Source organism: Oncorhynchus mykiss, chromosome 17 (assembly GCF_057628025.1).
Source record: "Oncorhynchus mykiss isolate SJ-2025 chromosome 17, ASM5762802v1, whole genome shotgun sequence".
Taxonomy (NCBI): Eukaryota; Metazoa; Chordata; class Actinopteri; order Salmoniformes; family Salmonidae; genus Oncorhynchus; species Oncorhynchus mykiss.
In genome coordinates this window covers 3,949,283-4,091,744 of record NC_143038.1, presented here as the reverse complement: position 1 = coordinate 4,091,744, position 142,462 = coordinate 3,949,283, and the positions used below count along the sequence as shown (strand labels likewise).

Sequence of the window (142,462 nt, the reverse complement as noted above, 5' to 3'; positions counted from 1 at the left end):
CTTGTTGTTTGTGTACATGGATTTTATAATGTCGTATGTTTTACCCCCAACACCACTTTCCATCAGTTTGTATAGCAGACCCTCATGCCAGATTGAGTCGAAGGCTTTTTTGAAATCAACAAAGCATGAGAAGACTTTGCCTTTGTTTTGGTTTGTTTGGTTGTCAATTAGGGTGTGCAGGGTGAATACATGGTCTGTTGTACGGTAATTTGGTAAAAAGCCAATTTGACATTTGCTCAGTACATTGTTTTCATTGAGGAAATGTACGAGTCTGCTGTTAATAATAATGCAGAGGATTTTCCCAAGGTTACTGTTGACACATATTCCACGGTAGTTATTGGGGTCAAATTTGTCTCCACTTTTGTGGATTGGGGTGATCAGTCCTTGGTTCCAAATATTGGGGAAGATGCCAGAGCTAAGTATGATGTTAAAGAGTTTTAGTATAGCCAATTGGAATTTGTTGTCTGTATATTTGATCATTTCATTGAGGATACCATCAACACCACAGGCCTTTTTGGGTTGGAGGGTTTTTATTTTGTCCTGTAACTCATTCAATGTAATTGGATAATCCAGTGGGTTCTGGTAGTCTTTAATAGATGATTCTAAGATCTGTATTTGATCATGTATATGTTTTTGCTCTTTATTCTTTGTTATAGAGCCAAAGAGATTGGAGAAGTGGTTTACCCATACATCTCCATTTTGGATAGATAATTCTTCTTGTTGTTGTTTGTTTAGTGTTTTCCAATTTTCCCAGAAGTGGTTAGAGTCTATGGATTCTTCAATTGCATTGAGCTGATTTCTGACATGCTGTTCCTTCTTTTTCCGTAGTGTATTTCTGTATTGTTTTAGTGATTCACCATAGTGAAGGCGTAGACTCAGGTTTTCCGGGTCTCTATGTTTTTGGTTGGACAGGTTTCTCAATTTCTTTCTTAGATTTTTGCATTCTTCATCAAACCATTTGTCATTATTGTTAATTTTCTTCGGTTTTCTATTTGAGATTTTTAGATTTGATAGGGAAGCTGAGAGGTCAAATATACTGTTAAGATTTTCTACTGCCAAGTTTACACCTTCACTATTACAGCGGAACGTTTTACCCAGGAAATTGTCTAAAAGGGATTGAATTTGTTGTTGCCTAATTGTTTTTTGGTAGGTTTCCAAACTGCATTCCTTCCATCTATAGCATTTCTTAATGTTACTCAGTTCCTTTGGCTTTGATGCCTCATGATTGATTATTGCTCTGTTTAAGTAGACTGTGATTTTGCTGTGGTCTGATAGGGGTGTCAGTGGGCTGACTGTGAACGCTCTGAGAGACTCTGGGTTGAGGTCGGTGATAAAGTAGTCTACAGTACTACTGCCAAGAGATGAGCTATAGGTGTACCTACCATAGGAGTCCCCTCGAAGCCTACCGTTGACTATGTACATACCCAGCGTGCGACAGAGCTGCAGGAGTTGTGACCCGTTTTTGTTGGTTATGTTGTCATAGTTGTGCCTAGGGGGGCATATGTGGGAGGGAATGCTGTCACCTCCAGGCAGGTGTTTGTCCCCCTGTGTGCTTAGGGTGTCAGGTTCTTGTCCGGTTCTGGCATTTAGGTCGCCACAGACTAGTACATGTCCCTGGGCCTGGAAATGATTGATTTCCCCCTCCAGGATGGAGAAGCTGTCTTCATTAAAATATGGGGATTCTAGTGGGGGGATATAGGTAGCACACAGGAGGACATTTTTCTCTGTTAGGATAATTTCCTTTTGAATTTCTAGCCAAATGTAAAATGTTCCTGTTTTGATTAATTTAATGGAGTGAGTTAGGTCTGCTCTATACCAAATTAGCATACCCCCTGAGTCCCTTCCCTGTTTCACACCTGGTAGTTTGGTGGATGGGACTACCAGCTCTCTGTAACCTAGAGGGCAACCAGTGGGTCCGTCTCCTCTATACCAGGTTTCTTGCAGGATGACAATGTCTGTATTACCGATTTCTTTGGTGAAGTCCGGGTTTCTGCTCTTTAGGCCAAAGGCAGATGACCTCAGGCCTTGGATATTCCATGATAATATAGTGAAGGCTTTTTGTTCCATAGAGTGTCCAATGTTGTTGGTCGTGGTTTGGCCTCAGGCCAGTAAGTGTGAGCAGAGCCTGCTGAGCATCTGGTACATGCCATTGGCTTCGGCGAGTGTGAGAGTGGGGGTTGGGACTGTTTGCCCGCTCACTACCTGGGCGTATGTGTGGCTTCCATGTTGAGGCCCTCTTTGCGGGGGTGGGGTGCATGGGGTGGGCAGGAGTGGCATAGGTCTGACCTGGGTGGGCCTAAATGGGGTGTGGGCATGGTTGACGTGGGGGGGTGTTGATTGGTTGGGGTGGGGGTGTGGATGTGTCTGGGTGTACTGTGGTCTGGATGTAATTCCTCTTGGCGTGGGTCCTCTATGTGTAGGTCCAGGGGGGGGTCCTGCAGATCTGGGAGGGTGTCTCGCTGGTCTGGATGGGGTGTCTATTGATCTGTTGCTCCTGTGTGAAGTGTTGGGGATACGTTTGAGAGCGATGTCCTTTAGAGTTCGGGCAAAGGTGGGCACTGCTGCCTTGTAGAGGTGGACCTGGTCATAGAGGCTGTTCAAGTCCAGGGTGGAGTGGTGGGCCAGGAAAACGTTTGGTTTTGAGGCACAGTCACGGGAAATACTTGCATTTACCCGCTGTATTGTGGCAGGGTGGAAGTCTTTTCGTGGTAGCAGGGTGGAGATAACCACTTGTGCGTTGGGGAAAGTAGAAGAAGCCTTTTCAATCACTCTCTTCAGTGCTGTGGCCACTCTTTCCTGCAGTGCTCTCAGGTCGTTTGTGCCTGTGTGTATTATTATGTGGCTGGGTGAGCCTAGTTTGGCCTCAGACAGAAGGTCGAGGGCACGCTGGGTGTTTGGACACCAGAGTTTAGACACACTGTGTTTGGGAAAAAGTTTTTTTTCTTCTATATATTTCCCATTTGAGTCCATAAGTAGTACAATCTGTGTCTTGTGTTTGTCCTCAGTGGGTGTGGGGGGGTTGTCAAAAGGGCTATCAGGGTGGCTGACAGGGGGGGTGCTCAGAGGGGGTGAGAGCCTCTGGGCTTGGGGTTCTTCATTTGTCTGTTCTGCTGTGATTTCGACTCTATGGTCAGGGTCTGGTGTGGACTGTTCTGCTGTGGTGTCGACTCTATGTTCAGGGTCTGGTGTGGACTGTTCTGCTGTGGTGTCGAGACTTTTGTTGGGTGCTGAAGTGGGCTGTTCTGCTGGCTTCTCTGTGGGGGTGGCCACCTCTCTAGTGGGTTGTTCTCTGTCACACGCCGTCCCCATCAACTTCTCCTCCATCCCCCTCAACCTCTCCTCCACCAGCAGTCTGATACTCTCCTCTAGTGCTCTGTTCTGCTCCTCTTTCTCCTGTTGTATTTGTCTCACCACTGTCCAAAGTGCAGATATGTCTCTGTCCACCTCCAGCTCTCCGGGTCTGGTTAAGGGGCTGTTGTTGTGCTGGACTGTTGTCTGGGTCTGCGCTGACTGAAGTGTAATCACCTGCTGTTCCAGCTCCACCTGTCTTACCTCCAGCTGGGTGAATTTGTCCTTCATTTCAATGAGGGAGTGGTAATCTGTGCTGGGAGGTTGACTCTCCACTGGGGGTTGCTCATCTGTGGGGTTACATAATGAAGAGGTCTGGTCTGACCCGCTCTGTGTGGGGGTATCATTATCAAGGCAGAGCTTCTCCTGCTGGGCTAATTCTTTGATTAGGTGAAAGTCCAGCTGAAACTGTTTGTGGTTATTCTGTACCATTACTGATCCGGATTTATAGATATTTATATTACTTAACTCAGAGTCCTCGTTATCAAGTATTCTGAGTTTCCACCCCTCGTTAATCCCCCCTCTCGTAACAAAGGGGTAGTGTGCTAATATAGCACTGTGCCATGCCAGGGGATGGTTTGTGTGGAAGATGAGGTTGCTGATGTTCCCATTTTTGTAATAGTCAGCAAAAAGTGTCTCTTGATTTTCCATAAGGAGCTTCTTCTTGTGGTCTTTTCTTGCCTTATCATTCTTTACATGCAAAGGGTACTGTATTTTAATTACCTCTGAACAGCGGGAGGGAGCTTCTAAGGCCTCTCCATTTGGTTGGGGTAGACTGTGTGACTCTCCTGCCATTGTTGGGCTAATGGGCTTTGACACCTCTCACTTGACACGTCAGTGCTAGTTGAAGCTGTATCAAGCTTGGCAGAATTATGTTAGAATTCAGTCCTTATAAAGTAATGTTGTGTATTTTTCTTCTTGGCTTTTGGAAATAAAATATTGTTTCAGACTAAACATTACTCACTCAGTTACAGGTTGGATGGTGTTTTCAGGTTTCTGTTGTTTTCCAGAGAATTTGCTGTATAGGGTAAAAAATCCTTGGTTGTTGTGAACTTTCCAGGTGATTCCGTAATTCCGTCCAAAATGAGGTTGTAGGTTTTAAGTTTTGATTTGAAGTAGGGGTTATGTTGAAGAGGGTAGAATCCAGTATGTGTTCCTGACAAAAAATCCAAGTTTATCTAACTCCTAACCTATCTTTTTTAAAGAAAATGCTGAAAAATGCAGGAGCTCTGATCCTGACCTCTGCTCTGCCTCTCTCTCTCTCTCTCTCTCTCTCTCCATCCAAGTGTCTCCATCAAATGATGCGAGGGTGATGGGTATGCTTTGGTACCCAGCGCCATCTACAGATCAAAAGCCACGGGCAACAGCATTTCGTCATCTTTTTTTATGGGCCTATCATAAATTCAGGACATCATTTCCCATGATCCTCGTGTGCGTGCTTGTATCCCACGTCATGGACACGAGGGCCAGAATATATAGTAACACGTCATTCTACTGAAGTAGAGGACCACCGGCCGGGAGTTGCCCCCTCAGGTTCTTCGCTCTCTCATTCTGTTTGCGCATCGGTATTTATCACCTAAATGCTGATCCGATTTATTACAGTATAATATTTATTTACCTTCGTCTGGATTTCCAACCGGATCTGTATAAAAGGTATGGTTCTCCGTCTGATCTGCCTGCATCAATTTGATGAAAAGTGTCTAGCTAGGCCATTCTGTTTGCGTTCGTCCAGAAAAAAAAGCCGACTAAAACCTGGGTTAGTCCGTTAGCAAGGCTAGCCTAGTTAACATGTATCGTTAATATAACTTGCATGATCGTGTTTTATATCAAGTTTACATTAGAAACACTCCCGGAATTTGATAAAATGCTAACTAACGTTACCTAAGATTTCGATTTTTCTAGCTAACGTCAACTAGAACCTGTCGCTAACTAGCTTGTTGTTGCTACTAGCATCCGCCTCCTTTCAGGAAGGCATCTCTACCAGGGACGAGATCCTAAAATGTGATTTGTGATACCTGTCTAACCATTTAACTACTACAACATGCTTGTAGTTAAATGTTGCCAAGATGATCATCATTTGGTTCCTAGTAATGGCCAGTAATAGCTAAGATGGGCCAGTATATTGCATAGCTAGAAGACACAGCTAGTCTGTCCATGTAAGCACTCCGTTCTGTAATCAATGGATCGATGCTACTTCGAGTGAAGGGTCCTGTAGGCCAGCTGTCAATCACCTGGTAGAGCTGTTTGACGCAGAGGGTTCCCCTGAATGAGAGAGTGGAGAGGTGCGCGTTCATTTTGGTTCATATCTGAATTTGATAGCTGAAGTGAACTATGGTTTGGAACAGACAGTTCTGTCTTGATAAGTGTGTCAGAAGACCTTCAAGTGGTGGTGGTCTGTTCCATAACATTACATGGAATTGCATTACAAGGAAACGTTCCATAACATTCCATAACCCTGTGTTTTGTGCAATCATGTGACATGCCTGTATTTTTACCAAATTGCAGCTTTAATGCTTTTCCATTGAACTCAAAATGTCCCCTTTTCTTTTCATGTCAGACGTTCCAATGCCATCATCAGACAATTTATTAAATGTTTTGTGTATTTCTCATTTCTAGATAAGATCAGATTTTTAAAAATGTACAGGACTTCCAAAGCTATAGACATCTGGTTACTGCCGTTCATACCTACCGAGGCATATAAGCCCAAGTCTCACTCGTCACTGAAATGTTACGTAGTTGAAATAGGTGTGACCAACATTTATGTAGGATTCAAAATTAGCCCAGGTATTCTTAAGTATCAAAACGTGCCAAGCAGGTTTTGATGACGAACATCATCGTCATCCATATTCCACATAGGCCTCCACCTATGAACTTGGAACAAAGCCATGGAAAGATTGAAAAGTGAGCGTAGTTCACACCGAACTCCAGACTCAAACAGCTCTCGGAGAAGCTAAGACAGACTACCTGCCCTTTGCTAGAGCTAGTTTAGCTATCGGACTAACTTCTCTCCATATTTATTTAACCTTTTATTTAACCAGACAAGTTTATTAAGAATCTCTTCACTTTCTTTCCCATTGAAGTTGCCATGGCGACATACCAGGAGTTTATCCAACAGAATGAGGATCGGGACGGCGTGCGTTTTAGCTGGAACCTGTGGCCCTCGAGCAGGCTGGAAGCTACCCGGCTGGTAGTGCCTGTCTCCTGCCTCTTCACCCCACTCAAGGAGAGGCCAGACCTGCCACCGGTGCAGTACGAACCGGTCCTCTGTAGCAGGGCCAACTGCAAGGCCGTACTAAACCCGCTATGGTGAGTATTTGAGGAGTTGAGGTGAATGTTGCTGTTTTAGGCTGAGCGAGTGTTTTTTAATTGTTGCTTGTTGATGTTTTTACAAGCACTTAGCTAAAAGCTAAGCTATGTCCAACGACTTACATGGCATCTCTTTGTTTTCAACTTCAGCATTTTATTCTTCTGAGAACTTACGTCTCGGGTGAAGGGAAGAGTAGGAGAAGAAAGGGATCATCAACTAAGTTTTTAATATCTTTAGGAATGCTTAGGTGTAGCTACAATCACTCAGGGAACGCCTCAGGCTAGGTGACAGGTTTGTTTGACTGCTGCTGTACACTGTATCCAAGTAGCTCTGTCTTTCCCCCCCCTTTGTAGCCAAGTTGACTACAGAGCCAAAATATGGGCGTGCAACTTCTGCTTCCAAAGAAACCCAGTGAGTACACCACAATGGACTAAACTGAGCTGTCGGACCAAACACTATTCCACCATAGAATATTCGAGGCGCATAATGTACCATTTAGACCTATAATAATAGTCATATCTGTAGGCAGACTACATACATTCCTGTGTTTATGCTAGTCATATTCCACAAAGGAACACAGCTGGTGGTAATTGGAATATTTTTAAAGTGGCCTGTCTACATTTCTTTAGCAGGTGAAGCTAACCACTTTTGTCTTCTCGTTCTCTCCTTCACAGTTCCCCCCGTCATACGCCGGCATATCGGACGTAAACCAGCCGGCTGAGCTCATGCCACAGTTCTCAACCATTGAGTACATAGTGCAGGTAAACGCGTACAGTTCTACATGGAGATCACTGAACTCTGAACTTTGCACATAGACACTATGTTCTGTACACGTGCCTGGCTTTGTAGTTGCACATCTCAACCCACAGAATTGCTTCATCAAATATGGATGTTTCTTTAATCCTCAAGTTGAGTTACCAGCCACAAAGAATGTACTGGAAAATGTGCACACCACATGACATTATCACTTTTAAGTTGATAATTTCTTTAGACATTCTTTGTCTTTGCTGTTAATTGTAATGGACGTTGTCAATTTACAAAGTGACATCGGGTTACAAAAGTCACCTGACCTCAAAGTGTATCACATGTCATGTGACACCATCCCAAGAACTCAAAACACTGCAACATAGAAAAACCATGTCAACTCAAAACTAAAGACCTCAGCACTTTGTTTCTGTGAAATAACATCTCCAATCCCGTCTCTGCCACCAATGTAGCGCGGCCCCCCGAACCCCCTCATCTTCCTGTACGTGGTGGACACGTGTCTGGAGGAGGAGGACCTGCAGGCCCTGAAGGAGTCCCTGCAGATGTCCCTGTCTCTGCTGCCCCCCAACGCCCTGGTAGGCCTCATCACCTTCGGACGTATGGTGCAGGTCCACGAGCTGAGCTGCGAGGGCATTGCAAAGAGCTACGTGTTCAGAGGAACCAAGGAGCTTTCCTCCAAACAGATCCAGGTCAGTCAGTAACTGTTACATACGGGAAGGCAAGTAGTCTTGAAAATGTTTTCATTAGTTTTGGGAAAAGATCTGGATTTAGTTGTACTAAGATGACTGTAATATGACGACAACCGCGGGCCGCATTAAATCTTTCACGGACCGCATTTGGCCCGAGGGCCGTATGTTTGAGACCTCTGATCTAGGTCAAAGTCTGCTTTGTCCATAGAAATAGAATAGGATCTTTGTGGTCGTTTGTCATATGATCATGTCTAGGTGTCCTTGTATCAATTGGAAATTAAATGACAATAAAACAGTCAAATGGGGACAGGATACAGGTCAAAGACAGCCATTTGTCACAAGATAGGATAAGAAGATATGATTGGCTCTTTGGGATGGTTCTGAATGACAAATAATGGGTCTATGCCACTGCAGGGGTAGTGTTTCATACAGATTAAAAGCCCTAGGGTCCTACCACCCAGAAACAGAGCGTTAGTCCTATACAGCCGACAGGGAACATTCCCTTAGTCTGTCATGTGATATTCAAAAACATTGTCAGAGGTACTTTGAAATACAGTATTGTATATGATATTGTGTACAGTCAGAGCGTTAGGCCTATATAGAATATAGTCAAGAGACTTGTCAGGCCAAGATAAACTCTTAGGCTGCCATGCAATATTCCACAATACCATTGTTGAAAGTCCATGAGAACTCATAGCTCTCTTTCTCTCTTTCAGGAGATGCTAGGCCTGACGAACCCATCGGCATCTGGGCCTCAGGGTCGTCCCGCGGCCCCTCAGGATCCAGCCGTCACCTGTCGGTTCCTGCAGCCGGTCCATAAGGTAGACATGAACCTGACAGACCTGTTGGGAGAGCTGCAGAGAGATCCCTGGCCTGTACCACAGGGGAAGAGACCACTGCGGTCTACTGGAATAGCACTGTCCATCGCCGTGGGCCTGCTGGAGGTAATAACAGTTACATAAGCGTGCATACACACACACATACACAAACACACTATGTACACATTTTGTGCGGTGTACCAATAACCTGATTCTATGTCGTCAACATAGACAACTGCCCTTCAAAACTAAATTGAACCTTACCCTCTCTGACATGTCACAGGTTTCCACTAACATTTGACAAACTTTCTCTCTCACACACACACACACACACACACAGACATTATCTCTTCAGTTAGGTCTGCCAATAGTACCACTCGTACTTTCTGAGGTCAAAGGTCAGCTTCTTTCTTTTTGCTTTATTGCTCCCTCTCTCTCTCCACTATCCTCTCTTCCTCTTTCTGGTAACACAACTAACATGCTGTAGGTACATGTTAGAACAGCTGTGTTCCCTGCTGTCCGGTCCTCTGGTGCTGATGTCTACTGATAATGTCATGATTAGAGAAAAACATCTGAAGTCTGACTTCACCCATTCTGATGGTTCTAACGGTGAACTTCCCCTTAAGGTGCTTTTGGGAAACCGGCCTCTGGTCTGTATGGTAACTTAATAGGAATGAGTTTCTTTAAGGAATATCGGTAGTTTGGTGAATCCTTACGGTGCCTGAGGGTGCATTTGCATACAATGTCACAGTCAAGTCACTTGGGATGTCACTGTAATGGGGAAATGATTCAGTTTAGAGTAATTAACATGAGGCTTAGCGTATGTTTTCCCTTCATGTAATACACAGTATATCCCGTGTTCTGTTTGGGACGGTCATTTGTGTACGGGTTGGCGGTCACTAGACTTGATAGTGAATGTTCTGGATCGTTGTCATATCTGATGGTGATGCCAGACTGGAGGTAGAAGGACACAGGACACTGATTGTTAATGTGTTCTGTGACACTGTGATTCCGTAGCGGCTGAGGTTGTGACTTCCTACAAGGGGGTGGGTTTTTCCAGAGCATTGGTGCTGTGAGATTAGAATGTAGGGGTTACAGAAAGACATTTTCTCTGCTTCTGTTCTGGAGGTGTCTCCCTGTTCCAACTTCTTAAAACCGACGGGATTTAGATTGCTGTTTTCAACGATTGCTGTCATTATTGTTCACCTGGAGATTCCCAATACATTCAGTTATATCATACTACAGTTAAATCAGACTACAGTTATATCATACTACAGGTAAATCATACTACAGTTAAATCAGACTAGTTATATCAGACTACAGTTATATCAGACTACAGTTATATCAGACTGCAGTTATATCAGACTGCAGTTATATCAGACTACAGTTATATCATACTACAGTTATATCAGACTAGTTATATCAGACTACAGTTATATCAGACTACAGTTATATCAGACTACAGTTATATCAGACTGCAGTTATATCAGACTGCAGTTATATCAGACTGCAGTTATATCAGACTGCAGTTATATCAGACTACAGTTATATCAGACTACAATTATATCAGACTACAATTATATCAGACTACAGTTATATCAGACTACAGTTACAGTGCCTTGCGAAAGTATTCGGCCCCCTTGAACTTTGCGACCTTTTGCCACATTTCAGGCTTCAAACATAAAGATATAAAACTGTATTTTTTTGTGAAGAATCAACAACAAGTGGGACACAATCATGAAGTGGAAAGACATTTATTGGATATTTCAAACTTTTTTAATAAATCAACTGAAAAATTGGGCGTGCAAAATTATTCAGCCCCCTTAAGTTAATACTTTGTAGCGCCACCTTTTGCTGCGATTACAGCTGTAAGTCGCTTGGGGTATGTCTCTATCAGTTTTGCACATCGAGAGACTGAAATGTTTTCCCATTCCTCCTTGCAAAACAGCTCGAGCTCAGTGAGGTTGGATGGAGATCATTTGTGAACAGCAGTTTTCAGTTCTTTCCACAGATTCTCGATTGGATTCAGGTCTGGACTTTGACTTGGCCATTCTAACACCTGGATATGTTAATTTTTGAACCATTCCATTGTAGATTTTGCTTTATGTTTTGGATCATTGTCTTGTTGGAAGACAAATCTCCGTCCCAGTCTCAGGTCTTTTGCAGACTCCATCAGGTTTTCTTCCAGAATGGTCCTGTATTTGGCTCCATCCAACTTCCCATCAATTTTAACCATCTTCCCTGTCCCTGCTGAAGAAAAGCAGGCCCAAACCATGATGCTGCCACCACCATGTTTGACAGTGGGGATGGTGTGTTCAGCTGTGTTGCTTTTACGCCAAACATAACGTTTTGCATTGTTGCCAAAAAGTTCAATTTTGGTTTCATCTGACCAGAGCACCTTCTTCCACATGTTTGGTGTGTCTCCCAGGTGGCTTGTGGCAAACTTTAAACGACACTTTTTATGGATATCTTTAAGAAATGGCTTTCTTCTTGCCACTCTTCCATAAAGGCCAGATTTGTGCAATATACGACTGATTGTTGTCCTATGGACAGAGTCTCCCACCTCAGCTGTAGATCTCTGCAGTTCATCCAGAGTGATCATGGGCCTCTTGGCTGAATCTCTGATCAGTCTTCTCCTTGTATGAGCTGAAAGTTTAGAGGGACGGCCAGGTCTTGGTAGATTTGCAGTGGTCTGATACTCCTTCCATTTCAATATTATCGCTTGCACAGTGCTCCTTGGGATGTTTAAAGCTTGGGAAATCTTGTTGTATCCAAATCCGGCTTTAAACTTCTTCACAACAGTATCTCGGACCTGCCTGGTGTGTTCCTTGTTCTTCATGATGCTCTCTGCGCTTTTAACGGACCTATGAGACTATCACAGTGCAGGTGCATTTATACGGAGACTTGATTACACACAGGTGGATTGTATTTATCATCATTAGTCATTTAGGTCAACATTGGATCATTCAGAGATCCTCACTGAACTTCTGGAGAGAGTTTGCTGCACTGAAAGTAAAGGGGCTGAATAATTTTGCACGCCCAATTTTTCAGTTTTTGATATGTTAAAAAAGTTTGAAATATCCAATAAATGTCGTTCCACTTCATGATTGTGTCCCACTTGTTGTTGATTCTTCACAAAAAAATACAGTTTTATATCTTTATGTTTGAAGCCTGAAATGTGGCAAAAGGTCGCAAAGTTCAAGGGGGCCGAATACTTTCGCAAGGCACTGTATATCAGACTACAGTTATATCAGACTACAGTTATATCAGACTACAGTTATATCAGACTACAGTTATATCAGACTACAGTTAAATCATACTACAGTTAAATCATACTACAGTTAAATCATACTACAGTTATATCATACTACAGTTATATCATACTACAGTTATATCATACTACAGTTATATCAGACTACAGTTATATCAGACTACAGTTATATCAGACTACAGTTATATCAGACTACAGTTATATCAGACTACAGTTATATCAGACTACAGTTAAATCATACTACAGTTATATCATACTACAGTTATATCATACTACAGTTATATCATACTACAGTTATATCAGACTACAGTTATATCAGACTACAGTTATATCAGACTACAGTTATATCATACTACAGTTATATCATACTACAGTTAAATCAGACTACAGTTATATCATACTACAGTTATATCATACTACAGTTATATCATACTACAGTTATATCAGACTACAGTTATATCAGACTACAGTTATATCAGACTACAGTTATATCAGACTGCAGTTATATCATACTACAGTTATCATACTACAGTTATATCATACTACAGTTATATCATACTACAGTTATATCAGACTACAGTTATATCATACTACAGTTATATCATACTACAGTTATAATATACTACAGTTATATCAGACTACAGTTAAATCATACTACAGTTATATCAGACTACAATTATATCATACTACAGTTAAATCATACTACAGTTAAATCATACTACAGTTAAATCATACTACAGTTAAATCATACTACAGTTAAATCATACTACAGTTAAATCATACTACAGTTATATCATACTACAGTTATATCAGACTACAGTTAAATCATACTACAGTTAAATCATACTACAGTTATATCAGACTACAATTATATCATACTACAGTTAAATCATACTACAGTTATATCAGACTACAGTTAAATCAGACTACAGTTAAATCAGACTACAGTTAAATCATACTACAGTTAAATCATACTACAGTTATATCATACTACAGTTAAATCAGACTACAGTTAAATCAGACTACAGTTAAATCAGACTACAGTTAAATCAGACTACAGTTAAATCAGACTACAGTTAAATCAGACTACAGTTAAATCAGACTACAGTTCAATCAGACTACAGTTCAATCAGACTACAGTTATATCAGACTACAGTTATATCAGACTACAGTTAAATCAGACTACAGTTAAATCAGACTACAGTTAAATCAGACTACAGTTAAATCAGACTACAGTTAAATCAGACTACAGTTAAATCATACTACAGTTATATCATACTACAGTTATATCATACTACAGTTATATCATACTACAGTTATATCAGACTGCAGTTATATCAGACTGCAGTTATATCATACTACAGTTATCATACTACAGTTATATCATACTACAGTTATATCATACTACAGTTATATCAGACTACAGTTATATCAGACTACAGTTATATCAGACTACAGTTATATCATACTACAGTTATATCATACTACAGTTATATCAGACTACAGTTAAATCATACTACAGTTAAATCATACTACAGTTAAATCATACTACAGTTAAATCATACTACAGTTAAATCATACTACAGTTATATCAGACTACAGTTATATCAGACTACAGTTATATCAGACTACAGTTCAATCAGACTACAGTTCAATCAGACTAGTTATATCAGACTACAGTTATATCAGACTACAGTTAGATCAGACTACAGTTAAATCAGACTACAGTTATATCAGACTACAGTTAAATCAGACTACAGTTATATCATACTACAGTTATATCATACTACAGTTATATCAGACTACAGTTATATCAGACTACAGTTAAATCAGACTACAGTTATATCAGACTACAGTTAAATCAGACTACAGTTATATCAGACTACAGTTAAATCATACTACAGTTATATCATACTACAGTTATATCATACTACAGTTATATCATACTACAGTTATATCAGACTACAGTTATATCAGACTACAGTTATATCAGACTACAGTTATATCAGACTGCAGTTATATCATACTACAGTTATCATACTACAGTTATATCATACTACAGTTATATCATACTACAGTTATATCAGACTACAGTTATATCATACTACAGTTATATCATACTACAGTTATATCAGACTACAGTTAAATCATACTACAGTTAAATCATACTACAGTTAAATCATACTACAGTTAAATCATACTACAGTTAAATCATACTACAGTTATATCAGACTACAGTTATATCAGACTACAGTTATATCAGACTACAGTTATATCAGACTACAGTTATATCAGACTACAGTTATATCAGACTACAGTTATATCAGAATACAGTTAAATCAGACTACAGTTAAATCAGACTACAGTTATATCAGACTACAGTTATATCATACTACAGTTATATCAGACTACAGTTATATCAGACTACAGTTATATCAGACAACAATAACCTAATGGCAGCTTCTGTGTTGGCAGTCACATCTCAGTCAGAAATGCCATATTTATGGTTGAATTAATCAAATAAATAAATCACATCTTGACCATACTGACCATAGCCACCGACTTTCCACCCCCAGGGTACGTTTCCCAACACAGGGGCCCGTGTGATGATGTTCATGGGCGGACCCCCCACCCAGGGCCCCGGGATGGTGGTGGGAGACGAACTCAAGACCCCCATCCGCTCCTGGCATGACATCACCAAGGACAACGCACGGCATCTGAAGAAAGCCACCAAGGTAAGTCCAAGACTAACAGTATGGATAGCGTAGAATGGATAGCGTAGAATTCACAGGAGGTTGGTGGCACCTTAATTGGGGAGGACGGGCTCGTGGTAATGGCTGGAACTTTATAGGTAGAATGGTATCAAATACATCAACAAATGGTTTCCATGTGTTTGATGCCATTCCCTTCTCTCTATTCCAGACATTATTATGAGCCGTCCTCCCCTTTGCAGCCTCCACTGTTGCAATTTTGTTTTACCATGCTGCGCGACACTCCTTAACACGGCAACAAAAACTAATAACAATGGTGTTGGGGTGGCTAGTGGCACTGTTTCCCTCTACTCCGGATTCCATCTTTAAGACTACGCTAGTTTTTAGAGCTAAGATGGATGAAACAACTTAAGCGATTTTTGTCTTAATGTAGTTTAGCTTAATTATTTTTCTTTCACTCACGTCAAGCTCTCGCGATGTCAAATATTTTGCTCAAGTTTGCGCTCTCTTCTCTCTCCATACTTCTTCTGTTGAGGTATGTTCATGGAAACCGATGCTCCAAAGAGTTCTCAAGGTGCTACCCAGCACTGTTTGTATATGTTGCAAACGCTTCCCTTGTTTTGTTTTATTCAGTACTACGACGCCTTGGCGAACCGTGCGGCAGTGAACGGCCACAGTATTGACATCTACGCCTGTGCCTTGGATCAGACCGGACTTCTAGAGATGAAATGTTTATCCAACCTCACTGGGTTAGTACCAGTCTCAGACGACCTACGACTGACCTGTATCCTGTCTTCACCTGATTTCCCCTAGTTGTGCTGAATCCCTCATGTCCCTGGTGATTTGAGAACTGTCTACTGAAGCTTTTTATTTGATCTGAATAAGAAATACCTTTTGTACAATTCCTCTACATTCGATAGAATGACTTTTCCAGAGACTTCATCCTCACTAGCTCATTGACTTTTCGTTTTGTATTTATATTCGAATTATGCTGCTGAATATTCATGTTTTTTTCCCTCCCGGTTTCCGTCCTCTCAGAGGTCACATAGCGATGGGCGACTCCTTCAACACCTCTCTGTTCAAGCAGACCTTCCAGAGGGTGTTCAGTAAGGACCACAACGGAGAGTTCCGCATGGCCTTCGGAGGCACTCTGGAAGTCAGTACGTCCAGGGAGCTGAAGGTATCGGGGGCCATCGGGCCCTGTGTCTCCCTCAAAGCTAAGGGACCGTGTATATCAGAGAACGTGAGTCTTTCAGGCCCACACAGAATCCAAATAGGGTTTTAAAAATATTTTAAAAATCCAGAAACGGTCCCAAAATTCCCAGCTTTTCCAGAATTTCAGGAATGTTTTGCGGGAATTGGTCAACCTTATATTCTAATGGCATTTTCCCCACTGGAAGTGAATTGGGAAGCTGTTTTTCATTGACTTCAATGGCCCTTTGTCTCTGTTACAGGAGGTCGGTGTTGGAGGAACAACGCAGTGGAAAATCTGCAGTCTCAGTCCCTCCACGACGTTGGCCTTGTACTTCGAGGTCGTCAATCAGGTGAACACACTTCCCTTTGATCAAACACCTCAGTGATTCCTTAGGACGTGGTTTTTAGTATTCAAACAACAGGATGTTTAGCGATATTAAATGTACTCCTATCCTAACTTTTGTAGTTATATTTTCTCTGTGCAGCACAATGCCCCAATCCCTCAGGGTGGTAGAGGAGCGGTCCAGTTTGTCACCCAGTACCAACACTCCAACACCCAGAGGAGGATCAGGGTTACCACCGTCGCCAGGAAGTAAGTCTTCTCTCTCGCTTTGGAACAGTAAACAGGAAGTGGATTTGCAGAACTGCTACATCGTTCTTGACTGAAGTGTGACTGAACTGACAGCCCGTACAATATATATATGCAAGACTCTGCATTTTGTACACGTTGCATTTCTCACATTGTCTTTAAGCAGTGAGTTACCACAAAGTCAATATTGGCTGTACAAATGAGGATGTTGACATTCGCCCTATCCTGTTAAATGACTGGAAGTGGACGTGCAGCCTAGACACGTGCGTCAGTCTCGCCCTGCCCCTAACCTGTCCACTCCCTCTTTCTCCCTCCATCCAGTTGGGCCGACGCCCAGTCCCAGATCCAGCACATCGAGTCGTCCTTCGACCAGGAGGCGTCGGCGGTCATCATGGCCAGGCTGGGCGTGTTCAGGGCCGAGTCGGAAGAGGGGCCGGACGTCCTGCGCTGGCTGGACAGACAGCTCATTCGCCTGGTGAGTGACAACTAGGCTGACCAATGTGTGACAGGCTTTGTAATCTCATTGGGCATTGGTCCCACCTTGGCTATTCCAAGAGACTCGCCTGTTGTTCTTCACATAGCTGAATGTATGCAGGACTTGTGGGTGATTGTGGATAGAAGAATCCTTTGTATTCTTGTGTCTCCTTGTTCTTATTCATTGTAGAATAATGTAGAAAGGAGTTGTCTGGAATGTGAAGCAGTATGACGCGAATACGAATTCGTTGACAGTTTAAATCCCTCTATGATGTTTCGGAAGTTGTGTTGTATACCTAAACTAAAGTAACAGCACTTGAATGAAGTCCTAAGGTATGTGTTGATGCCTTAGTTCAAGACGCTGACGTTTGTCTTGTCTCCTTGGTTACAGTGTCAGAAATTCGGTCAGTTCAACAAAGATGACCCCACCTCCTTCAAGCTCTCGGAGTCCCTCTCACTCTACCCACAGGTAAGACTGACACCTAGTGGTACACTCTGGAACTACATGAGCTATTTAATGAGAGCCCTTCAATTACAAGTCCTTCTAATAGAGTAGATCTGGAATAGATTTGATTAGCTTGTCGAGATCTGAATTATTACTTGAGTAATAATGCTTACCTCTAACATTAGCAAAAAATAATATTTATGTCAAATGGGATGTATGTACATGAAAAAGTGGTCAATGGCTGTGTCCTAACACCACCCAGCGCAGAAGCAGAGAACTGTGTAATTGGCCTTCTCTGACAACTTAACCCCAGCCAGAGGCTTGTATGACATTGAAACAAAAGGCAGTGACTTTGTCAGTTGCTACAGAATCACAAAATAGTGTGTCCTTGTACCTCCAGTCTAGAGTCAATCACTGGTAACAGACAGGAGTTTAATCCACAACACACAGCACTGTGTCTAGTGGCCATCAACCTGAGTGTCACAAACAGAACACTGAAAAATCATGGTGGAAAAGTGGAAAATATATCAATCTAAACATTGTGTTAATCACTCTAAACTAAACGTTAACTTTATTCATCTGAAATATTCCCATTGCACAGATAATCACAACTCATAACTTCCACTTAGTTTAGTTGACCTCGGTGGGATATGTACAGGAACATTTGATGATGCAAGAAGCAATATCCCAAATATAAAAAATATATATATATAATTCGATAATATTTTTAATAATATATATATATATATATATTTTTTTAAGCATATTTGATTATAATCGTTAGAATAATGTCTCTGTCCTCCCTCTAGTTTATGTTCCACCTGCGGAGGTCGCCGTTCCTGCAGGTGTTCAACAACAGTCCAGATGAGTGTTCCTACTACAGACACCACTTTGTCTGCCAGAACCTGACCCAGTCTCTCATCATGATCCAGCCCATCCTGTACTCTTACTCGTTCCACGGACCACCAGAGGTCAGACTCCTACCAAATACTATGGACACGCACTCTATCTATATAGTGTACTAGATGGCGCCGAAAGACATGGTCGACCAGTTTCTAGCTCCTAGGAAACTTTGCGGTATTTAAAAAATATATATTTAAAAAAAAAGTTATTTCTTAATTTTAATTTTCAGCATTTGTATGTATTGTTAGATATTACTGCACTGTTGGAGCTAGAAACATAAGCATTTCGCTACACCTGCAGTAACATCTGCAAAATGTGTATGCGGCCAATCAAATATTGAATTTAATTATAATCAACTTTCTTAGTTATTTGTTTTCCAATCTACTCTGATGTTATGAAACCAGTCTATATATTAGATAATTAGGTCACATTTCCCTAAGGGCAAATTAGTTTAGTCAAATATTCACATGCTCAATGAGTTCCACACTACATTTCTCTGTAAAATAAAAAAAAAAATGGATGTGAGACTTATCTTGTTGTGTCTGTCTGTTCTACAGCCTGTTCTCCTGGACAGTGGCAGTATTCTCCCAGACAGGATCCTCCTCATGGACACCTTCTTCCAGCTGGTCATCTACCATGGAGAGGTGAGAGGTCACGCTGTAAAACAACGGCGCTGGTGATCTAATGCTAGTTATTAGTAGCTGGAACACCAATACTGTGCTATAATAATAATAATAATAATAATAATAATTTATTATTATTTCCTAGCATCTCAAACTGAACATCATCATGTAGAGCATAAACAACAATGTAAATCACTATCAATTTTACAACAAGAAACAAGACGTGTGTGTGTGTACCTGCCTGATGTGATGGGTTTGAGGAAATGGGATACATATTTGTAGATTCACTGTCCTATCATTTTCTATTCTCAACATGTTAGAAATTTCTCACAAACGACAAAAAAGAGATTAGCTGGTACAACTAACACCAACACACAACATCCTACCATGGCAATAACCCTGGCCTATACAACTAACACCAACACACAACATCCTACCATGACAATAACCCTGTTGTATCTCTCTCTCCACCAGACCATCGCCCAGTGGCGTAAGGCGGGTTACCAGGAGCAGCCGGAGTACGAGAACTTCAAGCATCTACTGGTAGCACCTGTGGATGACGCCCAGGAGATCCTGCAGACCCGGTTCCCCATGCCCCGGTACATCGACACAGAGCACGGAGGCTCCCAGGCTCGCTTCCTCCTGTCCAAGGTCAACCCCTCCCAGACACACAACAACCTATACTCCTGGGGACAGGTAATACAATGTTCATTCATTCTTCAAAACGGAAACTGAGAACCAGTTTTTATGTACAATAACAGCTGTGGACCTGATTTGGAAATAGGTTTCATCATGGGGAGTCAATTGTATTTTTCTTAAAATAATTCTAGTCTTACAAGTGGTAGAGCTTCATGTACCACTGTCTCTCTCTATTCTGCTGGCCATTTTGAATCTGATCCAACTGACGGCAGCTTTACTCTAGTGTTTTCACCATACTCATCACATTTGTGTCTCTTTTCATTCTCTAGGAGACCGGAGCCCCCATCCTCACAGACGACGTCAGTCTACAGGTCTTCATGGACCACTTGAAGAAGCTGGCCGTGTCGAGCGCCGCTTAATGTCCCAGTCCTGGGACCAAAGTGATCGCCTCGTAACCAGACCGATATGCCCACCGTTCTATTTCCCTTCACGATACGTCTGGTTTACGAGGCGACCAAAGTGAAGGACGTGAAAGGAGAGCGGGATGAGAAGGAAAGAGAGAGACATTCCTGTATTAATACAGGGACCTAGTAACCTTTCCTTTCCTCACGTATGACCTATGACGGTTTCAAATCCTCTAAGTTATTATCATTCCTGCTTTAAGTTTCCGGAATTTTGCTTCCCTAAAATTGTGATTGACATGAACTTCTCCCCCACACTGGAAAAGCCTTACTGCACCTCAGTTGTAGCCTGGTCCCAGATCAGTTTTTCATGCCTTGACAATGACCGTAGGAGTTGGCTTATACAGCACAAACAGATCTGGGACCAGGCATCCTCAGATATTTATCACAGTTCTTACATTCCATCTCACCTTTTATAATAATAATTTGGCTAATGATTAGAATTGGTTTCCTTGTTTGTCTGTCTGTGGTAAGGCATGTAGCTACTGTAGTAGTTTGGTCAATGATTACTGCTCGAGACACTTTAAATATTTTTATGTGCTTGATAACGTCCTATAGTTTATTTTTTTTCCATTAAATTTCCCCTAAATAATGATTAATTTAAATAATGTTCTGATTAAACTGTCAATCTATCCTCGTAGTGCTACTGTTTTCCTTTTGAATACAGAAAGACTGGAAGTTCAATGAAAAATTTTGTTATTGTATTAAACAAAACCTCTTTCTTTTCTAACACATCTTTTACGTAGTCTAGTCAACTGACTATATTTTCCATATATCTGTTTTCGCACCATCTGGCATTTTGTACTACTTACCCCGAAACCCCTCATCACTGTTCTTTCACTCGCCTACTCTAGTCTTCCTGATGTCAACACTTGTACTTACTGTAAAAAAAGGGAACGTAATTGATTGATTTAGTCTGACTGATTTGTTTCTTAATGCTATGCATATAAAGTGTCAAGACAACCTTATTCACCAGCTATGTATTTTATGTTTCCCTCATTATTGTTTTTGTATGGGTTTCTATGTCATATAAATGTGTCAAATAGATCAGCAATACCAGAGATTCATTCATCCTTCCATTTCAAAAAAATGTATGACTTTAGTGGAAGTGTGAACCGTATAATTAGAATAGTAGCATTCTGGAACTCCGAGGGTTTATGACATGGCCCCTCTATGGTGAGAACATCCTCATTCACACAGATAAGCTAGGGGTCAAAGGGCAGCTGTCTGGTTCATGGTGTAGCTGACCCCTGATTCCTGTATCGACTGTGTTTCCTGGTATCTGGTCTTAATGGTCTGGCTAGTTTGTCTCATCCTCATTTTGTATTTATTTATTTTATATTTTTTTATTTAACCAGGCAAGTTAAGAACAAATTCTTATTTACAATGACGGCCTACCCCTGCCACCCAATGGGAATCCCAATCGCAGCCAGATGTGATATAGCCTGGATTCAAACCAGGGACTGTAGTGACGCCTCTTGCACTAAGATGCAGTGCTTTAGATCACTGCGCCACTCGGGAGCCTGGTAATTTACTTCAAAGGGACTTGATCAAATCAGTCGCTTCACTGGGCAGTGAGCAATATGGATCTGCATTCAATATTGGAAAAATAACTAGCACAAAAACATCCCAAAAAAACACAGCAATTTCCACTCTCACACCCAATGTCCCACAGCACATTAAAACCCCATACACAATCCCATCAAAACACAACTGATCAGCGACAACGATGAGAGTCTATAGGGAGGAGGTCAGAAACCTGGCCGTGTGGTGCCAGGACAACAACCTCTCCCTCAACGTGATCAAAGGAGATGATTGTGGACTACAGAAAAAGGAGGACTGAGTACGCCCCCATTCTCATTGACGGGGCTGTAGTGGAACAGTTTGAGAGCTTCAAGTTCCTTGTTGTCCCCAACAAACTAGCATGGTCCAAACACACTAAGACAGTTGTGAAGAGGGCACGACAAAGCCTATCCCCCCTCAGGAAACTAAAAAGATTTGGCATGGGTCCTCAGATCCTCCAGAAGGTTCTACAGCTGCACCATCGAGAGAATCCTGACTGGTTGCATCACTGCCGAGTATGGCAACTGCTCGGCCTCCGACCGCAAGGCACTACAGAGGGTAGTGCGTACGGCCCAGTACAACACTGGAGCCAAGCTTCCTGCCATCCAGGACCTCTGTATCAGGCGGTGTCAGAGGAAGGCCCTAAAAATTGTCAAAGACTCCAGCCACCCTAGTCATAGACTGTTCTCTCTGCTACCACACAGCAAGCGGTACCGGAGCGCCAAGTAGAGGTCCAAGAGGCTTCTTAAACAGCTTCTACCCCCAAGCCATAAGACTCCTGAAGGGATACACAGACCCCTCTTTTACACTGCTGCTACTCTCTGTTTAAAATCAATCCATAGTTAACTCTATCTACATGTACATATTACCTCAACTAACCGGTGCCTCCGCACATTGACTCTGTACTGGTACCCTCTGTACCAGTACAGCAGCATACCACCCTGCATACCACTGCTGGCTTGCTTCTGAAGCTAAGCAGGGTTGGTCCTGGTCAGTTCCTGGGTGGGAGACCAGATGCTGCTGGAAGTGGTGTTGTAGGGACAGTAGGAGGCACTCTTTCCTCTGGTCTAAAAATGAATAAATCCCAATGCCCCAGGGCACACTGCCCTGTGTAGGGTGCTGTCTTTCGGATGGGACGTTAAGTGGGTGTCCTGACTCTCTGAGGTCATTAAAGATCCCATGGCACGTATTGTAAGAGTAGGGGTGTTAACCCTGGTGTCCTGGCCCTCAAACCATCATGGTCACCTAATAATCCCCAGTTTACAATTGGCTCATTCATCCCCCTCCTCTCCCCTGTAACTATTCCCCAGGTCGTTGCTGCAAATGAGAATGTGTTCTCAGTCAATTTACCTGGTAAAATAACGGATAAATAAAAAATAGCATTGCTTGTTATTTTACTGCTACTGTTGAATTATTTGTTACTTTTATTTTCAATTTTTTTCTTAACATCTTAAAGCATTGTTGGTTTGGGGCTTGTAACTAAGCATTTCACTGTAAGTTCTACACCTGTTGTATTTGGCGCATGTGACAAATACAATTTGATTTGAACTCAACAATCAGCCTGTGACAAACAAACACTGTTCTAGAAGCTGATTCTAAAGCGCCCTGCACACCCAGTCAGACAGTTTGATTTCGAGGGTCTGTAAAGTGCAGATTATACTAATCCTTAGTCTCTATCTGTTGAGAGACTAATTCCCCTCCATCTATCAGCTTCAAACGGAAGTCACCAGCATCCAAACACAAGTGAAGCCCCATGTTTATGGCTGTGAACCAAAGGGCAATCTATTCCCTATGTCGCGCACTGCTTTTGACCAGGGCCCATAGGGCTATGTAGGGAATAGGGTGCCATTTGGGATACATATCATATCCGTGCTTACGATGTTGCTCCTCTTAACTCTTTGGAAACACATGTGCTTTAAAAATAAAGGCAGGGCTGGTGGATCCAAAAGATGTCATGCAATGTCATGATCTCTATGCAGTAATCCACTTGTCATAGACACTCCTGCACAACATAACGGTGACCGTTTAAGCTCTTTTGTATGTGTGTGTGTGTGTGTGTGTGTCCATTTGTTGGGCTATAAATTGCATGGGTATTTAACGTGAAGTCTCAGGGTTGACAGCTGTTGACATGGATTGAGCATTATTCAACCGAATCCTCATATTTCACTGCCTGATCTCCCCTGCGTCAGTGTATCCATGTTGCAGTGTATTTAAGCTTTGCATGTGTTGATGATTGATATTTGCGTGTCTAGGACATTTTGACCCTTTCTGTCTTTCTTGAAAATATGTATCAAAGCTTAGAGCCAAACCTGTAAGAAAGCATTTTTGTCTTGTTTCATGTGCAGTATATGTGAGCGCAATGGAAATATGAATCCGTCCTGACACATACAATTGGCCAATACATGTTCCATTTCAACGTATGTCCTAGACATGTTATGTAAGCAGAATGTATGGAATATGGGTTATACAAAAATGGCCTAGTTGCCTCCTATACAAGGGGAGTAGGGTGACTGACGGGATGGAATACTAACCAAATCAGTTCTGAATGGAAAGAATGACGAGTGCTTTGAACCAGTGGGCGTGGCTAGGACCTACAGTACCTACTAAATATAGGCTATGTACAAACCTGTCACTGACTGTCTAAACATTTCCTCCACCACAGGAGGTTGGTGGCACCTTAATTGGGGAGGACGGGCTCATGGTAATAGCTGGAGTGGAATAGGTGGAATAGTATCAGATATATTAAACACGTGGTTTCCAGGTGTTTTATGCCATTCCATTTGCCATTATGAGCTGTCCTCCCCTCAGCAGCCTCCTGTGTACTCCACCCTAACCCCAATCCACGTTTCCTTCTATTTGTCTGTCTGTTACAACTACTGTAAAGAGTCTATAATACCAAGCTAAGCCTTTTGAAATGTTGAAATAATGCCCCATGAGTACTGCAATCTAGATATCTCCCTCTGCCGTCAGTGGGGATGCTTCATGATCACACATGTATCAGAAGAACTGTTGTGTCCCACCAACGTCATACACACACACACACACACACACACACATTTTGGGTGAAGTATCCTGGCTTTCTGTTGTAGCTTATCCAATCGGAGTCTCATGTGAGCGTGCTGTCTCTCAAGCGTAGTAATGAGAAGAGCCGCTGTGCCACCGCCTCTACCAAACCCAGTATCCCAGATTATTGGGAAAACAAATAGCTTATTGGACATTTGTGACAGGCACACGAAAAAAAGGAAGGAGGATGCATTATGACGAAAGAAAATCATGTAATACACACAGTGGACTTTTTCGTGTCCAATAAGTAATTTGTGTCTATATCAGAATATGCTGTGATGGTGTGTTGGCTTTTACACTGTCAGAGGGGAGAGGGAGATCGAGTGAGACGTTTGAGTGATTACCCAGTTGCTGTCGACGTGGCCCTTCAATTAGAACAGAGCCCTCCTTGCAGAACATTATAGATGGACTTTATGGCAACACTTAACTAGTTGACGTCTTAATGGTAACACTGAACAATGGCCACCTATAGATAGTCTTTATGGTAGGCTTGTCTTGTATGTTGTTTAGACTTGATCATTTTGTCATTGCCAATGGAATAGTCCCAAAAGTGCTAATCCTACCCATCTGGCACTCCACCCCAGACAGGCTCATATGAAATATGCTATCAATGAACTGTAATCTCATCATCTCTGAGAGAGGGAAAAAATAGAGAGAGGGAGACTAGAGAGGGAGAGAGAGAGCGGCTCATCACAGATTGAAGGCGAGCATCACCGATACAAATCCCACAGATTTTGTGCGAACAAGCTCTTCAAATCTTTTGACAACGTGACAATCCTTCACCGAATGGATGGGGGTCATTTCAGGGCACTTCGTGTGAAAATTATCTAATGGCTAACGACTCGAACAGATGATAATGGTGGATTGAAGCTAAATTCAAACTCAGATTTTGCCGTCCCTCAAATCGGATAGGGAGAGTAATTTCAATTCAACGGGTTGGAGTGCCAAATTATGTATTTTATTGCCGACATGTTGCACATCAGTTGAAACTTAATTTCGGTGGAGTTTGACCAGTTTTTCATTACCTGTTTTGATTCATATTGGATGGATGGCGAGTGAGTGAGTTATCTAATAAGTGCAGATATCTATGGACAATGAAGACCACTCGCAAGTGCAGGGCACTGCTGTCCGTTAGTATGAATCTTTTAGCACTATTTTTCTCAATAACTGCTTTCATCACAACATACTGGTGCGTCGGCACGCAGCGCGTCCCCAAGCCGAAGTGCACTAAACTTCGCACGCACAACTGCATCGATTATGGAGTGAACGAGACGGACCCCAAAGTAGTGGTGTACAGTTGGGAAACGGGGGACGACCGGTTCCTATTCAGACAGTTCCACACCGGGATCTGGTTCTCCTGTGCGGAGAATATCCATGATGAAGGTGAGGTGATGATTTGTTGTTAAATGACGTTGTCTCGTCTAGTTGTCAATTAATTATAGTGAGGTCTCTGGAGTGTAAAATCTAAAATTATATGGATATTTACAGGAAGGAGGTTTGCAGGTGTGTGTGTGTGTGTGTGTGTGTGTGTGTGTGTGTGTTCAAACTATGCAATCAATACCGGTTTCAAAGCAGGCATTCTTGCCATTCAAAAAGAACACCCTATACATTCAGAAATAGACAAGGGTCTATAAAGGCTTGATTAGATTGTTACACACACACACACACACACACACAGTTATGTATAATTGCAGCTATTAAACTCTGCAGTCCTTGCTATAATTCCTTGGTTGTGTCATTATGAGAGCCATTCTCATGTGTCATCATCTTGTGTCACCATAGTAACTAAGCGTCAGTCTCCAGATGGGACACATACATACATATTATCTATAACTGCAAGCTAAGGATATTTACAAAGTTATGAGTTTTTTTAGGGTAATCACCCCCAGTTTATGTAGGCAGACGCCACTAGTCAAAAATGGCATCTTGAATAACGAGTTGTCCTCTCTGGCATGAAGTATTGGATAGCCTAAAGAGCAGTTTATCCCGGCATAAGAATCATTGGAACATGGGAAGGGAGTTTCGAGTTACGGTACAGTGAACCCTTGGTAAGAAGTTTTGGGGACATGAGCTTAGTGCTTTTAGAAAGGGTAGTACTTCACCCTAGCATTCTCTCTTCTTACAGGTCTATAGGGTACTAATAATCTACCCTAGCAGTCTCTCTTCTTACAGGTCTATAGGGTACTAATAATCTACCCTAGCAGTCTCTCTTCTTACAGGTCTATAGGGTACTAGTAATCTACCCTAGCAGTCTCTCTTCTTACAGGTCTATAGGGTACTAATAATCTACCCTAGCAGTCTCTCTTCTTACAGGTCTATAGGGTACTAGTAATCTACCCTAGCAGTCTCTCTTCTTACAGGTCTATAGGGTACTAATAATCTACCCTAGCAGTCTCTCTTCTTACAGGTCTATAGGGTACTAATAATCTACCCTAGCAGTCTCTCTTCTTACAGGTCTATAGGGTACTAATAATCTACCCTAGCAGTCTCTCTTCTTACAGGTCTATAGGGTACTAGTAATCTACCCTAGCAGTCTCTCTTCTTACAGGTCTATAGGGTACTAGTAATCTACCCTAGCAGTCTCTCTTCTTACAGGTCTATAGGGTACTAGTAATCTACCCTAGCAGTCTCTCTTCTTACAGGTCTATAGGGTACTAGTAATCTACCCTAGCATTCTCTCTTCTTACAGGTCTATAGGGTACTAGTAATCTACCCTAGCAGTCTCTCTTCTTACAGGTCTATAGGGTACTAGTAATCTACCCTAGCATTCTCTCTTCTTACAGGTCTATAGGGTACTAGTAATCTACCCTAGCATTCTCTCTTCTTACAGGTCTATAGGGTACTAGTAATCTACCCTAGCAGTCTCTCTTCTTACAGGTCTATAGGGTACTAATAATCTACCCTAGCAGTCTCTCTTCTTACAGGTCTATAGGGTACTAGTAATCTACCCTAGCATTATCTCTTCTTACAGGTCTATAGGGTACTAGTAATCTACCCTAGCATTCTCTCTTCTTACAGGTCTATAGGGTACTAGTAATCTACCCTAGCAGTCTCTCTTCTTACAGGTCTATAGGGTACTAATAATCTACCCTAGCAGTCTCTCTTCTTACAGGTCTATAGGGTACTAGTAATCTACCCTAGCAATCTCTCTTCTTACAGGTCTATAGGGTACTAGTAATCTACCCTAGCAGTCTCTCTTCTTACAGGTCTATAGGGTACTAGTAATCTACCCTAGCAGTCTCTCTTCTTACAGGTCTATAGGGTACTGATAATCTACCCTAGCAGTCTCTCTTCTTACAGGTCTATAGGGTACTAGTAATCTACCCTAGCAGTCTCTCTTCTTACAGGTCTATAGGGTACTAGTAATCTACCCTAGCATTCTCTCTTCTTACAGGTCTATAGGGTACTAGTAATCTACCCTAGCAGTCTCTCTTCTTACAGGTCTATAGGGTACTAATAATCTACCCTAGCAGTCTCTCTTCTTACAGGTCTATAGGGTACTAGTAATCTACCCTAGCATTCTCTCTTCTTACAGGTCTATAGGGTACTAGTAATCTACCCTAGCATTCTCTCTTCTTACAGGTCTATAGGATACTAGTAATCTACCCTAGCAGTCTCTCTTCTTACAGGTCTATAGGGTACTAATAATCTACCCTAGCAGTCTCTCTTCTTACAGGTCTATAGGGTACTAGTAATCTACCCTAGCAGTCTCTCTTCTTACAGGTCTATAGGGTACTAGTAATCTACCCTAGCAGTCTCTCTTCTTACAGGTCTATAGGGTACTAATAATCTACCCTAGCAGTCTCTCTTCTTACAGGTCTATAGGGTACTAGTAATCTACCCTAGCAGTCTCTCTTCTTACAGGTCTATAGGGTACTAGTAATCTACCCTAGCAGTCTCTCTCCCTATAGGTCTATAGGATACTAATAGTCTACCCTAGCAGTCTCTCTCCCTACAGGTCTATAGGGTACTAATAGTCTACCCTAGCAGTCTCTCTCCCTACAGGTCTATAGGGTACTAATAGCCTACCCTAGCTGTCTCTCTCCCTACAGGTCTATACGGTACTAGTAATCTACCCTAGCAGTCACTCTTCTTATAGTTCTATAGGGTACTAGTAATCTACCCTAACAGTCTCTCTCCCTACAGGTCTATAGGGTACTCATAGTCTACAGTAGCAGTCTCTCTCCCTACAGGTCTATAGGGTACTAATAGTCTACAGTAGCAGTCTCTCTCCCTACAGGTCTATAGGGTACTAATAATCTACAGTAGCAGTCTCTCTCCCTACAGGTCTATAGGGTACTGTGAATGTCTGTAACAAGATGTAAAATCGTCACACAGCTTTACTCCTGAGTCTAAACAAATGCACAAGGTGGAAGTGCAACAGCTGGATCCGATGACGTGCCCGCGTAAGCGTGGTTACCATGTTAATGACAACACCATTAAGTCAAAGGTGTCTCTGGAGATTATATACGTAGCTAGATTAGTTACACTGAGTCTGACTCAATCAAGAGCATTTTGCAACATTCCCACCTTTAAAATAGGGGAAATGGCAGCTTTCCCATCTCCAAACATTGGTCTTGACTTCCAGGTTCTCCAACAGTGGTGACATCAGGATCAGAGCCTCTGGTTGGAGACAGTAGACCTGGTCTGGTGATGGCATATTAAAGAGACATTAAGAACAGAAATAAAGCGTCAGAGTTTATGTGAGAATAAATACTGGGAGCGTGTTGTCTCATCAGGCCTGGATCTGGGACTGTGTACACACACACACACACACACACACACACACACACACACACACACACACACACACACACACAAACACACACACACAGTTGAGTTGACTAATGAGGATTACATAACGGCCTTGATGAGTTTTTCCTCTAAACAGCTGTCACCATCTTCCTGATACCTGATTAAGCTTTAGATTTACGACAAATCCAGCAGGCGCAGCGGGCAGCTACAAGCGACAGAGGACGGAAGAATAAATCACGCCTGGAAGAGGGGAGGAAAGGAGGGAGGAAAAAGTGCATCATGTTATCACGTCTTGATCAAGGGACATAAGGTCTTAGGGGGTCCCTGAAGGTCCCAGTAATGTCCAGGAAGAAGAAGTGCTAGAAGGATGTCATTTGGGAAGGATTGAACTGGAATCTCTGTGGGGATGGTCAAGTCATTGACCTCCAGCTGCTTGTACTTGACCACTTTTTATTTATTACCTTTATTTAACCAGGCAAGTCAGTTAAGAACAAATTCTTATTTTCAATGACGGCCTAGGAACAGTGAGTTAACTGCCTGTTCAGGGGCAGAACAACAGATTTGTACCTTGTAAGCTCGGGGGTTTGAACTTGCAACATTCCGGTTACTAGTCCAACGCTCTAACCACTAGGCTATGCCTTTTCTCATGCAAAGGATGCAATGGTTGAACTTTTAACCAAAATAGCTTCTACCGATGCATTAGACTAGGTAGGCAATCAATCAAATGTATTTATAAAGCCCTTTTTACATCAGCCGATGTCACAAAGTGCTGTACAGAAACCCAGCCTAAAACCCCAAACAGCAAGCAATGCAGGTGTAGACGCACGGTGGCTAGGAAAAACTCCCTAGAAAGGCAGGAACCTACGAAGAAATCTAGAGAGGAACCAGGCTCTGAGGGGTGGACAGTCCTCTTCTGGCTGTGCCGGGTGGAGATTATAACAGTACATGGCCAAGATGTTCAAACGTTCATAGATGACCAGCAGGGTCAAATAATAATAATCACAGTGGTTGTGGAGGGGGCAACAGGTCAGCACCTCAGGAGTAAATTTCATTGTGACTCTTGTTTGTTTCTGACCTCTTGATTTGCAGTTTTGCCTCTTGGCTTTGCTCATGCTAAGCACACAATGGCATTTCTTCTTTTAAACCGCCCACAGGGCACTGATGTCATTTCAAAGTCTAGTTTTGATTGACATTTGGTTGAGTTGTCAGCTATTGTGAATTCCCCGTGAGATTAACAAAACATGACATTGGATTTAGGGTCAAAGTTGAAATTCCCTTACATTGATGACTTTCTGCAAATCCAATCAGTTTTCCACACAGATGTTTTGTTGCTGAAATGACCTCGTCGCATTTATTTTTTGTTGTTGAACTTACGTGGGAACAATGTTGATTCAGCCAGTTTTTGTCCAGTGGGTACAATCAAGTAGACCAAATCATCTGAATGACTTGAAGCTTCTATTTAATCTCTATTGTATGCCAAGCTCGCAGTGTGTCTCTTCTTGAACTGTTGAACCTCACCTAAAATAGATTATACGTTACTATCAAGTAGGCTAATAGATACTCTGAATGAGTTGTGGCTAGAAATCAGTGAACTTTACTTCTATTTCACTTATGGGCTTTTCCCTTTTTCTATGCCAAGCACGCAATGTTTCTCTTCTTGAACTTTTGAACTTCCCCAAATTAGGAAAATCAAGTTGTCTAGACACGATACTCTGAGTGAATTGTGGCCCTGAAGAACCCATGCAAGGTATTACAGCTTGATGTGAAACTCAATTTTCTCCATTCGTTCCAGGTGAGAAATGCAGGAGCTTTATCGATCTGGCTCCGGCTTCAGAGAGAGGTGAGTGATCACTGCATATGTCAGGAGGTAAACACATCTACTATAGAGCTGTACATCACCCGTACCAGGGAGATTACTTGTAGAGGGAGAGCAGGGGCAGACTGGGACCAGAAATGGGCCCTGGCATTTCTAACACACCGGCCCATTTTCAGGCCCCCATTATTAGCCAGATAATAATAATTTGTGAAAAGAAAAAAAAAAGTTTGACAGACCCACTTGACCCACTAGGCAAAAAATGCAAAAATGCCAGACGGCCAATCCACCCCTGGGGACGAGGATATTTTTATGACTACAGCTAGCAAACATTTTCAATTACATGTCTACAGTAGAAAAGAAGCGAATATCGACTTTATTTGTCAACTCCTAATATTGAGCAAATTACACTCCTTGGAGCTAATTACAGTCACTGGAGTATCTACATAGGCTTCTGAAAAGGATACCAGTGCAGCAAGTGCTGATGGTAAGCTTTCTTGACTTGGACATTCACCTTTGCCAACACATGGCTAACCTTTGTTTAACCAGCTAAACAGCTCTTAGTCAAAATAATGAAAAACTATCTACAAAATCTATTCATATTTTTTTGTTGTTGTAATTCTCCTTGCCATTATCATTCCCCTAATGATAAGACAAGACAGCACACGTTTTGCTAACGTATGATGGGGGTCCCTGGGTCGCCGGCTTGCCTGGGAGGGGGTCCCTGGACAAAAAAAGATTGAAGACCCCTGGTCTACAGGGTTGCATAAAGTATAAAAGGATGTTGAGCTATACTCTTGCAGTATGAAGGGGTCTGCATCCTGTCTCAACTGCCATCTTGCACTCAAATGTCATCTTGAGCTGTTCAAATGTTATAACTGTCATGACACCACCAAACAGGAGATGTTTGCAGGGTGCAGTGGCTGTCATGACACCACCATAGAGGAGATGTTTGCAGGGTACAGTGGCTGTCATGACACCACCATAGAGGAGATGTTTGCAGGGTACAGTGGCTGTCATGACACCACCATAGAGGAGATGTTTGCAGGGTACAGTGGCTGTCATGACACCACCATACAGGAGATGTTTGCAGGATGCAATGGCTGTCATGACACCACCATACAGGAGATGTTTGCAGGGTGCAGTGGCTGTCATGGCACCACCATAGAGGAGATGTTTGCAGGGTGCAGTGGCTGTCATGACACCACCATACAGGGGATGTTTGCAGGGTGCAGTGGCTGTCATGACACCACCATACAGGGGATGTTTGCAGGGTGCAGTGGCTGTCATGACACCACCATAGAGGAGATGTTTGCAGGGTACAGTGGCTGAGATCCACCCCCTAGTCGATATGACAAACCACAGATCTTAGGAACCGTTCACTAAGAAATACTTTTACTTGAGAGAGGAGTATACCATAGCCAGATAGCATTAGCTATAAATTATCGTTCAGTTTGCTCTCTAAGACGAGGTTCTACTTCTCGTTCTTGGGTTACCAAAACATTACCTCATCCAATGGCATATATCAATTGTCAATTCGAGATACTCCCATCTCAAATACAACCCACCCCTGGACAAGCTCCCTGAGAAGAGTGAGCCTCTAGGTCATATACTATGAAAGATAAGTTTCAACATCAGAGGGGACATACAATGGTTCCAGACACTGCCTTACTCCTCCCCCCAATGGGAAAAGGAGGGAGTGACTGGAGTACAGACCTTGTGGAGCCCTTAACATGGTTTAACAGATACCCTCACATATGAAGACAAGCCTGACCTCTCCCCTCTCTGGGCCCCAAGTGACTTTTCCCACATAAGCATATTTATGAATGTTGATAAAACATCTTATTTATCAATGTTACCTAACTAATTCTGATTCTGCTACGACACATGACACCACCATAGAGGAGATGTTTGCAGGGTGTAGAGGCTGTCATGACACCACCATAGAGGAGATGTTTGCAGGGTGTAGAGGCTGTCATGACACCACCATAGAGGAGATGTTTGCAGGGTGTAGAGGCTGTCATGACACCACCATACAGGAGATGTTTGCAGGGTGCAGTGGCTGTCATGACACCACCATACAGGAGATGTTTGCAGGGTGCAGTGGCTGTCATGACACCACCATACAGGAGATGTTTGCAGGATGTAGAGGCTGTCATGACACCACCATAGAGATGTTTGCAGGATGCAATGGCTGTCATGACACCACCATACAGGAGATGTTTGCAGGGTGCAGTGGCTGTCATGGCACCACCATAGAGGAGATGTTTGCAGGGTGCAGTGGCTGTCATGACACCACCATACAGGGGATGTTTGCAGGGTGCAGTGGCTGTCATGACACCACCATACAGGGGATGTTTGCAGGGTGCAGTGGCTGTCATGACACCACCATAGAGGAGATGTTTGCAGGGTGCAGTGGCTGTCATGACACCACCATACAGGGGATGTTTGCAGGGTGCAGTGGCTGTCATGACACCACCATACAGGAGATGTTTGCAGGGTGCAGTGGCTGTCATGACACCACCATAGAGGAGATGTTTGCAGGGTGCAGTGGCTGTCATGACACCACCATACAGGAGATGTTTGCAGGGTGCAGTGGCTGTCATGACACCACCATACAGGAGATGTTTGCAGGGTGCAGTGGCTGTCATGACACCACCATAGAGGAGATGTTTGCAGGGTGCAGTGGCTGTCATGACACCACCATAGAGGAGATGTTTGCAGGGTGCAGTGGCTGTCATGACACCACCATAGAGGAGATGTTTGCAGGGTGCAGTGGCTGTCATGACACCACCATAGAGGAGATGTTTGCAGGGTGCAGTGGCTGTTATGTGTCGTGGTAATTTCCTGTATTACTAAGTGAAAGGAGAGTTTACAAACCACACACAAGTCAGAGTTATACTTCAAACTTCATATTTTAATAATATGAGCTTCACCATAGCCCTGTGACTCTCAGATCAATTCAGTGTCTATAAATGAATTCTGAGAGTGTCAACATAATGGCAACTGAGATCTTTTATAGCAAAGATCCACCCCCTAGTCGATATGACAAACCACAGATCTTAGGAACCGTTCACTAAGAAATACTTTTACTTGAGAGAGGAGTATACCATAGCCAGATAGCATTAGCTATAAATTATCGTTCAGTTTGCTCTCTAAGACGAGGTTCTACTTCTCGTTCTTGGGTTACCAAAACATTACCTCATCCAATGGCATATATCAATTGTCAATTCGAGATACTCCCATCTCAAATACAACCCACCCCTGGACAAGCTCCCTGAGAAGAGTGAGCCTCTAGGTCATATACTATGAAAGATAAGTTTCAACATCAGAGGGGACATACAATGGTTCCAGACACTGCCTTACTCCTCCCCCCAATGGGAAAAGGAGGGAGTGACTGGAGTACAGACCTTGTGGAGCCCTTAACATGGTTTAACAGATACCCTCACATATGAAGACAAGCCTGACCTCTCCCCTCTCTGGGCCCCAAGTGACTTTTCCCACATAAGCATATTTATGAATGTTGATAAAACATCTTATTTATCAATGTTACCTAACTAATTCTGATTCTGCTACGACACATGACACCACCATAGAGGAGATGTTTGCAGGGTGTAGAGGCTGTCATGACACCACCATAGAGGAGATGTTTGCAGGGTGTAGAGGCTGTCATGACACCACCATAGAGGAGATGTTTGCAGGGTGTAGAGGCTGTCATGACACCACCATACAGGAGATGTTTGCAGGGTGCAGTGGCTGTCATGACACCACCATACAGGAGATGTTTGCAGGGTGCAGTGGCTGTCATGACACTACCATACAGGATATGTTTGCAGGGTGTAGAGGCTGTCATGACACCACCATAGAGGAGATGTTTGCAGGGTGTAGAGGCTGTCACATGACACCACCATACAGGAGATGTTTGCAGGGTGTAGAGGCTGACATGACACCACCATAGAAGAGATGTTTGCAGGGTGTAGAGGCTGTCATGACACCACCATAGAGGAGATGTTTGCAGGGTGCAGTGGCTGTCATGGCACCACCATACAGGAGATGTTTGCAGGGTACAATGGCTGTCATGACACCACCATAGAGGAGATATTTGCAGGGTACAGTTGCTGTCATGACACCACCATAGAGGAGATGTTTGCAGGGTGCAGTGGCTGTCATGACACCACCATAGAGGAGATGTTTGCAGGGTGTAGTGGCTGTCATGACACCACCATAGAGGGGATGTTTGCAGGGTGCAGTGGCTGTCATGACATCACCATAGAGGAGATGTTCGCAGGATATTGGATATTGGATATTATACAGTGCAGATAAAAAAAACAATATGAAGTATTTAGCTGCTACCAATGTTGCATATTGATGTAATGCATGGAGCAATAGGATTGGTGTAACTTTCTTTGTTAATATATTATAAAGTAAGGAAGGCAGAATAGGTTTAATTGAGCTTCGAAATGAAAAATCCACCAACGTGCTTCTACTGATTGTTGTTAATGAAAATTCTGGAGAAAGTTCTCCTGTGAGACTTATAACTACAGTAAATGCTTTTATGTCAGATCGTATACAGTGCCTTGCGAAAGTATTCGGCCCCCTTGAACTTTGCGACCTTTTGCCACATTTCAGGCTTCAAACATAAAGATATAAAACTGTATTTTTTTGTGAAGAATCAACAACAAGTGGGACACAATCATGAAGTGGAACGACATTTATTGGATATTTCAAACTTTTTTAACAAATCAAAAACTGAAAAATTGGGCGTGCAAAATTATTCAGCCCCCTTAAGTTAATACTTTGTAGCGCCACCTTTTGCTGCGATTACGGCTGTAAGTCGCTTGGGGTATGTCTCTATCAGTTTTGCACATCGAGAGACTGACATTTTTTCCCCATTCCTCCTTGCAAAACAGCTCGAGCTCAGTGAGGTTGGATGGAGAGCATTTGTGAACAGCAGTTTTCAGTTCTTTCCACAGATTCTCGATTGGATTCAGGTCTGGACTTTGACTTGGCCATTCTAACACCTGGATATGTTTATTTTTTAACCATTCCATTGTAGATTTTGCTTTATGTTTTGGATCATTGTCGTGTTGGAAGACAAATCTCCGTCCCAGTCTCAGGTGTTTTGCAGACTCCATCAGGTTTTCTTCCAGAATGGTCCTGTATTTGGCTCCATCCATCTTCCCATCAATTTTAACCATCTTCCCTGTCCCTGCTGAAGAAAAGCAGGCCCAAACCATGATGCTGCCACCACCATGTTTGACAGTGGGGATGGTGTGTTCAGCTGTGTTGCTTTTACGCCAAACATAACGTTTTGCATTGTTGCCAAAAAGTTCAATTTTGGTTTCATCTGACCAGAGCACCTTCTTCCACATGTTTGGTGTGTCTCCCAGGTGGCTTGTGGCAAACTTTAAACGACACTTTTTATGGATATCTTTAAGAAATGGCTTTCTTCTTGCCACTCTTCCATAAAGGCCAGATTTGTGCAATATACAACTGATCGTTGTCCTATGGACAGAGTCTCCCACCTCAGCTGTAGATCTCTGCAGTTCATCCAGAGTGATCATGGGCCTCTTGGCTGCATCTCTGATCAGTCTTCTCCTTGTATGAGCTGAAAGTTTAGAGGGACGGCCAGGTCTTGGTAGATTTGCAGTGGTCTGATACTCCTTCCATTTCAATATTATCGCTTGCACAGTGCTCCTTGGGATGTTTAAAGCTTTTTGTATCCAAATCCGGCTTTAAACTTCTTCACAACAGTATCTCGGACCTGCCTGGTGTGTTCCTTGTTCTTCATGATGCTCTCTGCGCTTTTAACGGACCTCTGAGACTATCACAGTGCAGGTGCATTTATACAGAGACTTGATTACACACAGGTGGATTGTATTTATCATCATTAGTCATTTAGGTCAACATTGGATCATTCAGAGATCCTCACTGAACTTCTGGAGAGAGTTTGCTGCACTGAAAGTAAAGGGGCTGAATAATTTTGCACGCCCAATTTTTCAGTTTTTGATTTGTTAAAAAAGTTTGAAATATCCAATAAATGTCGTTCCACTTCATGATTGTGTCCCACTTGTTGTTGATTTTTCACAAAAAAATACAGTTTTATATATTTATGTTTGAAGCCTGAAATGTGGCAAAAGGTCGCAAAGTTCAAGGGGGCCGAAGACTTTCGCAATGCACTGTATCTATAGGCTTTGGTCTAGTTCTTACAACTCGTTCTGTATCTCTGGTATACCTTTTCCATATTCATTAAACCTGAACTTTGAGATCACAATAGTTGATTGATTTGTTGACTATATCAGCCTTGATGTACTGGAGGTAAAATAAACTCCCTATTCCAGACGTACGGTGGCTTGTGTTCTCAAACAACCTTGGCATCATCCCCTGTGTTGTCAGGGACACAGGATGTGGGGTTGCTATGGTCACACCCCACTCTGTCAAAGGAGAAGGTTATGATAACAGCTGTGAAATGATCCATGCGCAAATAATGCAGAATGACAACCAATCAAAACAAGATAGAAGCTCTCATACTTCCGCGAGTCATAATGTGTCTCCCCTAGAAAGTGTCTGCGAAACAACTCAATTGAAACAAAACAGAAAAACTACATGGATTGTACTGTAGTTCATATAGCCTACTTTATTTACTACCGTAGCAATAAGTACAACACTTACTACACTCTACTCACAAGAATAGTTAGACAGAAGGCTGTACAGGGTTAATACTGTCTCCAAAGTTAAGTACCACCAAACCGTGTTCCAAAATTCCATTACGATACAAGACACTGTCTCAGTCTTGGGACATTCCTCCCCCAACCCCATCCCCGCCACCGCCACTGACCATCCGTCCTATCCCGTTGAGAGCGTCTCAGGGGAAATACTGGCACCAGCCAATGTTCACTTCCTGCAATGAAGTGTCAAGAAGGATTAATAGCAGACTGGCGAGGTAGGAAGAGATGTCTGACTCCAACCTCCCGTAACGAGACAGTGTGAGGGTTTGACGCTCTGGAAGGTCCGAGAAGATTCCTGATACTTTTTGCGTCAGAGACAAATGACATGAATTGGTTTTGAGTGGCCTGTCGGTCCTGAGATATGTTATCAACAGGTCTGTCGTCAGTATGGATGTCAGATAGGCAGAGACCAAAAACACACAAAAATACAAATGTGTACCTGAGTTTAGGTTAAGTTAGGACACAATCATCAAACATCAGGAATGACTTTTTAGGGAATAAAACGTTTAGTGTCCATGACAGGACTTCAAATAGGCACCTGCCAAATGCAGTCCTATGATTTATGAACGAACAGATGGGTGAAGCATACACGATCAAAGAAATCAACCCTTTTCTCCACAACCATCACACGTCCTTATGAAAATATGATCAGTGATTCAAATTCGACATCATAGCACGGTTGTAGAAAAAATCTCTCACTGATTTCCAATACCCTAACAACTGTTAATGCTCTTGCTTTGTCTGTTGCAGGTGTCCTATGGCTGTCGGTGGTCTCTGAGATGCTGTACATAGTCCTGTTGATAGTGGGTTTCAGCCTGATGTGTCTAGAACTGGTTCACTCCAGCACCAGCAACATGATAGATGGACTGAAACTGAACGCCTTCGCTGCAATCTTCACCGTCCTCTCAGGTACAGAGGGACTGTTGAAAACCACCTCTGCAAGACGGCAAAAACAGATCTGGGACCCAGGCTATTGTTTCGTGTGTAAGGGTCAGGAGTTCTCCCAGGCCTCATGACCTGACCAGGAAAAACTCCATGGCGACCATAGAGCCCAGATGCGTTTTTTCCCTGGCCATATGACGTAATCTATGCAATTCAACAAAAATCTAAGTGTGTCATAAACAGAAAGAACTGTTCATGACACACTTAGATTTTTGTTGAATTGCATAGATTACGTCATATGGCCAGGGAAAAAACGCAGTTGAGTCTGGTCTGGGGAAAACTCCCGGCCCTTTTTATGCCTAATTGGTGGAGCAAAGTAAAGAAATACTTGTATACAGTACTATGCAACTGTTGCCACTAGTAGACATTGAACAAGTCTAACACGGTGGTGAACATGATGAAAAGTGAAGCTAGCAAGGAGAGAAGCTGGTTTTGTAGGTCTTGACTAGGAGATAACCTGCAGCCTCTCCCAATGTAGAAGCATCAGCTATCAGAGAGGGATTTTGAAAAGTCATCCTAGCGGTCACAAGGTCCTAGTGTGTGTGTGTGTGTGTGTGTGTGTGTGTGTGTGTGTGTGTGTGTGTGTGTGTGTGTGTGTGTGTGTGTGCCTACATGTACACTAAACATCTAACTGTATACCGGTATCTGTGTATTTGCAGGGCTCCTGGGTATGGTGGCCCACATGATGTACACACAGGTGTTCCAGGTGACAGTCACCCTGGGCCCTGCAGACTGGAGGCCCTATAACTGGGACTACGGATGGTCCTTCTGGTAGGGAACACACACACACAGACACACACAATCCCACGTCTCCCTTTGTAGCGTCACACTTCTCTAATGAAAACCCCAAAGCTCTCATGTTACCGGGCGGATTAGGCTTTGGTGTCCCAAAGCCCCAATATATATATATGGTCGATGCGATTGGAAAATTGCATAAGGGGATCAAGGGTGAAGTGTAGCCCACAAAGACATATGTACACTGTATGTTCAGACTTTTAATCTTCCAGGCTGAACATCTTAACACTTGTGACATAGCTCTGGATTATAACATGTGCAGTGAGTGAAGATGGGAGCTACAGTGTATAGACTAATGTACAGTAGTGGCCTATTACATTGGGATCTACCCAGATTGACATTCCTACCCTGTTGGGATTGACGGATTGACAATAATCCTGCAAAGCCACGACCCTTCCATTTTTACACGGGAATAATAATATTTACAAAAAGTATGCCAGAAATCCCCAAACTCAAAGTGATTATATGTTTTTCGCAGTGTTTCATAAAAACATCATATTTCCTAGTGTAGTATTTGTCTGAATTACTTGAGCTGTTGTCAAGTGATTGATAACTTCGGTATTTAACGTTTCTTAGCTTTTAAAGCCACTTGTTTCAAGCCATTTGTTTGTTTTAAACCATTTGTTTGTTTTAAAGCCACTTGTCAGTTGTTTTTCATTCAAAGAGCAGCCCTGTGAACTGACCATGAACTGCGAAAGGCCTAAATATGCAGATTGCACCTTCAATTGACTCCTCCTTGCCTTTTCCTCTCTCTGTCCCCATCATTTTCCTCTCCTCTATCTGTTGTCCCTATTTCCTCACTTCTCTCTCTTCCTTCTTTTCCATTTCCTGTTTTCCAGCATGGCCTGGGCATCCTTCACCTGCTGCATGGGTGCATCAGTCACCACCCTCAACTCCTACACCAAGACTGTCATCGAGTTCCGACACAAACGCAAGACCTTCGTGCAGAGCATCCGAAAGGAGCAGGCGCGGCAGGCGTTGGGATACTACCGCGATCACTCCCTGCGCTCCATATCCCAAACCGTGGAGGTGTACACACAGACGCCGTACAGCAGTGGTATTAGGACGCACGTACCGGCCGCGTCGTTAGACCCGAGTGACATATCAGAGACTCTGGGGGAAGACCAGTGCTGAAGGGAGGGATCCCAGCGGGGCAAAACTGGTTACAACTGGTTCCCATGATGTCGCAGTTATGTCATTTTTAACCATTTTCTGGTTGTGCTGATGTTATTTCATCGTCATTTCAACTCGGATGTGTCGAATGTAACTGTGTGAAGTCAGTGCTATCAAATTGTGATCCGTCACCTGTGTTGGGTCTTTTGGGGATTGTGTAGCAACTGAATCCGTTCTGATTGAATTCATCACTGCCTTAATTGAGCCAGGATATTCACTCCCTTGTTCCCAGTTTGGGCGTTGATAGTCATGGAAAGACAGCCGTGTACACACTGATCATACAACTAGATGATCTGACACACAAGGAAAGCCGCAATCAATAACAATAGCGTTTCACCCTGTTTCAGTTAAAAGCTGAGGAATGGAGCTGGAGAAATGTAACCACTCTCAAATTGAGAGACAGAACTATGGATGCAAGGACTGAATATCCATGATATCGACATTATAGTTTTAACCATGTTTTGAGGCTGTGTAGTGTTTGTTTACATTTACTTTGTTTACAAACATTGGAGTAAAACAAGCTTCTATTTTGGGTTCTAATGGGGTCAGACAGTTGAACTGATGAGGCATTAATGTTATATTCTTCAATAATTAATTGGTACATATCATTCATTTGTAGGTTCAAAAATGGATGCCCCTTTAAACAAGATTTGTAACAGAATGCCCTCTAATTTTCCTGGGACACCATAGGACTGTTTATGCGATGTTTTTGCATGCTATTAGCCTTACTAAATTTGGAATTAGGAAGGGGGTGACAAACTGCATTTAACTCGTATTTTAAGAATGTGCACCGCAAAATATAGCTATAAGTGTTTGCAGCGTATACAGTGCCTATAACGCATAACTATATGAATGTAAATAAATGTCATAAAGTAGAATGGTTTTGATCTGTGAAATCACTGTAAGATGTGTATTATTTTCCTTTTGAAGTTACATATTGTTTGTTGCCTCAGTGGTCTGTTTACTGCACATTACTCAGTATCGGATAAGACAAAAACTGACCACTGGACACCAATGTTACTTGAGTACAATTATGACCAATGACTGTGTATTCTATTTAAAGTACTTTGTGCTTATAGGGATTAAGGATTCTGCAATGAATTACTCAATAAACAAATGTATTCCATAGCAAACTTCAAGAGTGTTTCATTTTGTACAGAAAATATTTGCTGTAGTTTCTTTCATTATGTTCTATATCCGTTTTTACTTTGCTCTGAGAACAATAAGTGTATTCTCAAAGTATATATTTGATATCTATCTACTCAAGTACCTATTCATTGATGAACATCTAGACCAGGTTCAATTCCTACCACTAGAGGACAGTGCTGTTCATGGAAATAATCAACATAGAGTACCATACAATTTTATAGTATTTACAATTTAATACAGATGAGAATATTCCTACATTCATTCATTGACAGTATTTTACAGACTAAGCACATATCATGTATACATACAGTACACAAATATATTAAATATTCAAAAAAAAATTGTACAAAAACAATGTGTTCTTTTATCAAAAGGGAATACATATATCAGATGTATCTTTTCACACCCCATTGGTTACACTCTTTTATGGTCCAATAGAAACAGTCTACACCCCAAGTGGTTCAGTTCTCGGTCATGCTCAGTATCTGTCACCGTACTCCTCCTCTACCTGTTGTCGGGCTAGCATGGCCTGTATCAGAGCACTACCGGTGCCTGACGCATCTGGGTGCTGTGAAGAAGCAGGCGCCCGGTAAAACTCGCTCTCCTCCTCCTCTGCTCTCTGCCTGGCCTGCATGACCTGCATCATCGCACTGGGTGTTGATGACACTGGGTGTTCTGAATGAACTGGCGCCCGGTAAAACTGGTCCTCTTCCTGCTCTGACTCCACCCTCTGCCTGGCTTGCATCACCTGTATCATCGCACTGGGTAACGCGTTTACTGGGTTCTGTGACTGAACTGGCGCCCGGTAAAACTCGTCCTCATTCTGTGACTCCGCCCTTTGCCTGGCTTGCATGGCCTGTATCAGTGCACTGGAGGGCGCAGGTGTTTGGTCTGCAGGAAATGGCACCCCGCGATAACTGGCTACATCCTGGTCCTCTGCGTATTGCCTGGCTAGCATGGCCTGCATCATAGCACTCGATGTCGTGGAGACTGAGTGGCCGGAAGGCATAGGCACACCGAAAGAGCTGCTGCTGTCACCATTCTCTTGCTCCAACCGCTGTCGGGCAATCAGAGCCTGGAGCATGCCAGTGGAGGATTCATTTTCCTGTCTTTTCCTGACCTGATTGAGAGAAAGGGTCATAGTTCAAGTATGACATTTGAAATAACATTGGAGTTTAGGTATTTATTGTAAGTTAGATTGTCTCAAGGTTACGTTAGATAGTCTCAAGGTTAAGTTAGATAGTCTCAAGGTTAAGTTAGATAGTCTCAAGGTTAAATACGATAGTCTCAAGGTTACGTTAGATAGTCTCAAGGATAAATACGATAGTCTCAAGGTTAAGTTAAATAGTCTCAAGGTTAAGTTAAATAGTCTCAAGATTAAGTTAGATAGTCTCAAGGTTAAATACGATAGTCTCAAGGTTAAGTTAAATAGTCTCAAGGTTAAGTTAGATAGTCTCAAGATTAAGTTAGATAGTCTCAAGGTTAAATACGATAGTCTCAAGGTTAAATTAGATAGTCTCAAAGTTAAATATGATAGTCTCAAGGTTAAGTTAGATAGTCTCAAGGTTAAATACGATAGTCTCAAGGTTACGTTAGATAGTCTCAAGGTTAAATACGATAGTCTCAAGGTTAAATACGATAGTCTCAAGGTCATTTCTCTTTGATCCTCTCACCTGTTTTTTCTTTTTCTGTTTGTTCTGCTTGGATTTCTGAAGGTTCTGTAGCTTCTCCAACAAGAACGCCTTGTCCTTCCCTTCCTAATAAAGGGAGTGAGAGAGAGAAAGAGAGAGAGCGAGAGTGAGAGCGAGACAACCAGAGAGAGAGGGAGTGAAAGAGAGAGATAGTACGTTCTAGACAGTCAATACAATTCATAAAAACAACAAATGAACAACATCAACACTGCACATTCAAATGAAATCAGCTAAATATATTACTCCGGCATTTCAACAACATTATAACGTAGACACAACCACTTCGGACACAACAGCTCTGATGGACGAGACACGTCGGACCAGACAGCTCACCAGAACTCACATTAACAATCTGCTGTCTCAGTAGAATGATAAGCAGCTGGCGTCCCTGAGTGATCTGCCTGAAGATGTAAATGAAGACACTGTGGAAAGGAGGTCAGTCAGTGAGTTTGTATTACAGTATGTGAAAGGGCAAAGTAGGCACACATAAAGTGCCACTAGATTGTATTTGAAGGCTTGATCCGGCAGACAACGCTATAAAAGCTGAATGTATTGCTTGATAGGACTTCAGTATACTGCTTCAAGGCAGGTAGCCTAGCGGTTAAGAGCGTTGGGCCAGTAACCGAAAGGTCGCTGGTTTGAATCACTAAGCTGACTAGGTGAAAAATTGACCGATGTGCCCTTGAGCAAGGCACTTCACCCTAAGTGCTCCTGTAAGTCTATGGATAAGAGTGACTAGCAAAATGTACAAATCAATCTTTTGACAAACAGCTCAAACGATCAATAATTTCTAGGAATCACGATCAAGTTAAGTTTATGACTTAGATGCCTTATATCACGTTTTCAAGACAACTGTCACTTTACCTTAAGACTGTGCTTTAAAACTACTTGCTACCTTCATAAACACAACTTTTACCCAATATAACCACCTCAACATGAACAAAGATGAACTCACAGGATGATGAGGGAGATCAGGAAGTAGAATATCTCACTCCTGATGACGTGCTGGTAGATCCAGACAGTCCACTGAAACGCATCCACCCTGTTCAAATCGTCCATCCAGATCTGTATTGCACTGAAGGTGGTGTTGAGGCCCCTGAAGGGCCCACACTTGTCTGAGGGGGGCAGACTGGGGGAGGGATCAGGGGAGGCATGGCAGTTTGAAATGCTCAGGTCAGAGAAAAGGAGCCAAAGTCAACCAACTTTCAATCATCCAACTTTCAGCACATTTTCAACTTTCTTACTGGAAGGTTTAAGTATAGCGTCATGCTTTTGAATAGCTGCTAATCAAACAGCATGATTCCACGGACTATCTCAGCCCCTAAAATTAAACCAAACTGAATTTTATCAATTAATGGTTATCAATTAATGACAGACTCCAGTTCTTCTGAACAAGCCATATTTATCCAGAACTAGATGGAATCTGAACCACTCCATATATCTACAGGTGTTTGTTTGGCCTTGCCTTAATCTATGACAGCCTTAACATAACATAAGTCCCTAGATTAGCCTTGCCCTGACCGCTTATACACCTACATCCACACGGTGTAGGCCACCATGGACAGAGCCCCCACGAAGGAAGGGAAGAAGAGGATAGCGATGAAGATGGTTTGCATCTGAGCCGCCCTGCCGGCTCGCCTGGGGGGCTGGCAGTTCAGGGTCAGGCTGACCTGGAGGACACAAAGTATAGACCGGGCATTACAGAGCTGGAGAGGGAGATAGAGAGGAGGAGCCTGGTGACGGTGTCTTGGCAACGGCACGATTTGATGAACAGGTAAACAAACAATGACCTTTGACAATAAGGGAGAACTGAGAGTAACAATTAACCTGCACCTTAACCAGGAATAAAGTAATTATTAATTTGTCAGGGAGGTATTTATCAGTATTTTATTTCACCTTCACCTCTCTGGACTTCATGTTACACAATACATGTATGTATCTTCTACTTAACGCAACCACTGTCTCAGATTTCAAAAAGCTTTACCAGAAAAGCACACCATGCAATAATCTGAGTACAGTGCTCAGACAACAAAACAAGCCATACAGATATCCGCCATGTTGTGGAGTCAACAGAAGTCAGAAATAGCATTATAAATATTCACTTACCTTTGATGATCTTCATCAGAATGCACTCCCAGGAATCCCAGTTCCACAATAAATGTTTGATTTGTTCAATAACGTCAATTTATGTCCAAATACCTCCTTTTTAGTTTGCGCGTTTAGTACACAATCCAAACTCACAAGGCGCGGGCAAGTCCAGGCGAAAGTTCAGACGAAAAGTCCTACTACAGTTCGTAGAAACATGTCAAACGATGTATAGAATCAATTTTTAGGATGTTTTTAACATAAATATTCAATAATGTTCCAACAGGAAAATTCCTTTGTCTGTAGAAATGCGATGGATTCAGGTCGCTCTCACACGCGTGATCAGCTCATGTCACTCTGGCAGACGTCTGACTCATTCAGCTCTCATTCCCCCCTCCTTCACAGTAGAAGCATCAAACAAGGTTCTAAAGACTGTTGACATCTAGTGGAAGCCTTAGGAAGTGCAATATGACCCCATAGACACTGTATATTCGATAGGCAATGACTTGAAAAACTACAAACCTCAGATTTCCCACTTCCTGGTTGGATTTTTCTCTCGGGTTTTTGCCTGCCATATGAGTTCTGTTATACTCACAGACATCATTCAAACAGTTTTAGAAACTTCAGAGTGTTTTCTATCCAAATCTACTAATAATATGCATATATTACTGGGCATGGGCAGCATGCAGTTTACTCTGGGCACCTTATTCATCCAAGCTACTCAATAATACTCAATATTTACAATGACGGCCTACCAAAAGGCAAAAGGCCTCCTGCGGGGACGAGGGGCTTGGATTAAAAATAAATATAAATATAGGACAGAACACACATCACAACAAGAGAGACAACACAACACTGCATAAAGAGAGACCTAAGACAACAACAAAGCAAGGCAGCAACACAAGGCACAAGGCAACACAAGGCACACAACATGGTAGCAGCAACATAGTAGCAGTACAAAACATGGTACAAACATTATTGGGCGCAGAACAGCACAAAGGGCAAGAAGGTAGAGACAACATTACATCACGCAAAGCAGCCACAACTGCCAGTAAGAGTGTCCATGATCAAGTCTTTGAATGAAGATATTGAGATAAGACTGTCCAGTTTGAGTGTTTGTTGCAGCTTGTTCCAGTCGCTGGCTGCAGCAAACTGAAAAGAGGAGTGACCCAGGGATGTGTGTGCTTTGGGGACCTTTAACTGGTATCATGTTATTGTATTTGATCAACTAAATCCTTTATTGCAGACACCTTCCACTTGTAGTTTTTTTTCTTCAGATGAATTGATGAACATGTAATGATTTCCCTGTACAGTATATACCACAGGGGAAACAACCTATTTTAATTTCCAGGACACTCATATATGTTTCCTCATTGTATTGGAAAATCCTAGTGACCATCGCTACCATCTATAAATAGAGCTAATTCTATGCCATTCAACCTTGTCATGAAACATTCAGCATCCTCTTCAGAAGAGAGTAACATGAGCCTGGCCCATTCTGCTATGGCATGGTATCTAGGGCAGTGAATCAACACTGTGCTGCGCTAGCAATAACAATTCCTGCTGGGGTCACTTGCCATACTAAAATGTACTCACTTTCTGTACTATAAAATACTTTTTTCACTGTCCTGAATATGTACTCACTGCTTTGGATAAGAAGTGTCTGCTAAGGGGCCTATATTATCTACCGTAATGAACAGGTTACCTTCTTTAGGTAGAAGAACCATACTGAACAGGTTACCTTCTTTAGGTAGAAGAACCATACTGAACAGGTTACCTTCTTTAGGTAGAAGAACCATACTGAACAGGTTACCTTCTTTAGGTAGAAGAACCATACTGAACAGGTTACCTTCTTTAGGTAGAAGAACCATACTGAACAGGTTACCTTCTTTAGGTAGAAGAACCGTACTGAACAGGTTACCTTCTTTAGGTAGAAGAACCATACTGAACAGGTTACCTTCTTTAGGTAGAAGAACCATACTGAACAGGTTACCTTCTTTAGGTAGAAGAACCATACTGAACAGGTTACCTTCTTTAGGTAGAAGAACCATACTGAACATGTTACCTTCTTTAGGTAGAAGAACCGTACTGAACAGGTTACCTTCTTTAGGTAGAAGAACCGTACTGAACAGGTTACCTTCTTTAGGTAGAATAACCATACTGAACAGGTTACCTTCTTTAGGTAGAAGAACCATACTGAACAGGTTACCTTCTTTAGGTAGAAGAACCGTACTGAACAGGTTACCTTCTTTAGGTAGAATAACCATACTGAACAGGTTACCTTCTTTAGGTAGAAGAACCGTACTGAACAGGTTACCTTCTTTAGGTAGAAGAACCGTACTGAACAGGTTACCTTCTTTAGGTAGAAGAACCGTACTGAACAGGTTACCTTCTTTAGGTAGAAGAACCGTACTGAACAGGTTACCTTCTTTAGGTAGAAGAACCATACTGAACAGGTTACCTTCTTTAGGTAGAAGAACCATACTGAACAGGTTACCTTCTTTAGGTAGAAGAACCATACTGAACAGGTTACCTTCTTTAGGTAGAATAACCATACTGAACAGGTTACCTTCTTTAGGTAGAAGAACCATACTGAACAGGTTACCTTCTTTAGGTAGAATAACCATACTGAACAGGTTACCTTCTTTAGGTAGAAGAACCATACTGAACAGGTTACCTTCTTTAGGTAGAAGAACCATACTGAACAGGTTACCTTCTTTAGGTAGAAGAACCGTACTGAACAGGTTACCTTCTTTAGGTAGAAGAACCGTACTGAACAGGTTACCTTCTTTAGGTAGAAGAACCGTACTGAACAGGTTACCTTCTTTAGGTAGAAGAACCGTACTGAACAGGTTACCTTCTTTAGGTAGAAGAACCATACTGAACAGGTTACCTTCTTTAGGTAGAATAACCATACTGAACAGGTTACCTTCTTTAGGTAGAAGAACCATACTGAACAGGTTACCTTCTTTAGATAGAAGAACCGTACTGAACAGGTTACCTTCTTTAGGTAGAAGAACCATACTGAACAGGTTACCTTCTTTAGGTAGAAGAACCGTACTGAACAGGTTACCTTCTTTAGGTAGAAGAACCATACTGAACAGGTTACCTTCTTTAGGTAGAAGAACCATACTGAACAGGTTACCTTCTTTAGGTAGAATAACCATACTGAACAGGTTACCTTCTTTAGGTAGAATAACCGTACTGAACAGGTTACCTTCTTTAGGTAGAAGAATCATACTGAACAGGTTACCTTCTTTAGGTAGAAGAACCGTACTGAACAGGTTACCTTCTTTAGGTAGAAGAACCGTACTGAACAGGTTACCTTCTTTAGGTAGAAGAACCATACTGAACAGGTTACCTTCTTTAGGTAGAAGAACCATACTGAACAGGTTACCTTCTTTAGGTAGAATAACCATACTGAACAGGTTACCTTCTTTAGGTAGAAGAACCATACTGAACAGGTTACCTTCTTTAGGTAGAAGAACCATACTGAACAGGTTACCTTCTTTAGGTAGAAAAACCATACTGAACAGGTTACCTTCTTTAGGTAGAAGAACCGTACTGAACAGGTTACCTTCTTTAGGTAGAAGAACCACACTGAACAGGTTACCTTCTTAAGGTAGAAGAACCATACTGAACAGGTTACCTTCTTTAGGTAGAAGAGGATGAAGAACTTGATTATCTGTATCACTGGGAGGAGGGGAGAGAAGTAGATTCCGATCCTGCAGACAGAAAAACATGGTTATAAGAATTGACCATATCTCATCCACAGTTGTGTTATGTTTTACTATGAAAATAGATGGAGCTATAGATGAACAGAGATTCGAGTCGAGGACAGCACAGTTCAGTACAGTAGAGTACATTAGAGCACAGTACAGTAGAGTAGAGTACAGTAGAATACAGTACAGTAGAGTACAGTACAGTAGAGTCCAGTAGAGCACAGTACAGTAGAGTACAGTACAGTAGAATCCAGTAGAGTACAGTACAATAGAGTACAGTGTAATGAAATAACGTCAGTACCATGCCAGGGTCTGTGCATAGATCAGGTCAAGGACATTCCTGGCAACGTCAAACTCTGGAACTCCCAGGCTCTGTATGCATTTAGTCCCAATGACACTGGTGGAGAAAATAACTAACGAGTTACAGAAGAGCATTTTTCACTGAAACTTTCCCTCCAAACAGAAAGATGAGTTACAGTATAGAATTCTACTGCATACTGTAGCATGTTTAGCTTTAAGTGAACACGTTATGGGAAATGTGTTTTGAAAATGCCACTCACTTGCTCAAGAACTCTCCAAAGAAGGATCCTAACATTATGAAGAGGAAGTCCATAATAACCAGTCTGTACAAGGCTTGTCCTACGATGGACTCCCAGCACTAAGACAAACAATTGGAATCACAGTGGTGAATGAACACACAGTACATATCAATGACAATCCCAAAAAATGTTGAAAGCATGAATGTGATTTGGTTTAAAAGGACTTACTGAAAATGTATTGGCCACATCCTTCATCCAGTAGTAGCAGAGAATACCCAGAATGGACATCTTGAGAATGACATTTCTATAAAGGAAAAAGGAATTCAAAACATCATTCAAAACATCAGTCATTGTACAGTATATGACCGTTCTGTTTTTTCCTGATATTGTATTAAGCATATTTAGTCTTTATTTATGCATTACTGTAATATTTAATTAAGGCGTTACTTTAAATTGATCATTGAGCAAATAGATTTGATCAATCGATTTCAATATACTGTACCAGTCAAAGCTTTGGACACACCTACTCCAGGGTTTTTCTTTATTTTTACTATTTTCTACATTGTAGAATCACAGTGAAGACATCAAAACTATGAAATAACACATATGGAATCATGTGGTAACCAAAAAAGTGTTAAACAAATCAAATTGTATCAAGAATATTCATATCCTTGCTTCAGGTCCTGAGCTACTGGCAGTTAGATTTTGTGTATGTCATTTTAGGCAGAAATTGGAAAAAATTGTATGATCCGTTGACATGAAGGTCAGTCAATCTGGAAGATTTCAAGAACTTTCTTCAAGTGCAGTCGCAAAAACCATCAAGCGCTATGATGAAACTGGCTCTCATGAGGACCACCACAGGAAAACAAGACCCAGAGTTTCCTCTGCAACAGAGGACAAGTTCATTAGAGTTACCAGCCTCAGAAATTGCCGCCCAAATCAATTCTTCACAGAGTTCAAGTAACAGACACATCGCAACATCAACTGTTCAGAGGAGACTGCGTGAATCAGACCTTCATGGTTGAATTGCTGCAAACAAATCACTACTAAAGGACACCAATAATAAGAAGAGACGTCCTTGGGCCAAGAAACATGAGCAATGGACATTAGACCGGTGGAAATCTGTCCTTTTGGTCTGATGAGTCCAAATGTGAGATTTTTGGTTCAAACCGCTGTGTTTTGTGAGACGCAGAGTAAGTGAACGGAGGATCTCTGCATGTGTGGTTCCCACTGTGAAGCATGGAGGAGGATTTGTGATGGTGTGGGGGTGCTTTGCTGGTGACACTGTCAGTGATTTATTTAGAATTAAAGGCACACTTAACCAGCATGGCTACCACAGCATTCTGCAGTGATACGCCATCCCATTCTGGTTTGCACTTAGTGGGACTATCATTTTGACCCAAAAACACCTCTAGTCTGTATAAGGGCTATTTGACCAAGAAGGAGAGTGATGGAGCGCTGCATCAGATGACCTGGCCTCCACAATCACCCGACCTCAACCCATTTGAGATGGTTTGGAATGAGTTGGACCGCAGAGTGAAAAGGAAAAGCAGCCAACAAGTGCTCAGCATATTTGGGAACTCCTTCAAGACTGTTGGAAAAGCATTCCCGGTGAAGCTGGTTGAGAGAATGCCAAGAGTGTGCGAAGCTGTCATCAAGGCAAAGGGTGGCAACTTTGAACAATCTAAAATATATTTTGATTTGTTTAACACTTTTTTGGTTACGACATGAGTAGGTGTATCTAAACTTTTGACCGGTAGCGTATGTATTTATTAATGTGTTTTGTATCCATCTCTAACCTGACTATGATGGCATAGACCTGCATGCGAGGGTTGGAGTAGTGCTCTATCTTTTTGAACAGAGAGTAGAAGAGAGGGACGACCAGATTGATCAGGGACACCACAAAGGGGAGGAGGAGAGTAGCGGCCTCCTCCAGGAGAGAGCCGGAAGCTTTGTCCGATGACTGCCTCGTCCGCTGGAAAGATACCATAGTAGGTCAGTTTGTTCTGATCTAAGGACAGTTTTGTGTTTCCCCCATGTTAAAAAGAGGCTTTGGAGAGGGTGAGCTGTTCATAGATCAGTGCCTAGAAGCAACCAGCCTGGAGAAAAGATAAGACACTGAAGTCTGGACAAAATCAATCACAGCTTTAGCAAGATAGTGTCCAGTTTCCATTTGAGATTTACCCCAATGTTTTGCACAAAAGGCTCAGATTTTTCTGTTTCCATCTACGCATGCCGGCACCCATGTCTCACTGGACCATGGCTACGGCTGACCTGCTCTGACTTGGAGCCAAGGCCCTGGGTACTTTTCAGCTGGCATTTACACAACAATGGCTAACTGTGGACTTTAACACCTTGTCACAAAGCAACAGTCTTGATGATGCAGATGTTGTTGATTCTGCTCTCCCCAAGTCTTTATTTAAGTCACACTCCTGATGGAAACACAAACACTTGAGCTTCCATTAACAATAAATCAGTGGTGACACAATGGTGTAGGATAAGTCTTAGGTGCTCCCGAGTGGCGCAGCGGTCTAAGGCACTGCATCTCAGTGTTAGAGACGTCACTACAGGCACCTTGGTTCGAATCCAGGCTGTATCACAACCTGCCGTGATTGGGAGTCCCATAGGGCGGCGCACAATTGGCCCAGCTTCGTCCGGCCTTGGCCGGTGTAGGCTGTCATTGTAAATAAGAAGTTGTGTTTAACTGACTTGCCTAGTTAAATGAAGGTTAAATTGAAAAAAAAATATTATAATAATTTGGTGGAAGTGTAGCAATGATGTCACACTAACACCGTTATAAAGACCACACCTTGTACAGCCAGGAAAGTAGTATTGTATTGATGCTATATGATTCAGATATGCTCAGGTACACACAGACACAATTACACACTTTGAATTACTGTATACAAGGGTATGTCTTATACCATGGTCATCGACTCTAGTCCCGGAGCTACACATTGTGCAGGCATTTGTTTTAGCCCAGCACTAACACACCTGATTCAACTAATCACCGCCTGGTCTTCATCATACTTAGATGGATCAGGGTCAGCTGATCCCCGGATCATACATTAACAACACAAGCTTTATAAGGAAGCAACGTGCCATCGTGTCACAACGTTTATGTAAGGTCTTCCTTGGGAAAGAGTTCTTCTGACCTCAATGGGACTTCCTGGTTATATGAAAGTTAATAAAATGTACCATACCCATGTGTCATATTGACACAGGAAGTAGACACTGGCGCCACAGCCCAAGGCCATGCCCGTGGAGAGGAGCCAGGTACCCAGGAAGACCCCATAGTGCTTCAGCCTCTCTGTCAGAGGTAGCAGGGCCACCTGGATCTTTTCTGATAAGGACTCCTGGAGGGGAATGGAAACATTATTTCAAAGTTATTTCACAGTTGGTTATCTGAGAGAGATCCTATTTGGGCCCCCTAACAAGTCAGAGAGCAGAGTATTCTATGTATGGAAGAGCAGATCAGTACTGAGTCACAAGTACTGGACATGTATCTAGTCTCTCAAATGTGGGATTTGTTCAGCGATATTACATAATTTCTTGTAACAAAGCTACAGTTATGATTTGGCCATGAGGTCAACAAAGCTCCAGTAATGATATGGCCACGAGGTCAACAAAGCTACAGTAATGATCTAGCCATGAGGTCAACAAAGCTAAAGTAATGATATGGACATGAGGTAAACAAAGCTACAGTAATGATATGGACATGGGGTAAACAAAGCTACAATAATTATATGGCAATGAGATCCACAAAGCTACAGTAATTATATGGCAATGAGATCAACAAAGCTACAGTAATGATCTAGCCATGAGGTCAACAAACCTAAAGTAATGATATGGACATGAGGTCAACAAAGCTACAGTAATGATATGGCAACGAGGTCAACAAAGCTACAGTAATGATATGGCAATGAAGTCAACAAAGCTACAATAATGATACGGCCATGAGTTCAACAAAGCTACAGTAATAGTTTATCAAAAACAGTGACATTAGACGCTTGTAAAAGCCTGATAACCTGCCAGCTCACACAAGATTTGGTTCTGGTTTCCGAGATTACAGTGAAAGTGACCTTGAGTTGGATGCGCAGATTGTTCTTGCGCTGTCGTACGGCTTTCTCGTTAGTCACACTGAAGTCCCAGCTACACAGGAGCTGCCAGGCTCCACCCAAGCCTGAGTCTGCAAGGACATACTTCTTCCTGAACGAGCTGGCCATGCTGCAGAGAGAGAGAGGGGGGAGGTCAACAATCCACAAAAGTGCTTCCACAGTTGATTTCTTCAAACCAAGCTGCTTACCTATTGCAGATGCAGTCTTCCCAGCCTGGTGCAGGTCTACAATTTTGTTTCTTGTGTCCTTTGACAGCTATTTGGTCTTGGCCATAGTGGAGTTTGGAGTGTGACTGTTTGAGGTTGTGGACAGGTGTCTTTTATACTGATAACAAGTTCAAACAGGTGCCATTAATACAGGTAACGAGTGGAGGACAGAGGAGCCTCTTAAAGAAGAAGTTACAGGTCTGTGAGAGCCAGAAATATTGCCTGTTTGTAGGTGACCAAATACTTATTTTCCACCATAATTTGCAAATTAATTAATTAAAAATCCTATAATGTGATTTTCTGGATTTTTTTTCTAATTTTGTCTGTCATAGTTGACAGACAAAATTATGAAAATTACAGGCCTCTATCATATTTTTAAGTGGGAGAACTTGCACAATTGGTGGATGACTAAATACTTTTTTGCCCCACTGTATCTTACAATTCAGGTCTGAGCCAAAACAATTCGAGCTTCTACTTCTAAAATTTCACCTTTCCAGAAACATGTCTCTCACCGTTGCCGCTTGCTATAGACCACCCTCTGCCCCCAGCTCTGCCCTGGACACCATATGTGAATTGATTGCCCCCCATCTATCTTGTGCTTCTAGGTGACCTAAACTGGGACATGTGACATGTGCTTCCCATGCCAATAAAGCCATTGAATTGGAATTGGAATTGAGAGAGAGAGAGAGAGAGAGAGAGAGAGAGAGAGAGAGAGAGAGAGAGAGAGAGAGAGAGAGAGAGAGAGAGAGACGGACAGACATACAGAAAGAGACGGACAGACAAAGACAGAGAGACAGACAGAGACCGAGAGACAGAGAGACCGAGAGAGAGACTGATCACCCCAATCCACAAAAGTGGAGACAAATTTGACCCCAATAACTACCGTGGGATGTGTCAACAGCAACCTTGGGGAAATCCTCTGCATTATAATTAACAGCAGACTTGTACACTTGTAAATACAACCAATATTTTATTTATTATTATTTGTATTTATTTTCCCTTTTGTACTTTAACAATTAGCATATCGTTACAACACTATATATATACGTATATATATATGAAATTTGTGATGTCTGTGATGTGTAATGTTTACTGTTCATTTTTATTGTTTATTTCACTTTTGTATATTATCTACTTCACTTGTTTTGGCAATGTTAACATATGTTTCCCATGCCAATAAAGCCCCTTGAATCGAATTGAGAGAGACAGAGAGAAAGAGAGAGAACAAGGGTCCCTTTACTGCACTATTACAACATGAAGGAAAGGTTCAATAAATATCATGAAGGTATGATGTGAATGTCATGTCATTGACATCATACATGTGAGATCAACTGGCTTTGATAAATGATTTACTGGCACTTGAAACCAATGGAGAAGCACATGGAAACCAAAATATGCATGACATAAATGACAGTTCAAAGCAGAGTTAATAGTGGTCAATACAATGTTACTGTTACATGATCACTGTGCAGTCCCATCCCATACTGACCTGTAGATGAGGGCGGCTCCACACAACACCATGTAGGCTGCTACGGTGAAGAAGTAGGCCAGCTGCATATTGTACTCAGACCGGCCCCCTGTCCCTTGTGTTTTATTACTGTAGCCGCCATAATACATCACTGTGTGGCTGAAATAACCCTGTGGGGAAAATAGATCAAAATAAAACATTTTTACCACACAGTACCTGTTCACTGTATGCTGACTTTACAGTACGGGGAGTCGTATAACACATATGTTGCTCAGATTCGTAGCGTATGCTGCCATGGAATGATTCACTCAAAAGCCTCGACCAGAAGTAGCGTGAATAGTAACCAACAACAAACCGCTCCGGTCAGTATCTCTAGCCCTTTGAAGCTGACCCCAGCGGGGATGTCTGGCGTGGGGTGATAGATGAGCTGGGGGATGGTGATGAAACCAAAGTTGACCAGGAAGGAGAAGATGTTGAACATCAGCAGCCATTTTAGGAACTTGAAGTAGGAGAGGACCCCCGTGCCAAATTTACCCCCGACCTCCTTCATGGTACCCCGCCACAGTTCCAGGGTCTGCTTGGCTAAAGTCATGTTAGCACCACACCTGCGGAACGCCTGAGGGGGAAGACTGGTCTGAGAACAGTGGTGGGGGTCTTGTATGTCACAAATGCACTGTCATAGATTTCATAGCACAGATGTCACAGAATAGGTGTAATTGTCAATAGAGGATGTGGATGATGGAACAGTAATAATGTTTAATGTAAGTAGAAAGTTATTGTATGGCCTGCATGGTGGCAGTCTGTTTCTGCTTTTGCCAATGTTCAAGTGTCGCTGAATGCAGAGACAGAATGTCACCCTGGCAAATTGTATTGCTCATAAAAGGCATAATGATTTAGTGATAGCCAACAACAGGAAGCGTTGCACTTTGCCATAGTCTAATAGGACACTGCTTGTGCAGTACAAGGACACACAGGAAGTAAAGTTGGGCATCAGGACAGGAGGACACACAGAGAGACACAAAGATGTCAGAGAGTCAAACTACTCACCAGTGAGACAGTCGTTGAGCAGTCCGCAAAGCAGTTCAGTTGCCGGGACTTTTTGAATGATTTCAACGCCAACACTTGGCCCCTAGGAGATAAGAGATCAAACAAACATAAAGATTACAGTCTGATACAGTTATGTAGCGTATGATAATAACATACGCGCATCACAGCGTTATCTCTTCATAAAAATATATGACCTGTCAAAAGTTGCACAGTGCTCTTGGCTGGCTGTGTGGCTGTAAACTTTGGACTTGGCCGATGCGATGCGCTTATGGTAAACACTTCGTCCTTACCTGCATACCGCAAGAAGGTGTGTGTGTGTGTCTGTGTGTGTGACTATTCTCCCCAATGATCTCACATTGCAAGCCTACATAACTGCACACTCGATGCCCAACCTACCCTTGTACATAGTACTTATTTTACTACCCCTGGTAATAAATTAAACTTTCCATAGTAAAACTGAAAGAAAACAGGCACTTTTGGACCTATGACGGTGACATGACAACTATACAGTTGAAGTCGGAAGTTTACATACACCTTTGCCAAATATATTTAAACTCCGTTTTTCACAATTCCTGACATTTAATCATAGTAAAAATTCCCTGTCTTAGGTCAGTTAGGATCACCACTTTATTTTAAGATTGTAAAATGTCAGAATAATTTTAGAGACAATGATTCATTTCAGATATGATTTCTTTCATCACATTCCCATTGGGTCAGAAGTTTACATACACTCAATTAGTATTTGGTAGCATTGCCTTGAAATTGTTTAACTTGGGTCAAACATTTTGGGTAGCCTTCCACAAGCTTCCCACAATAAGTTGGGTGAATTCTGGCCCATTCCTCCTGACAGAGCTGGTGTAACTAAGTCAGGTTTGTAGGCCTCCTTGCTCGCACACTCTTTTTCAGTTCTGCCCACGCATTTTCTATAGGATTGAGGTCAGGGCTTTGAGATGGCCACTCCAATACCTTAACTTTGTTGTCCTTAAGCCATTTTGCCACAACTTTGGAAGTATGCTTGGGGTCCATTTGGAAGACCCATTTGCGACCAAGCTTTAACTGATGTCTTGAGATGTTGCTTCAATATACCCACATAAATATCCATCCTCATGATGTCATCTATTTTGTGAAGTGCACAAGACCCTCCTGCAGCAAAGCACCCTCACAACATGATGCTGCCACCCCCATGCTTCACGGTTGGGATGGTGTTCTTCGGCTTGCAAACCTACCCCTTTTAACTCCAAACATAACAATGGTCATTATGGCCAAACAGTTCTACTTTTGTTTCATCAGACCAGAGGACATTACTCCAAAAAGTAAGATCCTTGTCCCCATGTGCAGTTGCAAACCGTAGTCTGGCTTTTTTATGGTGGTTTTGGAGCAGTGGCTTCTTCCTTGCTGAGCGGCCTTTCAGGTCATGTCGATATAGGACTTGTTTTACTGTGGATATAGATACTTTTGTACCTGTTTCCTCCAGCATCTTCACAAGGTCCTTTGCTGTTGTTGTGGGATTGATTTGCACTTTCCACACCAAAGTACGTTCATCTCTAGGAGACGGAACACGTCACCTTCCTGAGCGGTATGATGGCTGTGTGGTCCCATGGTGTTTATACTTGCGTACTATTGTTTGTACAGATGAACGTGGTACCTTCAGGCATTTGGAAATTGCTCCCAAGGATGAACCAGACTTGTGGAGGTCTACAATTGTTTTTCTGAGGTCTTGGCTGATTTCTTTTGATTTTCCCATGATGTCAAGCAAAGAGGCACTGAGTTTGAAGGTAGGCCTTGAAATACATCCATAGGTCCACCTCCAATTGATTCAAATGATGTCAATTAGCCTATCAGAAGCTTGTAAAGCCATTACATAATTTTCTGGAATTTTCCAAGCTGTTTAATGGCATAGTCAACTTAGTGTATGTAAACTTCTGACCCACTGGAATTGTGATACAGTGAATTATAAGTGAAATAATCTGTCTGTAAACATTTGTTGGAAAAATGACTTGTGTCAAGCACAAAGTAGATGTCCTAACCGACTTGCCAAAACTATAGTTTGCTAACAAGAAATTTGTGGAGTGGTTGAAAGACGAGTTTTAATGAGTCCAACCTAAGTGTATGTAAACTTCCGACTTCAACTAAACCTGATGTGTTTCTTGTCATCAAAGCTCATAGGGAGGTCTCGGATGGCCTTGATTCTGTCCCTCGTTGACATAGCAACCAGCTCTTGGACCAAGTTCTGTTCCTCTGTTGGACAAAGACATGACAAGACAGATCTGTGAGGTTATTATTCATAGTATACCTTTAAAATCAGAGCTGTAATATAATACAAAAAATTATAGTATAATAATACATAATATAATGTATAATATATGAGTTTGTCATTGTGATTTAGGATAAGAAGTGATGTAGGGTTAGGATTGAGCTATAAAGTCATTATATAGTAGGAAACGTCTTATACATCAATCAGTGAGTGTATCCAGAATATGACTTCAATGGATAACATTGGGAGGGAGAATGGACAGGCATTCTCAACGGTTGTTGTGCCCATAGGAAGGCAATTCTAGTAATTTAATTTCTATGGCTGTGCCCTAGGCTCTCCATTCTTCATCCCTCACCATTTTCCATCTCATTCCTGATGTCGTCCTCAGAAAGGCCCAGATTGCCCAGAGCAGCCTCTCCTACAGGGAATAGACTCATCTTCCTCGACCCCCTGAACCTCATCGAAACATGACCTGGGAGACACGAGGACATCTAATTAAACACAGCTGACAGCCTAGCTATTACTGGGGAATTATGAGCCTAATAACGCGTGTTGAACGAATAGAAAGTCATCCATCATAGGCTTACTATCAGCACTAACAATACGGAGGATATATAATATGTTAAGCTAATAGAAAGCACTACACATCCTATTTATTCATTACAGATCATGTCCACCCATTGACTTGGCAAACACAATTCATTCCCATAATTCCAGTGCAAACAAGTGAACTTACAAAGAACGGCATGCACACACAACTTACAATATATCATGGTTTATTGGTTCACGCACTGACACGGTCCTTGATTGCACAGGGAAGTGGTTTTGGGTGGCTTGAAAGGGGAGACCCCCAATCACATTGCATGGGTGTGTTGTGAGTCAATATTTACAATGTGTAAATAAGCATTAGCCGCTGATGATCAACTTTGATTAAACCAAATGAAATAGAGGTGGTTAACAAAAGGTTTCCAAAAGGTTGTCCCCATAGCAGAACCCTTCTTGGTTCCAGGTAGAACCATTTTAGGTTGCAGGTAGAACCCATTGTGTTCCATGTAGAACCTGAATCCAAAGGGTTCTCCTATATGCAAAGGGATCTCCTATGGGGACAGCCAAATAACCCTTTTAGGTTCTAGATAGCATATTTTTTTCTAAGACTGTACTATGTTTCACATCCTTTTGCCAAATGCAGTAGCATGACTAGCTGACAATGAAAGAAGATGAATGTGCAAGTAGAGGTACTGGGGAGCAAAGGAGCAAAAAATAAATAACAATATGGAGATGAGGTAGTTGGGTGTGCTATTTACAGATGGGCTGTGTACAGGTGCAATGATCGGTAAGCTGCTCTGACAGCTGATGCTTAAAGTTAGTGAGGGAGATATAAGACTCCAGCTTCAGTGATTTTTGCAATTCGTTCCAGTCACTGGCAGCAGAGAACTGGAAGGCGGCCCAACGAGGAGTTGGCTATGGGGATGACCATAGCAAACACCTAATCATCAGTCCTCGTGATCAGACCGTATTACCTGGATTGTGTTCATTAGGCAACAAATTGAAGAAAACAGACTGAAACAGGGAGGGACTACCTGGACTTGTCCAAAAAGAAATGCTCATTGTAACGTTTCGTTGAAAAATGTTTTGCTACGTTTTGCCCTAATCAATACAGCCCTGTAAACTGTTAGCACCTTAGTTTCCCGATGGTATTTTTCTGCCAACTTCCTTGTGCTGCCTGTTTACCTTTGGGTAATGTTTAAATAGACATTGGATCGTCAAATCATTATCTTAAGGATCTGACCCTTCTTTTCAATTTTCGCCTAAAACGACATACCCAAATCTAACTGCCTGTAGCAAGGATAGTGCAACAACGAACCTCAAAGGTTCTTATGATCAAAGGGACCAACTGAAAGCTAAAGAAGTAAAGTAAGGAAGTAAATAGAGAGTAATCTACTGTAGGTGCTTTAGAAGTGGTTTGAACAGTACCTGAAGTTGCAGATGGAAGTCGTACAGGAGGCGTTGTGTCATAATGCGTTGCCTGGTCGATCTGGTACCCGCTGTGATCTGAACATCATGGAGAACGAACACTAGATTCATTAATTGCATCCACCTAATTTTCGAACGTTGCTATGGGCACAGCCACACAACGGAAGTGATGGATTCGATTTCTGCTTTACCTACCTAGTGCAGCGTGCACGTGGCACATTTACTAGAGTAAATTATTTGAAGGAGTCAATTTGTAGAGTATAAGAGTCAAGTAAACAAGCGTAAGTGTAATTGTATATGTATTTCATTCAAGTTCTCAAACGTTAGATAGAGCTACTAGTAGTTATGTTGTGATAATTACGTTAATTGTGTTGTGTATGAGATGAAGGCCTCCACAAAGCCAATAACTATAACGATAACTATAATGATAAACTATAGTCTACATAACTATATAACGTTGGTGAGCATCCACACTAGATTAACGTTTCTCGAGTATTGTCCTGCACCTCAATCAACTGATCAACGCATTCTACTGCACACTGCCTGTTAATAAGGTGGTAACACAAGACCATTCACGAGGTCATAAGCACAGATACTGGTTCAGACCATTCACGAGGTCTAACGCACAGATACTGTTTCAGACCATTCACGAGGTCTAACGCACAGATACTGTTTCAGACCAATGCTTTCAGGGTGTGATCATTGTCATAGTGACAACTGCAAATAATACTTCAATGTACATCTAGGCCAAATGAAAAATAATATAGTAACTCGTATTTAAATGTAGCAATTGAACAACAAACGCCGAGCCTGCACATATTTTACAGCATCTCATTGCCTCGTTGCTCAAGTGGTTTGCAAGTGATTTCCATTTTTGTAATGGTTGTCAATTCCTTTGTGTCTTATTTTTCACTGTGCTCATCTAGGCTATGTCCTGTACAACTATTTGCTATGCACCAGTGCAACAATGTTATAATCATAACAGGCCAAACGTGATCAATCACACCAACACACTTTCTCTCTTCAATTTTACCCGAAATTGATTTTCTGTGCTGTAGGCCTGTTTTACTTTCAGCAATTAGTAAAAGCAAGCCTGATTAATTCCCTGAATAGGCTATTAAGAGTAATATTTGTGTTGTGGAGAAATGACCAGGCAGGAGACTGGAGTACAGTTAGTTTTCGTTCAGTCCAAACCCCTCGTGCTCTACAGTTCCCGGCACCCCAGTGCGCATGTGCATTTCCTATTAGGTGTAGTAATGTAACACTGCCGTAATGCATTACTGCTTAGTAACAGCACAGTAACTAATATAAACAGATGTAGATCCCAGATACTACACTCCTCCCCCATAGTGTTTAACTCCCAGAGAACAAGGTAAATATGTTAGGTAACTACTAATGCAATATCTGAACAATGCATTCCTAAACATTTTTCAACTACTGGGTTGAAGCAGACTTTTCAGAGCCCAGCACAAATCCAGGGGATTTTTTTTATTTTATTTTTTTATTCTGCCCCGAAGATGGAGTTTGTGTCCTAATAACTAACCCAGGTAATGTCCTTTTTCTTTCCTTTTATCTAGGACATATTAAAGTGTTTGTTTGTTTTACTGTCCGTTACCTCCTTAACCAGCTCAACTCACAGGTCAAGCTTTTGAGGTGCCCTTCGCTGTCGAATAGGATATCTCCGCTCCTCCTGGGCTTCCTGTGGTGGGCCAGGTTCGGGTGGAAGGTAGTCCTGGGGGTCGTTATTGTTCTTGTTCCTCCGGCATGTCTCTGCTGGAGCGTTGGACCGTAGCAGATGATCTACATGAACGTTGACCTGGCGATGACCAAGGTCCTCTGCGTTGCAAGATCACACCTGAGTTCCACAGGCGCTTGGGGTGTCTGAAATCACGTACCATCACCCTCTCTTCCTCTTTGAATTCTCTGACAGTCTTTGAGTGTCTGTCATGAGCTTTCTTCTACTGTAGCTGGTGCTTTGCCACAGTGCTTGACAAGTCTGGTTTCAACAATGTCAGGCGGGTACGTGGTTGGCATTTCAGAAACAGTTCAGCTGGTGTACATTCCGTTACTGTGTGTGGGGTGTTACGGTAAGTAAACAGGAACCGCGGAAGCCTTTGGTGGGTGGGCACAGACTGAACCTCGAGTCTAGTCCAGGCCTTCTTAAAGGTTTGCACGGCTCTCTACGCTGCTCTGTTTGATGCCGGATGGTAAGGTGGTGACAGGATGTGCCTTACTCCATTGTTCTTGAGAAACATTTCAAAATCGTTTGACGTGAACGGAGGGCCATTGTCCGATACAAGCTCATTGACTAGTCCAAAGGATGCAAACAGGTGTCTGAGAAGATTGATGGTCTTCTCAGCTGTGGTCAGTTGAGTAGGGAACACTTCCATCCACTTGGAATGGACATCAACGACAACAAGGAAATGTTGCTTGTCAATTTCGGCGTAATCCACATGGATGCGTTCCCAAGGTGTAGCAGCCCAGGACCATGGATGAAGAGGTGCAGCAGCAGGCTTGTTGCGAACAGCTTCACAAGGTGAGCAGTGGCCTACATGCTGTTGAATGTTCTGATCCAGTCCAGGCCACCACAGATAACTGCGAGCGAGTGCTTTCATTCGAGTGATCCCTGGATGTCCCTCATGCAGGTCAGATAGCAGTCTCCTCTGGAATTTGTGAGGTACCACCACCCTTGATCCCCACAGAACACACCCTTGATCAGTGGACAACTGGTCTTTCTTGTCGATGAATGGACGAAGGTTATCGTCATTTACGAAGGTTGGCCAAATGCCTAATGTTAAGTCCAAGACTTTGGAAAGCACTGGGTCTTTCCTTGTTTCCTCTGCTATGTCAGAAGCAGATATGGGAAGTTCATCAATGAGAGAGATCTGGAAGACTGCTCTATCATCTTCACTGTCGGAGTCACTATTGCATGGTAGTCTTGATAGTGCATCGGCATTTGCGTGATCACTGGATCGTCTGTACTCAATCTCGTAGTCGTGGGCTAACAATATCAGAGCCCAACGTTGCATTCGAAGTGCAGCAAGGGTTGGTATAGCTGATTTTGGTCCAAGGATGGCCAACAGAGGCTTGTGATCTGTCAGCAGTTGGAACTTCCTTCCGTAGAGGTATTTGTGAAACTTCTTCACTCCGAATATTATGCTCAGGGCTTCCTTCTCAATTTGAGCATCATTTTTCTCACTTGGTGACAGAGTCCGTGATGCAAATGCAATAGGGTGTTCTTCACCTGACGGTAGAACATGTGAGATGACGGCTCCTACTCCATATGGAGATGCATCACACGCGAGTCTCAGCTTCATCTCTGTGTTGTAGTGGGCAAGCCACTTGCTCTTTAGCAGACGCTGTTTGCAAGTCTTGATTGCTTCTTCCCATTGTGGGGACCAATTCCACTTTGTATCGGCCTGCAGCAGTTGGTGAAGCGGATGCAACAATGTGGACAAGTTTGCTACAAACTTTCCGTAATAGTTCAGGATCCCCAAAAATGACCTCAGCTCTGAGATATTTGTGGGTGCTGGTGCGTTTACGATTGCTTCCACCTTGCTGTTGGTTGGGTGCAGGCCTTGTGCATCAATCTTGTATCCGAGATACTCCACTGAGTCCTGGAGGAACTCACACTTGCTGTGTTTCATTCTCACTCCATATTTCTCCAGTCTTGACATCACTTTGTCCAGCACTACAAGGTGCTCTCCAATGGTTGTTGCTGACACGAGGATATCGTCCATGAAGCACACAACATGGTCTATACCGTCCAAGATCTGATCCATTGTGTGTTGGAATATCGCTGGAGCTGTCGAGATTCCATAGGCCAAGCGGTTGAATCTGAATAGCCCCTTGTGTGTATTGATGGTCAGATACTGTTCTGACTCCGGATCCAGCTTCAGTTGCTGATAAGCGAATGCCAGGTCCAGCTTACTGAAAACCTTCCCACCAGCTAGAGTGGCAAACAGATCTTCAGCGTTTGATAGTGGATATTCCTCTGGTAGTATGCAGCGATTTACTGTGACCTTGTAGTCACCGCACATTCTGAAGGTCTTGTCTTTCTTTGGGACTACAACAATCGGAGCGGCCCAGTCGCTCCTCGCTACTTTCGTGATTATGTTATTCTTCTGTAGGCGTTCCAGTTCCTTCTCTACTGCTTCCTTAAGAGCATAGGGAACCGGACGTGGTTTGTGAAAGATAGGCTTGGTTCCTTCTTGCACTCTGACTTTTGCTGTGAAGTCTTGTATTTCACCGTAGCCATCTTTGAAACGTTATTTGTGCGTCTCCAGCATGTTAGTGAGTGTAGCCTGACTCACTGGTTTGTCATTTCTGAGACTGAAGATTTCTCCCCAGTTCAACTTGATCTTTTGTAGCCAGTTTCTGCCTAGCAAGTCTAATATGCATACACTTCTACTTAGGCTATAGGTCTATCTCGAGCCTGTCTCTCTTTGTTCTGTTGTGCAATTACGCACCTGGCTTCTCCACTGACACAGCTATTCCTCTTAAATCTTGAGGAGTCCCAGGAAAAGACAAGAGCACAAAAGCTTTTTGGACCCTTATTTCGACCTTCCTACTAACCGCCTATTAGATGCACGCGTGCACTTGCTTGCTGAATGTAAAATAGGCTACAGAATTAAGAGCGGGGAGTTGGAAAGGAGAAGCCCATATTTTCCTATAGTAGGCCTATCTTAACACCGAGCTACATCCTGACAAAATACACCATATGAGTGGCCTGCTAATGTACATTTCTTGTGCTTCTAAACTGTCGAGAATAGACCTGAACTGATCCAAATGGTTGCATAATCAGGCCTATAGGCTGTAGCGGTTACTTCGGAATGAAACAAAACAGGACGTTTGAGCGGTTATTCAAATGAGCCTACATGACTGCAGTTTACAGCCTATGGACAATAATTGTGTACTCACTTCATAACAATAATACATTCCTCCTTGTACTGTTGTTGTTGCCCAGGTGTGATAATCATTTTGTCTAAAAACGTAGTCCTCTATGCCTAATGAATAATGGAACTTTGCGTGCCCGTGAATCACAGTGCACAACATGGAGGAACGTACTGCAGATTTGCCATTTCATAAACTTGTAACGGACTTTGACAGGTAAATATTTAGCTCTAATTAGTTAGCTAATGCTCTATAGCTCTAATAGTTAGCTAATGCATGGCCCAATATCTAGCTAATATTTAGCTTCTTACTTCAGCTACACATCGCTAGCCTCTCTTTTCCAGCTGTTCCGGTGCGTAACAGGCTATAACAAGCCTCTCTGCAATAGGCGATTCCTCTTCTGGTGAAATCCCAGGAAAGCTATAGGCTACAAAAGCTATTTATACTTTTTTTTAAAGTGGAGCACATATGAATTATGATAAAGCATGAACGTGGAGGAAGTTGTATCACAAGATGTTGGCTCCGAAACAACCTCAAACTTCCTTTATACTGGACTTATGTAAGCATACCAAACGTAACATATTATACTAATTTGAGTGTCACGGATATATATTTACTATGTTACGTCTAGTCTATGCGACCAGGCTGCCATTCCAACAAAATCATGGCCATACTATTCTCTCAGAACCCGGAACCAAATCTTGGAGGAGAGACTAACCTTACTACAGCACAAGAGATCATATTTCTCTGATCTGTTTACAATACAATCTCCCATCAGAAAACGTGTGTACTGCCATTACATCGGTGTGTGGCAGTACATTACTTGTTTCTATTGTCTAATTAATCAATTAAATCAAACATCGACTTACTGAGGTCATGCTGCTGCCATCGTGGGCTCTCCGACCGGGGAGGAAGGAGACCCATGGGAATGCTGTCTCTGCCCCTCCAGCTCCCCTCCTGCCACCCGCCCCAGGGCACTCTCTCCTGGGCATCGTTGTAGCTGGATTGGACCCCTCCTGGGAGCTGCTGAAGATCAGACCTGCCCCTCTCACCCCCGGCTCCATCATCCCTGGGGTAGGGGTTACCATGGGGGTTACTGTGATGGGATTGGGATTTCCTAGAAGGACTTTCGAGAGAAGGACAGAGCAGATAACATTACTGGTGTGTTGTTGTTTAAACCCTGCATCAGTCAGTCCAACACCTTAATCATTACTCATAACGCTGCTGATGGTGTTCTAAGAATCATGCTACAATATTATTATAGACATATGACATCTGTCCTAGACAATAATGTTTTTTTTCTGAGGCGCTATAAAGTGAGTCTTGACGGACAGAGTCTCTCTCTGTCCGTCAACATTTCACTCAGGCCCTCTACCCATTCAGGCCCTTTACCCATTCAGGCCCTCTACCCATTCAGGCCCTCTACCCATTCAGGCCCTCTACCCATTCAGGCCCTTTACCCATTCAGGCCCTCTACCCATTCAGGCCCTCTACCCATTCAGGCCCTCTACTCATTCAGGCCCTCTACTCATTCAGGCCCTCTACTCATTCAGGCCCTCTACCCATGTACCCAGTTAAAGCAGAATTATAACAAACATCCAAACAACACAATCGTACAAGTTGACACACATACCTCCTATCTATCTCCAGGGTGTCACTGTCATGATAGGCAGGGTTGTTATATCCTCCAGTGTTGTTGTAGTGTGACATATGGATCCTTGGCTTGATCTTCCTCTATAGTGGTTAACCCGGCGGTGATTTCTGTCTGTCCCTCTCTTCTTTCGTCCCCTGGAGGTCTGAAAGGTCCTCCTACTGTATTCTCAGTAAAACAATTAGTGAGAATAAGCTTGCCATTACATAAAATGAGAACTGGAAACGAGACAAACGTGCCACTAGCAACAAGACCCCCTTGGGTATAAAGAAGGGGCAAATACAAGACTTCTGAGACCATACCTCGATGCTATTCCCATCTTCCTTTCACAAATAAAGCTGTGCTATCTAATACACATCACATGTTTTGGATTGAATGGCTGTCTTCAGTAAGTTATTTAACTCCCCTGTCCTATCCCTGTGTATATCATTATTTATTAACACAGGGATATGGTTTCTGTTTTGCCATGGTCTGTGCCTCAGTGCTGCACTATGGCAGTAAAGTAGGCAAAGTAGAAATAACAAATTCCCGAGCAACAAAGTCTGGAAAGAGATCTGACTAACAAATATGTTGACATGGTAGTTTATTGTGGGAAAAACACAGAAGTTATATGTGACAGTGAATCTTTGTGTTGTCAAATTAAGAGAAATATAACCATGTTCCAAATAATAATAGTATACATTGCTGTTAGATACAGTAACAATTTAAAACTATTGTATCAAACAATTGTTTAAAATAATAAATCCACAGTGTGTAATTACCTGGTTAACGTGCTGCTTATTCAGGGAAATCTGCTGGCTGCTTGAACAGGTTTTGCAGTCCGAGGATGCCTCCCCTTTTCCTTATAATCCAGGTTTGAAGTGCCAACTGTGGTAGCTAGAGTGCATCTCTGAGAGATCTACCTTTGTTGAACTTTATCACTGTGTGTCTGTCAGACTACCCGGAACTGTGCACTTGAAATAAAGGTAAAAGTCCGGTGGTTCTAAATGCCGTATGCAAATCTAATAGGCTGCTATGGTTGGCATAATGACAAGTATTTCCAAATGATTCCCATAGGACGTGAAAATGAATTGTCATTATAAGATATGGGACGGCCAAGGGCTCCACTGTGTTATTACGAATGTGCAATAGGATAGGGAATTGCAATGAAGAGCCATAATGATTCACTTTCGTCTTCCCGACTCTCTATTTAAAACACAATGTCAAACAAAATGTTGAATTCTGTGAATAACAGCATAATAAACGATTCAATTGTTAGTTGGACATTTTTATTATTTAATATTCAAATCATATAACCCCATTTTAAGCGTTAATAATTTTTGATGCTCCATCATTTAAAATGTTTATGGTAGTGGCATTTGAGGACAGTAGAGCGCGACAAATGTTGTTATATAAATATAAAAGCTAGCTAACTAGCTATACAAATAAACGTCAAATTGTTTGTCGTCACAGTTTGTCAGTATTTAATTTGGATTAAACTCCAGTCATATCCAAAATTAAATAAGCACGATTGTTGTGTATAATTGTGGGAAAGCATGCTATGCCGATCTAGTATTTATACATCTAGCCTCCAGAGTTGCGTCGCTTAAGGATTCTGGAAAGGGAATGCGGCTTTGTTTTCCTTCTGCTGACTGACAGCCAACGTCAGCTAGCTACGCTAGTTAGCTAACAAAGTTGTTAATTAAACTTTCTTTGATATTAAAAGTGCACGAGGACAACTGAAAATGGAGAGAGACTCAGGTAACTAAGCAAACTCAATTTCATATGGACCTTCTCAGCAAGTAAGTTAGTAAATGTAGCCAGTTATCTAGCTAGACAAGGCAGGTAAACTTTCCTAATGCTAAAAAGCTACCCAGCCAACGTTAGCTAGCTAACGGTAGCTATCTAACTTTTAGCTGAAACTGAGCCAATTGTCGTTGTTATTGAAAGAAAACTTCCCTTACTCTATGAGTTGTATGACATTAAATAGGAACAGTAACTTGGTTGATGAAGATTTAAGCCCCTGAACAGGCAGTTAACCCACTAGGCCGCCATTGAAAATAAGAATGTGTTCCTAACTGACTTGTCTAGTTAAATAAAGGTAAAATAAAATATGCTTTGATAGATGTAATTATTGAGGTGTGGTTGTTGTAGTTTTTTCAAATGTAGCTGTCTGTTGCAATGACTGTATGGCTACACCACTTCTTGTGCATTCACAGCCAAATAGTTTTGTGAGTTCAACAGTATGATATCAATAAAGTGTATTGCATTCAAGTACTGCTCTTTAAACCCCACATTTTACTCTCACTTTATGAACTTTAACCCCCAGCCTCTTCCCCAAAACATTGTATTTTATTTTTTACTGTATTTCTCTCTGACAGTGTTCCACAATGACCGTCTGGGAGCACCACGTAACCCACTACTGGACCAGCTCCCCAGCTACCAGTCTTTGCTGTACCGCAGAAAGCCCTCCGCCTCGGGTAGTACCAAGCGCCGTGGCAGCTCACGGACCAGGCTGGGCTCCTCCAGCAGTGGGAAATGGGGACAGACCACATTGGCCAGGCAGCATGAGGAGAAACACAGGACTCAGACCCTACAGAGACCAGTCAGGGAACTGCCCAAACCTATGGCGGAGAAACGCAGAGACAAGTCAGATCTCTAATATGTCTTCATGCAGTGTTATACTGCTGTAAAATGTTATATTGTAATGATAATATGAAAAGGGTTGCACTGTGTAATAACATTTATACTATGTAACTGTATAAGTTACAGGACAACAGAGATTTTTATGTTTTTCACTGATTCTTACTGTGTTGGAAGTAATTGGTTATCTGCCTTCATTGCCTTCACTCACTGTAGGGGTCAGCAGTGCATAGTTATTGCTCTGCAGGCAGTGTTTAATTTTCTTGTATCAATTTGAGACATTACTGGATTAGTGAAGAAATGCTCTCTGAATCTCTCCTAGAGATATGGCAATTCTTAGGCCTTAGGCCAATAACAGAGCACACCATTCACTACAAGTAGGCTACAATTTCATGAGCATAACGATTGGGGCTAGATATGGTTATGTTCATGGTTCATTGGGTCTCTTTGTCGAAGCTCTCTTGGTGGATTCTGGTGTGATAGTATTCTTGAAAAAAGCTTAGTATGTTAACATTGACTGACTGATTGATTGCTTAATATATTGACTGATCATCTGACAGGGACCAGCGTTTGGAGCAGGCCAAGGATCTGAGCAGTTGGAGCCAGTGGAGACAAGGCACCAGACGGACCCTGAGGAGGCTAACGGAGGATGGGTTTGAGATGCTCAGCAACCTGGAGCTCTGGAGGGGAGACATCCATGTCATTGAGGGTAAGAGAGTGGTTGCCAGTGACAAAACAACCTGTTACTCCAATTTACTTCTATTGACATCAATACATGATTTATGTCAAAGGCTTAGTTACACAAACAAAGCTCAAAATTGGATTCGTGAGGGACAAAGGCAGAGTTTCCACAGAGATGATGTAATATCGCTGATGAAAATTGGGCAATTAAAAGTTCTCTTGCTCACTTGTGTGTCTTCTGTTGGAAGCATTGAAAGATATGAGTGCGTTGATGTTGATCTCTTTAAGATCCGGGATGGTATCTAAATCACTCATCCTTTCCCTTCTCTGTGTCCCATCACAGGGATGTTTGGCACAGGGATCCTGTCCTACTTCTCCTTCCTGCGTTTCCTGGTGCTGCTCAACTTCGTCATGTTCCTGCTCATGTTCGGCTTCGTCATGCTGCCCATCATCACCGGCCCCCATGCCTCAGGGAACACCACCTTCAACCACGTAGATGGTAACACAGGCCTTTACGTGTTATAGGGTAAAGTAGACCATATTATACATGTAACTGTCAAGATAAAGGAAACACACAGACCCTTTAAACCGCGCCTATGCTCCTTTGAGACCCGTCTGTCAGTCACTTCTAGCCATGGTAGCAAAAATAATAAGCATTTTTATACATGACTCTAAGCACGATGGGATGTTAATTACTGAATTAACTCAGGAACCACACCTGTGTGGAAGTACCTGCTTTCAATAGACTTTGCATCCCTCATTTGCTGAAGTGTTTCCTTTATTTTGGCAGTGACATGTACATCACAGGAGGTTGGTGGCACTTTAATTGGGGAGGACAGGCTTGTGGCAATGGCTTGAGCAGAATGTGTGTAATGGTATCAAATACATGGTTTCCATTGTTTGGTGCTATTCCATTCGCTCAGTTCCAGCTATTATTATGAGCCGTCCTCCCCTCAGCAGCCTGCACTGCTGTACATTAATTCTATAGTATTTATGTAAACTGTAGGTCAGTAAGAGATTAACACCACATTCAACCATGTTGTCATGAAGGTTCAGTTAGAGAGGAGAAATATGGGGCATGTAGCTGTTCTGCGACATCAAGAGCATCAGTCATCTTTACATTAGATTATGAATGTTGTATTGTTAATCTCATCTATGATATACAGTGCCTTGCGAAAGTATTCGGCCCCCTTGAACTTTGCGACCTTTTGCCACATTTCAGGCTTCAAACATAAAGATATAAAACTGTATTTTTTTGTGAAGCATCAACAACAAGTGGGACACAATCATGAAGTGGAAAGACATTTATTGGATATTTCAAACTTTTTTAACAAATCAAAAACTGAAAAATTGGGCGTGCAAAATTATTCAGCCCCTTTACCTTCAGTGCAGCAAACTCTCTCCAGAAGTTCAGTGAGGATCTCTGAATGATCCAATGTTGACCTAAATGACTAATGATGATAAATACAATCCACCTGTGTGTAATCAAGTCTCCGTATAAATGCACCTGCACTGTGATAGTCTCAGAGGTCCGTTAAAAGCGCAGAGAGCATCATGAAGAACAAGGAACACACCAGGCAGGTCCGAGATACTGTTGTGAAGAAGTTTAAAGCCGGATTTGGATACAAAAAGATTTCCCAAGGTTTAAACATCCTAAGGAGCACTGTGCAAGCGATAATATTGAAATGGAAGGAGTATCAGACCACTGCAAATCTACCAAGACCTGGCCGTCCTTCTAAACTTTCAGCTCATACAAGGAGAAGACTGATCAGAGATGCAGCCAAGAGGCCCATGATCACTCTGGATGAACTGCAGAGATCTACAGCTGAGGTGGGAGACTCTGTCCATAGGACAACAATCAGTCGTATATTGCACAAATCCGGCCTTTATGGAAGAGTGGCAAGAAGAAAGCCATTTCTTAAAGATATCCATAAAAAGTGTTGTTTAAAGTTTGCCACAAGCCACCTGGGAGACACACCAAACATGTGGAAGAAGGTGCTCTGGTCAGATGAAACCAAAATTTAACTTTTTGGCAACAATGCAAAATGTTATGTTTGGCGTAAAAGCAACACAGCTCATCACCCTGACACACCATCCCCACTGTCAAACATGGTGGTGGCAGCATCATGGTTTGGGCCTGCTTTTCTTCAGCAGGGACAGGGAAGATGGTTAAAATTGATGGGAAGATGGATGGAGCCAAATACAGGACCATTCTGGAAGAAAACCTGATGGAGTCTGCAAAAGACCTGAGACTGGGACGGAGATTTGTCTTCCAACAAGACAATGATCCAAAACATAAAGCAAAATCTACAATGGAATGGTTCAAAAATAAACATATCCAGGTGTTAGAATGGCCAAGTCAAAGTCCAGACCTGAATCCAATCGAGAATCTGTGGAAAGAACTGAAAACTGCTGTTCACAAATGCTCTCCATCCAACCTCACTGAGCTCGAGCTGTTTTGCAAGGAGGAATGGGAAAAAATGTCAGTCTCTCGATGTGCAAAACTGATAGAGACATACCCCAAGCGACTTACAGCTGTAATCGCAGCAAAAGGTGGCGCTACAAAGTATTAACTTAAGGGGGCTGAATAATTTTGCACGCCCAATTTTTCAGTTTTTGATTTGTTAAAAAAGTTTGAAATATCCAATAAATGTCGTTCCACTTCATGATTGTGTCCCACTTGTTGTTGATTCTTCACAAAAAAATGCAGTTTTATATCTTTATGTTTGAAGCCTGAAATGTGGCAAAAGGTCACAAAGTTCAAGGGGGCCGAATACTTTCGCAAGGCACTGTATATATTTTAAATTCATTGTTAATGGACTTCTAGATAGATGTCTTACCAATATTATATTGTTGCTTCTGTTGTGAACCACAGGCTTTGAGTGCAGTAACTACCCCAGCACCTCTCGCCGTGGCCTGGTGGTTTTCCACCAGCACATCACAGACCTCCTCTCAGGGGCGGTATGGACTACCCTCCTCATATACCACGCCCTCTTATTCATTTAATTCAGTCACTCATTGTACGCCTGCATAGCACTGTAGATGATGTTTTGGGACTAAGAATGACTCCCTTGTTTGTTTCACATCTTAAAGGGCTTTCTGGAGCAGACCTACCTCTTCTATGGTTACTACAAGGTAGAGACCATTCACTTCCCTAAGTTCACCTACAACCTGCCTCTGGCCTACCTGCTGGTCACCATAGCCTACCTCTTCCTCAGTCTCATATGGATAGTCAAAAGGTAAAAAGTGCCCTATCTTACTGTATTTGTCTTGTCAATTATACTAGTCTTTTGGATAAACCGGTCCTCAAAAGGCATCTTCTCAAACATGCACACCCTGTCCAATTGTTTTTCATGGTCATGCAAGTCATATACTGTTATAGAAATACTTACGTTTTTTAGCCATTTCCAAATCTGCATTTCTCGTCGTTCCTCAAAGGTCTGCGACTGGCTTCAAGCGTAAACTGGTGCAGGACGAGGATCGCTTCCAGAGCTTCTGCAACAAGATCTTTGCCGGCTGGGACTTCTGTATCGTCAACGACAGCGCAGCCAGGCTCAAGAGGAGCAGTCTTCTTTATGAACTGAAGGTGAGGTGTCAGTAGTCAGTCGATAGTATAGGTTGACTCAAAACAACAGGGAGAAATGTGATTCAACACTATTGTCAAAGTGAATTGAATTCCTCAGTTCACACATTCCAGTTAGAGCCATACAATGTAACAGAACTGTATTGGTTCACTTCTGTTTACCACTCACTTTTCAACAACTCCTTTCAGAAGAAGCTGTGTTTATTTGTTTATTAATATATACAGTATAAGTGCTTATAACTGCATATAATGGAGATCCTATATTAATTCCTCTGTCCTTTCTATGTCAACAGACTGATTTGGAAGAGGAGCGCATCAAGCAGAAGATGGCAGACAGGACACGGAAGGAGAAGTGTAGGATCTACGTGATCCGACTGATCCTGAATCTGTTTGTGATCGCTGTACTGGCTGCCTGTTTCTACTCCATCTACATAGCCACCAACTTCTCCCAGAAAGCACAGATGACTAAGGTAACTAGGCAAGTCAGTTAAGAACATATTTTTATTTACAATGACGGCCTACCCCGGCCAAACCTGGACGACGCTGGGCCAATTGTGCGCCGCCCTATGGGACTCCCAATTACAGCCAGATGTGATACAGCCTGGATTCGAACCAGGGTGATACACCTTTAAACAGCAATGTTAGTTCAGTTTAGTTTAATTTGATGTGTACTATGGAAGCTTAAAGCTGAATTGCAGCAGCACATACAAGAAAACAAATGTAAATCAATGATCAACATGAAGGCAGTTGAAGCGTGAATGGAGGAGGAGCATCTTGGTTACAGCCAGGGAGGATAGTCGGTCAGAGATGGGTCTGGAGTCTCCTCAGCACACCTTGCTGTCCCTGATGTCCTCAGCCTCTCCTTATGGACTCTGTAGGTAGCTGGTCAATAGACATGCTTATTTTAGATCTGATACATATGTCTAAGTTTAGCACAGGTGTGTCAAACATGCGGCACACGGGTGGTCTGAGTAAAAACTGAAATATATCATTTTATTATAATAGTTTTCCCCCCCGAGGAAAAAAATGATATTAATCGCCATTAAAATGACTAAAACCAAATCTAAACTGTAGAATTGATAATGGACTTACATTTATAGTGTCTTCCCTCCAGCATCCTAAAAGTAATCGAAATGAAAACTAGACAGTCAGGGAGCGTTGACGAGACCGAATGCGGCCCACGGGGAAAAATAGTTTGACACCCCTGGTTTAGCACTATTTTTTTATTTTATTTATCTACGCAAGTCAGTTAAGAGCAAATTGTTATTTACAATGACGGCATAACCCAGACGACGCTGGGCCAATTGTGCGCTGTCCTATGGGACTCCCAATCACGGCCGGTTGTGATACAGCCCAGGATCGAACTAGGGTCTGTAGTGACACCTTGTAGCACTGAGATGCAGTGCCTTAGACCACTGGCCACTCGGGAGCACGATGGTTGTGTTTTTTTTTTTTACGTTTATCGATTTTACAAAAAAACACAAAGAACGACACTGACACGTTCAACAATTTCAAAGGTTGAGGGATGAGCACAATGGCTGTTCTATTGAAATGAATGCTCTCTTCCTCAGTACTGTATACCTAATGGCATGTGCCTTTTCTGTTTTACTTCAAACATGCGTTGTCATAACAGGTGAACTTCATCCTGGACCTGATCTATGAGTATCTGCCTTCCATCGTCATCACCCTGGCCAACTTCATCACCCCCCTCATCTTCTCCCTCATCATCCAGTTTGAAGACTACTCCCCCGCCTTTGAGATCCGCTTCACTCTCATGAGGTAAACAACAGGGCTGGGGTTGTTTTATTTCTATTCAGTCATTACATTTTTCAGTTTACTTCCTGAATTGATATGAAATTTACCCCAACCCTGGCAACCAAGCACTTTCTTCTGTCAAAATGAATGAATGATGCTCTTGATGTTTCACACCGATTCCAGTTTGCATACTGATGTAGCACCCTGGTATTGATGAATAGATTTTTGCATTTTAACACCAACGTAATTTCTTTGTAATGTCATAATCTTTCCACAGGTGTGTGTTCATGCGCCTGACCAGTATCTGTGTGCTTCTCGTCTCCCTCTGGGGTCAGATCACCTCTTGCCAGGAAGGCAACTGTGTCTGCGGGTACAACCACATCCTCTACCCGGTGAGTGGAGGTCAAAGGTTACCGTAGATATACAATACCAGTCAGGTTTCTTTATTTGTACTATTTTCTACATTGTAGAATAATAGTGAAGACATCAAAACTATGAAATAACACATATGGAATCATGTAGTAACCAAAAAAGTGTTAAATACGTTTTAGATTTTATATTATTTAAAGTAGCAACCCTTTGCCTTGATGACAGCTTTGCACTTTTTTGGCATTATCTCAATCAGCTTCACCTGAAATGCTTTTCCAACAGTCTTGAAGGAGTTCCCACATATGCTGAGCACTTGTTGGCTGCTTTTCCTTCACGCTGCGGTCCAACTCATCCCAAACCATCTCAATTGGGTTGAGGTCGGGTGATTGTGGAGGCCAGGTCATCTGATGCAGCACTCCATCACTCTCCTTCTTGGTCAAATAGCCCTTACACAGCCTGGAGGTGTCTGTTACTTGAACTCTGTGAAACATTTATTAGGGCTGCAATTTCTGATGCTGGTAACTCTAATGAACGTATCATATGCAGCAGAGGTAACTCTGGGTCTTCTTTTCCTGTGGCAGTCCTCATGCGAGTCAGTTTCATCATAGCGCTTGATGGTTTTTGCGACTGCACTTGAAGAAACGCTCAAAGTTCTTGAAATGTTCCGTATTGACTGACCTTCATGTCTTAAAGTAATGATGTACTGTCATTTCTCTTTGCTTATTTGAGCTGTTCTTGCCATAATATGTACTTGGTCTTTTATCAAATAGGGCTTTCTTCTGTATACCACCCCTATCTTGTCACAACACAACTGATTGGCTCAAATGCATTAAGAAGGAAAGAAATTCCACAAATTAACTTTTAAGAAGGCACACCTGTTAATTGAAATGCATTCCAGGTGACTACCTCATGAAGCTGGAGGTAGTCACCTGGAATGCAAAAATCTATTCATCCAGCTGGTTGAGAGTGCCAAGAGTGTGCAAACCTGTCATCAAGGCAAAGGGTGGCTACTTTGAAGAAACTCAAATCTAAAATATATTTTGATTTGTTTAACACTTTTTTGGTTACTACATGATTCCATATGTATTATTTCATAGTTTTGATGTCTTCACTATTATTCTACAATATAGTAAAAATATTGAAAATCCCTGGAATGAGTAGGTGTGTCCAAACTTTTGACTGGTACTGTACATATTGATATTGGACGTTACTATGATCTCATACAATTCTACCTCTGCCTATAGTGTTGGGAGTCTCGCGTGGGCCAGGAGATGTACAAACTCATGATCTTTGATTTCATCATCATCTGTGCCGTCACTGTCTTTGTGGAGTTCCCTAGGAAGTAAGTCATCTTTTCTCTTCTCTCCTCTTCTCTCATCTCCTCTTCTGACAGTTCTCTCCCTCTCCCCCCTCCCCCCTCCCCCCAGACTCATAGTGGACTACTGTGACTGCGGCCTGGCCAAGTGGTGGGGCCAGCAGGAGTTTGCCATCCCCCAGAACGTCCTGGGGATTGTGTATGGCCAAACCATCTGCTGGATCGGGACGTTCTACTGCCCCCTGCTGCCCGCCATCTGCACCATCAAGTACTTCATCATCTTCTACATCAAAAAGGTAACATACCATAGAAATATTAGACAGTATCAATGTACTGGTATAGGTGGGCCGATGGCCATAATTGTAGTTCTATGTAATACAGTACAGTAAAGGCATCAGGAAGGTACATAAACTAAAACAGGAAGCAGCCGTGCTCAGGTCTGTTCAACGCTGGTCCGACCAATCGGATTCCACCCTTCAAGATTGCTTCGATTACGTGGACTGAGATATGTTCCGCATAGCGTCGAACAACAACATTGATGAATATGCTGATTCAGTGAGCGAGTTTATTAGCAAGTGCATCGGTGATGTTGTACCCACAGCGTATATTAAAACATTCCCCAACCAGAAACCGTGTATTGATGGCAGCATTTGCACAAAAATGAAAGCTCGAACCACTGCTTTTAATCAGGGCAAGGTGACCGGAAACATGACCGAATACAAACAGTGTAGCTATTCCTTCCGCAAGGCAATCAAACAAGCTAAGCGTCAGTATAGAGGCGAAGTAGAGTCGCAATTCAACGGCTCAGACATGAGAGGTATGTGGCAGGGTCTACAGTCAATCACAGACTACAAACGAAAAACCAGCCCCGTCGCGGACCACGATGTCTTGCTCCCAGACAAACTAAACAACTTCTTTGCCCGCTTTGAGGACAATACAGTGCCAGTGACACAGCCCGCTACTAAAACCTGCAGGCTCTCCTTCACTGCAGCCAACGTGAGTAAAACATTTAAACAGGTTAACCCTCGCAAGGCTGCAGGCCCAGACGGCATCCCCAGCCGCGTCCTCAGAGCATGCGCAGACCAGCTGGCTGGTGTGTTTACGGACATATTCAATCAATCCTTATCCCAGTCTGCTGTTCCCACATGCTTCAAGAGAGCCACCATTGTTCATGTTCCCAAGAAAGCTAAGGTAACTGAGCTAAATGACTACCTTCCCGTAGCCCTCACTTCCGTCATCATGAAGTGCTTTGAGAGACTAGTCACGGACCATATCACCTCCACCCTACCTGACACCCTAGACCCACTCCAATTTGCTTACCGCCCCAATAGGTCCACAGACGACGCAATCACACTATATATATTTTTGTGTACATATTCTTATTCATTCCTTTACACTTAGTAGTTGGTGTGAAATTGTTAGGTTAGATTACTTGTTAGATATTACTGGATGGTCGGAACTAGAAGCACAGACATTTCGCTACACTCCCATTAACATCTGCTAACCATGTGTATGTGACAAATAACATTAGATTTGATATGAATGACTGTGTTTTTGGTTGTAGCATATGGTTTTAGCTGGGTCTAAACCTCGGGTTACATACTCTAGGTAACTGATTGAGTTGAGCGATACTGTACCTCATAGGTAAGTGTAGGTCAGGATATTTCCTTATCCTAATTCCTTCACCCAATTGATAGAGAAAAGGAATATCCCATACCTGTGTGCATTATGTTGCCTGAAATGACTGAAAGGGAATTCTCACCCACAAATAGGTTGAGGAATGTATGTATTGTCTACCCTGCAGGTGACCCTGGTGAATAACTGCCGCCCGGCCACCCGTCCGTTCCGAGCCTCCAGCTCCAACTTCTTCTTCCTGGCTGTGCTGCTGATTGGCCTGGCACTGGCCTGTGTACCTGTCACCATTGGCATCGCACAGTGAGTACATGGCTGCAGTTAGCCTACCATGCATGCATCTTTATTTCCATAGATAACCATCAATATGGCTAGTTGCACTGAAACTCACCATGCACCAATCTCATACCCTTTTCACACTGATGAGCCTAACTGAGCTTAGCTTAGCTGTACTGCTCTACTGTTGCTGAAACTGGGCTGGAAAGGAAATATTTGATTTGACAGTACAGTTTGGCTTGGCACCATAGTGTGAAAATAGTATCAATCTGCTCCTAGATCAGTTGTTGGGTACATAAACTAACCCTTCCATTTCTCCCTTGTCAGGATCAGCTGTTCCCAGGCCTGTGGTCCCTTCGTTAACTACACCACATCCTGGGAGGTGCTCCCCCGGACGGTGTCCCAGCTGCCTGCAGGGGCACGCACGTTCCTCCTGGCCATCTCCTCTGAGGCCTTCGCCGTCTCCCTCTTTGTCATCACATGGTACGGGTTTCGGCCAATGATATCACTCCTGTCTACGGTTCATTGTCATTTGATATCCAGGCCGATAGATTGCGGTTTCAGCCAATCAATCAATAAAATATATTTATAAAACCTTCTTTTCATCAACACGTCACAAAGGGCTATCAAAATTCTGCTTTGTTAACCGTTGTCTCTTTCCTCCCTCAGCCTGGCCATGTTTTATGTCATTGCTCTAGCTGGAGCGCACAAGCGAGTGATCAACCAACTGAGGGAGCAGCTAGTCATGGTGAGTAGCTACAGTAACCAGTCTACATGGCTGCACAACTCTATACTGTACAGTAGCTTCATAGGACTTAGCTGTAGGGACAGGATTATTTTCCTGACCAGAAAAAATCTAGGTCCTAGTTATCTGGCATAACATTGTTATAGGGTTAATTTAGGCACTAACCCTCTTCTCCCTGTTCGGCCAGGATGGGCGAGACAAGCGTTTCCTGATCCAGAAGCTGTGTCAGGCCCAGAGGACCTGTGCTATTAGATCTACAGGTTCGGGATTCCAGTCCCACTCCTCAGACAGAGTCAGCCCCAGCTACCGTTCCAACTCTGGGATCTTCCTGGTCCAGCCACCCCCGGACTCTGCTACTCATGTCTGAATTGCTAGGATTAGGCCCTTGAGTTTTAGCTGACTAAAAAACTCAGGGCTCTTGATATTACTTGTAACTGGCTGTCTAAACACTATTACTGGCATACACTATAGGTGCTGGCTTACCAGACATATATTAAGTCTAGACCTGGACTAAAATGCATGCTCAATGGAGAATCTCCATTAAAATAGCTTTTTAGTCCAAGACCAGGCTCGATCTGTGTCTAGGAAACCAGCCCTACCACTGGCAGACACTAGATTTGAGGAACACTATGCAACTGGGGGATTAGCTTTGCCTATCAAGGCTCTTTTGGTTTTGATCCAACGCATGTTGAGATCTGTGAATGTTCAAACGTTTAACAAGCACAGTTTTACAATATTGGACCAATAGTTTGAACTCAAGGCTGGCAAAATAGCTATTTACTGCCTTTTGTGGATAATATCTTGTCCTGTTTGTTGTTTACTATATGTAGCCTACCATAAGCATTACTATATGTGATGTCATGATGATAATTCTGCTGACTATTACCTTTTTCCTTCCAAGAAGGACTCTTATTATGACAATAACCACTATAAAGCTTTGAATTGCCCTTCTAAGTAATACAACAAATCAAAGCTGATCTCATATTGTTCCACTCCAACACCTATAAATACTAAACATTCTTCTTGCACTTTAAATGTGACCTTTCTTGTTTATATTTTAAAGGTATACTGTATTAATTTGTGTAAACTTATATTCCTTAATCTCTTGTTTACTATTTCCATTAACTCTTAAGTATTAACTTTTAATGACCATGACATGCTACATGTGATTTAATATTTCAAAATGTATTTGAGATCTACTGTCCCAACTTCTGCTACATACCAAACTGAACTAATACTTTTTTACTGTACTCTGTGTCTACTGCCTGTGTTCCATAAAGGGGAAGTGTTGTTTTATCCATTGCAAACCTTTGTTTATGAGTGAACTGTTACATTTGAATCAACTAGTAAGATGTCATTTTGGCAAAAGTTTTATAATTCCAAAATCTGTGTTATTCATTGTTATAAACTGGGTGGTTCAAGCCCTGAATGCTGATTGGCTGACAGCCGTGGTATATCAGACTGTATACCACGGGTTAGACAAACCATGTCTTTTTACTGCTCTAATTACTTTGGTAAACAGTTTATAATAGCAATAAGGCATGTCAAGGGTTTGTGGTATATGGCCAACTCTGCTTTGCGTGGTGCTTAAGAACAGACCTTAGCCGTGGTATATTGGCCATATACCACACCCCCTCGTGCCTTATTGCTTATTGAATTGTGGCTGGAAAAGGTAAATAAATAATGCAAGTATTTAAAACGTATGTTATTTGTTGTCATACTTTGTGTGAATATAACTAGTTTAATTTGTTCAGTAGGGAAACCCAAAAGACAAGATTCTGTTCATATTTGAATAGGCACCCAACATTTTCAAAAGTACATACTTAATCGATGTCACCTCCGCACCAGCAGGTGTCGACGCCTCCAGAATAGGTAGCTACTGCTCCTTCAACAGCGCAGTTTACGGAACCGGAGGCAGCGTGCACTGTCAATTCGGTTGTCCAGAAAAATCTCCTGGCGAATGCTCGGAATAACGGAACCGGCAGACATGGCAGTGTTCTGGATATTATTTGGAATCATCTGCTGCCAGTTTATTACAGTGTCAGCTGATGACATTGTGGTGGCCTGCGGAGGGTTCGTGAAATCCGACGTTGAAATTAATTACTCGCTGATCGAGGTGAGTGCAGAGACGGCCTACTACCTTAGTAGGCGGAGACAGGATATTGCTGGGAGTCTTGAGTGGTGAAAAGACAGTTGAGTTTGAATGAAATAACATTAGCCCCAAGGTGGCTAGTAAGATGGTCTAGCTAACTCTCTGAGTAGCCACACTAATCTCACGAGCCATCTCTGATCTATGTTGCTGGTTTCTCGTGCACAACCATGTCGAAATTCAGAACTTGTTAGCTAACTAGTTAACATAGCATTGTACTAACTAGCTATCCTTACAAAACACATCAGAAACGCAATAACTTGCAGCTATTGAAATGTAGCTAAATGTGTTTCACTGCTTTTAAGTCCTTTCTACGTTTAAAACTCCGAGCGAATGTTTACATAGTTTACGCACTGGCTAGCTAACGTTAGCTAGCTTGCTAAAGTTGACCTGGCTAGTTGCCGGTCCACTTAAACCCCACTGTACTGACGAGGTATTGCACCATCCACACACCATTTACAATAATAGGATTACTGTTTAGTCAAATCATCTCATACTGGACCACCCTCACCCTAATGACTGCCGGTGCAAGTTATTCACGTTAGCTAACTAACTACTTTACCGCAAGAGCCCATACTACTGTCCAACATGCATCGCATGAAATCATGCTTTTGCCTTTTTGGTTGTGTTTGTGCATTGCTAAATACATCTCGTCTTTCTTGTCTCTCACAGATTAAAGTGTACACCAAACAAGGGTCTTTGAAATATCAGACGGACTGTGCTCCCATCAATGGATACTTTATGATTCCCCTCTATGACAAGGTAATGAATGTATTGATCCGAGTAGGCAGGCGTTTCCGTACGTTTGATACGGTTTAATTTATTCCATTCCAGACATTACAATGAGCCCGTCCTATAGCTTCTCCCACCAGCCTCCTGTGGTATTGATACATATGAAAATGCAATAGTAGTAGTATGGCATTGGTTTGTCTAAACCTCAGACTGTTTCCCTGGTTACTTCATGGATATCAGTCTGAAAGAAGTCGCTGTAAAAAAGACGCAGTAGTCTCTACAAGACAGAATGTTGAATACAATTATATTTAATCGTACTTTACCAGTTGTCCGTAATATTGATCCTTTTGGCGGTATCAGGTGGAGATGGGGTAGCCACAGGAAAGGGCTGTTTACCCAACTTTTTGCGGCAGCGGTTCTGTTGCTTGTATTTCCCACCACCTGATGCATTTCACGTGATGCACAACATCAAACAATAGCCAAATGTAGCTTAATGTTGTCGACCAAAGCACAGTTACCTCGCAATCAGCTGAAAGTGCTTGTGAAATTTGCCAGCTGATTGCGTGGGACAAAGTTCAGTCTGTGCTTCGGCTAAACTCGGCATTGTTGACATATTGTGCAGCGTCACATATGAGTTGAGTCAGCATTGAAAATACAAACCGACATACAGCCCAGCGTACTGAAAGGCAGGTTGATAACACTACTCTGTGGATATTTTGTCTCAGATTACCTACTTTTATAGGGACAAAATCAGTGGACAACAGGCAAAGTACGTTCAAATTAAGTTTATTCAACAGTTTGACTTGTGATGGGACTGTTAGAGCCTACATTTTAGAGACGAGAGAGGAGTCTTCCACTCTCGGATACATAGAGGCAGTTCTGCTAATATTTGACTCTGTCTTATTCACAGGGAGACTTTGTGTTGAAGATTGAGCCGCCTCTTGGGTGGAGCTTTGGTAAGGAGAATTTCATGTGTATTTGTAGCTCTTGTGTATTGCCAGCAGTGCTGTAACATAACACTCTGTCTGTGTTTTTGCAGAGCCCACCAGTGTGGACCTCTATGTGGACGGGGTCAATGATATCTGCACCAAGGAGCAGGACATCAACTTTGTCTTCACTGGCTTCTCTGTCTCTGGAACGGTGAGAGGAACTCTTCTTCAATAACCCTTGTGGGGATGGTGCTGGCCAAAATACATTTACATTTGAGTCATTTAGCAGATGCTCTTCTCCAGAGCAACTTACTGGAGCAATTAGGGTTAAGTGTCTTGCTCAAGGGCACATCAACATCTTTTTTTATCTAGTCAGCCCGGGGATTTGAACCAGCAACCTTTCTGTTACTGGCCCAACGCGCTTAACTGCTAGACTACGTTCCACCCCCCCAAAGACTCAATACATCACTATTTATTGACTAAACAGAATGGCACAGAGATCTGCCACTTTTTTAAATGGTTGTTTAGTGTTAGTACTTACCGGATATACAGTATGTGCATTTCTGAAATAATTGTTTACTTTGTTGTGGCGCTAATGTGTTGTGTATGTCCCAGGTGCTAAGTAAAGGCCAACTCCTGGGCCCAGCTGGGGTGGAGATCAGCCTGACCAGGGAGGGAACAGGAGAAAAGCTGCAGACTGTGCTCACTCAGCCTGGAGGAAAGTAAGGGACCGCTCCTCAAACTCTTAACAGCATTACTTTAAACTACAAGGCAATATAACTACCCCTTACAACACAAACAAACACACTGGCTTTTTTTTCCAGTCGTGGCAACTCAAGCCATTCATATCAATGCTAATGCTTTTGTACACATCCGCTGTTGTACAAGCACTAGGCTTCTAACACAGACTGTTTTGGGTCATTTCACAGGTACACCTTCTCCAAAGTACTTCCTGGAAGTTATGACATCATTGCTTCTCATCCGTCCTGGACCTTGGAGCAGGTGAGTTTCTTTCTGCAGGGCTCATGATCTCAAGCCATCTCAAAGTGCAGCTGTAGGTGTTATTGGCACAACTTTAGTTGGATGCAATTGGAACTCAATCCTATTGCACAAGTAATATAAGCAAGCAGAGTAAGAACATAAGTGATTACAGGTAGTGTGAACTATGCAAAAAGAATTAGAGCAAAAACGTCCAAAATGCTTCACAATCATTTTGCGTTGTCCTTCCACAGAGCGCTACGTCAGTGCGTGTGTCCAGTGCCAATGCAGCGACTGCAGAGCATCTGGTGGTGGGAGGGTACGATGTCTCTGGGGAGGTCCGGAGTGATGGGGAGCCCATGAAAAAAGTCACCTTCCTCCTCTACTCTGCCACAGTGAAGAAGGAGGTCAAATATATTTGTATTGAATTGAATGGCAAATTGAAAGAGCGGTGGTGTCCAGTCTGCTGTATTTCTGTACATATTGTGATACACTACAGTGATATTTTATCTTTAATGTTGGCTGTCTATGAAGCTGGGCATTTTACCTCATGAATGGTTAAATTATGATATACAGTGAGGGGAAAAAAGTATTTGATCCCCTGCTGATTTTGTATGTTTGCCCACTGACAAAGAAATGATCCGTCTATAATTTTAATGGTAGGTTTATTTGAACAGTTAGAGACAGGATAACAACAAAATAATCCAGAAAAACGCATGTCAAAAATGTTATAAATTGATTTGCATTTTAATGAGGGAAATAAGTATTTGACCCCCTCTCAATCAGAAAGATTTCTGGCTCCCAGGTGTCTTTTATACAGGTAAAGAGCTCTCCAAGGATGTCAGGGACAAGATTGTAGACTTACACAAGGCTGGAATGGGCTACAAGACCATCGCCAAGCAGCTTGGTGAGAAGGTTACAACATTTGGTGCTATTATTCGTAATTGGAAGAAACACAAAATAACTGTCAATCTCCCTCGGCCTGGGGCTCCATGCAAGATCTCACCTTGTGGAGTTGCAATGATCATGAGAACGGTGAGGAATCAGCCCAGAACTACACGGGAGGATATTGTCAATGATCTCAAGGCAGAGGGGACCATAGTCCCCAAAAAAACAATTGGTAACACACTACACCGTGAAGGACTGAAATCCTGCAGCGCCCGCAAGGTCCCCCTGCTCAAGAAAGCAAATATACATGCCCTTCTGAAGTTTGCCAATGAACATCTGAATGATTCAGACGACAACTGGGTGAAAGTGTTGTGGTCAGATGAGACCAAAATGGAGCTCTTTGGCATCAACTCAACTCGCTGTGTTTGGAGGAGGAGGAATGCTGCCAATGACCCCAAGAACACCATCCCCACCGTCAAATATGGAGGTGGAAACATTATGCTTTGGGGGTGGTTTTCTGCTAACGGGACAGGACAACTTCACCGCATCAAAGGGACTATGGACGAATCTTGGGTGAGAACCTCCTTCCCTCAGCCAGGGCATTGAAAATGGGTCATGGATGGGTTTTCCAGCATGAGGATGACCCAAAACACACAGCCAAGGCGAAAAAAGAAGTGGCTCAAGAAGAAGCACATTAAGGTCCTGGAGTGGCCTAGCCAGTCTCCAGACCTTAATCCCATAGAAAATCTGTGGAGGGAGCTGAAGGTTCGAGTTGCCAAACGTCAGCCTCGAAACCTTAATGACTTGGAGAAGATCTGCAAAGAGGAGTGGGACAAAATCCCTCCTGAGATGTGTGCAAACCTGGTGGCCAACTACAAGAAACGTCTGACCTCTGTGATTGCCAACAAGGGTTTTGCCACCAAGTACTAAGTCATGTTTTGCAGAGCGGTCAAATAGTTATTTCCCTCGTTAAAATGCAAATCAATTTATACAATTTTTGACGTGTTTTTCTGGATTTTTGTTGTTGTTATTCTGTCTCTCAATGTTAAAATAAACCTACCATTAAAATTATAGACCAGTCATTTCTTTGTCAGTGGGCAAAAGTACAAAATCAGCAGTGGATCAAATACTTTTTCCCCCTCACTGTAGTAACCCAGACGGATACATACAGTTTTTACTCAAAACAGGAATTTCAGATATATGTAATACTTATCTTACATCCAGGCTGTATCACAGCGGCGCACAATTGGCCCAGAGTCGTCCGGTGTTGGCCGCCATTGTAAATAAGAATTTGACTTGCCTAGTTAAATTTAAAATATATAAAATTCCCTCTAATATGTCTATTTCTTGTGTTTCCTAGGACGTCAGTGTCTGTAACACAGCCCCAGTGGATGGAGCCGAGTCTGGAGATGACTCCCTGGTCTACCTGTGTAGTGCCCTATCCCGAGAGGACGGCATCTTCTCCTTCCCCTCACTGGCCAGCGGAGACTACACTGTGGTAAGATGGCCGCCACAACACACCCGTGTTGTTCACACTGCACTTATCCCATGGCAAATTAGCCCTGGGCTAAGAAAATGCTCTGTGAAAAGGCCTTTTGAAGACTACTTATTCAGCACATATCCCTCCCAGTTAATGTGTGTTGCTGAAATAGCGCTGTTGGTGTTCTTAGGTTGTCTTTAATGTGTAAAATATCCTTGGGATCTGGAAGGCTCTGTTCAAAAATCTGGAGGGCTCTATACAAAAATAATGTATTATGTACTTAGTCTGGTTTCTTGTCCTTCACTTTGACTATGTTGGACTAATTTGTCTGTGTTTCAGATTCCCTTCTACAGGGGAGAGAGGATCACATTTGATGTGGCACCTTCCAGAATGGACTTCAGGGTGGAGCACAACAGCTTGAAGCTGGAGGTAAGTTTACAGTGCTCCAGCTTCCTGCTTGGCTGCTACTTATGGGTTAAAATTGTACAGCATTGGTCTTTGTCATGTGATTAACAGAGGTTATGGTACTGTACATGACCCTGGAGGTGTCGTGTTTTGTGTTTCTCTCTCTCTGTAGCCCATCTTCCGTGTCATGGGTTTCTCTGTGACCGGCAGGGTTCTCAACAGCCTGGAGGGGGACGGGGTACCTGACGCCACGGTAACCCTCAACAACCAGATCAAAGGTAACCATAGTGACATTCACCACCCCATTTTCTCTTCTATTATCTGTGTTCAAATTCGGAGGAGAAATATCAGAGATGACATTGTTTGATTAACGTGGAGACATGCTATGTTCATTTGCGTTGGGATTGTCCTTCTGCCGAACCCTTTCTTTCTCTCTCCCTTTTCCTCCCTCTCTTTCTTCCCTTCTAACAGTTCTGACCAAAGAGGACGGCTCCTACCGCCTGGAGAATATGACCACCGGTACCTACACCCTCCGCACGCACAAGGACCTCATGTTTTTTGAGCCAATCACAGTGAAGATAGCTCCCAACACGCCTCAACTCCCTGACATCATCACTGCTGGGTGAGTTTCGACTTTCAATGTGTCCTATTGATGCCCCCATCTATAATCATAACATGCATCTGACATAACAGCTATGTGGTTGTTTTGTTGAAGCATTATAAATTATAAATGTCATTCTCATCCCCCTCTCCAGGTTCAGCGTGTGTGGTCAGATCGCTATCACCCGTCTGCCAGAGAGCATGAAGCAGCAGGGGCGTTACAAGGTGACCCTCACTCCCCTGGGACAGGACAACACCGCCACCCACACCACCGACTCAGACCAGCAGGGGGCCTTCTGCTTCCATGCCAAACCTGGAGACTACAGTGTTACCGTACGTTACAGAAATACAGCTTGTTCTGACTATGAGATGAATTGTCTGTATTTTGGTGGCTTTGGTTGTATTGAGCGAAGTTGCCCTTAGTCCCTTATCTAGGATCAGCTTAGCTGCTCTGAATCATATCCCTATAAGGGTGAAGAAAGCATACTAAAGTGATCTATGATCAGTGTCTATGGGCAACTTCATCCTACTTCCAGTCCTATTTACGTGAGATCAGCTCTTAGCGATGTTACCCTCAAAATACAACTAAACAGGATTTGTCCATTTACCTTGGCTGTACTTAGGCTAACGTTCCATCCTGTCTTCCATCCTTCCCTGCAGGTGTCTCTTCCTGAGGCGGAGGTGAAGGCTGGCCTGGCCCTGCAGCCTGCTGCTCTGGAGGTCTCCCTGGTGGACAGGCCTCTCTCCGACCTCCTCTTCACCCAGTTCATGGCCTCCGTCTCGGGCAGGGTCTACTGTCTGGGTAAGCCTGCCCTGGAGTTCTCTCCCATTAGTCTATGACTCACTTTGAACATTTCCTGTTTAGATGTCAAGTAGGAATAATGCAAGGTTAACAATAACCCCTTAGGGAGAAGTAACTCCTATTCAACAGGGAACAGTAGGGCACATTTTCTGTTGAATGAAAACAGTCATGGTTAAAAGTGCTTTTCTATTAGACAGACTGAGTGTGTTTTGATGCCTAACTGGGTCATTGTCAGGACAAACGCTGAAAACAGTCAATCTGAATACTCTATTAGTCCTAGCATCCTCGTTAGACAGCCAATCAGCGACGGTCTCATTTTCACGGCTTTGCCACTTTGAATAACCTTTGACCTCTTGACCCCCCAGCGAACTGTGATGACCTGTCGGTGACCCTGCAGCCGGTGAGTCGTCAGGGGGAGAGGAGGAGCGTGCTCCTCTCAGGGAGCGGTGACACCTTGGAAATCTCCTTCGACCACGTCCTGCCTGGCAAATACAAAGGTACGGACCTCCTGGGTCGTGTTCATTGGGGAAAAAGGTATTTCAAAATAATATATAATAAAAATAAATTGTTGCTATGGAAAACAAACATGTATTTTTGGACATGATCTTTTTAGTAGCTCCTCGTTTTTTCTGTTATGTGTCTACTGAACAAGTAAGTATGTTATAGGATGGTCAATGTTGTCAGAGAAGAAATCCATACACTAAAGCCAGGCTGTACTCCAGGTTCTCAGGCTAGGTTATGTATGTCTTGTCCTTATGTCAATATTGTAGCAATGTCTGACGCTCTGCTCTCCTCCCTCCCAGTGAGTATCTCCCATGAGGAGTGGTGCTGGAAGCTCAAGTCAGTGGAGGTGGAGGTGCTGGACTCTGACGTGCTGGGAGTAGAGCTCAGACAGATAGGCTACATCCTCCGCTGCTCCCTGTCCCACGCCATCACACTGGTCAGTAGTAACACAGGGGAGGGCTGTGTGTAGGGGACAGAGAGAGTGTGTCTTTAGGTTTGTTCATATGTGTAGTTGTGTGCATGTGTACTGTTATGTGTTCCTGCATGTATTTCTGTTTATGCTTGTTATACACTACACGGCCGAAAGTATGTATTTGGACACCCCGTAAATTTGGCTATTTCAGCCACACCCGTTGCTGACCAGTGTATAAAATCGAGCACCCAGCCATGCAATCTCCATAGACAAACATTGGCCTTTACTGAAGAGCTCAGTGACTTTCAACGTGGCACAACAAGTCAGTTATTCCAAATCTTTCCTGCTAGAGCTGCCCCGGTCAACTGTAACATGCTGACCACACCGCCCACGTCGTGTGCGTTGCAAAATAAATGTACACGTTATTCAATCAATGCACCCACGCTGCTTACGAGCGTCAACGAGCGTCTTCATAGCCAGGCGCTAAAATAGAACTTGGTTCTTTTTGTGAAGTTTGACGTGCTGCAAGTCCCGCCTCTCCCATCTCCTCATTGGTTTTTAGGAGCATATACCAAACGTGGGTGATTGAAAGACAAACTGAGGTCCACACTCCAGTCCAGTTGGTGGTGTAATGCACCTTAATGTTGATTGCCAGCCGCTATATAAAGTCCGAAGAAGAAGCCTGAGGAGATCGGTTTACCCTTTTATCTGTGGATTAATTGTCGGAGTAGATGACCTTGTAAACCAATGTTTATATCCAAGGAGAAATTAGCTAGCAAAAGCAAGCTAGCTAGCTAAATTGCCATGAATGTTTTGTGTGTTTCGACCGGTCCCCAAATGAATCTAGTTGGTTCAGAGTTTGTTTTGATATTTCAACCTGCATATCCTTATCGTGTCTGGTGTGGATGGACAAAATCAACATGCGTGCGTGTGGTCTAGTCCACATGTAAGTCCTGTTATTGTGAAGTGGAAACATCTAGGAGCAACAACGGCTCAGACAGTAGGCCACACAAGCTCACAGAACGAGACCGCAGAGTCCTGATGCGTGTAGCCCTTTTAAATCTGTCCTCTGTTTAAGCACTCACTACCGAGTTCCAAACTGCCTCTGGAAGCAACGTCAGCACAATAAAATGTTCATCGGGAGCGTCATGAAATGGGTTTCCATGGCCGAGCAGCCGCACACAATCCTAAGATCTCCATGTGCAATGACAAGAGTTGACTGGAGTGGTGTAAAGCTCCCCACAATTGGCATTTGGAGCAGTGGAAACGTTCTCTGGAGCGATGAATCATGCTTCACCATCTGGCAGTTTGACGGATGAATCTGGGTTTGGTGGATGCCAGGAGAACGCTACCAGCCCCAATGCATAGCGCCAACTGTAAAGTTTGGTGGGGGAGGAATAATGGTCTGGGGCTGTTTTTGATGGTTTGGGCTAGGCCCCTTAATTCCAGTGAAGGGAAATGTTCACGCTTCAGCATACAAAAACATTCTAGACAAATCTGTGCTTTCCAACTTTGTGGCAACAGTTTGGGGGAGGCCCTTTCCTTTTTCAGCATGACAATGCCCCTGTGCACAAATCGAGGTCCATACAGAAATGGTTTGGCAAGATCGGTGTGGAAGAACTTGACAGCCTGCACAGAGCCCTGACCTCAACCCCATCGAACACCTTTGGGATGAATTGGAACGCTAACTGGCTGCCAGGCCTAATCGCCCAACATCAGTGCCCGACCTCACTAATGTTCTTGTGGCTGATTGGAAACAAGTCCAGCAGCAATGTTCCAACATCTAGTGGAAAGCCTTCCCAGAAGAGTGGAGGCTGTTGTGGCAGCAAAGGGAGGACCAACTCCATATTAATGCCCACGATTTTGGAATTAGATGTTCGATGAGCAGCTGTGCACATACTGTTGGACAGCTGCTCTGATAAGAAAGAGTATGAGTGAATAGTTCGAGCATAATGGTTCTTAAATAGCTCGTACGTTATTTTACATAATCGTGGTTGCTGGTGTGAAAGTCTAAATGAGTGTATGTATCTTGGCAGGAATTCTTTCAGGACGGCAGCAAGCCTGAGAACGTTGGCGTCTATAACCTCTCCAAGGGGGTCAACCGCTTCTGTCTCTCCAAGCCTGGTGGGAGAAACTCCTCTTCTTTTCACTTGTCTTCGATTCTCTTCAATATCCTTACTGAAAGACCTCTGGAAAATAAAATATGTCTTTGAGACTAACCTAGGGTAATATAGGTTACCGGTAGATACATGAGTAAAATATATATTTATATTAATAATAATAATAATAATAATATTATATATATAATAATATGCTTATTAATCATCTAATCTTGCCTTTGCCAGGTTTGTACAAAGTGACTCCTCGATCTTGCCACCAATTCGAACAGGACTATTATACCTACGACACGTAAGGGTGTTCTATTGGATCCATTTCTATGTTTTCCTTTTACATAGCCCCACCAAAGTGAATGACTCTACTTGTCTAAATGTGTCCTTCAGGTCAGCCCCCACTATCCTGACCCTGACTGCAGTGAGACATCACATGACTGGCCTAATCACCACTGATAAGATCCTGGATGTCACGGTCACCATCAAGTTAGTCCCCGTCATCTCCAAAAAAGTTGGAGATTTACATGCATTTCCAGAATTAACGTTTAAACCTGAAATGACTCTTGTTTTTCTAAATATGACAACAACAACAAAAAAGATTATCACGGTGTTCCTCCTGTAGGTCGTCCATAGTCTAACCTAAATACTGTTTATGTGTCTTCCATCAGATCCTCCATAGAGTCTGAGCCAGCTCTGGTCCTAGGCCCTCTGAGAAGCCTGGAGGAGCAGAGACAGGAGCAGCAGCTGCAGGAGATCGAGCTGCGGCGCCAGGAGAGGGAGAGGCGTGCCCAAGAGGCTGAGGATGGAGGTGACAGCGAGCCTCCCATCCAAGAGAGAGCTGATGAGCTCACCAGCCCCTTTCACTACGAATTTTCTTACTGGGCCAGGGCTGGGGAGAGGATCACTGTGACTCCCTCCTCGAAGGAGCTGCTCTTCTATCCGCCGGAGATTGAGGCTACTATCACTGGAGGTCAGAGTTCACTTCCTTGTTATCCTCTTCTTTTGTGTTATGTTATTGTCTTTGTGTGTGTTTGGTCTGTGGTGTCTGTCTGCATATCTCTCTGTGTGGTGTGTAGTGGAAATTCTAACCAAAGGGGAAAGAGGCTGTAGATTCTTCAAACAACAATTATATTTAATAAGATTTGCAAAAAATGGATCAGTCAACAATCCACACAACAGTGCAGAGTTAAAAGCCCAACGAACAGAGTTGGCTCTCTGCTGTTATAGAAAGTACAACCTCTTGTCTACATGGCAGTTTAGCAGATGTGTGTAAACACGGGCGGAACATAGTGTGTACAAGGCGATTGGTTTGTCCTTGCAGATTTTAAGATGGCTCGAGGTTGATAGCTCGAGGGCTCAAACGTCTAACTGCATTTATCACAGCTCACAGATAGTAAAAACATGGGATGTCTCACATGCTGGGGTCACACCCAAACGGATCTTAGCTATATGGGGCGGCAGGGTAGCCTAGTGGTTAGAGCGTTGGACTAGTAACCGGAAGGTTGCAAGTTCAAACCCCCAAGCTGACAAGGTACAAAGCTGTTGTTCTGCCCTTGAACAGGCAGTTAACCCACTGTTCCTAGGCCGTCATTGAAAATAAGAATTTGTTCTTAACTGACTTGCCTAGTTAAATAAAAAAAATACGCCCAGTCTTGTGACTGAGTAACACAGACACATTTGTATCAGGTTACAAGAAAAAAACACTTAACATATGGCAAGAGACTATTCTCTTAAGTAGTATCACACGGGATAGCATAACTCATTTAGTCATTTTCCACCACAGGTGTATAACCTGTTTTTGTCTGTCTCTACATTTACATATGGTAACTCCCTATTCTCTGCCCCTACCAGCACCCATCCACAGAGATCTGTCCAGGGCGTGTGGTGGACATCACCGGCCATGAAGCTGTGTCTGTGTCCAGCAGTAATCTAAATACCTTCTCTTATTCTGTCCCCTTCTCACAGAGTCTTGTCCAGGGCGTGTGGTGGACATCGCGGGGCGCGCTGGTCTGTTCCTGGGGGGCCAAGTGACTCCAGAACTGCAGGGGGTGGAGATCTCCATCACCGAGAGAGGAGCCAAGGCCCCCCTCATCACCGTCGCCACCAATGAGAACGGGGCTTACAGGTATACATGACTATCCCCTAACCATAACCTCGGTCACTGCCGTGTTAGCCGTAAGGCTAGCATGGCCTACTCACCCTTGCCCTAGGCATCAGGCAAAACATCTTGCAAGCTGGGGTTTCTTGTTCAAATCATGTTCTTGTTGTTTTTTTAACAATACATTTGACCACTTTGCGTCTTAATCTAGCCACTTGAAATGTCCACCATGTTACATAGTTGTTGCTTTAGATTAGCTTCAGGCAGGTTTTCTCATGGTGTTTGATAAATGCTCCTTGATTGTGACATTTGTCGGAAACGTACTGTAATACAAGTCAATCTAAATTACTCTCTAATGGTTGTTTCTCCCTCCCCAGTGTTGGTCCCCTGCACAGTGACCGTCACTATGACGTCAGTGCCAGTAAGGAGGGCTTCATCCTCACCACTGTAGAGGGAACCCAGGGAGACTTCAAGGCTTTCGCTCTGGCTGGAGTCACCTTCAAGGTACAGAACACACATACTACTAGCGAACTCAGTGGAAAGAACAGGCCATTTATTAGCTTTTGTCTTGTTGGCAAAACATTTTTTTGTTTAATCAGTAACATTATCCCTCTTTCGGTCGGGTGATGGTTGTTTAATAAATAGTTGATGAGTCTGTTCTGTGAATGTATTGCCCTTCAACAGTGTTCTTTTGGAATTTTGCCTTGGTGTCGAACTGCAACTTAAATATAGTTTTGGCTGCGGCAGGGTTTGTGTAGTCTTATGCAGTGTGTTCATTGTCATATCTCCTATCTTTCTCTGTGTGTCGTAGATCAATTCAGAGGATGGTCACGCTCTGTCTGGAGTCCTGCTGTCTCTCAGTGGAGGATCGTTCAGATCCAACCTGCTCACCCAGGACACTGGTGTCCTCACCTTCAACAACTTGGTAAGGACCTTGATGTTGACTGAACTCAACACCTACTTCATCCCTGTATTATCCTCCTCCTGAATGATTGACTATTAAACACACCGGGCTACTAGGTGGAAGTCTATATTCTGTGTGATGTGAACGAACTAGTGCTGATTGGATTGGTGCAGCAACACTGCAGGGGGGATTTATTGATTGCATCTCATCTGTTCTTCCTTTTCTATCCCTCCATCCCTCCCCTCAGAGCCCAGGCCAGTACTACTTCAAGCCCATGATGAAGGAGTTCAGGTTTGAGCCAGCCTCTCAGATGATCACCGTCGAGGAGGGACAGAACCTCAGCATCGACATCACCGGATTCAAAACCGCATACAGGTACTAGAAACGGGCCAATCAAATCCATCTTTATCTTTGTAGCACTTTTCATAGAAAGTGAGTGAAACCCAATGAGCTTTAAACTAACTGCAAAAATGTACTAAACAAGGCAGAATGATGTTCAATCCCCCCCCCCCCCCCCCCCCAGCCATCACTAGCCACTTATTTTTATTGTAACAAATCTTATTCAGGCCTGTTCTTGCTGACTTACTTGACAAGGAGCTTAACAGTCCCATCCCCAAAATGGCGGTGTGTGTAGTTATTTGTCTGTCCTATCGATCCCCAAAATGGCTGATTTACTGCCTCCTTTCTAGCTGCTACGGGGCAGTTCAGTCCCTGAGTGGAGATGCTGAGAGGGATGTGTCAGTGGAGGCAGTGGGACAGGCAGAGTGTAGTATCTACAGCGAGGAGACAGTCACTGACGAGGAGGGACGCTTCAGGCTCAGGGGCCTGCTGGTGAGTCGGGCCTTTTTCAGTCTTCATAAGGGCTACATAAAGCAGTTATAAAGCCTGTATACAAGCACATAAAGTATTTATGAAGCTGACGTAACGATACAACACATTTGTAAGAGTTACTTTGTGCAGAATGAGTCATTGCGTTTGATACCCCCAAACACTGCTGTTGCAATTGCTAATAGCTCTGCTATTATTTTTGTGTTGCTAACTTTGAGCTTCTCTCACAGCCTGGCTGTAGATACCTGATCCAGCTGAGAGCACAGGGCAACGACCACATCGAGAGAGCCCTGCCTCAGCACCGCTCCATAGAGGTTGGGAGCACCGACATCGTGGGAGTCAACATCATCGCCTTCAGGCAGATCAACCAGTTTGACCTGAGTGGGAACATCATCACCTCATCAGAACACCTACCCACCCTCTCTGTAAGATCCCTTCACTACAATACCCATAAACCCTCACCAGAACACCTGCCCACCCTCTCTGTAAGATCCCTTCACTACAATACCCATAAACCCCCACCAGAACACCTGCCCACCCTCTCTGTAACATCCCCTCACTTCAATACCCATAACCTCACCAGAACACCTGCCCACCCTCTCTGTAAGATCCCCTCACTACAATACCCATAAACCCTCACCAGAACACCTGCCCACCCTCTCTGTAACATCCCCTCACTACAATACCCATAACCCTCACCAGAACACCTGCCTACCCTCTCTGTAAGATCCCCTCACTACAATACCCATAAACCCTCACCAGAACACCTGCCCACCCTCTCTGTAACATCCCCTCACTACAATACCCATAAACCCTCACCAGAACACCTGCCCACCCTCTCTGTAAGATCCCTTCACTACAATACCCATAAAACCTCACCAGAACACCTGCCCACCCTCTCTGTAAGATCCCCTCACTACAATACCCGTAAACCCCCACCAGAACACCTGCCCACCCTCTCTGTAACATCCCCTCACTTCAATACCTGTAAACCCTCACCAGAACACCTGCCCACCCTCTCTGTAAGATCCCCTCACTACAATACCCATAAACCCTCACCAGAACACCTGCCCACCCTCTCTGTAAGATCCCTTCACTACAATACCCGTAAACCCCCACCAGAACACCTGCCCACCCTCTCTGTAAGATCCCCTCACTACAATACCCATAAAACCTCACCAGAACACCTGCCCACCATCTCTGTAAGATCCCTTCACTACAATATCTGTAAACCCTCACCAGAACACCTGCCCACCCTCTCTGTAAGATCCCCTCACTACAATACCCATAAACCCTCACCAGAACACCTGCCCACCCTCTCTGTAAGATCCCCTCACTACATTACCCTTAAAACCTCACCAGAACACCTGCCCACCCTCTCTGTAAGATCCCTTCACTACAATACCCATAAACCCTCACCAGAACACCTGCCCACCCTCTCTGTAAGATCCCTTCACTACAATACCCATAAACCCTCACCAGAACACCTGCCCACCCTCTCTGTAAGATCCCTTCACTACAATACCCATAAAACCTCACCAGAACACCTGCGCACCCTCTCTGTAAGATCCCTTCACTACAATACCCATAAAACCTCACCAGAACACCTGCCCACCCTCTCTGTAAGATACCCTCACCAGAACACCTGCCCACCCTCTCTGTAAGATCCCCTCACTACAATACCCATAAACCCTCACCAGAACACCTGCCCACCCTCTCTGTAAGATCCCCTCACTACAATACCCATAAACCTCACCAGAACACCTGCCCACCCTCTCTGTAAGATCCCTTCACTACAATACCCATAAACCCTCACCAGAACACCTGCGCACCCTCTCTGTAAGATCCCCTCACTACAATACCCATAACCCTCACCAGAACACCTGCCCACCCTCTCTGTAAGATCCCTTCACTACAATACCCATAAAACCTCACCAGAACACCTGCGCACCCTCTCTGTAAGATCCCTTCACTACAATACCCATAACCCTCACCAGAACACCTGCCCACCCTCTCTGTAAGATCCCCTCACTACAATACCCATAAACGCTCACCAGAACACCTGCCCACCATCTCTGTAAGATCCCTTCACTACAATACCCATAAACCTCACCAGAACACCTGCCCACCCTCTCTGTAAGATCCCTTCACTACAATACCCATAAAACCTCACCAGAACACCTGCGCACCCTCTCTGTAAGATCCCTTCACTACAATACCCATAACCCTCACCAGAACACCTGCGCACCCTCTCTGTAAGATCCCTTCACTACAATACCCATAACCCTCACCAGAACACCTGCCCACCATCTCTGTAAGATCCCTTCACTACAATACCCATAAACGCTCACCAGAACACCTGCCCACCATCTCTGTAAGATCCCTTCACTACAATACCTGTAAACCCTCACCAGAACACCTGCCCACCATCTCTGTAAGATCCCTTCACTACAATACCCATAAACCTCACCAGAACACCTGCCCACCCTCTCTGTAAGATCCCTTCACTACAATACCCATAAAACCTCACCAGAACACCTGCCCACCCTCTCTGTAAGATCCCTTCACTACAATACCCATAAAACCTCACCAGAACACCTGCGCACCCTCTCTGTAACATCCCCTCACTTCAATACCCATAACCTCACCAGAACACCTGCGCACCCTCTCTGTAAGATCCCTTCACTACAATACCCATAACCCTCACCAGAACACCTGCGCACCCTCTCTGTAAGATCCCTTCACTACAATACCCATAACCCTCACCAGAACACCTGCGCACCCTCTCTGTAAGATCCCTTCACTACAATACCCATAACCCTCACCAGAACACCTGCCCACCATCTCTGTAAGATCCCTTCACTACAATACCCATAAACCCCCACCAGAACACCTGCCCACCCTCTCTGTAACATCCCCTCACTTCAATACCCATAACCTCACCAGAACACCTGCCCACCCTCTCTGTAAGATCCCCTCACTACAATACCCATAAACCCTCACCAGAACACCTGCCCACCCTCTCTGTAACATCCCCTCACTTCAATACCTGTAAACCCTCACCAGAACACCTGCCTACCCTCTCTGTAAGATCCCCTCACTACAATACCCATAAACCCTCACCAGAACACCTGCCCACCCTCTCTGTAACATCCCCTCACTACAATACCCATAAACCCTCACCAGAACACCTGCCCACCCTCTCTGTAAGATCCCTTCACTACAATACCCATAAAACCTCACCAGAACACCTGCCCACCCTCTCTGTAAGATCCCCTCACTACAATACCCGTAAACCCCCACCAGAACACCTGCCCACCCTCTCTGTAACATCCCCTCACTTCAATACCTGTAAACCCTCACCAGAACACCTGCCCACCCTCTCTGTAAGATCCCCTCACTACAATACCCATAAACCCTCACCAGAACACCTGCCCACCCTCTCTGTAAGATCCCTTCACTACAATACCCGTAAACCCCCACCAGAACACCTGCGCACCCTCTCTGTAACATCCCCTCACTACAATACCCATAAACCCCCACCAGAACACCTGCCCACCCTCTCTGTAACATCCCCTCACTTCAATACCCATAACCTCACCAGAACACCTGCCCACCCTCTCTGTAAGATCCCCTCACTACAATACCCATAAAACCTCACCAGAACACCTGCCCACCATCTCTGTAAGATCCCTTCACTACAATATCTGTAAACCCTCACCAGAACACCTGCCCACCCTCTCTGTAAGATCCCCTCACTACAATACCCATAAACCCTCACCAGAACACCTGCCCACCCTCTCTGTAAGATCCCCTCACTACATTACCCTTAAAACCTCACCAGAACACCTGCCCACCCTCTCTGTAAGATCCCTTCACTACAATACCCATAAACCCTCACCAGAACACCTGCCCACCCTCTCTGTAAGATCCCTTCACTACAATACCCATAAACCCTCACCAGAACACCTGCCCACCCTCTCTGTAAGATCCCTTCACTACAATACCCATAAAACCTCACCAGAACACCTGCGCACCCTCTCTGTAAGATCCCTTCACTACAATACCCATAAAACCTCACCAGAACACCTGCCCACCCTCTCTGTAAGATCCCCTCACTTCAATACCTGTAAACCCTCACCAGAACACCTGCCCACCCTCTCTGTAAGATCCCCTCACTACAATACCCATAAACCCTCACCAGAACACCTGCCCACCCTCTCTGTAAGATCCCCTCACTACAATACCCATAACCCTCACCAGAACACCTGCCCACCCTCTCTGTAAGATCCCTTCACTACAATACCCATAAAACCTCACCAGAACACCTGCGCACCCTCTCTGTAAGATCCCTTCACTACAATACCCATAACCCTCACCAGAACACCTGCCCACCCTCTCTGTAAGATCCCCTCACTACAATACCCATAAACGCTCACCAGAACACCTGCCCACCATCTCTGTAAGATCCCTTCACTACAATACCCATAAAACCTCACCAGAACACCTGCGCACCCTCTCTGTAAGATCCCTTCACTACAATACCCATAACCCTCACCAGAACACCTGCGCACCCTCTCTGTAAGATCCCTTCACTACAATACCCATAACCCTCACCAGAACACCTGCCCACCATCTCTGTAAGATCCCTTCACTACAATACCCATAAACGCTCACCAGAACACCTGCCCACCATCTCTGTAAGATCCCTTCACTACAATACCTGTAAACCCTCACCAGAACACCTGCCCACCATCTCTGTAAGATCCCTTCACTACAATACCCATAAACCTCACCAGAACACCTGCCCACCCTCTCTGTAAGATCCCTTCACTACAATACCCATAAAACCTCACCAGAACACCTGCGCACCCTCTCTGTAAGATCCCTTCACTACAATACCCATAACCCTCACCAGAACACCTGCGCACCCTCTCTGTAAGATCCCTTCACTACAATACCCATAACCCTCACCAGAACACCTGCCCACCATCTCTGTAAGATCCCTTCACTACAATACCCATAAACGCTCACCAGAACACCTGCCCACCATCTCTGTAAGATCCCTTCACTACAATACCTGTAAACCCTCACCAGAACACCTGCCCACCCTCTCTGTAAGATCCCCTCACTACAATACCCAATAAACCCCCACCAGAACACCTGCCCACCCTCTCTGTAAGATCCCTTCACTACAATACCCATAAACGCTCACCAGAACACCTGCCCACCCTCTCTGTAAGATCCCTTCACTACAATACCCATAAACCCCCACCAGAACACCTGCCCACCCTCTCTGTAAGATCCCTTCACTACAATACCCGTAAGAGGACTAATGCTAAAATGGGTTATATCCATCTAGAGTCCTCTATTTAATTCTATGGCTCCATATAATTGTATTTCTCCTCCTGTCCCGTGCAGGTGAAGCTGTATAAGAGTGACAACCTTGACAACCCCATCAACAGTGTGTCTTTGGGACAGTCCCTCTTTTTTCACTTCCCGCCTCTGGACAGGGATGGAGAGGTATGGACCTGCTATTAGTATGTAAGGTGGTATAAGGCGGGCTAGAAATGTGTGTAGCTGATAGCCAAGGAAGCATCATTACTGCCTTCCAGAGACCTGAAGCACTGCTGTACCCAACCCAGAAATGGCTCTTCTGGGTCAGTGGTATTACTTAAATCAAATCACAACTTAATTAAGTTGTATTTAACAAAGTCGTAATACGCTTCCCAGAAACGAAAAAGAATCTAAATAATAACAATATTTTATCAATTAAAAATGAATAGAAATACATTTTCTTAATACATTTTCTTAATTAAGTTGTTGTTTTTTCAGGATATAACAGTGAATAGTAAAGGTCTTCACTCTATGAAAATTCACTATATATATTTTTTTCTTAGAGTAATACCAGCTCAGATTTCATCATGTGATACATTCATCTACACTGTAGATGAATGTATCGATAGAGAAATAAAATTTTTTTTTTTGTATAGAATACACTTGGGTGGCCGCCTAAGTGTGTTTTCGGGCCGCCTGTGTCAAAACAATTACAAGTAAAGTACTTTTCAGGATGGAAAAACGTTTTTGGTGTAAACTTAAATTACTTAAACCAGATATGTAGAAAAGATAATGGACCATTATATTTTTATAATATAATCTTTGAGAACTAACAATCACCAAAATAAAAGCTAGACAGTCGGGGAGAATCTAAAATTCAAAAAATTATGCATTGAAGAGTATTTTTGATGACGCATGGGGCCCCCATTGATTTTCTTATGACATTGATTTTCTTATGATTCAATCCGTTTTAAAACGGCTACATTTTTCACTGCCAACAACACGAGGGCCTCTAAAATGTTGGTTGGTGAACGTACCATTGGTTCCGGCCCCACCGAACCCACCACCTAAGCTCCATTTTGATCCAGAAAAAAAGAACTGTTAATTACTTACATTGATTTCTATACTACAGATGACATTGATTTCTATACTACAGATGACAAACTTAACTACTGTGTCTTTACAAACCAATCACAAGCATATTATGGCTTCACTATACTGAACTAAATATAACATGTAAAGTGTTGGTCCTGACCTGACCTGAAGTAATAGAGAGCCCAAAATGTTCCCGTACGCAGAAATAGCTCATTTAGTTCAATTTATTTGCACAAATGTATTTCCATCCCTGTTAATGAACATTTCTCCTTTTGCCAAGATAATCCATCCACCTGACAGGTGTGGCATATCAAGAAGTTGATTAAACAGCATGATCATTCGAGAGAAAAAGGAAGGAAGAATTTGTGTGGACTTTACATGTTAAAGTAGACACTGGTGTTATGGTATTAATAATCCACTTTCTCACAAATCCCTAGATATTTCACGTCACACCCAAAGTCATTCAATGCATTTAGAGGAATATGTTGTACGCCTCCATACATCATAGCACAGTCCCAACTTCTGAATCCGGTTCAGACCACCACCGCCGTTGTCAGTGCTGTGCCGTCAACCCGTTTCCAGGTCCCTTCCGTCTCTCCGTCAGTCAGACCAATCCAGATGCATTGGTCAAATACCTGTTCCTCTTGGCTGTTTATGGTCACCAGGTCTCTCTGCCTCTGTAGGTCGGCTGTATAAATGTGATAGATGATCCCAGCCAGTAGGAGAAGACCCAGCAGCCCCAGACACGCTGTAGCAACAACAAAGGGTCTCCTCCATGAGCTCTCAGAACCTGAGAGTTCAGGTTGTGGTGTGCTCCCTGGGGTAGACACGTGTCAAGACAAGTGTCTGAAGTTTCATAATTGCGCTGTCTATGGACCTCTTCATAGGCGTTGGCTCCATTACCAAACAGGTCCTCTGAGTGTTCAGGCTGTTTCATAGTAGGGCTGTTCGTAGACATCGTCATAGACGTCGGCCCCATTATCTTCATTGGTAAAAGTGGCCCGGGACATCTCCATGGTCTACCGCTGTCAAGTGAGTATATGAAGATGTATATGGAGGGAAAATGGAAAACAAAGGCTAGCTGTAACAATTTAAATATCATCTGTGTCAGCCCCAAGCAAATTTAGAGAGTTTCCCGAACTCCTGCTCCTTCCTTTTCACCTTTCTGCAGATGTGTACCCTCTGTTTACTACATCACCAAAGGTATGTGGACACCTTCTTGTCAAACATCTCATTCCAAAATCATGAGCATTAATATGGAGTTGGTCCTCCCTTTGCTGCTACAACAGCCTCCACTCTTCTGGGAAGGCTTTCCACTAGATGTTGGAACATTGCTGCAGGGACTTGCTTCCATTCAACCACAAGAGCATTAGTGAGGTTGGGCGAATAGGCCTGGCTCGCAGTCGGCGTTCCAATTCATCCCAAAGGTTGAGGTCAGGGTTCTATGCAGGCCAGTCAAGTTCTTCCACACCGATCTTGACAAACGATTTCTGTATGGACCTTGCTTTGTGCAAGGGGGTATTGTCATGCTGAAACAGGAAAGGACCTTCCCCAAACTGTTGCCACAAATTTGAAAGCACAGAATCGTATAGAATGTCATTGTATGCTGTAGCGTTAAGATTTCACTTCACTGAAATTAAGGGGCCTAGCTCAAAACAAGAAAAACAGCCCCAGATTATTATTCCTCCTCCACCAAACTTTACAGTTTGCACTATGCATTGGGGCAGGTAGTGTTCTCTTGGCATCCGCCAAACCCAGATTCATCCGCCGTACTGCCAGATGGGGAAGCGTGATTCATCACTCCAGAGAACGCGTTTCCCCTGCTCCAGAGTCCAATTGTGGCGAGCTTTACACCACTCCAGCCGACGCTCGGCATTGGGCATGGAGATCTTAGGATTGTGTGCGGCTGCTCGGCCATGGAAGCCCATTTCATGACGCTCCCCCCGAACAGTTATTGTGCTGACTTGGCGGTCCTGTTCTGTAAACTTGTGTAGCCTACCACTTTGTGGCTGAGCCGTTGTTGCTCCTAGACGTTTCCACTTCACAATAACAGCACTTACGGTTTTCCAGGGCAGAAAGTTGACGAACTGACTTGTTTGGAAATTGGCATTCTGTGATGGTGCCATGTTGAAAGTTACTGAGCTCTTCAGTAAGGCTATTCTACGGTCTATGTTTGTCTATGGAGATTGCATGGCTCTGTGCTCTATTTTATACAACTGTCAGCAACGGGTGTGGCTGAAATAGCCGAATTCCCAAATTTGGGGGTGTCCACATAATTTTGTGTGTATATAGTGTACATCAACATGTTCAGGAGGTCCAGGTCTACAAACATGGGTCATTATCATATTCATAACATTGATTTTACACCACAGACTACAGGTTGGGTATGCTTGACCAGTGAGGATGGGGAACGGCTGGGGCTCTCTTACTCTCTTAATGAACCTGATTGGCCGAGAAGTTTTAACTTTTAAAAACTGTTTTTCAAATGTTTTTCCAGACTTACAAACCGTCATGGTGCAGCAGCTCCCCCCTCCCCCGTAGAAATGAAACCTAACGGGTCATAAAAAAGCAATGCAAAATAGTGATGGAATGATGGTCTCTCCAAGTGTATTAACCAACAGTAACGGATTTTAGTTCGCCCCCCTTCTAAACCCCACCCCACCCCCACTTGATCAGTGGTTGAGAAATGCCAGAGAAATGCCAGCGTAGGTGAGGAAAAGTTTCAAACAAAGCACAGTAGATTGAAATAAATGTTCTCATTTCCTTTTTTTAATCATTGATATCGGTTCTTTTTGGCTTGCAATGCTTTTTGACTTGTTTTTGTTTACAATATGTATTTTTCCCTCTAAATTTCATTTTACGACTCATGAAAAATAACTCAATTGATCTTCTTTTTGATCAAATGTGATGCCATATATATATATATATATATGTGTATATGTATGTGTGTAACCTGAAAACTGTTATCGGTAGAGAGGTTTGAATCTCTCTTTATTGGTCCATTAACTTAAACTTCACCCATGTAAATCCTGCTGATTTTTAGAATGTCTTGTGTAAATTGTTCTTTCAACCAGCAACTAACTTTCAGAAAATTACACTGCTCACATCTGTCACACTTACACAGTGTTAGTTTCATCAGCTGTTGTACAATATGATAGAAAAGGAAAAAGAAAAAAAAGGATTTTTGACAGCACTGGGCCTTTAATGGTTGCTATTCGCCTGATAATAGAAAGTAGTGTAGGTTTATCCAGAGGTTCTGGGTCAGTGGAATTAACATTACAGAGTATGTTGTCATCACCATAAATATACTTTTTGTTGTGTGTCCTCTCCCCCAATACAGACCTATGTGTTGATGCTGCACTCCACACTGTCTCGCTCCCAGTACGACTTCTCTCTGCCCCAAGTCTCCTTCACCTCTACAGGCTACCATAAGCACATCACTTTGACCTTCAACCCCAATGTAAGTACACAGTACCTACTCTGCCAGGGCTGAATCCTCCAGCTAGAAGTTCTCCGCAGCCACAGATCTAAGATCAGCTGATCCTGTCCGCATTCTAACCTTATCCATTATGTGGGAAAGCACAAAACAGATTTTAGATCAGCGTCTGCAGGCAACTTCATCCTAGTTCGGAAACAACTAATGTAATACATTTAGAATATTCTCATTACAGTGATTAAAAAAAAGAGCCTGCATTGTGTGTCTTCTGAATAACGAATGAGAACCCAATGTGATGTTCTTCATCACAGCGTAAAGTTCCTGACCAGGACGTAGCCCAGGGCTCCTACATAGCGCTACCCCTCACTCTACTGCTCCTGCTGGCAGCCTACAACCATGAGAAGGTACACTGCCTCCACTCCTATTGCCTAGCCATGTATCATGTATCCAATGTACTGTAATTGAGTGGTCTGGTAAATGTTCAAGCAGACTTCCTATTGCCTTTGTATTATGGCATACGTGTGTGTGTGTGTGTGTTTTTATATATATATATATATATATATATATATATATATATACACACACACACACACTTTGTATTGAAAAAAACAACATTCTATTGGTTTCTGGGATCTTCATGGCATTTTAGTACACGGAAGACAATATAAAGTGGCATCTCACCCTTTTTTAACGCCCTGTCTCTCCCCAGGTGATCCCCCTGCTGCTGCAGCTGGTGAGCCGTCTGCAGGGGGTGCGCAGCCTGAGCCAGGCCGGTGGGGACAACGCTGCCCTGGACGAGGCCAAACGCCAGGCCAAGAGACAGAAGACCCGACGTACATGATCCACAGACCTAACATCTGGCATGTAAACTACCGCAACAGGAACCACAGACATGTTGTGTCTGAAATGGCACCCTGTTCCATGTATAGTGCACTACTTTTGACCAGAACCCTATGAGAGTAGTGCACTATGTAGGGGATAGGGCCATTTCAGTCGCAGCCATACTGTACCATAGCATACTTTACCATACTATACCCATAGCTAACCTGGCTCATTGGACTGATGTTACCAGCATGGGTTCTATGGAAGGGTCTATGGAAGACTGGCTGTGTAGTTCTGTTCTGTGGGACTCCTTCGTTTTATAGAACACTCATCAGAAATATTAAGAAGAATCCATTTTGTCGATATGTATATGAGCCATTATTGCTTCTTTTTTTTCCGTTTTTTTTGTACATTTGTAATGAATGAAATGTCAATTGAGAAAAGAAAAAAAAACACTATGGAGGTCTTAATAAGGGAGGTGGTTATGTCAATGTGGGTTCCATGGGGATTTTGGGGTTCAGGGTCACGCTTTGTGGTAACGATGCATCATGAAAGCTTCGTTATTAAAGTGACAAACTGTTCAGTTATTTACTATGACGTGCAGTGGCATTCATTTTAATCACATCCAATTCAGCCAACTGTTCAAGTCACTGCATGTGTCATAAGGAGGGCCAGGAGTTGTTTTTCCTGACCACATGACCTGACCAGATGTTGGACTATAAATGGTTCCTGGTCAGATCACATGGTCTGAATAAACTCCTAGCCCTAGTATGGAATGGTTTGTCATAATGGTCCTGAATTGTTATGTCATGTTTCTGTAATGAGTTCTACAGGCTGTGGTAGTTTGAAGCATGGTGGGTTTTATGTGTTGGTGTGTCAGTTTGCTCAGGGAGAATGGGTGGGTTGAGGGTGGGTTTGAAAGGGTTAGGGTTAATCATTACAGTAACAAGATAAGAAAATAAGATTTCGGGTAGGGAGCTGTAGGGGTATAACTAACTATATGTTAGTGATAATTATTAATTTATTGGCGTTTTATTTGTCTGATGTGAATGATGAGCAGTTTGGTAGCAAATGTATTTTACGGTGCGTTTGATTTTTTTGAGAAAATAAACGTTCTGATTCCAAAGTATGCAAGCTATCTGAAGGCAACGGCAACCAGTGTAACTGTATCAGACAAGTATCTACTACGTACGAGGAGATATTTTCTCAACAAATTCTGTGACGAATCCCAACTTTCACTTTAGAAGTCAAATCTTTACAGGTTTTCCCATTGACATCATTGCATGACTAAGGGAAAACTCACTTGTAAGTTTAGGATTTGCAGTACAATGTTTGTCTTGACCTCACGTTGCCTTAAGTTAAAATAAAATATGTCATCATCTTAAATAATTACTGAAGAAAATGTAATTGGTTCATCCAAGTTTCTCCTCATGTGGTAATATTAATGCTGAATGTGAAATGGAACCACCTGAACCAATCTCTTGTTGTACATGGTATGCTATTCTCCTGTTCTTCTTAGTTAGTTATGGACAATTTTTTAAGAAAAAGATGAACAGGCCAATGGCTATTTACTGAGTTGAAACAAATTCCAATTAGGTTATGGTTGCCGGAGAGAGTCGGGTTGAAGAGTCTGATCTGTGTGAAATTAATGATAAATCTAATCTGACTTGGGAAAATGTGCTCCTGTTTGGCTCAGTTGGTAGAGCTGTGTGCAACTGTCCTGGGTTCGATTCCCCCTGGAGCCATGCAACAAATGTATGTGGCTTTGGACAGAAGCGACTGCTAACGGTTAGAGCGTTGGGCCACTAACCAAACGGTCGCCTGGTCGAATACCCTAGCTGACAAGATGAAAAATCTGTCTGCGCCCTTAAGCAAGGTACTTAACCCTAATTTGCCTCAGGGGCGCCATGCTACTATAGCTGACCCTGTAAAACAACACATTTCACTGCACCTACCAAATTGTTGTATACCCTGAGTGTACAAAACATCAGGAACATCTTCCTAATATTAAGTTGCACCCCTTTTTCCCTCAGAATAGCCCCAATGTTGTCGTAGTATGGACTCTACAAGGTGTCAAGTGTTGTACAGGGATGCTGGCCCATGTTGACTCCAATGCTTCCCACAGTTGTGTCAAGTTGGCTGGATATCTTTTGGGTGGTGGAACCATTCTTGATACACATGAGAAACAGTTGAGTGTGAAACCAGCTGCGTTGCTGTTCTTGACTCAAACCGGTAGCTTGGCACCTTCTACCATACCCTGTTCAAAGGCACTTAAATATTTTGTCTTTCCCATTCACCCTCTGAATGGCACACATACCAATTAGGTTATGGTTGAACATTGAAGTTACTCTACAATACTAACCTAAATGACAGAGTGAAAAGAACAGGTACAGCATGTGTTCGTTCCATCCCCACCATGACCAGCCTTATCCCTGGCCCCTGCACTGTTGACCTCTCCCCCATGTCTCAAGGCTTAAAAATCCCGAATTAACCTGTTTCCTCCACTTTTACTACACTAATTGAAGTGGATTTAACAAGTGACATCAATAAGAGATCATAGCTTTCACCTGGTCAGTCTGTCATAGAAAGATGTTCCTAATGCTTGTACACTCGGGTGTGTATATACGTTGTGTTGTGGGGGTGTTGTGTCATGACCATGTCTCCGGGGGGCAGTGTTGGGTAAGGAAACGATTGATCGATACAGTCAAGGCTTCTTTTCTACAGTATGAGAATCATGTCCTACTCACTGTTTATCATCTATGCATGCTATGCTATGCTTTACCCTTAACTACATGTACATATTACCTCAATTGCCTTGACTAACCCTTACCACCGGACATTAACTCGGTGGTAAGGGTTAGTATATAGCCTCGTTATTATATATATATTTTTACTTTCGTTTATTTAGCAAATATTTTCTTAGTCTTCATTCTTGGTTAAGGGCTTGTAAATAAGCATTGTACGGTAAGGCTGTTGTATTCGGCGCATGTGACAAATCACATTTGATTTGATTTAATCAATACACCCTGTCACTACAAAAATACAGGCTTCCTTCCTAACTCCGTTGACAGAGAGGAAGGAAACCACTCAGGGATGTCACCATGAGACCAATGGTGATTTTAAACCAGTTACAGAATTTAATGGCTGTGATAGGAGAAAACTGAGGATGGATCAACAACATTGAAGTTACTCTACAATACTAACCTAAATGACAGAGTGAAAAGAACAGGTACAGCATGTGTTCGTTCCATTCCCACCATGACCAGCCTTATCCCTGGCCCCTGCACTGTTGACCTCTCCCCCAAGCTTACAGCTTCCACACTGAGGGTAGAGCTGATAGCCCTCAGCCAGACCTGGCTTCAAATAGCATCCAAAATGTTTCAAATGCTGCCCGGCCCAATGAAACCAATGGAATAGCCCCAGAAGTCAGAATAGCCCCAGAAGTCAAAGTACATAAAATATTTTGAATACTATTTGGACCCAGGTCTGTCTGATGGTCCTCAGCCTGTGAAAATGATGGCTGGTGTCTGAGAGCTCTCTCATTGCTCCCCTCCGTCCCAGTCTACATTCCAAATGGCATCCTATTCCCGATTATAGTACACTACTTTTGATCAGAACCCATAGGCTTGCCCATAGGGCACTGGTCAAAATAATGCAATATGTAGGTAACAGGGTTCCATTTGGGATGTAACTCCAGTCTGCAGGGCTGTAATGGTTTGGTGGATTAAACTGCTCTCCTCTCTGGACTACTGTAATTCCCCTCTGAAATACAGCCTATTAGTCACCGTGGGCAACTCCACTCCCTCTCTGTCCCTCTGTGTCTCAACTGACATCATATTCCCTTTATAGTACACTACTTTTTACCCAGGGCCATAGGGTTCTGGTCAAAAGTAGTGCACTAAATAGGTAATAGACTGCTTTTTGGGGCGCAGACTCTGTCTGTGTCAGAGCAGGAGAGGAGATACAAAAATCATCCCTGGGTTAGTGCTGAGAGGAAGCATGCTGGTGGGAGCGGTGGGATCTGGTGATGTCATCGTGTCATGTAAGTCTGCAGCAGCCCAGAGTAGGACACGAGCTAAACACTGTTTCAATTCTGCTATGGTTTTTGTTTCTTTAAATAACTAGCAAATATCCTCGATGGAAAATTGCATGTTGTATCTGTTTACCTTTTTACCTGTACCTGTACCTGTCTGTACCTGTCTGTGTCAGAGCAGGAGAGGAGATACAAAAATCATCCCTGGGTTAGTGCTGAGAGGAAGCATGTTGGTGGGAGAGATGGGATCCGATGATGTCATCGTGCCATGGAAGTCCAGTTCTGTTCTGCACAGTGTGGTTTTATTACTCTGATTAAGCTATCAAATAGTCTGGGTGGATAACGACACTGCGTATTAAAGAAGAGTAGCATTTATCACCGTTTGCTCTTCATCTATTTACATATAGAATTGCATGATGGTGACACTTTTCAAATTGCACCGGGTAATTTTGAACATCTGTCTCTCCCATTACATCGTTGTTTTTGCCAAAGTGCTACACGACGTGCATGCCTCAGACGACCCCTACTCACACACGCACGCGCACACACACACACACACACACACACACACACACACACACACACACACACACACAGAAACCAGCCCTGTTTGCCTCAGACGACCGCTATACCCACTGCCAGCCAGCATTCGGTGCTCTGTCACACTCTGCCTCACACCCTCCTACACAAACACACACACACCACCTACTGCCATCCAAAACCCAGTCACCAGCTGCCTCTCTCTCTCACTGACTCACTCAGTCCCAGTCAGTCACAACACGTTCACCCAGACACAAGTCATCGCAGGGAAAGGGAGGGGGACACAAAACACAGTGACACATTAATACCAAACCAGACACTTGACGAGAGAGCCGTGGAGAACTGAGTGGAGTGAAGTGGAGACATTAGTAGCATCCCAAATGCATCCCAAATGGCACCCTGTTCCCTACAATAGCACTATGGACTCTGGTCAGAAGTAGTGGACTATATTGGGAATAGGGTGCCATTTGGTATGAATATTAAATATTCATAGAAGGATGATGACAGACAGACATGACTTGTAGAGGGGTTGATCAGGGGAGGAAGGGTAATTGTATCACCAGCCTCTGATATCGAGATGGCGCCGACAGAGATGGTCGCCTCGCTTCAAGTCCTTAGGAAACTATGCAGTATTTTGTTTTTTTATGTATTATTTCTTACATTGTTAGCCCAGAAAATCGTAACTGTTATTACACACAGCCGGGAAGAACTATTGGATACAAGAGCGACATCAACTTACCAGCATTACGACCAGGAATACGACTTTCCCGAAGCGGATCCTTTGTTCGGACCTCCACCCTGGACATTGGATCTAATCCCAGAGGCCGACCCAAAACAATGTCGTCGCCGCAGAAGGAGCGGCCTCCTGGTTAGACTTAGAAGACGAGCACACAACCCACCTTTTCCGAGCATGTTAGTTGCCAATGTCCAGGCTCTTGTCAGCAAGGTGGACGAAATTAGGGCACGAGTTGCCTTCCAGAGAGACATCAGAGATTGTAACATTCTCTGTTTCACGGAAACATGGCTCAATCAGGATATGTTGTCAGAGTCGGTACAGCCACTGTGTTTCTTCATGCATTTTGCAGACAGAAACAAACCTCTCTCTGGTAAGAAGAAGGGTGGGGGTGTATGCCTCATGATTAACGGCTCATGGTGTAACAATAACAACATACAGGAACTTAAGTAATTTTGTTTACCTGTCCTAGAATTCCTTATACTCAAATGCCGACCGCATTATCTCCCAAGAGAATTCTCTTTGATTATAGTCACAGCCGTGTATACCCCCCAAGCAGATACCTTGACTGCCCAGAAAGAAATACACTGGACTCTATGTAAACTGGAAACCATATATCCTGAGACTGCATTTATTGTAGCTGGGGATTTTAACAAATCTAATTTTAGAACAAGACTACCTAAATTCAACCAGTACATTGACTGTTGTACCGGCTTGAGCAAAACACTGGTCCACTGCTACTCTAACTTCCACGATGTATACAAGGCCCTTCCTTTGACAAATCCGACCACGAGTCCATCTTGCGTCCTACAGGCAGAAACTCAAACAGGATGTACCCGTGACTAGAACCAGTCAACGCTGGTCTGACCAATCGGAATCCACACTTCAAGATTGTTTTGATCACATGGACTGGAAAATGGGAAATGGAGTTGCAATTCAATGGCCCAGGCACGAGACGTATATGGCAGGGTCTACAGGCAATTACGGACTACAAAAAGAAAACCAGCAACATCACGGCCAACAACGTCTTCCAGAAAAGCTAAACACCTCCTTTGCCCGCTTTGAGGATAATACACTGCCACCGATGTGGCCCGCTACCAAGGACTGTGGGCCCCCCTCTCCTTCTCTGTGGCCAAAGTGAGTAAGACATTTAAACGTGTTAACCCTCGCAAGGCTGCTGGCCAAGATGACATCCCTAGCCGTGTCCTCAGAGCATGCGCAGACCAGCTGGCTGGTGTGTTTACAGACATATTCAATCACTCCCTATCCCAGTCTGCTGTCCCCACATGCTACAAGATGGCCAACATTGTTCCTGTACCAAAGATGGAAAAGATAACTGAACTAAATGACAATCACCCCGTAGCACTCACTTCTGTCATCAGGAAGTGCTTTGAGAGACTAGTCAAGGATCATATCACCTCCACCTTACCTGCCACCCTAGACCCACTTCATTTTGTATGCACCAACAGGTCCAATGACGATGCAATCACCATCACATTGCACACTGCCCTATTCCATCTGAACAAGAGGAATACCTACAGGGTATGTAAGAATGCTGTTCATTGACTACAGCTCAGCATTCAACACCACAGTACCCTCCAAGCTCTTCATTAAGCTTAAGGCCCTGGGTCTCAACCCCGCCCTGTGCAATTGGGTCCTGGACTTTATTTTTTATTTTTTTATTATTATTATTTTTTTTACCCCTTTTTCTTCCCAATTTCGTGGTAACCAATTGTTGTAGTAGCTACTATCTTGTCTCATCGCTACAACTCCCGTACGGGCTCGGGAGAGACAAAGGTTGAAAGTAATGCGTCCTCCGATACACAACCCAACCAAGCCGCACTGCTTCTTAACACAGCGCGCATCCAACCCGGAAGCCAGCCGCACCAATGTGTCGGAGGAAACACCGTGCACCTGGCCACCTTGGTTAGCGCACACTGCGCCCAGCCCGCCACAGGAGTCGCTGGTGCGCGATGAGACAAGGACACCCCTACCGACCAAGCCCTCCCCTAACCCGGGCGACGCTAGGCCAATTGTGCGTCGCCCCACGGACCTCCCGGTCGCGGCCGGTTACAACAGAGCCTGGGCGCGAACCCAGGGACTCTGATGGCACAGCTGGCGCTGCAGTACAGCGCCCTTAACCACTGCGCCACCCGGGAGGCCCGGGTCCTGGACTTTCTGACGGGCTGCCCCAGGTGGTGAAGGTAGGAAACAACATCTCCACATCGCTGATCCTCAACACTGGGGCCCCACAAGGGTGCATGCTCAGCCCTCTCCTGTACTCCCTGTTCACTCATGACTGTGTGACCATGCACGACCCTAATTCAATCATCAAGATTGCAGACGACACAACAGTAGTGGGCTTGATTACCAACAACGATGAGACTGCCTACAGGGAGGAGGTGTGGGCCCTCGGAGTGTGGTGTCAGGAAAACAACCTCTCACTCAACATCAACAAAACAAAGTAGATGATTGTGGACTTCAGGAAACAGGCAGAGGGCGCACCCCTATATCCATATCGACGGGACAGTAGTGGAGAAACTGAAATGGTCCCCCCACACAGACAGTGTGGTGAAGAAGGCGCAACAGTGTCTCTTCAACCTCAGGAGGCTGAAGATATTTGGCTTGTCACCTAAATCCCTCACAAACTTTTACAGATGCACAATCGAGAGCATCCTGTCAGGCTGGATCACCGCCTGATACAGAAACTGCACCACCCTCAACCGCAAGGCTCTCCAGAGGGTAGTGCGGTCTGCACAAAGCATCACCGGGGGCAAACTACCTGCCCTCCAGGACAACTACAGCACCCGAAGTCACAGGAAGGCCAAAAAGATCATCAAGGACAACAACCACCCGAGCCACTGCCTGTTCACTCTGCTATCATCCAGAAGGCGAGGTCAGTACAGGTGCATCAAAGCAGGGACCAAGAGACTGAAAAACAGCTTCTATCTCAAGGCCATCAGAGAGCTAAACAGCCATCACTAACATAGAGAGGCTGTTGCCAACATACAGACCCAAATCACTGGACACTAATAAATTGATCACGAGTCACTTTAAATAATGCCACTTTAATAATGTTTACATATCCTACGTTACTCATCTCATATGTGTCATGACGTTGCAGTCTTTGGGTACAGCAAGCCCCATCCCCCTCTTCCTGCCTCCCCCTTGCCTCCTTCAACTAGGCTGCTGTGGTCCGAGAGAGGTCGTAAATTCCTGAGGAGAAGACCCTGCCTCATGGACACACATATAGAGAGAGAGAGTGAAGTTTCATAGAGAACAAAGGAATTTCTTCCACCTCACAGAACTTGAGGTCCGAACAACATTTACCTTCCGGAGAAGGTATAAAAGATCGGTGAAGAATCCAGCTACGAACTGGTCCGTTTGTTACAACTTGGGGAGCTCGTGGGAGACGGCGTGGCCACATTACCATAACTGCTGTTTATATAATAGCCTCAGATATGAGGTTTACATCTAATTGTTGTATAAGATGAATGAGTGAGTATGACACTGTTTGTAAAATTGTGTAATGTGATTTTGGACTGTTTAATGAAGGAAACTCCAATTATTCCATTTTGAGTTGAACTAAATTAGAGCACCGCCCATGAGCCCAGTTAGGGTCAGGCATCCTGGGACAGCCCCCTTTCTGCAATTCTGAATAAAACCCCAATTTTGAGAAATTCTCAATAGACCATGTTTCTCTCAATCATGGGAGGACAAAGGTTGCAGTCCATTGCTGAATCGTTTAACCATACCACGTGGTTAAACTCTTAGACTATCGATACCGACAGAATAAGAACAAGTCTTTGATATTAATTACTCGTCTGCAGCAAGGAATTCGGTATCATTGAACGCGAAGAACGACAACCGCCGAAAAATACATTCTACAACAACATGAATGAATGTCACTCTGAACTATCCACTATAACCACGACAGAGAGATGGACAGTTCTACAAAATAAACAAACTTTTCAACAGCGATCAAGACGACACACTGAGCATATATATATTGATTGATTGCAATTGTTCCCGAATGAGTGAGCGTTCATGTGTAAAGGATTAGCATTTCAATTGTTATAATTATTAACTCTGTAGTGACTTCTTAGTCGACCCCCACTTCCCCTTTTGTCTAACAAGCCGCCATGCCGGTTTAGCCCACTAGCGCACATTCTCCTATCATTTCTTGTAACCATATTTACTTTGTTGTTTTGTTTATGCATTTCTGTGAATTACTTAGTTGGTAATAAATAAATGATTTAAGACAATTGATGTATGGATGACTCATAGTGAAGACTGGGTTCGGGCAGATAACCAACAATTTACGACGTTTGGAATGAGACTAACGTGAGGTAAAGTAAATAATTCATTAATCAGAAGACTATTTGATCAGATATAAAATATCTGAAAAGTTATTTTAGGAAATAACTTTGTCATCTGAATATTTTCCTTGGTGCCCCGACTTCCTAGTTAATTACTGTTACATGATTAATAAGTTTGATCGCGTAATACTAATTACAGAGAATCTTTGATAAAAACTAAGTCTTCAATTTAATGATAGTAAAGACATGACATATGTATATACTGTATTTCATACCATCTATTGCATCTTGCCTATGCCACTCAGCCATTGCTCATCCATATATTTATATGTGCATATTCTTATTCCATCCCTTTATATTTGTGTGTATAATGTAGTTCTTGTGGATTTGTTATAAGCATTTCGCTACACTCACAATAACATCTGCTAACCATGTGTATGTGACCAATAAGATTTGATTCGATTTTTATTTAACCATGTCTACGTGACAAATAACATTTGATTTGGTATCTACCGCAAGGCTGACTGGATGGCATGCTAGAGTCAGAGGAGGGCAGAAAGAGAGTGTGTGTGTGTGTGTGTGCGTGCGTGCGTGCATGCGCGTGTCCCTCTGTCCGCCCGTCTGTGCGTGCGCTCACTCGTTTGTGTTTGTGTGTGTGTATATGTGTGTGTGTCTATATATGTGTCATGACATTGGCCTGGGGGTAGGTTTATGACAGTCATAAATACCTCTTCCCCCCTTTTTCCTCTCTCTACCCTACTGATGTTACATTTGCAAAACCCTTGGTTAACATAGAGATACTGGGAACATCAGAAGGTTGGGGGAAATTAACTATATTCTGGTAATCCGACCAATTGAACATATGCGGTGGTACTTAATGAATATGATGTCAGTTCGGTTGTCATCTGAGACAATCTCATCAATGATAAGATGACAAACTCTACAGTGGAAAGTCTACACATCAGAGTTATCGGATTCACATGGAATTGTTGTTCAATTTAAATGTTTGAATATGAAATTATTCGTGATGGGATGAAATGTGATTTTAGCTTCTAAAATGTGAGATGTGGGTTTTCATAAGATAGGGCTGCTCAATCAGTGGCCTGCCCCTGTGAAGGGACATGGGCTATAAAACCTTTCAAACACGCCCTCCTCTCCCTTCCTATATAAGCCCTTGACGACAATATAACCTTCTGTTCCGAGGATGTCGGACGTCGGTCCGATGTCAGAATGGTTCAGATAATAACTACAGAATGAAGCAAACATCAGCGTGAGCTTTGGTTGCGAATGGTATGAACTTTGAACTCTTATTCACTACAGAAGTGATACCTCCTAGCCGTTGAGTTAGCAACAGCAGATGCAAACGCAGGTTAGGAAGGAACAGACAGAGTATCCCTTCTACCACACAACAACGTTACTACAACGTACCCAATTGACAACCAGAGACATTCTTCAAAGGACTCGGTTGGGCAACACGGCCTTCCATCTACCACCAACCTACCGAAGCGCTGCTCAGTGTAAATATTTATTGCATTTTCCTTTTCCAAATGGGCGGTATTTTAGAATGCATAAGATACTGTATTTGTATGTCATTGGACACTGTGCTATCTAACCTCCAAACAAGCTTCAATGCCATACAACACTCCTTCCGTGGCCTCCGACTGCTCTTAAACGCTAGTAAAACCAAATGCATGCTTTTCAACCGATCGCTGCCTGCACCCGCATGCCCGCCTAGCATCACCACCCTGGATGGTTCCGACCTAGAATATGTGGACATCTATAAGTACCTAGGTGTCTGGCTAGACTGCAAACTCTCCTTCCAGACTCATATCAAACATCTCCAATCGAAAATCAAATCAAGAGTCGGCTTTCTATTCCGCAACAAAGCCTCCTTCACTCACGCCGCCAAGCTTACCCTAGTAAAACTGACTATCCTACCGATCCTCGACTTCGGCGATGTCATCTACAAAATGGCTTCCAACACTCTACTCAGCAAACTGGATGCAGTCTATCACAGTGCCATCCGTTTTGTCACTAAAGCACCTTATACCACCCACCACTGCGACTTGTATGCTCTAGTCGGTTGGCCCTCGCTACATATTCGTCGCCAGACCCACTGGCTCCAGGTCATCTACAAGTCCATGCTAGGTAAAGCTCCGCCTTATCTCAGCTCACTGGTCACGATGGCAACACCCATCCGTAGCACGCGCTCCAGCAGGTGTATCTCACTGATCATCCCTAAAGCCAACACCTCATTTGGCCGCCTTTCGTTCCAGTACTCTGCTGCCTGTGACTGGAACGAATTGCAAAAATCGCTGAAGTTGGAGACTTTTATCTCCCTCACCAACTTCAAACATCAGCTATCTGAGCAGCTAACCGATCGCTGCAGCTGTACATAGTCTATTGGTAAATAGCCCACCCATTTTCACCTACCTCATCCCCATACTGTTTTTATTTATTTACTTTTCTGCTCTTTTGCACACCAATATCTCTACCTGTACATGACCATCTGATCATTTATCACTCCAGTGTTAATCTGCAAAATTGTAATTATTCGCCTACCTCATGCCTTTTGCACACATTGTATATAGACTCCCCCTTTGTTTTCTACTGTGTTATTGACTTGTTAATTGTTTACTCCATGTGTAACTCTGTGTTGTCTGCTCATACTGCTATGCTTTATCTTGGCCAGGTCGCAGTTGCAAATGAGAACTTGTTCTCAACTAGCCTACCTGGTTAAATAAAGGTGAAAAATAAAATAAAATACATTTACGATAGCACAGCTTTGGCCTTTGTTCCTCAGTCTTCCCGCTCCTTCACTCAAACCAGACCCTTTTCTTTTGTGTAACAAGCTGTCATATCTGTTCCGCCCGCTAGGGACGTTTTCCTTTATGAGGTAATTTGTAATCAAGTTATGATTTAATTATGTGTATGTGTAATTCTGTGTGATTAGTTAAGTATTTAGTAAATAAATTATTAAACCCAATTTTGCATTGCAGATTCAAAATGTTAGCCAGGGTTCGTGCAGATAACCAAGAATTTACAACAATGAGACTGAATTAAGATGACGATTAATATTGACTGCTATTGATGTAAAATATTACTAGGTCTTTAAGAGTTTATTCAGAAGATAACAGCTCTATAAATATTATTTTGTGGTGCCCGACTCTAGTTAATTAAATTTACATGATTAGCTCAATCAGGTAATATTAATTACGGAGAAATTATTTTATAGAATATCATGTCATATCACTTAATCCGGCATAGCCAAAGACACGACATATGTATGTGTGTGTGTGTACATATGGGTGTACGTGTGTATATGTGTTTCTGCAGATGAGACAGAGCTAAGTGTCAGTCCAGATCAAGGGTAGTAGGAAATGTGTCCTGTCACCCAGATGAAACCCAAAGCCTTTCTTTCCATGACTGTTGTGGTTATGTCATTACTTCTAGCAGACATTGCCTGGATATAGTGCACTACTTTTAACAACGGCTCTGGTCAAAAGTAGTGCACTATATAGGGAATAGAGCGCCATTTGGGATGCAGACAGCTGTGGCCGACAGCTTCCTGGTGTTACTGTACACTGTGTGGTTTCTGTTGTGCATCGCTCATCCTTAGGATAAACAAGTTCCTTTCCCATGTTTGACTTCATCAGTTTCAGAAGGTAATCGGAGATGTAGTCTTATCTAGCTGTCTTAAGATGAATGCACTAACTGGACAAGAGGGTCTGCTGAGTGACTAAAATGTAAATGTAACATGTACATATGAGCTAAGCGACAGGAGATGAATGGAGGAAGGACACTGTTCAGTGTGATGTCTGGATATCATTTCTTTGCTCTCTGACAGTTTTTGTTGGGAAATTCAGATGGGCGGCCTAGCTGGGATTAAAATTAAGCTTATCCCTGTCAGAGTCCCCCTGCTAGAGCCTATATAGCCAGACAGCATCCATTTTATACTGATTCTTCTCTCTCTCCCCCCCCCCTCCCCGCGTGTCGACTCATCCATTTGAGCCACCACACTCTTCCCCTCCTACCCACACAAAACCATGCAGGCCCATCATCCTCTCTGTTTGAGAGAGTCAGGCTGTTCCTTAGCCTACTGTGTCAGGTGAAAGAACCATCTGCACACCCCACTCTCCTCCTCCTCATCCCACTCTCCCCCAATTATCTCTCCTCCGGCATGGCTGACCCCGACCGTCACACCCAGCCACGGGGCCACACCACCCTGCCTCGCCGGCTCAGCATCCGAGCTTCGCCTCACCGTTCCTGGGGTCAGCCAGGTGAGCGTTCCCCCTCTCTCCATCCCTCCAACCCTCCATTCTGCCCATCATGCTCTGCTAACTAAACCCCGCTCCCTGGCCCAGCCCGGTCGGATCAGATAAGGTTTCAGTCCCCTCTCTCTTTCTTTCTTTCTTTCTGTGTGTGCGTGCGTGCGTGCGTGCGTGCGTGCGTGCGTGGACACAGCTTAAGCCTCATGCTTCTCTCTCCCCAGAACACTGGCTAGATGGATGTAATCTGTATGGTCAGCAGGGCCTGGCTAGCTTGCTGGCTGACTGTCTGTCATTGTATAGTTGGTTGGCCTGACAAACAGCAGAGACAGAGAGACAGAGGTGTGTGGCTATGTTCATCAAGTTGGATGAGTCCTTGAGCAAAGTCAGGACAGTAGTACATTGCCCTGCAGGCAGAGCCCTGAGGAATCAAACAGTAAGACCCCACGCTTGATGTGTCTATGAGCCTGGAATACCAAACTCAGAGGCTGTTTACACAGGCAACCTAATTCTGATATTTTGACCAATCAGATCAGCTCTTTTGGCATTACTTGGGCAAAATATCAGAATTGGGCTACCTGTGTAAACTCAGACATAGACACACCATGGTATAGAATATTTTGGGCCATATAGGGTAAAAATCCATTTATACTACATAGTAAATCTACTGAGCAATACATGATATAGCCTCAGAAATAGTGACAAATTATTTGGCCTTGGAGAGTGGACACCTTGGCCCCGTGGATCCTGGCCTTGGAGAGTGGACACCTTGGCCCTGTGGATCCTGGCCTTGGAGAGTGGACACCTTGGCCCCGTGGATCCTGGCCTTGGAGAGTGGACACCTTGGCCCCGTGGATCCTGGCCTTGGAGAGTGGACAACATGGCCCTGTGGATCCTGGCCTTGGAGAGTGGACACCTTGGCCCCGTGGATCCTGGCCTTGGAGAGTGGACAACATGGCCCTGTGGATCCTGGCCTTGGAGAGTGGACAACATGGCCCTGTGGATCCTGGCCTTGGAGAGTGGACACCTTGGCCCTGTGGATCCTGGCCTTGGAGAGCGGACACCTTGGCCCTGTGGATCCTGGTCTTGGAGAGTGGACAACATGGCCCTGTGGATCCTGGCCTTGGAGAATGGACAACATGGCCCTGTGGATCCTGGCCTTGGAGAGTGGACAACATGGCCCTGTGGATCCTGGCCTTGGAGAGTGGACAACATGGCCCTGTGGATCCTGGCCTTGGAGAGTGGACAACATGGCCCTGTGGATCCTGGCTGTAGAGAGCTCCATAAGTACAATTTCCTTACATTTTAGCAGCCATTGTTGCAATGGTAACTGATGAGGTGGAATCCACCTTTGTACAGTCATTTTCTTAGCAGCTGTGGTTCCTGCCAATGACACTCTCCGTAAGCGTTCTGACAAGTGCCAATCAGAGTCATCAGAAAGCAACATCACTATTGGATCTAATGGCAGTATTTTATAAGTACAGAGATGACATCGTTGACTTTCCCCCAGAATTCAACCACCCCCGGGCTTTTCCACAGCACATGAGGAAAAGTACCAAGGTCCCCTGTGGTGCAGAACTCACATAATGCCGATGGACTAATACCCATGTCATGAGATGTTAGATTGGTTCTATTGCAAATGTTTTAATTCATTAATTGGTGGTTGGGGTTTCTAGTTGATCCAAATATACTTTTCCATACTGTATCTCAATTTATTTGTCTGTCAGCAAGTGTAAAATATTTTCCCCACACAGTGGATAGAGTTAATGGTTTTTGTGCTGATATAATTAATTGCCTATAGATATTAGAAACAACAGTTTGACCAATGGGTGTACTGCGAGTTCTGCTCCCCAGGGAACCCCATAGGCTCGCACGGATAGGCGGAGTTTAAGGTAAAGACAAAATTATGAACCTGGGACATTAAAACACAGGCAGATTTCCTGGAAACAGAGGAGTCCATTCACATTGTATATGTCTTTGAAACTATAAATACCCTTCTTAGACCAAGAATCTGATATAAATGGTTTCTCACACGCTATGAATTCTTTATTACGCCATATTGGAGAGTATGAATTCCATTTAAGATTAGATCTCATAAGCTTCTCTGTAGCTTTCCAGACCGTCACTGAGTATGCTAAGGGGTCCAAACAATAATGCACATTTTTTTTAGGAGTCAATCCAGAAAATAATTTGTATTTTAATCTAATTGGAGAAACTATTGACTCTTCTATAGCATGCGAAGAAACAGAATCCTCTGGGTCTAACCAGGTCTCCAGGAAATGAATTTGGAATGATAGGAGATACACTTTTAGATTTGCAACTGCAAGTCCAGCTGATGCTTTTGTTCTCTGCAGTGTTGCATCTTTCATCACTTTCTCCCCCAAATGAACTTCTTCATGACAGAGTCAAGTTTAGACCAATAGTCTATAGGAGGAGGCAGTGGTAACATGGAACTCAGAAAATTGATACGAGGGAGGACATTCATTTTAATAATTGAGATTCTAGCATGCAAAGAAGTGGCCATAGCAGACCATCTTTTTATAATGTATTTTTGGATCTTTTGAAAGGTTTCTAAGTAGTTCTTCCTGCAGGTAGTGTGAATAGAGGGGGTTATGGTGATGCCTAAGTAGCTGATTTGTTTCTTCGCTGGGATCATGGGTGGTGGTTGCACGCTTCACATAGCTGATTTAAGAGGTAGTGGAACTGATTTGAACCAGTTGATCTTGTAAACAGACAAAATAGACATTATTGGCTGGAGGGATATCTGAGCGTCAGCGACGTAGAGCAGTATGTGATCTGCATACAGAGAAATTGCTTGTTCAATTTGATGTATGCTTTGTGCCAGCGGTTCAAGAGGGGCAACCTTGTTAAAAATCCTGGTTGAATGATGAATGGGTAGTGCCAGTAGATATAACAGAAGAAGGATTCACATACATGGTACAGATCCTATGGATGAATCTAGCCCCAAAACCAAAATGTTCAAGAACAAGCCATAAATATTCCCACTCTAAGCGGTCAAAGGCTTTCTCTGCACCTAGTGATAACACAGCACATGGGGTATCCAGATTGGTCGCCTCGGCAACCGCATGAAACAGGCGACGCATGTTCTCGGGTGCTTGACGACCCTTAATTAACACGGTTTGGTCAGGATGTATGTGCTTGTTAATGACTTTCTCTAGGCGCATGGCTAGAACTTGTTTCATTTTGAATATGCTTTATTTTTTAGATTTACCCTTGTAGCAGTAGAAATATCATTTTAAACAAATAGGAGAATAGGTAAATTAGCATTATTTTACATTTAGGAGGACTCATTCAGGGTCCCCAGTAATTTACACTGAATAGAATGTAGTCAAACACAATAACATTATTCCATTGAACACAAGTCACTCAAACAGTAGCCTACCGCCGGATAATCAAAACAGGCTATCATGCTTCATAATACAATTCTCTAATACTAGTCATATGTTACTGTGATTGGAGATAAACAAATTAGAAAAAAAGACAAGCATTTAGGCCTCATCTCCTCTCTCTCGCTCTCATTCTCTCTCCTATCTCTCTTTCTTCTCTCTCTCACACACACACACACACACACACACACACACACACACACACACACACACACACAGAGAGAGAGAGAGACTCGCCCTTCACAGCCCAGTGAGTGTGGGTGTATGATGGGTAATGATGATATTGTGAGACGCAGCGACACATTGTGATTAGATGTGTATACCTTTTCTGATTGATTGAATTAATTAGCGAGGACAGGGAAATGAATATTCAGTCGAGTGGTAGGGTAAGAAAGATGTGTGTTTCATATGTTGTGTTTGTGTCTTTGCATGCATTTGTGTGTGTAGGTGTGTGGAAAACTGCATGGCTGTGTGTGTGCGTGTGTGTGAGTGTTGATCCGTGTGTGACCCTCACTAACCTCCACTGTCTGATAGCCTGGGGGAGATAATGATGACATAGTGGGGATGTGTTGGGCCAGTGTGAGAGCACTGGAGGGCAGTGGAAAGCAAATGACTGAAAGTAGAAAATAGTTGGAGTGGAAATGCCAGGATTGACTTGAAAATTGGCTTGTGTGTGTGTGCGCGCGCATGCACGTGCGTGCGTGTGGTTTGTGTGCATGTGTGTGGTGTTTATATGTGTGTGTGTGTGTGTGTGTGTGTGGTGTTTATATGTGTGTGTGTGGGCGGCAGGGTAGCCTAGTGGTTAGAGCGTTGGGCTAGTAACCGGTAGGTTGCAAGTTCAAATCCCCGAGCTGACAAGGTACAAATCTGTCGTTCTGCCCCTGAACAGGCAGTTAACCCGCTGTTCCTAGGCCGTCATTGAAAATAATAATTTGTTCTTAACTGACTTGCCTAGTTAAATAAAGGTAAAAAAATATATATATGGTGGCTACCAAAGTTATAAAGCTATTAAAGTAAAATGTCTCGCTCACCTGGCTCTCTGTCCCTCTCTCGCTCCCCATCCATCCCTCCCTCTCAATCTTCCTCTCCCTCCATCCCCCCTCTCTCTCCCTACCTCCCTCTTCATGCCATCTCTCACAGTGAGCAGTGCATCACTTGGCCCAGACTCATGGTGGTGAATAATACATCAGGAGACCGGAGAGATGGATAAAGATATGGTGAGAGAGAGAGAGAGAGAGGGATGGAGATAGAGAGAGGGATGGAGAGAGTGAGGAATGAAGAGAGAGAGATGGAGATGAAGTGATCTCTGGCCTGCTCCTCTCCTTCCAGGCCCGTGGGCTCTCAGCAGCATCTGGTAGGGGGCTGAGTGGAATACTGACTACACATATGTGCATAACAGTGGAGGCTCCTCAGAGGAGGAAGGGAGGACCATACTCAGTGAATTTCATAAAAATGTAAATGCTAAATCATTAAAAAAGTTATTATTTTTAGATAAAACTATACGAATAATACATATAATACATTTAATAATTGATTAAAACACACTATTTTGCAATGAAGGTTGCCTCAACAGCACTCTGCAGGGTTGCACTATTGAGTAGCCGGAGGACAGTTAGCTTCCTTCCTCCTCTGGGCACATTGATTTCAAAATAAAACCTATGAGGCTAATGGTTCTCACCCCCTTCCATAGACTTACACAGTATTTATGACAACTTCCGGAGGATGTCCTCCAGCCTATCAGAGCTCTTTCAGCATTAACTGACATGTTGTCCACCCAATCAAATGATCAGAGAATGATCTAGTACTGAAAACATAAGCTACAGCTAGCTAGCACTGCAGTGCATAAAATGTGATGAGTAAATGACTCAAAGAAAGAGAGAGAGACAAATGTTGAACATTTACGAACAAATTAATTTCTTCCAAAATTTGGGAGAAGCAAGAGACAAATAGAGAGAGGGGGAGATTGTCCTTTTTTTTAATCAGTTTCACTTACTTAGCTTGCAAATGCAGCTAGCAAGTTTAAACTACTGAAATACCCTGCTGAAACAAATGGATACTATGTTAGCTAGCTGGCTATGACTTTCCAACACAACACTGGAACTCTTCCAAGTCAAGGTAAGCTTTTGGTATTACTAATTTATTGCCACCAGGGCCCGCTGGTGTAACTGCTTACTAACTGTACACTGTAATGTTGCTACATGACTGTATCAGGTTTACTAATGAGTTAGTTCTATTAGCTATGCTGACTATGATCTTCCTTTAGCTAATATGGTAAGAACAATGCTGGCTGTGTGTAGTGGTTTGACTTGGAAAGGTTTTTCACCTAGTCACATACAGCTGATGTGTTGTGCATTGAAGTCCACAAGTTAAGGGAATAGGTGAGAGGAGAGCGCATAGGTGTGACAGGGAATACAAAGTGGCTGCTATGAAAGTGAACTGTGTTTATGTGTGATCAGTGGTGTATTCATTCCACCAATTCTGTTGAAAAATTTTTCTTAAACGGACGCAAATGGAACAAAACGGTGATAAACATACCTGAATTTGTCCAATAGAAACTCTCGTTTGTAACTGTTGGAGTAATGATTACACCCCATATCAACTAGATGCACGCAAGGCGGTATTGAATGTCACTGTCTGTCCATGTGTCACTGTCGGTCACCTCAATGTTGTCTCTCGACCAGTTTGCACCTACGTTGTAAACGCTCATTCATAAGCTAGGTTGTAGCAACCTCAAGATGGGTATAGGGAAAATTTGAGTGTCATGTAGTAGCCTAAACCTATCGCTGTTAAATTGAACTGGGTGAATGGAATATGAGTAACAGTCATACAATATGCTGTAATACAAATAAGGCCATGCTCATGAAAACAAAACGGTCCTCCTTCATCTTAAACGGCACTGACCGAAACTGGTGCATAACATACACACTCTCCTAAATGTGTATCTGGACAGAATACAGTATGCCGTTTTGGTCTCGACTGATGTGTCTGTTGATGTGTCTGCTGTTGTGTGTTGGTGAGTGGGGTGTATTTATACGTTTTTCATCCCAGAACCAAGAATCAATTACTTTAGCTTGTTCCATAATTCATTTGACTTTGGGCTTCCCTTCAAAGCAGGAACACCGGGTAGGTAGGCGGTATGGAATTCTCCTGCAAGGTTTGATAACTTCTTATCTTCTGCTGAATAAAAGGACACCTTATTCAGTTTGTATTCCTGCACGATGGATTCCAAAATGTCTCTACTTTAGAAAAGGAATACTCTCCTTGGATGTGGTGTGTCTGTATATTTAGTTGAGAGTAGTTCTAGTGACCGTTTAACTGGAACAAATAGAGAAGGCCTATAGAATGCCACAGAAACGCAATTCAATAGCTCAGTGAACAGCCAGCCATGGCTCTCATCAGAAACATCCCAAATCAGTTCCAGCCACAGGAGGTTGGTGGCACCCTAATTGGGGAGGACGAGCTCATGGGTAATGGCTGGAGCAGAAGAAGTGGAATGTTATTAAATACATCAAACACATGGTTTCCAGTCATCATTGTGAGCCGTCCTCCCCTCAGCAGTCTCCACTGCTTCCAGCTTCTAAATTAGTCTCCTTTTTATTCACATCCCCTTCTTTCTCTCTCTCTTTAACCCCTCCCCCTTTTCTCTCTCCCTCGCCTTCTCTATTTATTTTTTTCTCACCCCTCTTGCGCTCTCTCATTCTCTCTCGCTCTCTTTCTCTCTCGCTCTCTCTCCCCCTCCTTCCCTCTCTTTCATTGCAGTTTCCAACCTTTTTTAAAAAATATCAAGCTTGTTTTAATTGATAACCTCATTGGCTGTGTCCACCAGGTCATTAAAGACAGACAGACAGTCAGCTCTCCGTTGCCGTAGTAGCACCAGAGGTCACTGGCTACTGACCGACAGGATTAGCATACAAGAGCAATGAGCATTAAATTGGTACCAGCTTGCTGGCCTCCCCGCGTTACCATCATTATGCAGTTAAATTGGTCCGACAGCCAGCCACTGCTCTACAGGGGGATTGATCTTCTTTTTCTTATTCCCTCTCAGCAACTGGTGGGGGGATTGTGTGTGTATGTGTTACATAGCACAGAACATGGGAAGGGGTTGTCGAGATGCTGCCTCAGGGAGATTCTCATTTGAGGAAAAGTCATCCTCTCCTTCACTCCTTCCTCCTCCTCTCCTCCGTGACCCGCAAACCGATAAGTGGTCGAGGAGTGTGCCAATTTGTTAATAAGTGAATGGAGGAGTGTCTTCCTCGATAGCCTCCTCCTGCCGAGGGAAGACGAGAGTGTCCTCTCGACTCCCTAACGCGGAAGCGTTTTGAAATCCGCCACACCTCTTTTGAATCAGCCGTTGTTTTCTTGGAGGAGAAAAGCACGCACACATGTCTGGCACAGCCAGCTAAATGTCATTTGGGATTCCTCCTCTGTAAATGTAATTTGCCTGATGATGTGCAAGTGGAGAAGGAGAGTCTCATTTCATACAAGCGCAATTTCCACCTTTCTTCTCCTCACCACCTCTCCTCCGTTACCGTTGACCTTTCTTCAAGAAGAGGAGAGGACGAAAGAGAGGACGCGACGAGTCGAGCAAAACCAATTGAGATTCTCCTTCAGATTTTTATTAACAAAGGTGACATGACACATCGTATGTGGTGAGGTGATTCACCTTTGGGGAGGTTTTGTTCATTTTTTTCTGAGGGGATGGTAATAATATTTTATTCCCTAATGTATTGTTGTGTTTACCATATTAGGGTTTTTTTCTGTTGGAAAGGTGTTGTCTGAAGATAATCCAATTTGTTTGGTTAAATAATAGTTTATTTCACAGTTTATTACACCTGAGGAGGTGTTAGATTGGCTTTCCGTGACTTGTTGTGTTTCACATGATGGCGTTGCAATTCACAGGAAGTGTTTATGATATGAAGATTCAACTTGAAATGATTCTCAGAGGAAATGGGACGTCATCATGGAGAAGATAGAGCCAGTTCCCAGACTGATGGTGTTGGGTTGTACTTTAGGTGCTCTCAGGCTGCAGAGATGCAATCATAGCTGACTGAGTATTTGGCAGTGCGGAGTTGAGTTGAGGTCAGGAGAGGCAATATTCACTATTTTCAACCTTGAAATGTATGTACTGGACAATACATTGAGATGGTATAACGTTGCAAAATGAATCAAGGGTATGTTTCTGTCTCTATTCAGCTAGAACATACTTTTATTATTATTTGAAAGTGCATTAAGGATTTTTGCTGTTTTTTTTAGAGTGGATCATCAAATGCTCAAATAAGACATGTTGTAAACGTGCCTTGCCATTTTCCTCCGTAAAAAAGAAGGTAAAAGTAGATACAAAGCATTGTGGGATTCCTCCAGATCAGCTAAATGTCTTCACACAGCTCTCTCCCCTGTCACTGACAGCCTCATTGACAGCTGTCCAATCAGCTCCGATCTTCCTAGAAGAAGACCGCTTATTGGTTCTCCTCAAATAACTTATCACAAGGCCTCCTGGGTATTGATCAATGTCAAGGCCTGTCGATCTGGACAACCACGTATTGTAGTGTGTTGGCGTGTGTGTGCACACTTGACTTTCACTTCCCTGAACTTTATCCAAATGGGCATTTACTCTCCTATCTGTGAGGTTGACAGGCGTTTTCAAATAAATGCATAGATTTATCAAATAATGCTACAATGCAATACTACCTTTGAATCAGCTGTTTTCTCACAGGAGAAAATCATGCACATGTTTAAAAAAAATTATAACATGTCTATAACATGTCTGGCACAACCATCTAAATGTCCTTTTACCATTTTACACATATGTACTTCCTCTGTAAATGTAATTTGCCTGATGAAGCGCGAGTGGAAAAATCGAGTCTCATTTCATACAAGCGCAATTGTTCCCACCTTTTCCTCTCCTCGCCACCTCTTCTGGATAACCTTTGACCTTTTGACTTGTTGTGTTTCACATGATGGTGGTGTGCAATTCGTATGGAGTGTTCACGATGTGAAGATTCAACTTGAAATGGTTCTCAGAGGAAATGGAACGTCGTCATGGAGAAGATAGAGCCAGTTCCCAGACTGATGGTGTTGGGTTGTACTTCAGGAGCTCTCAGGCTGCAGAGATGCAATCATAGCTGAGAGAGTATTTGGCAGTGTGGAGTTGAGGTCAGCTGAGGCAATTTTCACTCTTTTCAACCTGAAAATGTTGTTGTCGGTCACACTAAACAACATACTGGCTTATATACTGAGATTTTATCCTTGTAAAAGTGTTCAGCAAGAAATGTTTTCAGTTTAAAATATTAATCTTGGATACTATTCAGCGACGGAGATGATTCAGAGTTGAGATAAGCACACTTTTGCTTAAATCATTTATTGATGTCAATGGAAGACTTTGAGAGAAAATTCTAATTAAGACGGTAAATCTGTAGTCTGAATATGCTGTTTTTTTTTTGTGAATCATCAAATTCTCAAGTAAGACATGTTGTAAACGTGCCTTGCCATTTTCCTCCGTAAAAAAAGAGGGAAAAGTAGATACAATGCATTGTGGGATTCCTCCAGATCAGCTAAATGTCTTCACACAGCTCTCTCCCCTGCCACTGACAGCCTCATGACAGCTGTCCAATCAGCTCTGATCTTCCTAGAAGCTGACAGCTTATTGGTTCTCCTTAAAGACCTTATCACAAAGCCTTCTGGGTATGGATCAATGTCAACGCCTGTCGATGCTGACAACCACCATATTGTAGTGTATGTGTGTGTGTGTGTGCGTGTGTGTGTGTCTGCAGCCCACTCAAAAACGTTCACTTCACTCAACTTTATCCAAATGCACCTTTACTTTCCTATCTGTTAGGCTGATAGTCTTTTGAAATAAAAATAAACAGAAGGCTATATCGGTCCACTAATAAAGGACTAGTAAAGGCCCAGTGCACTACTTTTGTGACATTTTTTTTGTTTTAAATAACATATACGTATATTACTTTTATTTTTTTTAATCAGATTTTTCAGGGGGTGCAACAGCACCCTCAGCACCCTTACTTCCTGCGGCCATATCCTGGCGCACAGAAAAAAAGTGTCAAGGGAAGCCAGTTTGGATTTGGCTTCACACCAATCAAATCACATCAAGCCAAATGTCATTTGATAGAAACAAATTGAATTGTTGAATCTTGTTGTGTAGTTGTCCTCCGGTGGCTAGCTGGCTAAAATGATCCCTTTCCTAAATTAGTCATGGATAGAGATAGGGATTTGGACTTGTGGTTTTACTTAATTATCCATACTGGCCAGTGGATATAACGATGATTCGGATCCAACCATAAATTCATACATTGTGCCTCTGGCCTGAGAGGATGGAAGTTCAACATGTAGCTAGATATACAGTACCAGTTAAAAGTTTGGACACACCTACTCATTGAAGGGTTTTTCTTTATTTTTACCATTTTCTACATTGTAGAAAAATAGTGAAGACATCAAAACTATGAAATAGCACATATGGAATCATGTAGTAACCAAAATAGTGTTAATACAAATCAAAATATATTTTATATTTGAGATTCTTCAAAGTAGCCACCCTTTGCCTTGATGACAGCTTTGTACATTCTTGGCATTCTCTCAACCAGCTTTACCTGGAATGCTTTTCCAACAGTCTTGAAGGGGTTCACACATGCTGAGCACTTGTTGACTGATTTTCCTTCACTTTCCTTCACAATCCCAAACCATCTCAAATGGGTTGATTTGATTGTGATTGTGGAGGCCAGGTCATCTGATGCAGCACTCCATCACACTCCTTCTTGGTCACATACCCTTTACGCAGCCTGGAGATGTGATGAGTCATTGTCCTCCTGAAAATGATAGTCCCACTAAGCGCAAACCAGATGGGATGGCATATCGCTGCAGAATGCTCTGGTAGCCATGCTGGTTAAGTGTGCCTTGAATTCTCAATAAATCACAGACAGTGTCACCAGCAAAGCACCCTCAAACCATCACACCTCCTCCTCCATTCTTCACGGTGGGAACCACACATGCAGAGATCATCAATTGTTTTTTTTGTTTTCATCCAAGATCGCATAGCAGTTCAGACGTCTTTTGTCCTCGTCTTGTCGTGTCCTGTATATATATATATTTACAACTTTTTTCACATACATTTTATTTTTATTTTCCATCAACTCATCTTCTAAACACTCTCCTGCAACCAGCCTCACCAATTTATATTTATAAAAAAGTATTATTTACCTCAGATCTGCAATCCTTCAGGAAGCTAGCCAGAAACTCCAGGAGGCTGGCCAGAAGCTAGCCAGAAGCTAGCCAGGAGCTAGCCCAGAAGCTAATCAGAAGCTAACCACGGTTTGTGGTCATCGGCTGTCCTTTAGTTCGAAAATCTATCGAAAATCTATCGCCAGTTTTGTACGGCGCAGCGCGGCTCGGAACGGAACATACCGGACCAATTTTTCTCTCCATGTCCCTGGATTTCAACTGCTCTCTGGACATTCATACCCGGATCTCACAGCTAGCTAGCTGCTATCCGTGTGACAGTCGGCTTTCGTCGATTCCGGAGCAAACATCGATTGTTCCGGTGCTAGCCAGCTCCGTCAATCACGCCTGAGTTCCATCATTCACTCCTGGGCTGCAGTCACCTATCCGGACCCGTTTCACTGCCTACGCGGAGCCCCACCGGGCCTTCACAACCGGACTGCCGACGTTATCTACCTGAAGGAGATCCGGCTGGCTCCTCTGTCGCGACGTTACCGGAACGCCCATCTGCGGCCCGCTAACCGTTAGCTGTCTTTCCGGCTGCTATCTGAATAGACAATCGGACAATTTATTTATTTGAATTATTATGTTTTCTTCTCGGGCCTCTATAACTATATCTATTGTTCTTATTTTTGTTGTTGTGTGATTTGGATTAATCCCCTCTACCACACGGAACCCCACTAATCTACTGACCGAACGCAAGAGGTGGCTAACAACAGACTCCATCCTATGCTAGCTTGCTACCGGTTGGCTTGGCTAGCTGTCTAAATCGCCGTGACCCTAAACCAACCTCTCCACTCACTGGACCCTTTTGATCACTCGACTAAGCATGCCTCTCCTTAATGTCAATATGTCTTGTCCATTGCTGTTCTGGTTAGTGTTTATTGGCTTATTTCACTGTAGAGCCTCTAGTCCTGCTCACTATACCTTATCCAACCTATTAGTTCCACCACCCACACATGCAATGACATCTCCTGGTTTCAATGATGTTTCTAGAGACAATATCTCTCTCTTCATCACTCAATACCTAGGTTTACCTCCACTGTATTCACATCCTACCTTACCTTTGTCTGTACATTATACCTTGATGCTATTTTATCGCCCCCAGAAACCTCCTTTTACTCTCTGTTCCAGACGTTCTAGACGACCAATTCTTATTGCTTTTAGTCGCACCCTTATTCTACTCCTCCTATGTTCCTCTGGCGATGTAGAGGTGAATCCAGGCCCTGCAGTGCCTAGCTCCACTCCTATTCCCCAGGCGCTCTCTTTTGACGACTTCTGTAACCGTAATAGCCTTGGTTTCATGCATGTTAACATTAGAAGCCTCCTCCCTAAGTTTGTTCTATTCACTGCTTTAGCACACTCTGCCAACCCGGATGTTCTAGCTGTGTCTGAATCCTGGCTTAGGAAGACCACCAAAAATTCAGACATTTTAATTCCAAACTACAACATTTTCAGACAAGATAGAACTGCCAAAGGGGGCGGTGTTGCAATTTACTGCAAAGATAGCCTGCAGAGTTCTGTCCTACTATCCAGGTCTGTACCCAAACAATTTGAACTTCTACTTTTAAAAATCCACCTTTCTAAAAACAAGTCTCTCACCGTTGCCGCCTGCTATAGACCACCCTCTGCCCCCAGCTGTGCTCTGGACACCATATGTGAACTGATTGCCCCCCATCTATCTTCAGAGCTCGTGCTGCTAGGCGACCTAAACTGGAACATGCTTAACACCCCAGCCATCCTACAATCTAAACTTGATGCCCTCAATCTCACACAAATTATCAATGAACCTACCAGGTACCTCCCCAAAGCCTTAAACACGGGCACCCTCATAGATATCATCCTAACCAACTTCCCCTCTAAATACACCTCTGCTGTCTTCAACCAAGATCTCAGCGATCACTGCCTCATTGCCTGCATCCGTAATGGGTCAGCGGTCAAACGACCTCCTCTCATCACTGTAAAACGCTCCCTGAAACACTTCAGCGAGCAGGCCTTTCTAATCGACCTGGCCGGGGTATCCTGGAAGGATATTGACCTCATCCCGTCAGTAGAGGATGCCTGGATATTTTTTAAAAATGCCTTCCTAACCATCTTAAATAAACATGCCCCATTCAAGAAATTTAGAACCAGGAACAGATATAGCCCTTGGTTCTCCCCGGACCTGACTGCCCTTAATCAACACAAAAACGTCCTATGGCGTTCTGCATTAGCATCGAACAGCCCCCGTGATATGCAGCTGTTCAGGGAAGCTAGAAACCATTATACACAGGCAGTTAGAAAAGCCAAGGCTAGCTTTTTCAAGCAGAAATTTGCTTCTTGCAACACTAACTCAAAAAAGTTCTGGGACACTGTAAAGTCCATGGAGAATAAGAACACCTCCTCCCAGCTGCCCACTGCACTGAAGATAGGAAACACTGTCACCACTGATAAATCCACCATAATTGAAAATTTCAATAAGCATTTTTCTACTGCTGGCCATGCTTTCCACCTGGCTACTCCTACCCCTGTCAACAGCACTGCACCCCCAACAGCAACTCGCCCAAGCCTTCCCCATTTCTCCTTCTCCCAAATCCATTCAGCTGATGTTCTGAAAGAGCTGCAAAATCTGGACCCCTACAAATCAGCCGGGCTAGACAATCTGGACCCTTTCTTTCTAAAATTATCTGCCGAAATTGTTGCCACCCCTATTACTAGCCTGTTCAACCTCTCTTTCGTGTCGTCTGAGATTCCCAAAGATTGGAAAGCAGCTGCGGTCATCCCCCTCTTCAAAGGGGGGGACACTCTTGACCCAAACTGCTACAGACCTATATCTATCCTACCATGCCTTTCTAAGGTCTTCGAAAGCCAAGTCAACAAACAGATTACCGACCATTTTGAATCTCACCATACCTTCTCTGCTATGCAATCTGGTTTCAGAGCTGGTCATGGGTGCACCTCAGCCACGCTCAAGGTCCTAAACGATATCTTAACCGCCATCGATAAGAAACATTACTGTGCAGCCGTATTCATTGATCTGGCCAAGGCTTTCGACTCTGTCAATCACCACATCCTCATCGGCAGACTCAACAGCCTTGGTTTCTCAAATGATTGCCTCGCCTGGTTCACCAACTACTTCTCTGATAGAGTTCAGTGTGTCAAATCTGAGGGTCTGTTGTCCGGACCTCTGGCAGTCTCTATGGGGGTGCCACAGGGTTCAATTCTTGGACCGACTCTCTTCTCTGTATACATCAATGAGGTCGCTCTTGCTGCTGGTGAGTCTCTGATCCACCTCTACGCAGACGACACCATTCTGTATACTTCCGGCCCTTCTTTGGACACTGTGTTAACAACCCTCCAGGCAAGCTTCAATGCCATACAACTCTCCTTCCGTGGCCTCCAACTGCTCTTAAATACAAGTAAAACTAAATGCATGCTCTTCAACCGATCACTACCTGCACCTACCCGCCTGTCCAACATCACTACTCTGGACGGCTCTGACTTAGAATACGTGGACAACTACAAATACTTAGGTGTCTGGTTAGACTGTAAACTCTCCTTCCAGACCCATATCAAACATCTCCAATCCAAAGTTAAATCTAGAATTGGCTTCCTATTTCGCAACAAAGCATCCTTCACTCATGCTGCCAAACATACCCTTGTAAAACTGACCATCCTACCAATCCTCGACTTTGGCGATGTAATTTACAAAATAGCCTCCAATACCCTACTCAACAAACTGGATGCAGTCTATCACAGTGCAATCCGTTTTGTCACCAAAGCCCCATACACTACCCACCATTGCGACCTGTACGCTCTCGTTGGCTGGCCCTCGCTTCATACTCGTCGCCAAACCCACTGGCTCCATGTCATCTACAAGACCCTGCTAGGTAAAGTCCCCCCTTATCTCAGCTCGCTGGTCACCATAGCATCTCCCACCTGTAGCACACGCTCCAGCAGGTATATCTCTCTAGTCACCCCCAAAACCAATTCTTTCTTTGGCCGCCTCTCTTTCCAGTTCTCTGCTGCCAATGACTGGAACGAACTACAAAAATCTCTGAAACTGGAAACACTTATCTCCCTCACTAGCTTTAAGCACCAACTGTCAGAGCAGCTCACAGATTACTGCACCTGTACATAGCCCACATATAATTTAGCCCTATCAACTACCTCTTTCCCAACTGTATTTAATTTATTTATTTATTTTGCTCCTTTGCACCCCATTATTTTTATTTCTACTTTGCACATTCTTCCATTGCAAAACTACCATTCCAGTGTTTTACTTGCTATATTGTATTTACCTTGCCACCAAGGCCTTTTTTTGCCTTTACCTCCCTTCTCACCTCATTTGCTCACATTGTATATAGACTTGTTTATACTTTATTATTGACTGTATGTTTGTTTTACTCCATGTGTAACTCTGTGTTGTTGTATCTGTCGAACTGCTTTGCTTTATCTTGGCCAGGTCGCAATTGTAAATGAGAACTTGTTCTCAACTTGCCTACCTGGTTAAATAAAGGTAAAATAAAATAAAATAAAATAAAATTGACCTACTCTGCATCTCACAACAACACGGCAGTTGGAACCAAAAATCTCACATTTGGATTAATCAGACCAAAGGACATATTTCCACCGGTCTAATGTCCATTACTCGTGTTTCTTGGCCCAAGCAAGTCTCTTCTTATTATTGGTGTCCTTTAGTAGTGGTTTCTTTGCAGCAATTCGACCATGAAGACTTGATTCACATTCTCCTCTGAACAGTTGATGTTGAGATATGTCTGTTACTTGAACTCAGTGAAGCATTTATTTGGTCTGCATTCTGAGGCTGGTAAATATAATGAACTTATCCTCTGCAGGAGAGGTACCTCTTGGTCTTCTTTTCCTGTGGCGGTCCTCATGAGAGCTAGTTTCATCATAGCGCTTGATGGTTGTTGCAACTGCACTTGAAGAAACTTTCAAAGTTTTTTACATTTTCCGCATTGACTGACCTTCATGTCCTAAAGTAATGATGGACGGTTGTTTTTCTTTGCTTATTTGAGCTGTTCTTGCCATAATATGGACATGGTCTTTTATCAAATAGGGCTATCTTCTGTATAGCCCCCCTACCTTGTCACAACACAACTGCGTTTCTCTACAAGGTGAGCCAACATGTTTTTTCTACTTACTCACTCACTCACTCACTCACTCACTCACTCACTCACACTCACAGAAATCAGTACCATGGACAGCCACATGATATTTAGCTTATGTTGATTGGACTAAATTGTTATTGGATCTTTTAGTTGCCATTGTATTAGGTCTAAGCAGAGGTGATTTAATTCATGTTCAAATGTTGAAGTTGAAATGGTGCTGGAATAGTGGAGGCAGCTCCTGTTTTCTTTGTGACTTGCGGTAACTCTACGTGGTTCTAAATCAATAGTAGTTTAGTAGTCAGAAAATGTCGTAAAAGTTAACTTGATTGACCAAGCTGTAGGTCATGTAACTGTTTGTTACATGCAATATGCCTTGTGGTCTCCACCAGACAGATGTGGCTCTCTGGTGTTTTGATGTAACAAAGGTGTGGTTGAATGTATTCTGCCACTGTTTCTTCTTATTATCTCGGCCTTTAGGCCGGATAAGTTCATTAACATGTTGTCAAGGCATATGAACTAACAGGTTATAGAGCATACAACGCAATTATCACAACACAAAGGTTGTAATATGGCATTTTTTTCTGGCTTACCCACGCACTGCCACTGCTATAAGCTACAATATGAGGTCCTAAACCTAGCATACAATTGCTTTCTTGTGGCTTTGTGGGCTAATATAATCAAAATGTTTGCCTTGGGGTGAGTTGAGGAAATGTCCACCCTACCTCATACAAATGATGATTACAGTTTTATGTATAATATGCATACTATTTTTTCAATGTGTCATCCCATATGTGTCATCCCATATGTGTCATCCCATATGAACTCAAAATAGTGCATTGTTATTGTTACATAGCAGACATCATGTCCTGTGTATACAAATGCAAAACAAGCAGAGGTCTAGCCACCCTTGAGGTTGGATGTCATTGAAGAGGTACATTGACAAAAAGGAAAAGGAACATGAACCTGTGTGAAAGCGCGGCTGTGACAGAGTAGCAGAGGCACACAAGGTCTTATCTGGTGACATGGAGCCTGGGCTTGATGAACATATCAAGCCAGTTTCATGGGCTTAGTAGTCTCAAATGTGGAGAACCTGCCTACGAATTGGCACACCGAAACAACATCCCTGTCCCAGACAGCTTTTTTGTGTGTTTTTTTGCCTAAAATGACATGACTGTAGCTCAGGACCTGAAGCAAGGATATGCATTTTCTTGATACCATTTGAAAGAAAACACTTTTGTGGAAATGTTAAATGAATGTAGGAGAATATAAGACATTAGATCTGGTAAAAGATAATACAAAGAAAAACACGTGTTTTTGTTAGCATTTTGTTTTGCACCATCTTTGAAATGCAAGAGAAAGGCCATAATGTATTATTCCAGCCAAGGCACAATTTAGATTTTGGCCACTAGATGGCAGCATTGTATGTGCAAAGTTGTAGACTGATCCAATGAACTATTGCATTTCTGTTCAAAATGTTGTATCACGACTGCCTAAATGTGCCTAATTGGTTTTTTAATACATTTTCAAGTTCATAACTGTGTACTCTCCTCAAACAATAGCATGGTATTCTTTCACTGTACTAGCTACTGTAAATTGAACAGTGCAGATAGATTAACAAGAATTTACGCTTTCTGCAAATGTCAGATATGTCTATGTCCTGGGAAATGTTCTTGTTACTTACAACCTCATGCTAATCACGTTAGCCTACGTTAGCCCACCGATCCTGTAGAGGATATTTAACAGAGCGATCTATATCTGAATGTAGGCATACATATAAGACATATGCAATAAACCATACCCCTATTCCATTAATTAAACTTTGACCATCACCCACTGTCACAGGACACCATCACCCACTGTCACAGGACACCATCACCCACTTACCCCAAGGCTGCTCAACTACATGAATTCTGATTATTTCCAGGGACACACAACATCCTGAAATATATGTAGATTTCTTTGTTAGAAAGAATACTATATTTCCCTTAATGTGTTATTGTTCAACTTGTACAGGCTTTACAAACTACACTCTGAGTTGAACTAACCAAAATGGACTACCATATCTGCCCAAAGTCCTAAAGGACATTTACATATTCGTCACCCAAAATGTATCTAGAATTATAAGCTTTCTTTACATGGTCAATGCCAAAGCCTTTTGTAATCACTAAATACACCAATACAGTGTGCTTGTGTGAGGTGAAATCCTATATTGCCATTTGTACAGTCAAATTGATCAGTCTTGATCTGCCAGGGAGAGATAGAGAAAGCAGTTATCCTTCTACAGTTGAAGTCAGAAGTTTACATACACTTAGGTTGGAGTCATTAAAACTTGTTTTTCAACCACTCCACAAATTTCTTGTTAACAAACTATAGTTTTGGCAAGTCGGTTAGGACATCTACTTTGTGCATGACACAAGTCATTTTTCTAACAATTTTTTACATAGAGATTTTTTCACTTATAATTCTCTGTATCACAATTCCAGTGGGTCAGAAGTTTACATACACTAAGTTGACTGTGCCATTAAACAGCTTGGAAAATTCCAGAAAATTATGTTGTGGCTTTAGAAGCTTCCGATAATTGACATCGTTTCAGTCAATTGGAGGTGTACCTGTGGATGTATTTTAAGGCCTACCTTCAAACTCAGTGCCTCTTTGCTTGACATCATGGGAAAATCAAAAGAAATCGTCCAAGACCCCAGAAAAACAATTGTAGACCTCCACAAGTCTGGTTCATCCTTGGGAGCAATTTCCAAACGCCTGAATGTACCACGTTCATCTGTACAAACAATAGTATGCAAGTATAAACACCATGGGACCATGCAGCTGTCATACCGCTCTGGTAGGAGACGCGCTCTGTCTCCTAGAGATGAATGTACTTTGGTGTGAAAAGTGCAAATCAATCCCAGAACAACAGCAAAGGACCTTGTGAAGATGCTGGAGGAAACAGGTACAAAAGTATCTATATCCACAGTAAAACAAGTCCTATATCGACATAACCTGAAAGGCCGCTCAGCAAGGAAGAAGCCATTGCTCCAAAACAGCCATAAAAAAGCCAGACTACGGTTTGCAACTGCACATGGGGAAAAGATTGTACTTTTTGGAGAAATGTCCTCTAGTCTGATGAAACAAAAATAGAACTGTTTGGCCATAATGACCATCATTATGTTTTGCGGGAAAAGGGGAGGCTTGCACACCGAAGAACACCATCCCAACCATGAAGCAAGGGGGTGGCAGCATCATGTTGTGGGGGTGCTTTGCCGCAGGAGGAACTGGTGCAACTTCACAAAATTGATGGCATCATGAGGAGGGAAATTATGTGGACATATTGAAGCAACGTCTCAAGACATCAGTCAGGAAGTTAACGCTTGGTTGCAAATGGGTCTTCCAAATGGACAATGACCCCAAGCATACTTCCAAAGTTGTGGCAAAGTGCCTTAAGGACAACAAAGTCAAGGTATTGGAGTGGCCATCACAAAGCCCTGACCTCAATCCTATAGAAAATTTGTGGGCAGAACTGAAAAAGCGTGTGCGAGCAAGGAGGCCTACAAACCTGACTCAGTTACACCAGCTCTGTCAAGAGGAATGGGTCAAAATTCCCCCAACCTATTGTGTGAAGCTTGTGGAAGGCTACCTGAAACATTTGACCCAAGTTAAACAATTGAAAGGCAATGCTACCAAATACTAATTGAGTGTATGTAAACTTCTGAACCACTGGAAATGTGATGAAAGAAATAGAAGCTGAAAGAAATAATTCTCTCTACTATTATTCTGACATTTCAAATTCTTAAAATAAAGTGGTGATCCTAACTGACCTAAGACAGGACATTTTTACTCTGATTAAATGTGAGGAATTGTGAAAAACTGAGTTTAAATGCATTTGGCTAAGGTGTATGTAAACTTCCGACTCCTAATGCAGTGCACACACACACACACACACACCCAGGCAGCCAGTGCTTGTGCAGCTTGGAGCTACAGCAGGAGGTTGGGATGCCAGGTTGGATTGGCAGTTTGTGAGCAGATCCATCATGGCCCTGACAGGAGGGAGGTGCTCTGACATCCTGCTCTGCCCTAGGAGGACAACCCCTGTCTTCTTAATGAGGCTCTTGGGGATATGTAATGTGGTCGTTGAGGTGTGTGTGTTTGAGCGAGAATGAGAGTGTGAGAGTGAGTGAGTGAGTGAGAGTGAGTGAGTGAGTGAGAGTGAGTGAGTGAGTGAGTGAGTGAGTGAGTGAGTTAGTGAGTGAGTGAGTGAGTTAGTGTGAGAGAGAGAGAGAGAGAGAGAGAGAGAGAGAGAGAGAGAGAGAGAGAGAGAGAGAGAGAGAGAGAGAGAGAGAGAGAGAGAGAGAGAGAGAGAGAGAGAGAGAGAGAGAGAGAGAGAGAGAGAGAGAGAGAGAGAGAGAGAGAGAGAGAGAGAGAGAGTGCATAAATAGTCTCCTCTATCTGACCTTGTTCTTATTGTTCAGTTCTT

The 142,462-nt window shown here is 43.2% G+C and overlaps 5 protein-coding genes across 6 annotated transcripts; 4 read left to right on the top strand and 1 right to left on the bottom strand.

Moving 5' to 3' along the window:
- Positions 1 to 4,764: 4,764 nt before the first annotated feature.
- LOC110493485 (protein transport protein Sec23A) lies at positions 4,765 to 21,205 on the top strand. The gene is made up of 17 exons (XM_021567785.3): positions 4,765 to 5,001; positions 6,429 to 6,654; positions 7,009 to 7,066; positions 7,330 to 7,416; positions 7,873 to 8,109; positions 8,826 to 9,053; positions 14,775 to 14,933; positions 15,543 to 15,658; positions 15,948 to 16,152; positions 16,364 to 16,453; positions 16,589 to 16,695; positions 17,014 to 17,167; positions 17,558 to 17,635; positions 18,421 to 18,582; positions 19,072 to 19,158; positions 19,612 to 19,833; positions 20,106 to 21,205. The coding sequence occupies exons 2-17, from the start codon at positions 6,434 to 6,436 to the stop codon at positions 20,193 to 20,195; spliced, it is 2,301 nt and encodes a 766-aa protein (XP_021423460.3). The 5' UTR covers positions 4,765 to 5,001; positions 6,429 to 6,433; the 3' UTR covers positions 20,196 to 21,205.
- A 4,339-nt stretch (positions 21,206 to 25,544) lies between these two features.
- Positions 25,545 to 41,739, top strand: LOC110493486 (germ cell-specific gene 1-like protein). Its single transcript, XM_090204550.1, has 5 exons — positions 25,545 to 26,246; positions 31,411 to 31,458; positions 38,910 to 39,068; positions 39,761 to 39,872; positions 40,736 to 41,739. Exons 1-5 carry the CDS (start codon positions 25,958 to 25,960, stop codon positions 41,028 to 41,030), a joined length of 903 nt encoding a protein of 300 aa, XP_090060676.1. The 5' UTR covers positions 25,545 to 25,957; the 3' UTR covers positions 41,031 to 41,739.
- Positions 41,740 to 42,431: 692 nt separating this feature from the next.
- On the bottom strand, positions 42,432 to 69,459 carry LOC110493487 (transmembrane channel-like protein 5). 2 transcript variants are annotated; one of them, XM_021567788.3, is made up of 21 exons: positions 68,628 to 69,459; positions 67,849 to 68,027; positions 67,085 to 67,341; positions 61,323 to 61,400; positions 59,704 to 59,820; positions 59,230 to 59,332; positions 57,095 to 57,176; positions 56,403 to 56,663; positions 56,069 to 56,217; positions 54,338 to 54,482; positions 53,459 to 53,611; positions 52,055 to 52,230; positions 50,484 to 50,559; positions 50,277 to 50,374; positions 50,018 to 50,113; positions 49,644 to 49,719; positions 45,446 to 45,579; positions 44,865 to 45,038; positions 44,253 to 44,331; positions 43,892 to 43,975; positions 42,432 to 43,338 (listed from the first exon to the last, which is right to left on the bottom strand). In XM_021567788.3, exons 2-21 carry the CDS (start codon positions 67,923 to 67,925, stop codon positions 42,697 to 42,699), a joined length of 3,057 nt encoding a protein of 1,018 aa, XP_021423463.2. In that variant the 5' UTR covers positions 67,926 to 68,027; positions 68,628 to 69,459; the 3' UTR covers positions 42,432 to 42,696. The 2 variants fall into 2 exon arrangements, with proteins under 2 accessions (XP_021423463.2, XP_021423464.2); XM_021567789.3 differs by having other exon boundaries at positions 67,849 to 68,034; positions 68,628 to 68,796.
- Positions 69,435 to 82,547, top strand: LOC110493489 (transmembrane channel-like protein 7). Its single transcript, XM_021567790.3, has 16 exons — positions 69,435 to 69,606; positions 70,227 to 70,494; positions 71,049 to 71,197; positions 71,513 to 71,668; positions 74,045 to 74,130; positions 74,263 to 74,408; positions 74,608 to 74,755; positions 75,046 to 75,222; positions 76,386 to 76,531; positions 76,785 to 76,899; positions 78,121 to 78,218; positions 78,304 to 78,487; positions 79,996 to 80,126; positions 80,427 to 80,582; positions 80,769 to 80,847; positions 81,032 to 82,547. Exons 1-16 carry the CDS (start codon positions 69,591 to 69,593, stop codon positions 81,209 to 81,211), a joined length of 2,235 nt encoding a protein of 744 aa, XP_021423465.3. The 5' UTR covers positions 69,435 to 69,590; the 3' UTR covers positions 81,212 to 82,547.
- Positions 82,548 to 82,709: 162 nt separating this feature from the next.
- nomo (nodal modulator) lies at positions 82,710 to 108,480 on the top strand. The gene is made up of 29 exons (XM_036949408.2): positions 82,710 to 82,960; positions 83,666 to 83,755; positions 84,636 to 84,681; positions 84,765 to 84,865; positions 85,270 to 85,376; positions 85,584 to 85,656; positions 85,887 to 86,039; positions 87,881 to 88,018; positions 88,340 to 88,429; positions 88,578 to 88,683; positions 88,877 to 89,027; positions 89,161 to 89,338; positions 89,666 to 89,807; positions 90,173 to 90,304; positions 90,611 to 90,747; positions 92,760 to 92,847; positions 93,069 to 93,132; positions 93,225 to 93,320; positions 93,503 to 93,804; positions 94,800 to 94,959; positions 95,310 to 95,436; positions 95,744 to 95,857; positions 96,084 to 96,211; positions 96,526 to 96,667; positions 96,895 to 97,089; positions 102,086 to 102,187; positions 106,437 to 106,556; positions 106,844 to 106,936; positions 107,242 to 108,480. The coding sequence occupies exons 1-29, from the start codon at positions 82,805 to 82,807 to the stop codon at positions 107,371 to 107,373; spliced, it is 3,663 nt and encodes a 1,220-aa protein (XP_036805303.2). The 5' UTR covers positions 82,710 to 82,804; the 3' UTR covers positions 107,374 to 108,480.
- The last annotated feature ends 33,982 nt before the right edge of the window (positions 108,481 to 142,462 follow it).

What these genes read in the sequence shown, in the direction of transcription:
- LOC110493485 (XM_021567785.3), top strand. Translation starts at nt 6,434, where the DNA reads ATGGCGACATACCAGGAGTTTATCCAACAGAATGAGGATCGGGACGGC. An exon ending in CGTTCCACGGACCACCAGAG is followed by an intron (nt 18,583 to 19,071) that starts GTCAGACTCCTA and finishes TCTGTTCTACAG; the next exon opens with CCTGTTCTCCTGGACAGTGG. An exon ending in TGGTCATCTACCATGGAGAG is followed by an intron (nt 19,159 to 19,611) that starts GTGAGAGGTCAC and finishes TCTCTCCACCAG; the next exon opens with ACCATCGCCCAGTGGCGTAA.
- LOC110493489 (XM_021567790.3), top strand. An exon ending in GCGGAGAAACGCAGAGACAA is followed by an intron (nt 70,495 to 71,048) that starts GTCAGATCTCTA and finishes ATCATCTGACAG; the next exon opens with GGACCAGCGTTTGGAGCAGG. An exon ending in ATCCGCTTCACTCTCATGAG is followed by an intron (nt 76,532 to 76,784) that starts GTAAACAACAGG and finishes ATCTTTCCACAG; the next exon opens with GTGTGTGTTCATGCGCCTGA.
- nomo (XM_036949408.2), top strand. Translation starts at nt 82,805, where the DNA reads ATGCTCGGAATAACGGAACCGGCAGACATGGCAGTGTTCTGGATATTA. An exon ending in GCTTCTCTGTCTCTGGAACG is followed by an intron (nt 84,866 to 85,269) that starts GTGAGAGGAACT and finishes TGTATGTCCCAG; the next exon opens with GTGCTAAGTAAAGGCCAACT. An exon ending in CGTCCTGGACCTTGGAGCAG is followed by an intron (nt 85,657 to 85,886) that starts GTGAGTTTCTTT and finishes GTCCTTCCACAG; the next exon opens with AGCGCTACGTCAGTGCGTGT.
- LOC110493486 (XM_090204550.1), top strand. Translation starts at nt 25,958, where the DNA reads ATGAAGACCACTCGCAAGTGCAGGGCACTGCTGTCCGTTAGTATGAAT. An exon ending in GGAGAATATCCATGATGAAG is followed by an intron (nt 26,247 to 31,410) that starts GTGAGGTGATGA and finishes CATTCGTTCCAG; the next exon opens with GTGAGAAATGCAGGAGCTTT. An exon ending in GACTACGGATGGTCCTTCTG is followed by an intron (nt 39,873 to 40,735) that starts GTAGGGAACACA and finishes CCTGTTTTCCAG; the next exon opens with CATGGCCTGGGCATCCTTCA.
- LOC110493487 (XM_021567788.3), bottom strand. Translation starts at nt 67,925, where the DNA reads ATGTCACACTACAACAACACTGGAGGATATAACAACCCTGCCTATCAT. An exon ending in ACCCTGGAGATAGATAGGAG is followed by an intron (nt 67,342 to 67,848) that starts GTATGTGTGTCA and finishes TTCTCTCGAAAG; the next exon opens with TCCTTCTAGGAAATCCCAAT. An exon ending in TGAGACAGCAGATTGTTAAT is followed by an intron (nt 43,976 to 44,252) that starts GTGAGTTCTGGT and finishes TCCCTTTATTAG; the next exon opens with GAAGGGAAGGACAAGGCGTT.